The 127,240-nt window shown below is 35.2% G+C and overlaps 4 protein-coding genes and 2 long non-coding RNA genes across 15 annotated transcripts in view; 3 read left to right on the top strand and 3 right to left on the bottom strand.

The window, feature by feature from the left end:
• Positions 1-12,250: 12,250 nt before the first annotated feature.
• Positions 12,251-24,384, bottom strand: LOC127845182 (uncharacterized). Its single transcript, XR_008033100.1, has 3 exons — positions 24,258-24,384; positions 15,972-16,056; positions 12,251-13,688 (listed from the first exon to the last, which is right to left on the bottom strand). It is a non-coding gene; the product is annotated as an uncharacterized LOC127845182 (long non-coding RNA).
• A 293-nt stretch (positions 24,385-24,677) lies between these two features.
• LOC127845156 (ficolin-3-like) lies at positions 24,678-37,832 on the top strand. Of its 7 annotated transcripts, none has more exons than XM_052375894.1 (14): positions 24,678-24,746; positions 24,893-24,943; positions 25,302-25,384; positions 27,292-27,363; positions 28,600-28,693; positions 29,213-29,307; positions 29,644-29,712; positions 30,708-30,852; positions 31,134-31,304; positions 31,447-31,599; positions 32,473-32,558; positions 34,980-35,076; positions 37,006-37,170; positions 37,440-37,832. In XM_052375894.1, exons 2-14 carry the CDS (start codon positions 24,898-24,900, stop codon positions 37,697-37,699), a joined length of 1,536 nt encoding a protein of 511 aa, XP_052231854.1. In that variant the 5' UTR covers positions 24,678-24,746; positions 24,893-24,897; the 3' UTR covers positions 37,700-37,832. The 7 variants fall into 7 exon arrangements, with proteins under 7 accessions (XP_052231854.1, XP_052231855.1, XP_052231851.1 ...); XM_052375891.1 differs by having other exon boundaries at positions 24,682-24,746; positions 32,473-32,603; XM_052375893.1 differs by having other exon boundaries at positions 24,687-24,746; positions 31,134-31,286; positions 32,473-32,603.
• Positions 37,833-39,915: 2,083 nt separating this feature from the next.
• LOC127845180 (uncharacterized) lies at positions 39,916-62,970 on the top strand. Its single transcript, XR_008033098.1, has 3 exons — positions 39,916-40,209; positions 45,910-45,970; positions 62,884-62,970. It is a non-coding gene; the product is annotated as an uncharacterized LOC127845180 (long non-coding RNA).
• Positions 62,971-66,230: 3,260 nt separating this feature from the next.
• LOC127845164 (heterogeneous nuclear ribonucleoprotein C-like 3) lies at positions 66,231-97,103 on the bottom strand. 2 transcript variants are annotated; one of them, XR_008033080.1, is made up of 10 exons: positions 96,888-97,103; positions 89,762-89,939; positions 89,066-89,255; positions 88,451-88,575; positions 87,817-87,874; positions 79,644-79,837; positions 77,385-77,561; positions 75,460-75,584; positions 73,510-73,605; positions 66,231-66,249 (listed from the first exon to the last, which is right to left on the bottom strand). XR_008033080.1 is itself a non-coding variant. In XM_052375921.1 (9 exons), the coding sequence occupies exons 1-9, from the start codon at positions 96,891-96,893 to the stop codon at positions 73,561-73,563; spliced, it is 1,098 nt and encodes a 365-aa protein (XP_052231881.1). In that variant the 5' UTR covers positions 96,894-97,103; the 3' UTR covers positions 66,279-73,560. The 2 variants fall into 2 exon arrangements, 1 of the variants encoding a protein (XP_052231881.1); XM_052375921.1 differs by lacking the exon at positions 66,231-66,249 and having other exon boundaries at positions 66,279-73,605.
• A 4,504-nt stretch (positions 97,104-101,607) lies between these two features.
• Positions 101,608-113,642, top strand: LOC127845168 (PSME3-interacting protein-like). 3 transcript variants are annotated; one of them, XM_052375928.1, is made up of 7 exons: positions 101,608-101,660; positions 107,520-107,655; positions 109,247-109,345; positions 110,547-110,668; positions 111,911-112,044; positions 112,414-112,476; positions 112,986-113,642. In XM_052375928.1, exons 2-7 carry the CDS (start codon positions 107,520-107,522, stop codon positions 113,248-113,250), a joined length of 819 nt encoding a protein of 272 aa, XP_052231888.1. In that variant the 5' UTR covers positions 101,608-101,660; the 3' UTR covers positions 113,251-113,642. The 3 variants fall into 3 exon arrangements, with proteins under 3 accessions (XP_052231888.1, XP_052231887.1, XP_052231889.1); XM_052375927.1 differs by having other exon boundaries at positions 101,624-101,729; XM_052375929.1 differs by having other exon boundaries at positions 101,647-101,695.
• A 6,949-nt stretch (positions 113,643-120,591) lies between these two features.
• LOC127845169 (NADH dehydrogenase [ubiquinone] 1 beta subcomplex subunit 9-like) overlaps positions 120,592-127,240 on the bottom strand; it is a 14,777-nt gene continuing 8,128 nt past the window's right edge. The window contains exons 2-4 of the mRNA XM_052375930.1: positions 124,991-125,130; positions 123,240-123,295; positions 120,592-120,914 (exon numbers count right to left, since the gene is read on the bottom strand). Of these exons, the coding sequence (XP_052231890.1) occupies positions 120,771-120,914; positions 123,240-123,295; positions 124,991-125,130 (340 nt within the window). The 3' untranslated portion in view covers positions 120,592-120,770. The remainder of the gene's footprint in view (positions 120,915-123,239; positions 123,296-124,990; positions 125,131-127,240) is intronic.

The raw sequence follows: 127,240 nt of genomic DNA, 5'->3' as shown, positions 1-127,240 counted from the left end.
TGTCCCAATGATATCATGGATGAGTTTGAAAATAGTTTCGGTAGGTTTAAAAACATGGCCGCCAAGGGGGCGGTACATTTATTCTTATATAGCTATAGTAAAACCTTGTTAACACTCTAGATGCCACATTTATTGTCAGATCATTATGAAACTAGGTCAGAAGATTTGTCCCAATGATATCTTGGACGAGTTTGAACATGGTTTGGAATCGTTGAAAAACATGGCCACCAAGGGGCGGGGCATTTTTTCCTTATATGGCTATAGTAAAACCTTGTTTACACTGTAGATAAATATCCTCAAAGTTGAATGTAGTAATATTTATTTGGCAGAAAATTCTCTAAGGGAGAAAAAACTGTTCATAGCTTGAATTGTTTGAATTCCAATCATGAATGCACACTTAATTTCTCCAACTGACTCTAATCATCTGCCTGAGAATAAATCAATACACAATACAAATCTCTGAGTGAACCTTGTTGTTCTATTTTTATATCAGCAACTTGATACCTTGTTTTGCTATTTATTTGAAGTGTGGCACCATAGATAAGAAAAGATATAATTTTTGAGGCACACAGTTAATTGATGAGGTCTGAATTTTTTATGTGAATATCAAAGATTTGTGTTTTAAAACGGATTTATTGATTTTTTATCGGAAATATAATTGCAAGGTGAGTCTGAAAATAGTTCATGTTTGTTTAAAAACAAGGCTCTCATGGGTTGGTAGTTTTTTTGTATGTCTACAGTTCTTTATAGTGAAACAGTGTGAATACTTTTAGTCACATTTTTAGTTCAATCTAAATAAATCTAAATTGCTGAACAAATGTTGTTATTATATCTTGATTTAGTTTACTCAATTAGTTTTAATAATATTATCTTCAAACATGGTGACAATCTTTATGAGCATAATATTTTTTACTCATGGGGAACTTTTGAGATCACCTTTTGTCAATTGTCTGTCTTCTGTTGTGCGTCATGAATATTTGCCTTTTTAACACTGCAGAGGCCACATTTGTTGTCGGATCTTCATGAAACTTTGTCAGAAGATTTGTCCCAATGATATCGTGGACGAGTAAAAAATGGTTCAGGTCTGTTAAAAAACATGACCGCCAGGGGGCCATTTGTTGTTCATTCTTCATGAAACATGGTTAGAACATTTGTTCCATTGATACCTTGGGCTGCAAAGAACAGGTCATTTCTTTTTTATCTCAGGTGAGCGACTTTGGGCCTTTCAGGCACTCTTGTTTAAAGAATTGTTTTTGTTAACATTTCAAAAATACTTTTTCGTTTGCCAATTATTACATGTGAACATGTTACATGTAATTTGATATAAGACTATTTTACTGATTTCCTGTTTCTATTCTTCCATGTATTGATTCGAATATACATTCGAGACTTCGGATTTAAGTATCCCATTCAGTGATATTAAAATGCAAAAAGATCAGTTGTTATGTTTGAGAGTGACTATGTCTTCAACTGTTTTGTTCAGTAAGAAATGTGTTTTATATTTCAAATAACGCGGCAACTTTATCTCTACCGTCTGCCATGTAGAGTTGATAATTACGTTATTTAGTATAAACGATCTGTCGCTTTTTTAGTTTCTGTGAATTTCAAATACAAGTTTCTTTATGTACCAAATAACCTTCGATAAAAAAAATATATCGCCGTCCGAGCGGATGAGAGTGTTATATTGGTTGTGATTGTAATAGATAATACAATCAGAAGTAAGAAGAGGCGTGCAAATACCATCTGTACAGGTCTGTTATGTGTAAATGGATGCAAATATCAAATTCTCCATATTTTATCAGATAATGTAAAATGATGTAGACATCAAATGTTCCATCATTACATTGTATGTTAACGAGCATTTTATTAGTTAGTAATTGTAATACGGGACATGTACACCTTTTATCAGATAATGTAAAATGATGTAGACATCAAATGTTCCACCATTACTTTGTATGTTAACGAGCATTTTATTAGTTAGTTATTGTAATACGGGACATGTACATCTTTTATCAGATAATGTAAAATGATGTAGACATCAAATGTTCCATCATTACTTTGTATGTTAACGAGCATTTTATTAGTTAGTAATTGTAATACGGGACATGTACATTTAAAAGATATACATTGAACATGCATATGTGTAACATTATCACGTAGCTGTATAAATGTTCATAGTATAAATAATCAAAATAAAGTTCAAATCTTGTCAGCGTTGTTATAACGTCCATATTATTCGAAAAACATTCTTTATCGTACCTGAAATAACAAGAGATGTGTTTGTCAGAAACACAATGCCCCCTAATGCGCCGCTTTTTTTTACCTTTGACCTTGAAGGATAACCTTGACATTTCACCACTTAAAATGTGCAGCTCCATGAGATACACATGCATGCCAAATATCAAGTTGCTATGTTCAATATTTCAAAAGTTATTGCAAAACTTTACTGTAAGGTTAAAGTTTTGGGACAGAATGACAGAATGACGGAATGACAGACAGACAGACAGACAGACAGACAGACAGACAGACAGACAGACAGCTGACAGACAGACAGACAGACAGACAGACAGGCCAAAAACAATATACCCCGATCATTCGATCCGGGGGCATAAAAACTTAAACAGTTTGTAGTAGCTTATTTTTTAACTACCGGCTTTGCAATTCCACATAATTTAAGCCACTGATACAAACACGGGCTAGTTTCCATGGTAACAGTATGAACCCAATTGATAGAATACAAAATCATATTTAGTTTTCATTTACTTATATAGCGGGCGGGTTTATCACCCTTTCGTTCTCCTTGTCCATACCTTGTGCCTGTCAAATAAACACATCGAATGGCGACTCAATAATTTGCATATCATATAAACCCCAAACCGAGAAACCCGTTTGTTTTCCCGCTCAGTCACACACAAAAAAACTAATCTCTCTTCTAAAAAGCAAGTATAAAGCCAAACAACTAACGTTTGGACTTACATATACACTGAGATAACAAATGCATATGGATAAATATTTGAACAAGCTTACAATATGTATAAAATTGCGCTTCGCTTTATTTTGAATTAACAAATATATAGTTAGATTATTGACACTCTATATGCCATGGTGAAAAATAAACAATATATCGATCTTAAATGATTGTGTATGCTTCGCGTTGACTTGAATATAAAGAGATAAAAGTGAAACACTACAATTTTCCTTCTATTAACATGACTTCATTTACAACTTTTTGAACGTCACTCAATTATTTGTAATCTAAGAATTTTGTCATTATACCCCCACAAACCCCCACAAAAGAAGTTGTTTTTTTTTGGGGGGGGGATTAGGAGTGAGCTTGTCTGTCGGTCGGTCTGTCTGTCGGTCCGTATTAAGTGTCCGCTCTATAATTCAAGTTGTTTCATTGTTTCATCTTCACCAAACTTGGTCAGATGTTGTATGTAGATGATGTCTAGGTCAAGTTCGAATATGGGTCATGCCGGGTCAAAAACTAGGTCGAGGGGTAACTTAAAGCGTTTTAAACATTGAGCATGGTGTCCGCTCTCTTATTCAAGTAGTTTTCATCAGAGCTTCACCAAACTTGGTCGGTCAGAAGTTGTATCTAGATGATGTCTAGGCCGAGTTCGAACATGGGTCATGCCGGGTCAAAAATTAGGTCACGGCGTCACTAAGTGCGTTTTAAACATTGAACATGGTGTCCGCTCTCTAATTCAAGTAGTTTTATCCCATCTTTACCAAATTCGGTCAGAAGTTGTATGTGGGTGATGTCTAGGTAAAATTCGAATATCGGTTATACCGGGTCAAAAACTAGGTCATTTGGTCACTGAGTGAGTTTTAAACATTCAGCATGTTGTCCGCACTCATCAAGTCAGAAACCCTCTCTCTTATAGATAACAAGTATGATGAGCATCTAAAATTTATACAGACAGCTCCAAAGGCTCTAACTCTGGATTGGTAGCCAACTCTTTTGTAATTCCATAAAGAATATTTTAAAAACGCACAGGCTGAGCAACAATCTATCTATTTTCTCAGCAGAACTGTTAAATTCTATTAAATACTCTTTGTGCTGGATATTGGTCAATAAACCTACTAAAACTGCTATTCTATCAGACTCAATGTCATCTCTATCAAAAATAAGAAAAGCAGATCAAGGCCTGATATTTTAACAAACATTTTGGAACTTCATCAACCGACCGTGCCTAGAGAAAGCTTTAAAGGTCACATAAGTATGGTGTCCAGCACATTTCAACATCAGTGGGAAAGAGCAGGCTGACAAGAGGGGCTAAGGAGAGCCTCTTGAGGGGGCCGTAGATGCTATGGAACCCCTGGCGCCCACCGAGATCTACTCCATGGCAAAGAAATTTGTCGCGGGTGAGTGGAACCTCCGGACTGACAATTTGGCTTCCGTCGACATACTTTTGCTAGACCCGTGAAAACCCTCAGGCCGCCTGACAAATACTCAGCAAGCATTGTATTTGACAGAGCAACCATGCGCCTGAGGATAGGAACCACACTATTACCCGGGCGCGGGAAAGTGTGTGTTCTCGGGGTAGACCCTGCATGTCCTAGGTGCCTGGAACCCCCAATAAAGTTGTTTTGTTTCACTTTTAACTGTAGATAACACTGCTTTACTTTCTAATTTTTATGTGGCCATATAAAGGTGACCGTTTGGCGACAAATTAGTCATTACCTTTATTATATAAATATTATTATTAACGTTTTTTTTTTTAAATTGTCATAACGCCACTCTGGGGGGACGTCTCTTCTTCATAAACCAATTCTCTTCAAGTTCCATACAGACAGGGCGTTATGTTGAAACATTACGACTAGATTCCCTGTCTGCAAGTGTACAACATTGAACCACATATACAAATATACATTAAATACAATACAAAATACAATTTTAAACTAAATTACAATACAAAATACAATTGTGTGTCTTATTTCTTTATTAATGCATGTATACATGCCAATCCCCTATCACAGAGGAGAGCTATTTAACCAGGCTCTACCTTTGCTTCTGTACCTTAATACAACATATAACTCAAACATTAGATTTACACCTATCTCTGGATTTTATTATGTTTGTAAACATATAGTGGAAATGTTGAACCACTTTGTGATCTGGAAAATCCCTAAAATATTAATATTTTTGTTTATTTCAAACATAGAACACATCCGTGTAACTTTTCTCTTCAAGTAACATAAAATTAAAAGTAATTCTATGTGATAATTGGCGTCGCACTGAAGTGCGGCGACTAGTATGTAATACGTTTTTTTCATATATTTTTATTGTCAAAATATCTTGCATAGTGGTGATTTTTTATGTAAATTAGTGTAAATAAGTACTGCATTTGTGCCTATTACATTTACTACAACATTTATTGCCAATAATGCAAAGCTAATTCTTTTAATTAATAACTGATCACATGGACTGGGCAATAATAAATGATCACAAGGACTGTGCAAATACGCGAACCGGTGAAACTTTCTGGTTTTGTAAAAAAACAAAACTTCTTTGTTCCACTATCCTAGCAACCACCTAGTTACTAATAAAGGCGCTATAGAGCGCGAAGCGCGACACGTATTATAAATTGTAATAAGAGTCTTGATAAAGGAAGCAGCCGCGTATCACTGAGGAGCACCATCACAGCACCCCAGTCTCATTACTATCAAGTCCTCCTACAGGGTTTTTTAAGAACCATATATAGAAGGCCGCAGGCCTGACCCGTTTCTTGCCAGTGGTATGGGCCCTTTGGTATGGACCTTTAACCCCGCTCACTATCCAGCGTTTAAACTTCCGGGTTTACATTTAAATCTACTATTAATAGCTTATTAATATCTTAGTGAGAAGGTGATTTTTCAAGCGGTTCCGTAGTGTAGTGGTTACATGCTCGCTTCACATGTGAGAGGCCCAAGGTTCGAGCCCTAGTAAAATCAAATTATTTTATTTATATTCTATGTTAACTTTTTGTTTTGATGTAGACATTTTAGTTAAAAAAATATGCTGTTTTATTATTACCATATTTAGTTTCTATTATGCCCATGAAATATATGTGTGAGAGGGTGGGGGGGGGTCGTAAATACATTAAAACTTTTACAGTGTTTTCATATCAATGAGTACTCAGCCTCTATCGTAAATGAGCAACGTAAGAATAAATTCAGAATCATCTCCCCTTGAAGTTGAGAAAAATATGAAATTACTCTTACAAGATGAAGCAGATTTTTTAAAACCTACACAGTTCTGTTTCATTAATGAAAACTGCACACGGATGCCAGTAAAAAAAGGAAACCAATGTAAATGAAATATTTGGGGGTTACAACACAAAATCATAGATAATGGTTATTTAGGGGTTATAACACAACATCATATATAATGGTTTTTTGAGGGTTATAACACAAAATCATAGATAATGGTTATACCAGTATCTTTTTCTATTTTGTTTACATTAATCGGCCAATATATTAATATTCACAGTAGAAAAAAAATCGTTCCATGTTACTTCATTGAGTGCCTTTTACACTGAAATTCCCGACGCCCCTTGGTGATTTGCATCAATACTTTTCTTGTAACATCTTAAAACACAGATCACAAAGTTAAAAGAATCCAACAACTCCATTGCAGCATATGCTGAACAATGGATCTAGTAATGATGATGCCATACACAATAGTATGTGTTTCCACCATCCCTACTAATATAACTTGGGCTATTCTCTCTTTTTCTCTTTCTTTCTTAACATACACGACAACACACAATAATAAAACACCTTCATAGTAGTGTATTATTATAATACACTGTATGTCTGAGTCTAAATGCAAATGGAATTTTAGTTCTTTTTGATGTAATTATCCTTTTTTTCTTTCATATATATTTTTTCATTATATATTGAATTGTTTTCGTGATAAATAATAAACTTATATCAAGGTCGTCAGCTGTAAAATTACATGTATTAAAATCGGATTGACCTACTTGCTTTTGCAAGTTAGGCAATTTCGGCCAATCAGCGCCATCGTTTCAAAACACAGTAAACCAATAGAAAAACTGCTCTTTTAGCAAGGTTATAAATGCAAAGTTGTTTTGCCGAGTATCTCGTTTTCAACGCTTTTTAAATATTTTTACTTAGATATTTTTAACTGATTAGATTTGTATTAAAGCACCGCAACAACACTGCAAAGTCCCATATTGTTTACATGGTTCAGCCCAATCAAATCGGGCTGACCATAGGGTCGTTTACGACCTATCTAACGCAAAGCTTTTATGTAAAGCAGTGTGCTCGGGCAATTGTTTTAAACCGAAGTCCCGAGGGTAAACAACCCCATTAGTCATTAAGTCCGCTCTTTAATTCAAGTAGTTATCATCCAATGTCTTCACCAAACTTGGTCATAAGTTTCATCTAGATGATCTCTGCGCCAAGTTTGAACATGGGCCATGCTGGGCCAAAAACTAAGTCACGGTTTTCAACATTCAGCAACCGATCTTAACCAAACTTGGCCAGAAGTTTTATCTAGATGATCTTACGGCCAAGTTCGAACATAGGCAAACATGGGCCATTCCCGATCAAAAACTGGGTCATTGGGTCACTAAGTGCGTTTTAAACATGCGGCATGTTGTCCGCTCTCTAATTCAAGTATTTTTCATCCAATATATTCACCAAACTTGGTCACACGTTTATCTAGATGATCTCTTCGCCAAGTTTAAACATGGGCCATGCTGGGCCAAAAACTAGGTCACGGGGTCACTTAGTGCGTTTTTTAACGTTCAGCATGATGTCCGCTCTCTAATTCAAGTAGTTTGCATCCGATCTTCACCAAACTTGATTAGAAGTTTTATCTAGATGATCTAAAGGCCAAGTTCGCACATGGGCCATGCCCGATCAAAAACTAGGCCACAGGGCCACTTAGTACGTTTTACACGTTCAGCATGGTGTCCGCTCTCCAATTCAAGTAGTTTTCATCCAATCTTCACCACACTTGGTCAGAAGTTGTATCTAGATGATGTGTAGGTCATGTTCGAACATGGGCCATGCCGGGTCAAAAACTAGGTCAAGGGGTCATTAAGTGCGTTTTAAACATTAAGCATGGTCTGTGTCAATGCGGCATGTGGGGGTATTCGTCACGTCTGTGACATTTCAAGTCGCACACAAGTAAGCAATAACCGATTGTTAAATATACGTTTATTTGAGACAGAAATATTGGGTACAATATATCGCGTGTTAGTTGACACCACATGCCTACTGTTATCGTTATCTGCATTACGCAATTGCATCGGATAAGCGGTAAGGTTATTGACGCATGTTGATAACAACCAGAGCTTTGTGACATTTGCATGTTTTTACCGTTATTTTGAGACACAGAAACAAAACGAAAAGTTATATATCAATAAAACTACAGTGCCTTCGACTTACCTTTTCAATAATAGTATCTGCCTATTCACAACCATACGTATGTCTTAAATTGATTTATTAGTTCATTTTTGTTATCATAGAAAAGACGGAATCTTAATTTGGAAATTTTAATACATGGCAATATCAATGACCCGATGATTTACTCAGGAAACTCAAACAACTGGTAAAAAAGGTAAATGCTGCCACATTTCCAAAGTAGCACGGATGATAGCTTTCGAACATTTATGCCAATATTACAAATAAACGACGTAGTTTCGAAGTTGTGAATGGTTGATTACGGCGAACTAATTGTTGCATAGCATGGCAATTCTGTTTATGCATTCATAATAATTGTTCAGGAACATGTTATTTATCTCAATAACGTTAGGCTTAAAGGGTCCTTTTCACAGATTGTGGCATGTATTGAAGTTTGTCATTAAATGCTTTATATTGATATTTGAAAACATCTTATCTTAAAAGCATCAGTTAACAAAAAATAACAATTAAACAATTAAAAAAATAAAAGAAATAACCCTCAACTGGCTTGAACCACTGAACCCTGGAGTTTAAGTCAATCGCTTAGACCACTCGGCCATCCGTGATCATACAATGAGTTATGTTTTTTTTATACTTTATATATGCAAGTCTCGTAGTATCACCAAATATAACGACAACAACAGAACTCTCCAAATTTTTCAATCGTTCCGCGTTGCAACGCTTTATAATTTTCAGGTTTCTAAATGGTCAAAAGATTCATATAATGGATATTTTAGAGCATGGCCAATTGTCAAAATTACTGTTTCCTCATAAATATAAAAAATGCAACGAAAATTTGCGAATCTGATTTTTTTTATTTTGTCATTTTACCAAAACTTGAAAAGGTCATTTTAATATATCGAAGAAATCATTGTAAATACTGCAACTTTTCAATGTATTTTAATCATTTTCTGTACATGAATCATGATCATTGAATGTCGGTGAAACCTTTTACATCAATGAAAATCTTTAAATGCTTGAATATGTTTAGCTGTTAATAAGATCATTTAATAAATAACGTATGCCAAGCTTTTAAAATCGAAATTCTTAAAATCCGTGTTTCCAATATTTTTTACACTAAAGTGTTAGGGCAAACACATTAATTAAGAGTCAGAGGAACTAAGACAGACGTCAGACTTAAAAGACAACATTCGTTGGTCAGAATGTACAAGACAAAATGACTCAAATATCTTCAGTCATATTGAAAAATGTTGACTGCGAGAATTGGCAGATCTTGGAGTACTAAGATTACAAGCGTCTGTCATTTACCTTCCGTGTTTAACATAATAATTATATAATAATAATACAGAGTGTAATTGGTTAGGAATCTTTTGGATGCAAAGGATGGAAGCTTTTAAACATCATTAAAACAATACAATTTATCACAGCGAAAACGGTTTTATCATTTGAATAGTTTTGATAAGCCATGAGGAGTAAGCGCATAAATTAATAGGAATTAAAATCATCCATCCCGTCCATATATTTCATTCGCTAAAATTAATAATCAATATACAAGACTTGATCAGCATTAATGTTAATATGAATTCCTTGCACACTCAATAGCTTCTCAAATCAATTCAATGGAATGGAAAAAAAGAATAAAAAAGGTTAAAACACAAATATGAAAAACACACGTTTTTTTTCATTGTGTAAAGAATGATTGAATCATCATCAACATGATGTATATCGTAATTAACATCTTCATCAACGGCATCAACATCATGAACATTCCCTTGATCATCATCATCATCATCATCACCATCATCATCACCATCATCATCATCATCATCATCATCATCATCATCATCATCATCATCATCATCATCATCATCATCATCATCATCATGTTTAACAAACTAGCACTAAACCAATTTAGTCCCGTGTTGTACTTTAGCATGATATCAAATGAGCGCGATAATCAGAATGTTATCGATTTGTTCTTTTAACGCAGATACCTTGAACGCAAAGGTGATGTGATAGTGAGAAGGTCGCGCAGATAATGTCTTGTCCAGGGAGCTCGTTCTATTAACAAAGATACAGCGAAAGTAAAAGTGTAATGATACCGAGTCTGACTGTCGCATTAGTTCATGTGTTGTCCAAGGACCTTATCACAAATACGTCGAAAGTTATAGCTTGGTTATACCAGGAATGATGATCGCAGCAGTTTATCTATTGTCCAAAGAGCGTAGTGATACATAGAGTGCCATACGGGGCGATTATTAGAACATTATTATTTTAAAGCAAGTACTAGTTAATTTAAGTAGATTTTGTAATACTCAAATAATACATGTGCATGTCCTGAAATTATGTTTATGCAAGCATATTGCATATGTTAATAATGTTATGACCTGAATTGTACAGTTCGTGTGCAGAAAAGCTAACAACCTGTATGTTGCAACTGTTTTGTTCGGATTTTACCTTTTTAACTGAATTGTGTACTAAAGACTCTGGGCAAATATCTTCTACTTGTAAACCTCCCATGTGGGATAAAGATTGGTCAGTTTTATTATTGTGTTCGTATTAGTGAATATGAAATAGACTAAAACATGGCTAAATTCGCAATGATATTATGATAATACTTTCAAATTTATTTGCAAATGCTATTATACGAAAGTTTTCTTACGATCCCGACACAAACAAAAACTTTTACTTAATCCATATAAACCATACATGCAACATTAAAATGAGCATAACGAATGATAGGTTAACAAAATTGTTCTTATATAGATGATTTTTGTCTCTTTTGAATTGAAGTTATACACAAGTTATGGTAAAAACAAATTAGTGCATAAGAATATATCTTTTATATAGTTATTTACATACATCTTATATTTACTTATCATGAACGGGGTTTGCACCACATTTTGTTTACGTTTGATATTGAACATTTTGTAATCGTCCTTGAATTAGTTTGAAGTGCAGGAGTTAGTATCTAAATCGTTCTGTAGAAAAAATTAATATGATACAAACAGGAAAGAAAGCGCGAAGGCAAGTGGGATCGAGGGAAAAACGGGCTTAATCACTCAAAGTGATCGATTAAAATATACTTTAAAATCGCCATTCCTAACTGTGTCTTCTAAAGGAAAAACAAACTGAAAATGTTCAATATAGTATTAAAACATAAATAAATACGTTAGCTTTATTTTTAACAATACATGATGAGTGAATGAACACATGGATTATGTCTCAAATTGTAATACCAATATTTTATTATATAGTTTAAATAAATAATTATTTTTATAAATTTATAATATAGCGATGAACTCAATGTAATCAATTAATCATCAAGCAGCTACACCAACCATTCTGTTATGTTTTGCTAGTTTTAAAACTAGAACATTTCTACGTATACATCTATATACAAGATACATGTGAGTAATGGAAAATTGTATCGTGAAACGAATAAACAGAGTCTTTAGTCTTTTTGTCTTTATTCTTTAGTCCTAACATTCACTAAATAAACCTTTTGTGCATGTACGTACATAAACATATTTTATCACGGTGCAATTATGCAAGTCCAATGAATTTAGATCAACAGATATCCAGAAAACTTGGAATGAACTTAAGAACGACATGCAATCCAACATAAAATTGCACAATAGTGCATATTTACACCGTTTTGGACTTTTGGGCTATATGTTGGAGATTCGTTGTTCTTGATAGTTAGTTTTGTTGTTCACACAAAAACTGTATTGTTCATTTAATGTAATGCAAATACAATCATGTTTAATAATTGCCATATTTTTGCATAGAAATAAAACAACAACGTTTGTATGATTTCATGTTTTGATTGCCAAAATGGAAATTCTCGCTTTATCAGAAATTAATGACATACATGGTGATTGAATGAAAACATGGATTATGTCTCAAATTGTAATACCAATATTTTATAATATAGTTTAAATAAATAATTATTTTTATAAATTTATAATATAGCGATGAACTCAATGTAATCAATTAATCATCAAGCAGCTACACCAACCATTCTGTTATGTTTTGCTAGTTTTAAAACTAGAACATTTCTACGTATACATCTATATACAAGATACATGTGAGTAATGGAAAATTGTATCGTGAAACGAATAAACAGAGCCTCAAAACACGGGTATCGTCCTAGTTAAGAGGTAAATGATTATTGCTAAATAATTTCATGGAAAAAAATTGCATTCCGATGTAAAGCTCCCAAACCGTTTTAGTAAAATCAGTAAACATAGTCAATAGATAGGTCTTATTGGCAACAACCTCAATTCATCTCGAAAAAATAGGCAACCAGTGTTTAGGAATTTGTTTCAAATTACATTATGTGACTTTATGATTTATTTACTTGGGTCTACTTGCAGACAGTGTTGCACCAAATATTAGAATGGTAAAACTTTGGTTAGGCAGACAGGTTTTTACAAAGTGGCATTATAGCATTGTAAGCAAATTAACATTCATGGCTTAAATATAGTTTCAATAACAGTTCTTATGCGGCTAACCATACAATCAAAAACTTTTAAATTATAAAGCTTGTGTAATGCTTTTCGATCAAAACGTTCACGTAACGTATATTATAAAAACAGCGTTTTTAAAAGTTTTTTGGTCTGAGTAGATTTTACTTAAAGAAGTTTCGGGTTCGAATCCCGGTAAAGTCGGTCGATATAAAAACAGTCTTGATGTTATAAGTATTTAAATCTATTGCAAATATTACAGCTTTGATAGTAAATCTATTTAATTGAGACGTTTTAAACGTTCTTCATCAATGCCCTTTTACATCTACCTGCATGATTTTTAGTCCTATTATACGTAGATTGTTTAATTGAGATTTAATTGCAATACACATATAACGTACAATTTCGGCTTAATGTCCCAGTTTACAAATATAAATGGTTGAACTACGCCACTTCCTGTTTTCATATTAATGGAGCTCACTTGTCATTACACAATCATATGACTGTTCATATATGATACGTGTCTATAAATAGCATCAAGCGTATAATGGTATAAAAGGACACTTCGATCGCAAATTTAGCAGTGTTCGTCCTTATGCATTCCGCGAATGACTCATATAAATATTGTTGTGCAAGGAATAAGCGGCGAAGACCGATGTATTACAATACGTCCAGAGCGTAATATGTTCAATAATTATTATGGTCTATATTTTTTCATAACTCCGTTATTAACATTGTTGGCTTTGTTCATTTTAGAATAAAAATCATATAACAGTAAAACTTAACTTTAATAAATACAGTTTTCCCTTCCGTTTTCATTCTCCTCGTAAAGATTTTGTCCTAAAAATACAAAACGAATCAATATAACAACACGTGGTTTTTTGTCTTTTTGAATCAGAGCAAAAAGTGACAAGTTAATCAATTAAATATCAAGCTGTATCCGAATGTTAATATTCATTTATAGAATTGTGTTCCTCAATGGTGGTTATTAGATCTAGTTTCAATGTGAGATCATCCATTTACTGATGCAAGATTTGGTTTTAAGTATAAACTGCATCCAAATAGCCTAATTATTAAGGTTTAAAATAAACAAATACACATGACGGGAAGCATCATCTTCTCCAGAAGGAGAGAACACACTTATTATATATTCTTTAATTTATGGCAAGGTACCATTTGTAAAACAGTTAGACACAAAACAAATGCAATAGGCAAAATAAACATGTACATAACAAATAAAAATACAAGTAATGAAATATTTACATATTGACCTAATGCCGCTTAAATTTTAGTGTTTTATTAATAAAAAACGTCCTCTGGATATTGTAGTGATCTTTCAAATTATTGAAAATATAAGAAATTATTCTTTTATCTAGGTAAACTTTTCGAGAAAAAAAGAATTCAACATCATACGAGAATAAATATGTATGATAAAAAGGCCACCATTACGCCACTTGTGGAAGGAATTGTACAAAAAGATATAGACAAGGGCTGTTTGTAAAACATGCATGCCCCCCCTATATGGGCTATAAGTTGTAGTAGCAGCCATTGTGTGAATACGTTTTTTGTCACTGTGGTGGTGGTGGTGGTGGTGGTGGTGGTGGTGGTGGTGGTGGTGGTGGTGGTGGTGGTGGTTGTGGTGGTGGTGGTGGTGGTGGTGGTGGTGGTGGTGGTGGTGGAGGAGGAGGAGGAGTAGTAGTAGTAATAGTAGTAGTAGTAGTAGAAGTAGAAGTAGTAGTAGTAATAGTAGTAGTAGTAGTAGTAGTAGTAGTAGTAGTAGTAGTAGTAGTAGTAGTAGTAGTAGTAGTAGTAGTAGTAGTAGTAGTAGTAGTAGCAGTAGTAGAAGTAGCAGTAGCAGTAGCAGTAGCAGTAGCAGCAGCATTACAATACCAATACTTAAGAATGATCAAATGGAAAAGGTAACCTAGCACTGGCAGTAAATATGGGGCTCATTTACAGGTCAGATTTGGAATCTCTGCTGTAAAATGAGATTTTAAATGAATTAAAGGGAGGCAAATGCTGTAATAAAAAGGACATGCATAAACGGTAGTTGTTTCCCTTGTTTGAACCATGCTAAATCCTTAAAATGCCTATTTCCAGTAACTGTGACCTTCTCCTGTGACCTTGACCTTTGACCTAGTGACCTCAAAATCAATAGGGGTCATCTGCGAGTCATGATCAATGTACCTATGAAGTTTCATGATCCTAGCCCCAAGCGTTCTTGAGTTATCATCCGGAAACCACCTGGTGGACGGACCGACCGACCGACCGACCGACCGACCGACCTACCGACCGACCGACCGACCGAAGGGGGGCATAAAAATTGGTTTACAGTCGTTCTTGCGTATTCAATCATTATATCCCTATAGTAAAAGACAAACGTGTAAATTGCATGATACACGATGTCTTATTCATAACATATTTGACAGTTTAGACTTACAAGCTCATTTCATGTTTCTATGAAATGCAGTTGTTTAAGTAAAAAAGACATGCACATGTGTCGTCGATTTGTGTGAATGCTTTGGACGTGCTCGTCATGACTATTTGACAATATCAGTGCATAACTGGTCAACGTAGGGACATGGTGGATGGCGAACAATAAATACAAACAGTTTTCTGTAGTACACATGACGTCTTCAACACTATAAATAGTATAAATAGATTGTTATACCACGGTAGTTAATTAGTAGAAATCTGGTTTTATAAATATTAATAAAAAAATAAAATAATTTATCTATATTTTGTGCATAACAAAGCAATAATAATACGCATTGTACTTAATGAAATTAACCATTTTAATGAATCGTGTTCATGTAAGAATGAGAACTACTGTCACCTGTTCTCCAGAATTTGTGAAATGGGACTTAATAAGTATGTTTTTTCTAACTATTTTCTTTAAAAAATGATAATATTGGTATGTAAAAGCTATTGGCTGTTTAATGTATACCATGTGCTATAACATGCATATATACCATGGACATTAAGTACGGTATGGGTGGGATGCCCTCGACCCCCAAATACCTATTGACGAGGATAATAAAATATGTTTAACGGAAAAAAGCAAACGAATTGTTTCAATACAAAAATCATTACAGAAGATTGGCAGAAGAAAAAGCAACTTACTTGTGTAAATTAGTCTTATATCATCCTCTAATGGTAAATTGAATGATTCCTTCATACGTCTCTTAAATTCTCTTATACTGTCGTTCTGAAATAACATCAGCTTGCTTTAGCGTGTACCACCATAACATCGAATTATCATTTGTATTGTCATAGCTAACAACGAATCGAATTCTATAAAGCTATATTAAACTATAAAAGACTACGGCTTAAAGCATGGGGATAGGGTTTCTATATTTTTACGACTAAACGGTTGTCCAACTTGTGAGTTGTGACGCTCTCAAATATTAAGCTTCATTTTATATTGGTTATATTTGGTTCCAAACTATTCATCCCATATAAAAAGTATCTCTTAATTCTTTGCGCGTCTTATAAGACTAGACTGAACGGTGGATCTGCATCGAAGGTGTATGCAAGAGACATTGTGTTGTCAAGAGACCCGGACTTATTACCCTGGAAGAAACGCCAGGCGGACAGGGAGCAAAAGTGCCACGTGGCTATGTCCTTGGTAAGTTGCGTATGATAATAAATAATAACGTAATATAAACAATTAAATACGTATTTATTTATCCTATTCAAACGCAAGTTTAATTACATAGTTTTGACTGTATATCATCAACGTGTAAAGAGAGAGCACGAGAGAGCCGGATCAATGTTGTCAGTGTTTTTGAATCATAAATAACTATTACAGCTATATGTGTGTCTGTTTGCTTGTCTGATACATGTCATGTTTTTAACGATTCTCATATTCCACGATGCTGCTATTTTTACACGTTGGTAATGACGTAGATTGCAATTCACAGACGATCTTTGTTCTGTTCTTGAATACATTTACTAATGTTTGTATGTTATGAGTAAAGCCATTCTTATTAATTCTTACAATATTTTTACCAAACCTTCGATATATTTTTATACATGGCGTTAAATATTTCTATATACTGTTTTCGTGTTCCAGAGCCTCATGCATCGTACACTTTTTGTTTTTGCCCTTGATTCAGGGTATGTACCTTTTTCAGGCCCAGAGTCACTGAAAAGTGTCTCCAAAACCACTTTGGATGCTGGCGACTATGCATCTCGATGTACTTACAGAATAGGCGCACATTGTCATTTTTGCAATTTGCAGTGGGCCTTTCGACTTTCAAACATATGGCTTCGCTTATTGCTACATAAATTGGGGATTTTGAACAAAGATTTCTTATAATTATCGTACGGCTTGCGGAATAAAAGAATGTCCTTAATGTATGTATTTGTGTTCAAGGCAACATAGCACTGATCAGCGCGTTATATGCCAATATTGCAGCCGCCAGGGTGGCAAACACTTCGAGTTTTGCTGATTTTGCCTGAGGGTTTGAAATTCTGGTGGCGTAAACCAGTGTGAAAATTCGGGATGCGTTGGGAAAGATACAAGGCTTGATCTATTGAAGAATGGCGAAATAAAGGAAGTGGTATGAGTGAAGTGTCCTACGATCCGAGCGTGTCCAACTTGTGGTGCATTTTGTTTAACACATTGAAACATGCACACACATTTCATGCCTTTGTGAAACGATTTTTGCTTCATATGTTTAACAAAAAGCAGACTTTGACGTAACAAGTTAAATATGATATTAAATATTAAATATTAGTATACAACATATTATACGCATTGATACTTTATCAACAACAGAAATTCAATTGGCGAAAATTCCTACATATGTTTTGGAGCAGTGTCAATATTGAATAAAAACCGATCAAATTATGAAATTACTAAGCTAATAAGACATGTTGTTGAGTATGTTTATTATTATAAATGGCGGGCTTAGCATCCTTATTTGTCTATCGCATATCAGGTAACTTCGCTATCTTTAGGCATGTGTTTTTCATTGTACATGTCAGAATTGGGTGTTCCAATCTATATTAATACACTGTACGTCAGTAGAGGGTAGTTAGGTAGAGCAAGAGACCGCCGAACATTACAGTCACACAATTTGTTATTGTCATGAGGCCAATAGGCCATTACATTTAACTATTAAGATAATTTTTTGAACGTTGGAAACGTTGTGTTGAAATTAAATCAATAAAAATAAATCGTTATGAACATTGCAAAAGGACTTTGTGTATGCTTATTATTCAGTTTTAAAGACTATGTCACACAGTCATTTTAATGGTGCTCGTGACGATCATGATTGAATCTGAAATAAAAAACCACCATACGCGAGGCCACGGAAAAAGGACAACTTGATGAGGTCAGTTTATTCATTAATTATGGCAATCGGGAAAAGATTTTCAAAATTTATAAAGTTAGGAATGTAAAGTTAAAGGCGCCATGACAACGACATTTTTAAGATTTTTTTTGAAGAATTTTACGAAGTTAGAAAGTAAAAGAATAGTAATAATTATAATGGAGATTGTTTGAATGCATGGTAGACGAATGCTTTTGCATTAAATTTATATAAGCATGGCTGTCAATTCGGCGTGTGAGCGTATCTCATCCAGGGTTCTAAATCAAAACCTTGGCATCCTCATAATTTAGAGAATAAGACCCAAAATTGAGACATATCAATAGGTAGGCATACAAGTAATGATAATGATTGTATATAAAAAGAAAACTGTCTGTCTCACCACAAAGTAAATAGAGGAAATGGCAATTTATAAAGTCTATTAGGTCACGGTATAAATAATTAAAGTATGTCAGGCAAACATAGTTATAAAAACAGGTCTTAAAATTCGGAAAGGCATGTACGTTAAATATCAAGATATTAAGATGGTATAATTTTTTATGTCCCCCACTATAGTAGCGGGGGACATATTGTTTTTGCCCTGTCTGTTGGTCTGTTGGTTGGTTGGTTTGCGCCAACTTTAACATTTGCAATAACTTTTGCAATATTGAAGATAGGAACTTGATATTTGGCATGCATATGTATCTCATGGAGCTGCACATTTTGAGTGGTGAAAGGTCAAGGTCAAGGTCATCCTTTAAGGTCAAAGGTCAAATATATGGGTCAAAATCGCTCATTTAGTGTACACTTTTGCAGTATTTCAATATTCAAGATAGCAACTTGATATTTGGCATGCATGTGTATCTCATGGAGCTGCACAACTTGAGTGGTGAAAGGTCAAGGTCATCCTTCAAGGTCAGATGTCAAATATATGTGGCCAAAATCGCTCATTTTATGAGTACTTTTGCAATATTGAAGATAGCAACTTGATATTTGGCATGCATGTGTATCTCATAGAGCTGCACATTTTGAGTGGTGAAAGGTCAAGGTCAATGTCATCCTTCAAGGTCAGAGGTCAAATATATGTGACCCAAATCGCTAATTTTATGAATACTTTTGCAATATTGAAGACAGCAACTTGATATTTGGCATGCATGTGTATCTCATGGAGCTGCACATTTTGAGTGGTGAAAGGTCAAGGTCAAGGTCATCCTTCAAGGTCAAATATATGGGTCAAAATTGCTCATGTAATGTCACTTTTGCAATATTGAAGCTAGCAATTTAATATTTGAAATGCATGTGTATTTCATGGAGCTGCACATTTTGAGTGGTGAAGGGTCAAGGTCAAGGTCATCCTACAAGGTCAAACGTCATATAGGGGGACATTGTGTTTCACAAACACATTTTGTTTGAAGAAATGTTACGATATTAATTGATTTAACTAAGATTGTATTTACTTAGACGTTCTAGGAAGTTGTCATGACGATATTTCAGAGTAAAGTAGGGGGATAACGGTTAAATAGATGAATATCAACACAACGCAGATGAAAATTTACAACGCCTTTCACAACAAATTGAAGACCATACTACGAATAGCATGGGGACATCACTGTGTTTTGCTCTCAAAGCATATTACATGGTTCTTATTGCTGAGATGAAATCAACGAAAAATCTTCGAAAAGACATTGCGTGACGCAAATATGGACAAACTAATTGTGACGTCTAACACTATGGAATGATGCAGCGGTTCATCTTATTGACGTGCGGATTTCAACCTTATAAATCTGGCGCCGTAAATACATCATGGGAAACTACCATAGCTATAACCTTGTAAGAATTTTGACCACATGAAGACTAATGTCCCAGGAAAAACGATGGCACCAGGTTCAACAACAACAACAGAAACGACTACGCGACGACGACGAATTCAACAACAACAACAACAGAAACAACAACGCGATGACGGTAAATTCAACGACAAAAACAACAAGAACAACAATGACCTAGCCAGCCTCGATGTGAACCTTTATACACAGGTCAACGTAGCCGACAGCGTAGAAATGACGCACTTATCTCGACTTGAACATGTTGAACGCAACAGCGTATTTACTACGTGCTATTCACATACACAGCTTGGAAACGTGCCTATCTTCTTCGTGGGAGATCCGATTTACAGCAAACATCGTATTCGCCGTGAGCAACGTTTTGATCTTCCATCTGCAACTACCGACATTCAGCAAGCCGAACGATAAACGTCATTGGACATGTGATGTTGTTCCACTCTATTTTGATTGGCATTTAAATTGATTAACATTACATAAACTTATTTATTGCAGCTGTTGTCTTTGAATATTAACACATCACTTAACATGTTATGCATTTACTTCCTATATGTTGTACATATCTTTTTATATACAATCATTTTCATTACTTGTATGCTGGGGTTAGAATTTGTTATGATATTTCAGGCAATGCATTTTTCTATGTAACTTAATAGATTTTCATATCATAAAATATAAAAATCTAATTGTTGAGGGTGAAGTATGTATAGCGTAACAAAGTAAATTATCAAATTATCAAATTAAAAATCATAGTAAAACAAAGTTAATTACCAACAAAAATTATTTAAATATTATTAAATTAAATATCATAATAAATATTACTTAAAAATTATATTACATATATACTAAATATTATAAGCATTGGAAAAGTATTAACAACAGAAGTTCAATATTATTAGAAAATCATGAAATTGGCAAATTCCTACATATGCTTTTGAGCAGTGTTAATGTTTTATCAATACTGATCTAATTATGGAATGGCTAAGCTAATTGATGATACATGTTGGAGAGCGATTCCAGATGATAATACAGAAGAACACACCAAGTTAATTACTGATTGCTTACCTCGCTAATTAGACATGTCTTGGGTGTTGTATGATTTCATGTAAAAAGCGGACTACCATATTTATTCGTCTATTGCATATCATATTACTTAGCTACATTTGGGAACGTGGTTTTTGCATTGTACACGTCACCATTGGGTGTTTTAATCTATATTAATACACTATTCGTCAGTAGAGGGTAGAAGAAGATTCACTTACACGGCCGGACATTACGGTCACACAATTTGTTAATGTCATGGGACCAATAGGCCATTACATTTAACTTATAATTAAGAATATAAAGAGAACATTGGAAACGCTGTCTTAGATTTAAATCAATAGAAATAAATAGTTATGAGCATTTTAAATGACTTTTTTATGTTTATTAATGAGGATCAAATATTACGTCACAGTCTTTATTTCACTTTTGGCACCTTTTCAAGAATGTTGGTTACTTAAAAGTTTTCTCTATGGGCGTATATCAAATACATTCGGTTGATTTTAATCACGATTGATATGGTCGATTAATAGCATACAGTTGCTAAAATAGTTTGAATTTCAACAGCCAATCATATTTCAAGCTGTGTAATATTAAAACGGTTTCGTTTAGTCTTTCAAGGTTACGCATGCTAGCACACTGATTGATAAGAACTATCTTAAAAATATACGGCGTTGATTGTTGTTGTGGCTGACGAAAGTTCAACAGTTATTATCAATGAGATCCAAGATAGCGAATTCCTTTTTCTGCGCAGTTCTTAGTTGCATCCTAATCAATTACGGTGTATTGCGCCAGATTTCGTGGCTTATTTTGCTTTAGTAGATAGTATTGATCATATATCTCAATATACAGAGTAGAAAAACACAAGAAGAATGAAAATAAATGATAACATACCAGTCAACTGGCCACACACGTACATATTTGAAATATTTATACGCGCGTTCTTCGAACAGACCTGTTTGAATGGTTTGTCTGACATTTTTTGGATTCGAGTGTTAATAGTACCGCGAATGATCGCGCTCATGCTTAATAAATGATTTATATGGTTCAATGTTTCTAATTAAATTAAGCACATCTGGTACATATCATGGAATTGTTGAAATCTCATTAAGAATCTCTGATTAGCATACCATAGTAATACTGCCGAATATCTTCATTAAAGATATTTCTGGTCAAAATTAATTTCAACTTCACCTAGTTAACGCGATAGCATTTTTATAACGATTCTGTGACTGGCGCGAACTGGCCATGATACTTTTCAGGTTGGAATGAAATGCATTCAAGTGAGATAATGATTTCACTGCTAAAACGACGGCTTGTTTTAAGCTTGAAACATTTACATGTTTAACGGTCAACTTCGAAAACAAATAAAAATATTTTCGTCAAAGCGTATATCAGGATAGGGAACAACAATACTTTTATGATCTAACATATACGATTGCACAGAATACACTGTGGTAATTACTTAATATAAAAACACAGCCTTTTGTACAAACGCTCTAGACTTGACAATCATCAAAATATAAATGCACGCACACACTGTATTGACGTCGAGGGTTGAGTGTGAAACTGTTCTATCTCTCAAACCTTTTCTTTAGAGATAAATTTTTCATTCTTATCAGGCAGATGACATCGTTACAAAATAGTAGAATCCCTTTTCATACACGATACTTACGAAAAATAGAAAGTCTAGTGGATAACATCTTAATGTAAATGTGAAAAAAAAGTTTCAATAATGCACGTTTTCTATTTTGAAAAGTTTCATCCCTACCCGCGGAAAATGTTATATTCAAATTAATCGGACGCTTACAAAGGTCATCTAAGGTGAAACGCTTAGTTAAACAGCTACGCCGAAAAAAACAACAAGAAAGTGGCATATGGCCTTAACCTTATCCTCAACCAGTTGAAATTAAACAGTTAATGTCTGTAATCTTCTAGAAGACAAGTACCGCTTTGATTACAAATGTATTTTATATATTGATATTAGAGCTGAATACCTACCATCTTATGCCATCTAATAACGAACAAGTATTTATAAACAATAGTATGTTTGTGTATAAGGCTGTTTAAATGAAATCGGCGAAAAAGTTTAAGCATAGATAGTTATCATAGAAAGTATTTCACAACTTCAACTATCATGCGAAACTGCACATGTGTATATTTAACTATTACTGGGCACGATATTCGTATTTATATTTTGACAGCAAATAATTTAGAAGGAAATATAACTATGTTACTTAGAAGCTATTATGCTAAGCTCAATGAAAACTTGTTTTCACTTATTTACATATAAAATAGTGTGCCAGTATTAATTTTGATGTGGCACGATTGCATGTAACGGTTAATGCAAATGCATGTAATGGTTAAAACATGTTAATTACAAAAGGGTTAGTTGAGTTACAATGAAGGTCTTCCCAATTTTGGACTTCAAATCCATTTTATTCGTTACGGTCTTATAAAATATGTATGAATACCTAACGATAAGTCGCTGGCTTAAATTTTATTTGGTTAATAAAATAAAATAGAAAATTTGCTTAACGAGTTCAGCACAAACCAAACGCATTCTTTTATTGCTAGGATTTTGGGTGGAAGCACACATGACGCGTGGCGATGTTTAACGTTATATGCTTTTAAAGACGCTGAATTCTGCAAACCATTATATGATCTATCAGTTGCGCAAACAGCGGGTGAATTACGCGCGGTTGATTCACTCAAGTCTCTTACACATCGTCGGCGAATCAGACGCCAGCTACAGTGTAATATGTGCTGTTTCTGTGGTCCTTGTAATAGTTTCTCCTTCTTAACATACTCTGGAAAATATTGAAAAAACAACCGGTAAATCGATGGTCTGGATTTCTTTCTCCGGATATATATATACTTTACTGAAATTAATCCAAGTTCATTTGTACTTTCTGCAGTAATATTTATATATTATTTTTCGTGTGAATTGTATTTTTTATTCTTCATAGGTTGACAAATTAGTCATTAATTGCATTAAAACACATCTCGGTGTAGGGGCGTAGTTACTTAAATACAGTGTAGGCCGCAGCATACAAACAGAGAGTCAAACAATACAAATGCTTACTCATGCAGACATATCATAAGGGAGCGTGTTTGTGTATGATCCATGGCCATTTATTTTCATAAGACTATCTCTCTTTTGTTGAAACATACACACGGTAAATGCACTAAAGGTCTTTTAGAGTACATACCATGAATATATGATCCGGGCATGATCCAATATACTGTGTACCTCGATGTACCACACAGGATTGAACTGAGATATATAGATAATGTACACAAGAACTATAAGGTACTCATAAGGACTATTGTGTAAAAATCGTCTATAAATGAGCATATGTGAGGAAAAGAACAGAACGAAGATAAATCATGGCAAAGACTTGAGAGCGTTTCTCTTAAAGTCCGGTGCGCGTGTGTACCTGTGTGTATGTCTAGGGAGGGGTCTCTGTAAGGGGCATCCGAGCAGGTTGGCGGTGCGCTAAGGTTTGTGGGGATGTATATGTATTAAATAAACACAGACTATTTTAAATAAATAAATCTATGTGATATTTTCAGTCAGTATATTTAATGAACATCATTAAACTATATGGAAATGGCTCTTTAAACAGAGCTTATCAGTTCTAATTAATAACGTAATTGAGAACATTCTATTCAGATAGCAAATGTCGACGCTTCAAACGGTAAGTTTCTTAAATGATTATTCAATAAGAAAACAATATTTTTAGTAAGTAAAACGTGAAATCCATTTTACCGTTAAATGTTTAGTTAAGTTTCAAACATTAAATTTTATATTCAAATCTATAAATATTATTTTATACGAATGCAGGTATAATGCGTTGGCTCATTGCTGTTTCGTGGCTATTTTATGCCCAGAAAGGTAAGAATATAATTTTATTTTTGAATAGCGATTTGATGAGAGAGAGAATGACAATGTCATCATAGACACATAACGTGTGTGGGATTGGTTGTGAACTCTTTTATACGTCTACTATCCTCCTATAAAGATAAATGTAGCACTGTCAGTTTGTGGCATAGGTGTATACAATTATACAGATACAGTTAGAAGTATAAAAGCATTCAGGTAACACAGGAAAAGTGCGAGTTGGTTAACTGACCGCGACGATATGACCAAAATACTGCTTACGACGGTGGAAAACCAAGTTACACAGACGAAACATAGGAATGATTTGCAATATGCTATACTTCACATGTCATTTTGGCAAATGTGTTACCAGTTGAAGCTCTGACGTGTTTAACATGCGACAACGTTGAGCAACCACGCCATTGCACAACAGTCATGACCTGTCCGGATAATGACGTATGTATTTCAGATGTATTAATTTCAGAGCAGTAACATTTGTCAAGCGACTAAGTGTTGTAATTATTTTGTTTTGAAAAAAAAAAACACCGCAGGTTACTGAAATCTTATTCACATTAATTAATTTTCCCTTTGATTGCTGTATTAATTGTTTTATCCCTAAGCTATTTGTTTTGTTTTTATTATGTCATGATCCTGGTTTAATTCACGTGTTATACTTTATGTTGTAATGGGCTGTGATGTATGTATTATTATTAAAGGCAAGCAGATGGTGATAAGAGTGTTTTTCCGGACACTCTAATATTGAAGCATATTCCAAACATATATTGTACAGTTTATAAAAAATAACAGCATACATTCATGAAATAGAAAGTTCTTGTAAGAAACAAATTTCTTTAACACGTCTTTGTTAGTAAGGATCCGATTATTAAGACATAATAAACTATATTGTTTACTAAATTGGGTTGTTTGTCCTCAATAAATAAACATGTTGCCTCAGTTCCTATGCGACCATTGAGTGATTTAATTGACTTCATAATTTTACGACATAACAACGTATCACCATATGTTATGGTAACATGTCTTTAATTAGCAAACCTATAACTAAATTATCACGCTTTTCCCGTATTTTATGTCTGATTTTACAGATGACCCTAAGTCTTATCTTTATGGGTTAAGGATTGTCCTGTCGCAAGCATAGTTTTCAAAGCTATTGCTTCTCAAATGTTTATTTACCAGTACTTTGTTACGTATTGAAGGTATGAAATAGTGATATTATGTGATAGAATGGCGTGTGTTAAAGCCATGTCTACATAGCTAAATAATTTTTTTTATTGTTGTAATACAACATTTGATAAACACACACACAGAAACGACTAATCTGAACACACAATATATTTAGCAAAATATAATCGGCATTGAAATTAAGAATTAAATTATATGGCTTACGTACAGTAAAAAGGAACACTATGATCACGGATCCCATACAGTGTAAACGTGTCATTAATATTTCAAAATTCTATGCAAATGAAAAAAGAAACAATTATACACGCCGGACTTATTAAGAGACTTTATTTACGTAATCTTTTACATGCAGAAATATGTTGAACAATATTTTTAAAATTAAACAACATTTACTTGAGATATTTAGAGATATTGTGCCTATACATAAGACATTGAAAAAACAAGAGCAGTATACCACTTAGCGACAATCGTTAGCTCATTACGCATTGAACGCTATTATCGTTTTGAGTCGCTCTATCCGCATCGCATTATTATTGGTTCTGCGTATATATCGGTAATTTTAAAACACTTGTTTTAAGATATCAGCGCGAATTACAGTTTGATTATAACTTAAAATGAGGTAAATTATACTTAAAGAGTGCACATACTAGATGTCCTTTATTTATGTATTTATTTTAGCTGCTTAATTGAAAGTTGTGAACTTTATACACATAATTATGCAGATATATGATTGGTAAATGTCCAACAATTGAAGTATGTTTGCATTTCCTAAATTTGGAATTATCATGCCGTACGATTGGTGTTTGTTGTTGCCGCTAAATAAATTGTCACAATAAATGTAAGTGAATTTAGTAAGCTTCACCATTAATCCCTAAGCAAGGATCGAACTCTCGACTGGGGTGTCAAACATGTTTAACCTGACCTGCTAAGTAAGAAGCAGAATGTTAAATTTTATTAGGTGGACATGTGTATACAAAAGAACTCAACCAACAGCGTCCATAACATAAATTTATTTGAACTTGTGAATATTTACACTCATGCTTTTTCTATGTATGTCATGTGTTAACCATACTAATATATCCGCAATATTATTTGCTGCTTTTTTTGGTGAGGAAATGATTGGCACATATAATTTGTATGTACAAATTCCATTGTTTGTTTAGGTTTGCTTCGTTGAAAGAAAGATTAATTCGTTTGGAGAAGAAGGCTATGCCCTTGGATGTATGAGAGATAATGTAGGTATTGCAAAACAACAATTACACATTAAAGTCTATTTTAATATTTGTTTTCGCTTGAATTGTTTGTTTTAATTGACACTCCGTATTGTCTGTGCATGTGTTCCTCGTATTAAATACATGACATAAGTGTCCACCGTAACGTTTCATGAAATATATTATAAGGTCAGGGTCAGGTTACTGAGTACGGGTTCTAGTTCAAAATATCAGATTAGGCATGGCGTCTTCATGTGTTTGTTATGGCTTTAAAATTGCACAATCAAACTGTCTAATCAAATTTCAAACACATAACAACATCAGAAATACGGCTAAAGGATCGTATTTGGGTCACACATTACCATTTCTCTAATAAAACATTATATAGAACAATGCAACGGCGGCAAGACGAATTGTGTTAACCTAGGACACACAAGAATCACTTGAGTGTATTTGTATGGAGTACATTGTTTACCAGTCGCTGTTCAATATGTTCAATATGTCCAGTCTCTTGAGATTACTTCAGCTAAAGAATTACTTTTTAAGGTGTTGTGGAAACCTGTTACTCCCCATTTATAAATTACTGCGTGATATAAGTAGCATGCTCGTCAGCAGCTGCAGCAGTGGTTTCGACATGCCTGCGTTTTCGTAATCACATGCTGCAAGCCATTTACACTTATATCTAATAGCATTCTTATCCTACGGTTCAACATCCGATAGTGAAGGCCAATTGAATAAATGAGAGGGTACCGATTATTTCAGTAATATTTCGTAAAAAAACGTGCCTATTCTATTAAAGGGACTGTCCAACAGTCAAAAGCGTCGTTCGACGCGAACCGATATTTTGGGTAACTACGAGGATTGCTTATACATTTGTATAGCTAAAAAATACCTCCACCTTTGTCGTGAGCGTGGATCGTCCAGTGGTAAAGTCGGGAGACATTTTACTCCATAACTCCATGACTCTATGGGTCAGTGGTTCGAGCCCTGTGGAGGTTAACGTTTTTTCTTTTTTCTTTAATTTGTATTCTTATTTTTTACTGGAGATTTTAAGTTCAAATGTTTAAATTTATCAATATAAAGCATTTTTGAGCAGTTAATGACAAGCTTTAATACATGCTAAAATTTGTTGGACAGTCCCTTTAACTGACGATATCCCTTCTTTAAATGTTATCCATAATTATAAAAATAAATTTCGTGTCCGAATACAATGTTCTCATATTTACTCATGCGGAAAATTTTATAACTTCGTATATATAGGTGTGCAGAAACATTACCTCAACTTCTTCGACGAGTCAGTGCTCTCAATGTTGTAATAAAGACCTATGTAACCACGAGGGTTGTGGCAAACCAGGTAGGTCGTGCAATTTATATTACAAAACATATTTATCATTTTTGTGTGAAATTATTTATAACTTATCAGATGAAGAAAAAAAACAATTATGAAAATTAGCTTCATTGGTAAATATAAATTGAATCCGGGAACTCAATGTTTCAATGGAATCACTCTATCACGTCAATATGATTTACTCATTTGAAAAGGCAGCATTATTGTAATTTATACGTATTAAAATGAATTGGTCGTAGTAGATGTTTATTGAGTGCACCGGGTCGTTTCTAATACCGACATCGCCCTTTGAAGATCTTAAGTTCTGTTACGGGATATACTGCGATATACGTTAAGCGTCCCATTCTATAGACGACCATTGCGCCTTAAATACAAGTTGTGAAGCACATAGTAGATTGCATATCGGTCCTCATGCGAACGGGCGTGTCAGTTAGTTAATATTGAGCGCTGTCAGTGTGCTGCCAGTACACTGAGGACACGCTCTGCACATACCACACTAGTACACACTCTGTGCATTTTTCATAGGCTATCCTGATTCTCGTGGACCCGTATGTTACAACTGTATAGAAGCGGTATCCGACGGCAGGTGTCACCACATCGACTTATGTCGACGCGGCGAGGTAATATCAAATCGACAATGTTTTTTTACGGTTTTTAAGATTTTTAAGCAACGATCGTGTTAAGCAACTGCGTAAATACTTAAAATTATATCGAAAAAAATGTATATTTGAAAATTTTAAAACGCAAAAGACACATTTTATTTACTGATTGTTTTATTTCGGAATGGGTACATATTTTGTCAGTATATACACACATAATAATACGTACTATGTCAGCGTAAATGTCTGAATGTTATCAAGATTATTTCCGTATTTAGACGTTTTTCGATAAGACATGCCTTAATCAATTTACTAAAGATATCATTTTTTGGCCTTTGTATGCCAATTTGTTAACAGGTGTGTAGTGTCTCTGGTAAAGGCATGTTTGGAACAACAGTTTTTGCATCGAAATGCTTGCTTCAAGAGGTATAAACGATATTCTTTTTACACATCCTTTTATAAATCAGTTCCATTTGTATTATCTCATATTCATTCTTTGAAGTACTATTATCTTTAATAGGGGATATGATATAGTGCGACACAAATGATACATTAATCAAACGCATTTTTAAAAAATTAAATATATACATGAAATAAAAAGTTTTTATTGTTTAGACTTTTCAATCACAGACTGTTTATAATGTGCATCTTAAGCGTTTTCAGGCTTGATTGGTCATTGTCGGCTCGGGTACTACTTACATGTACCCCGGATACTCTAAAGTATACTTACATGTACCCCGTGTACGGTAAATATACTTAAACGTACCCGGTCGATATAAGACTGTACCCGAGTTGTATTCCCGCCCAAAATCAGATATCGTAAAACGCGCTACCGATTACCGTTACACAGTATTGTTTATCTTAATCAAACTTCAATTAAAAAAAAAACTGCATTAACATGCTTTTTGAGTATGAGTTACGATAAAATAGAGGCCATTCAACAGAAAATTGACATAAATGTGAATATAATTAATTTTAAAAGAAGCCGACAACGACCGATTTAGCATTAAAATTTCCGGGAACGTGTTACTATATTTACCGTACCCGGAGTACATGTAAGTAGTACCCGAGCCGACACTGACCAATCGAGCATAAATATGAACTTTTCTTTAAAGAGCCGAAAACGTGAACTTTTTTTAAAGAGCCGAAAACGACCGATTTAGCGTTAAAATTTCCGGGTACGTTTTTGTATATTTACCGTACCCGGGGTACATGTAAGTATACTTAAGGGTAACCGGGATACATGTAAGTAGTACCCGAGCCGACAATGACCAATCGAGCGTTGTCAGGGCCTTGCAATGTTTGTAAGGTCATTATTATACGTAACGTCCAAAGTAAACTTGCTTTAACAAGGAATTGTGTATCTCTTATCAATAATTAGAAAACATTTGCATTTACATAGCAATACGTTAACTTTGCAGATTTGTGGAACGCGTCAGATTCCTAACCTAGACATTATAGGAAAGCGGGGTTACAAAACGAGCTCAAATTCCCGATCATTTGACGTTCACGACTGCTTTCAGTGCTGTTCTGGGGACCTTTGTAACAAGAACTGCCATAACAGCGGTAACATACCCCATGCACGTTGAGAAACATAACAAAAACATATAAGCTGTTTCATAAAGCAAGTATACACTCTAATATAATGTGATCTTAAATTTGCATTGGCACCAGGATCACACATATGCTTTTAGGCATGAGTTATTAGGTAATTTGGTTCGTATTTCTACAAATTAATTTACTTGTGTTTATGAATTAATTTGGTAAAAGGCACATATTTTATTGAAGTCAAATAAACACTGAAGCTCTTGATTTTTTTTCAGTCGTTTTACATTTGTTCATTGTAGTTGACGGTCAATGGGGAGATTGGAATCCATGGTCAGCATGTACAAATTGTAACCAGACAAGAAATCGCCAGTGCAACAACCCTCCGCCGGAATATGGCGGAAAAACCTGTGTTGGAAATTCACAACAAACTCAGGAATGCGGAATGTGTCCTGGTAACATTACTATAAAGTGTATTTTATATATTAACATTCAATAATATATTGATTTTAAAAGATTTCCGTCGGTACGAACCTCATTTTATGAAGTTAACACATTTCAAGTCAGTTGAAACACTGAAGCACATTTTTCAGTCGATTTCATTTTACATTGTAGTGGACGGTCAATGGGGAGAATGGATTCCATCGTCAGCATGTACAAAATGTAACCAAACAATGAGTCGACAGTGCAACAGCCCTGCACCAGAACGTGGCGGAAAGGGCTGTATTGGAAATCCATCACAAACTCAGGAATGCGGAGTTTGTCTTGGTAATTTTACTTATAGCTATGATATAGTTTGTATACATGAAGATTCAGTAATATATACTTTACATTGAAGATTCATTTAGCTTGATTTAAAATATTAAAATAATCGGTGATTTTATCGAAACCCAGTTAGTATCGGATGGATTGACAAGCGGTGTGTTCAGTTGTCCTTTACCATATATGGGAAAAGTGTAACCAATCAATACACATGCTTGCCATCTCATCTTTAAAATTAGATTTTACGCCTTTTTTTTCTTGGGGTTTATATAAGTATGCTTGGATTGTTCCCCGTTAATTTCACAACAATGTTGGTTAAATTGTTCTCTCCCAAATTTATTCAAATAGTTCCGCTCCATTGCACAAAGTTGTCGCTCAAGACAATCATAATTGCCTTCAACTTTGGAACTTCTGTAATACTTTCTGAAGTTCTTGCTTAATGTTGATGTAAATAGTTCTTAGTAAAGGACTGGTTAAATGCCAAATCATTAAAAAAGGCCTTTTTATTGTGTACACTTGTGCTGAGCTCTTAAATCACAGGAAATAAATTAACATAATATCAATCTCTAAAACAAGTGTCGTATAAACCTTAGTCATTATTATTTCCAACACAAATTCCAAGCATAAATTTTAATTATGATTTAGATATGCAACGACTTGTGCTTAAATTGCATTTTATGTCGATATTGTCTGTCATAGATACCGACTTTGTAGCAAAACATATGCATATACGTTTATGAATACTCCTCATATTCAGAGCGAATTAAGTTTGACTTTAAAAACAAAACAATATAAGTCTTAACAGACAACTTGTAAAATGTGATATTCTTAAATGTGTTAAAGGTGCAAAACATAAGCAATTGTTGAATTTTATTGAAGCAAAAGATTGTTCTGATCTGCAAAGAATTGACTCCACCCTGCATAGTGGTGTGTACACCATCACGACTCCACTAAGTCACACCAAGGTACAAGTGTTCTGTGACATGGAGACCGATGGAGGAGGATGGACGGTAGTATTTGTTTAATTACAAATACAAGATAAGCATTGATGCAAAGCATCAAAGGGCGTCGGGAATTTCAGTGTAAAAGGCACTCAATGACGTTACATGGAACGATTTTTTTTCTACTGTAAATATCAATATATTGGACGATTATTTTAAACAAAATAGAAAAAGATACTGATATAACCATTATCTATAATTTTTTGTTATAACCCCCAAATAACCATTATTTATGATGTTGTGTTATAACCCCCAAATAACCATTATCTATGCTTTTGTGTTGTAACCCCCAAATATTTCATAATTCATTTTATTTTCATCGGTTTCCTTTTCTTACTGGCATCCGTGTGCAGTTTTCATTAATGAAACAGAACTGTGTATGTTTTAAAAAATCTGCTTCATCTTGTAAGCGTAATTTCATATTTTTCTCAACTTCAAGGGGAGATGATTCTGAACTTATTCTTACGTTGCTCATTTACGATAGGGGTTGAGTACTCATTGATATGAAAACACTGTAAAAGTTTGAAAAAAAAATGAATGAAAACTGTAAATTGCATAAAGAAGCTGCATTTCACAATACTTTGAAATTCAGTAAAAGATCATAATAGATTTATTGCTCCGATATTCATCATTTTCAATAGGGTTCGAGTAATACTGATATAAAAACACTAAACAAGTTTGGAAAGATTCAGACGAAAGTTGTGAAATCTTTTAAACAAGTGGAAATTGTTTATTTTGTCAAATTTAATAAAAAAATCTGGACTTATTGTCCCGATGTTTCTCATTTTTAATGAGGTAAAAATGCTCATTGATATGAAGACACTGATATTTTGGAAAGAATCTGATAAAAAATGTTGACATAATCACCTAACCAAGCAGTTTTTCACTTTTATTTATAAATTCAAAGAGACATAATTCTGGACTTATGGTCCGGTATTGCTCATATAGAGTTCGGGTTGGGTTCTCATTGATAAAAAAACCTGTGCAAGTTTGGGAACAATCGGATGAAAATTTTGGACTTCGAACAACGATTTCAAAATTTCTCAAATTCTATGGACGTAATGGTCAGATAATGCTAAAGGGCCCATACCACCTGGATAGTAATACGTGTCGCGCTTCGCGCTCTATATGTGGTTCTTAAAAAAAAACTCCGAGGAGTGCTTGACTCTAGGGAAACGGGTTGCTGGGCACAGCACCTCCTTGATAAGCGGCTGCTTTCTTTATCGCAACTCATCGTTACAATCAATAATACGTGTCGCGCTTCGCGCTCTATATGTGGTAGGGATAGTACTTAGGGCCTATGATAAACAACCATAAAAATACATGGATAATAGATGTGTTGTCTGTATTTATTTGTTAATATAAAAACACGTGTATTTTTTTATAAGATATTTAAGTGATGTAAGAATTTTTAATTAACGTTGTCACCACGCGGCATCCATTAATTTTAATAAAATGTCCAATTGTAGTAAAATGGATTTTAAAATGTCTACATAAAATAAAGCTTTATTATATTTATTAACCTGACTGAAAAAAATTGTCAGCCGCCGAACTGATCCGTTCGTGCCGGAAGCCGGGTTTGAACCGGGGGCCTCTAGATGAATGTTGCTCAAACAACTTCAGTCTAACGCTCTCCCAACTGAACTATTCCGGCTGACATCATTTATGTACTGCTATTTGGTGAAGTTGTGTATAGCGATCGTTATTATATGTCTATTAATAAACTAATACATTGTACGTGTTCGTACCACAACGCCTTCCAATAAACTTGCTTGCGCGATGGGTCGTCAAAGATTACATTAGACTACATTGATTCTCCACTAAATAAGCAAATTAGAAAAAACTACAAAATAAATAAAATTTGATAATGTTTTGTTTTTATACAAAACCAGAAAGTTTCGTGTATTTGCCCAGTCCCTGTGATCTTTCCCCTGAGATCAGTTGTGGATCAGTTATTAATTAAAACAATTAGCTTTGCATTATTCGCAATAAATGTTGTAATAAATGTAATAGGCACAAATGCAGTACTTGTTTACACGTATTTACACAAAAAATCGCCACTATGCAAGATATTCTTAAAACAAAAATCCTCCCATAAGCGAAAAAAAAATGCATTACATACTAGTCGCCGCTCTCCAGAGCGACGCCAACAATATCACCACCCCTCTCATTTACACCAAGATACAAATACATGTATGTACTGTAAACTGGAGAGGGATGGAGGAAAGTGGACGATATGCAATCTATTGAACCTTAAATTCCATTTGATGTTGTGATTAATTACTTGTTAAAACTGAATAAGGTGTTTGTTTTTCATGTTCCAAGATTCCAGTTTAAAGTTGGAAATACATGTATACAAATATGTTTTTATATGATTTGTTTTAGATATTTCAAAGACGTTTCAACGGAAGTGTTGATTTTTACAGAAACTTTAGTGACTATGAAAATGAATTCGGCCATGCGGCTGGTGAATATTGGCTAGGTAAAGTTTATAAGTATATACACTACTGTAACTAAAAGAACCAACATAAACACTATGTAATAGTTAGTAAGATTGAGAATGTCTTAAGTATATTATATTATTTAACTTATTGCGTTATAGCAAAAGACATTCTTATTCTTTGTTTTTCATATAATTTTCAAACATATATATTATAAATAATACCTTTCCAAAATACAATAAATTGACTGGTGCTTTCATTGAATGCTATACTGGTCGTCAATGGGTCAATAAAGAGTTGATCTTGCGCGTGTTTACAGGGCCTTTTCACGTTTTGGCAAATTGACAAATAAAAAAAAATGTTTCAGATTCGCAACTTTTCATTGTAGTTATAATATTTATGAGGAAACAGTAATACTGAACATTTACCATGCTCTAAAATATCCATTATATGCATCTTTTGACGATTTAAAAACCTGAAAAATATCAAGCGTAGCAACGCGAAACGATTTAATAATTTGGAGAGTTCTGTTGTTGTCGTTTTATTTGGTGATACTACGAGGATTGCTTATATAAAGTATATAACACATCAGCTATGGTAAGAGCACGGATAGCCGAGTGGTGTAAGCGATAGACTTTTACTCCAGGGGTCAATGGTTCAAGCCCAGTTGAGGGTTACTCTTTTTCTTTTTTTGATTTTATTATTGTTTTTTACTGGAGCTTTTAACATCCAATGTTTAAATTTAACAATATAAAACATTTAATAACAAACTTCAATACATGCCAAAATCTGTGAAAAGGCCCCTTTAATGAGTTGAAAAATCGCGCACGTAAAGACATGTACATTTTTAGTACATTCGGACACAAAGAACTCTACCTGCGCATATAAAGACTTGTACGTGCTCACTTATCAGGAGGCATGAAACCAAATAATTCTGACAAATTTTGCATATACATACCTTACCCAAACAAATAAATGGGGAGGAATTGAAATGTACAATAGCCCTTTCCGGTTCCCAAACAAATACAGAAAATTGATTGATTCCGTTGTACAGTTTGTGGAGACTCGTGATCATATGAATAAAATATTTTATTTCATGTGCCACTTTTAAATTAATTTATTCCTCTTGTCACTCTTAAAAAAACGATCATCGACCAAAAACCGTTTAAAACGTCTATACGTTGCATGTTTTTCTGAAACAACACATCTCTTCTATAACTTGATTAACGGAAGCGCCACTGTATACTCATTCACTACATATGTCGTAAATTGCGGTATCTCATAAATGATGAAGAATTAAAATGCTTTATCATTTGGCTGTCAATCCGGAGTTCAAAAGTTGCATCCAGTCATGAAAATTGCTTTTACTCTTATGTCCCTCCCTTTCATGTGATTTAAGAAGGGCGTATTACTTATTATTTGCATGAACAAGTAAGTACCTTTATCGATGCTGAAGAATGTCCAAGAAATGTATTCAAACTTTACCTGCCGGTCATGACGGGACTGATATACAAATACTGATATTCAAATTTTTCGTAGCATGTGCAAATATTCTGTACGCATATATATATAGCTGGCACATTTTTTTCCTGTGATGATTACTTCCCTTTGTATAAAGATCACCATGTAGGACCATAACACATAATTTGATTGGCTGACTAATTCGTTGCCACGAGTTAGCTAAGTCGTTCCCTCGAGATAGCTAACATTCTCTCCTCTTTTGTTTAAGGCACCTTTCCTTTATTTACTGCACCGCTCTTTTTATTTGCGCTCCTATTCTATTTAGTTTTGCACTCCTCTTTTTTTCTATCTCGTGGCCTCGACTTATTATCTCGAGGCCACGACATAGCTAACATAGGTGAATGTCACCTCTATGCCACCGTAAATATGCGCATTGTCCCCCTGCTGGACTTTCATTACGTTAATATTTATCAAATCAGTGTTCTAATAAATAATATTCGATTTCACAGGACTTAAATACATCTACGAGATAACATCTCATAGATCCCTTCAACTTCGCGTGAATATATCACGCTACGACGGAAGAACAGGTTATGATGTCTACGGCAATTTCAGTTTGCGACAAGGAACCAACTATACATTAAATCTTGGGGAACGTTTAATGTCGCAAGGCGGTAATTTATGACTTATGGCTCATTCGTTTGTTAAACTATTTGTATTTTTGTTTGGTTTATCATTCATTTGTTAGTTCGTCTATTCGTCCGATTGCTTGTTTAAACCAGTTCATAAATATATATGCTACTTCACTTAAATAATTCAACAGATAAGTTGAGGCTATGCAAAAAAAATAGATTGCAGGCTCACCGCGGTATAAATCTAAGTCTCGATTGATATACATGTTGTATTAAACGTTAAATTTATTGAACATTGGTCTATTTTCCAGTGGATACCCGTTACACATTCCTCATAAACGGCGCGGTTGGAAGGGATTTCAGTACGTATGATCATGATGTCGACCTATACCCGGAAGCAAATTGTGCGGCAATCGTCAAAGGTGGCTGGTGGTATAGTGCGTGTTTCTACTACATGAACCTTAATGGTTTGTATTCACCTGAAACAGATGACCAGACTACTATGAGTTATGACAGTAACGTGGGACTCGAATCAAGCACGATTATGTTTAAAGATATGGTCAAGAAATAATAATCTGGGTGAAAGAATCAGTGGATTTAAATGTTAGAAAAGATAGGCTGTAAACATTAAAATACTTGATTTATTGCCAACCTTGTTACTTGTAGTTTTAATTAAAAGAAAATCTAATAAAACACGCATTGAATGTATGTGTTATGTCATTTTCTATCTCAAAAAGCCCAAAGTCCGCTTCTAAAGATCACGTTGTTAATGGAAAGTATACTAGTGTCAAAATAGATGTGCATTTACTAAGATTAATACGTATTAATCGTTGCACTGAACAAAACTGACGTCCTTTTTCATGCTTTGTAACGTTGTTCTATACAGTTCTATGTTAAAATTCGCATTTAAGCGCGTTACTGATTTACATTTCAACATATGTAGCACCATGTTCGGAACTTAAATGGTTGAATATACTTAAAACACATTACATAAACGAGGCGAAGTATCATATGTTTTAAATCTGATATATGTTACAATTAATGACAACTTGCCACCATGACAGTTAATATTGTATCAATGCAGTTACATTTATTCTGACTCTTGTGTTGGAAATATGTTTGAAAAAAAAGAAACAAAGCGACAAGTATAATGTATAAGAAACGTACACACATGATTAGTATTGCTTTATTTAGGCATAAATATCCTAGACAATTCATATATAAGAAAAAGTCACAAAATGACTGTTAGTTGTTACTGTTTAAACTAACCAAAGAGTGAAAACGCACAGTATTCAGTTTTTGTTTTCACGAGAAAGGCTTTTAATTATACGACATGAATTCCGGTAAATATAAGTGTAAGAATCGCGGGTATAGTATAAGTGCACGTCCCATATATCGCAGTTCGTTGAAAAGATGTCTTATATTATACAATCAAACTTTAGCAAGTATCTTCATGGTGCATGTATGGAAATTATTGATGACTTATATAATGAAAAAGGGCATATTATGAAATGTTTAATTTTAATGTCATATTCCAAGAAAGCATCGCAAATTCATATGATACCGATCTTTATGGTTATAATGATTCATAACCTGCTGGTTTGCATGCTTGGTATTTCCAAATTGAATTATATCGACATGTTCAGCGCCATTGTTTAAGACAATGAGCAGCATACACACATATAAAGTAATTTCAAAATAAAACACGCTCCCTGCTTCATGGTTTAAATTAAAACCATTCACCAACACATAACCCCAATTATTAAATGTCACTATGAGATTTGGTATAGCATCTTAATCTACATATTTTGCATGAAAACTTAGAAACGTTTCACATACACTAAAGCCCCCGCGATATATGTTTTGAGTCAGACAAATACCCTATAATATTCTAATGTTGGCATACGTGTCGAAGCCTTGTCGTTTTTAAAGATTATTTTCACATTAATTTGAACAATCGAACCAACTCTAACAAGCAGTCAAATACGCGTGGAGCGAAGTACACAACATGTTGGGGGTTATTTATTGTTAAGTGTCAACACAGACACATAACCATAATACTGTCATCGCTATTCGCACCCAAAATTCCTTTCTTTACGGTCATTTATACATTAAGGTCATTCAGGCCCTTCATTGTGAAACATTGACCGAGATCTATCGAGCTATTAATTAGTGGTTGAAACAAAGCACACGATTTGATGTTATATATTTAAAGTATGAAAACAAATCAAATGACCATGATTAAGCCTAACCTGCGCAGCCACAAGGAACTCGTGAACGATCATATACACATTAAAGTCCGTCTGCTGTGAAAGTTTGAGCGAGACCACTCATTCGTTTAAATGGAGTTGAAAAAAAAGCAGACAGTGACGTAACAAGTTAAATATCTTATTAAATATTAGTATACAACATATTATACGCATTGATAAATTATTAACAACAGAAATTCAATTGGTAAAAAATCCTACATATGCTTTGGAGCAGTGTCAATATTGAATAAATACCGATCTAATTATGAAATGGCTAAGCTTATTAATGATGCTTGTTGGAGAGCGATGCCAGATGATCATACAGAAGAACACACAAAGTTAATTACTCACTGCTTATCTCACTTATAAGACATGTTGAGTATGTTTATTATTATTAATGGCGGGCTTAGCATCCTTATTTGTCTGTCGCATATCAAGTTACTTCGCTATCTTTGGGCAGGTGTTTTTCATTGTACACGAAAGCATTGGGTGTTCCAATCTATATAAATACACTGTTCTTCAGTAGATGGTAGTTAGTTAGAGCAAGAGACCGCCGAACATTACAGTCACTCTATTTGTTATTTTCATTAGGCCAATAGGCCTTAACATTTAACTTTTGGGATAATTTATCGAATGTTGGAACCGTTGTGTTGAACTTAAATCAATAGAAATAAATCGTTATGAACATTGAAGAGAACTTTATGTATGCTTATTATTTGAGTTTTAAAGACTATGTCACACTGTCATTTTAATGGTGCTCGTAACAATCGTGATCGAATCGAAAATAAAAACACCATACGCGAGGCCTCGGAAAAATGACAACTTTGATGAGGTCAGTTTATTCGTTAATCATGGCAAACGGGAAGAGATTTTCAAAATTTAGAAAGATATAAATTTAAATATAATGCAAGTTGTTTTCGCTTCCTAAAATAATCAGAGATATACTTTTATTACATGACATACATGAAAAATATCATGCTTTTGACCTATATGAGGTATGTAAAACCAAACACAACTTTTTTTTGCAATTTGTGTTATGTATTCATCACGATTAGTTCAAGATTAAGACGAGGATGACAATCGTGTTTGTGAGAACCAGACATAAGAACGGCCGTTAATCACGGGCGCCACCTCTTTTTACGCTGCATAAATAAATGAGTCAATACTAATTCCCAGATGGCGCTTAGGATCGGATGTTTTTAAAATTAACGGATGCTTGGACAGGGTGAGTATGTCTAATATGTTTTTAACATATTTCGCATTATTTCAAAATCGGATAATGCAGTGCGATTCAGCGAAGAACAATTCACCCACTAATGTACTGAAACACACAATCACAACGCATTTGGAATCAAAACCCAAATGTAAATTTGTGGATGAATAAATCTTCGCTGAAACGCTCTACATTGGCCAATTTTTAAAATAATGCGAAATATGTTGTTTTTTTTTATAATAATAAAACCTACTCAACCTCTAGAATTATCTATGAAAACATTCTGTTCTTTGCGCCACGGAAGTAGTATTGGCTGATTTATTAATGCATCTTAAAACAAGAGCACCGCCTTGCGGGTGCAGACCGCTCATCTATTTTCTTTTTAAAGGTGAAGGGACTCTCATTTTCAATCACAAAGGAGGGAGGGGTGGAGTGAAGAGGGGTGTATAGTGTGGGGGTGTGGACATTTATTACATTATCTTCCAAAAATGCGAAAAAAAATGCGAAAAAAAAATTCGGGGGGGGGGATTCATGGGTGCGATGGTTGGACGGTATTTCGAACATAAAATAATAAAAATAAATATTTGTGTTTTTTAACCGTTTCCAAAAAAAATTGGGGGGTGGGGTGGGGTGGGGGTATAGTGTGAGGGTGTGGTGGTAATTTGTGAGATGATCTTTAAGAAAAAAAAATTAGGGGGGGGATTCGGGTGGGGGGAGGGGGGGGGGGTGGGGGGATTCTTGGGTGCGATGGTTGGACGGTATTTCAAACATAAAATAATAAAAATAAATATTTGTGTTTTTTAACCGTTTCAAAAAAAACAATTTGGGGGGCTGGGGTGGGGGAGGGGGGTATAGTATAGTGTGAGGGTGTGGTGGTCATTCGTGAGATGATCTTAAAAAAAAAAAAAAAATTTAGGGGGGGATTCGGGGGGGGGGAGGGCACGGGGGATGGTTTGGGTGGAGTCTATTGTGGTATGTCAGGTAAGAGTAGTTTTGTCAAAGTATCAATCAAATCTAATCATAAATAAAGAAGTTATGGCATTTTTAGCAAAATTTAATAATTTGACCTTAAGAGTCAAAGTCATTCAAAGGTCAAGGTAAAATTCAACTTGCCAGGTACAGTAACCTCATGATAGCATGAAAGTATTTGAAGTTTGAAAGCAATAGCCTTGATACTTAAGAAGTAAAGTGATTCGAAACACAAAATTTAACCATATATTCAAAGTTACTAAGTCAAAAAAGGGCCATAATTCCGTAAAAATGACAACCAGAGTTATGCAACTTGTCCTTTTACTGTACCCTTATGATAGTTTGCGAGTGTTCCAAGTATGTAAGCAATATCTATGATACTTTAGGGGTAAAGTGGACCAAAACACAAAACTTAACCAAATTTTCAATTTTCTAAGTATAAAAAGGGCCCATAATTCCCTCCAAATGCCAGTCAGAGTTACATAACTTTGCCTGCACAGTCCCCTTATGATAGTTAATAAGTGTTGCAAGTATGAAAGCAATAGCTTTGATACTGTAGGAATAAAGTGGACCTAAACACAAAACTTAACAAAATTTTCAATTTTCTAAGTATAAAAAGGGCACATAATTCTGTCAAAATGCCAGTCAAAGTTACATTACTTTGCCTGCACAGTCCCCTTATGATAGTTAGTAAGTGTTGCAAGTATGAAAGCAATAGCTTTGATACTTAAGGAATAAAATGGACCTAAACACAAAACTTAACCAAAATTTTCAATTTTCTAAGTATAAAAAGGGCACATAATTCTGTCAAAATGCACGCCAGTGTTATCTTACTTTGCCTGCACAGTCCCCTTATAATAGTTAGTAAGTGTACCAAGTTTGAATGCAATAGCATTTATACTTTCTGAGAAAAGTGGACCTAAACGCAAAACTTAACCAACATTTTCAATTTTCTAAGTATAAAAAGGGCACATAATTCTGTCAAAATGCACGCCAGAGTTATCTTACTTTGCCTGCCCAGTCCCCTCATGATAGTAAGTAAGTGTACCAAGTTTGAATGCAATAGCATTGATACTTTCTGAGAAAAGAGGACCTAAACGCAAACTTAACCGGACGCCGACGCCAAGGTGATGACAATAGCTCATAATTTTTTTTCAAAAAATAGATGAGCTAAAAATTATTTGTTTGGGGTTGGGGTGGGTATAGTGTGAGGGTGTGGTGGTCATTAATTAGATGATCTTTAATTTAAAATAAATAATGGGGGGATTCGGGGGGGGGATTCGGGGGGGGGATTGGGGGGAGGCGTGGGGGATGGTTTGGACGGAGTCAATTGTGGTATGTCAGGTAAGAGTTATTTTGTCAATGTATCAATCGAATCTAATCATAAATAAAAAAGTTATGGCAATTTTAGCAAAATTTAATAATTTCACCTTGAGAGTCAAGGTCATTCAAAGGTCAAGGTAAAATTCAACTTGCCAGGTACAGTACCCTCATGATAGCATTAAAGTATTTAAAGTTTAAAAGCAATAGCCTTGATACTTTACAAGTAAAGTGGATCTAAACACAAAATGTAACCATATATTCAAAGTTACTAAGTCAAAAAAGGGCCATTATTCCGTAAAAATGACAACCAGAGTTATGCAACTTGTACTTTACTGTCCCCCTATGATAGTTTGCGAGTGTTCCAAGTATGAAAGCAATATCTATGATACTTTAGGGGTAAAGTGGACCAAAACACAAAACTTAACCAAATTTTCAAGTATAAAAGGCCCATAATTCCGTCAAAATGCCAGTCAGAGTTACATAACTTTGCCTGCACAGTCCCCTTATGATAGTTAGTAAAGTGTTGCAAGTATGAAAGCAATGGCTTTGATACTTTAGGAAAAAAGTGGACCCAAACACAAAACTTAACCAAATTTTCAATTTTCTAAGTATAAAAAGGGCAAATAATTCTGTCAAAATGCCAGTCAGATTTACATAACTTTGCCTGCACAGTCCCCTTACGATAGTTAGTAAGTGTTGCAAGTATGAAAGCAATGGCTTTGATACTTTAGGAAAAAAGTGGACCTAAACACAAAACTTAACCAAATTGTCAATTTTCTAAGTATAAAAAGGGCAAATAATTCTGTCAAAATGCCAGAGTTACATAACTGTGGCTGCACAATCCCCTTACAATAGTTAGTAAGTGTTGCAAGTATGAAAGCAATGGCTTTGATACTTTAGGAAAAAGTGGACCTAAACACAAAACTTAACCAAATTTTAAATTTTCTAAGTATAAAAAAGGCACATAATTCCCTCCAAATGCCAGTCAGAGTTACATAACTTTGCCTGCACAGTCCCCTTATGATAGTTATAAGTGTTGCAAGTATGAAAGCAATAGCTTTGATACTGTAGGAATAAAGTGGACCTAAACACAAAACTTAACCAAATTTTCAATTTTCTATGTATAAAAAGGGCACATAATTCTGTCAAAATGCCAGTCAGATTTACATAACTTTGCCTGCACAGTCCCCTTATGATATTTAGTAAGTGTTGCAAGTATGAAAGCAATAGCTTTGATACTTAAGGAATAAAATGGACCTAAACACAAAACTTAACCAAAATTTTCAAAGTATAAAAAGGGCACATAATTCTGTTAAAATGCACGCCAGAGTTATCTAGCATTGCCTGCCCAGTCCCCTCATGATAGTAAGTAAGTGTACCAAGTTTGAATGCAATAGCATTGATACTTTCTGAGAAAAGTGGACCTAAACGCAAAACTTAACCGGACGCCAACGCCGACGCAGACGCCGACGCCAAGGTGATGACAATAGCTCTTTTTTTTTCAAAAAATAGATGAGCTAAAAAATGAGCTGTCGCCCATGATTAACGGCCGTGATAAGGGTGTTATTTGGCGTTGGCGACGTCATGCATTTACCACATATTAGTCAAGGATGAAACAGTAAATGGCACCGCTTAACATAATCTAAGAATATTCGACTACGGGAAATGTACAACATGGAGAAGTTATACAATACAGATTATGGGTTGTAATGAATCCGGCATGTACCAATTCCAAGGTAAAAGTCATAATTCAAGGTGCAAGGGAAATAAAGAATAAAATCATAGCCTTCGTCAGAAGTATTGTTTTTCGGAAGCTGGAAATAGGAAAATGCGATAACAGAAAATAAATAACATGCACATTCCATGTCAATGTGAATAAATAAATAAAAAATGTAGAGAACATTTGCAAATAGACTGCAGTTCACTTAAGGTATGCGACAACACCGCAGTACGCATAAATTATAACGCTGAAATATTGTTATCTCGCACACTCTATAAAATAGGTTTATCTATTTGAATGCATTAAAACAACTTTTCAATAGAAAATAATGTTTAAAATGAACGATAGTATCCCTCGTTTTTTAACATTAAAACATATTACCGGTACGTTATATTTAAAAAGCGTTTTTAAATCTAATTTATTGCAACGTTATTTTGTGGTAACACGCCCTTGGCCTGCATACTTTGTTTCAAAATGAGTTTACGGAAACTTCGAGTGGTGCAATTGTGCAAATGTCATTTAAGATAAAAGGTTTTAATTCTGCATTACTAACTCGCAATCAAAACTGTATGTTGATTGGAATGTTCAAAACTACGGAATCCTGTTAATGCCAATTAAAGTCAATTTTCGTGATTTGATGTCGACCCCATGACCCGACATTGCGACGAGACACACAACAATCAATACCATTTTCAATTTAAGAACATTTAATTGTTGCAATAGATTTAAGCACATTTCAGAAATGCTGCATGAACGATTGAGTCATTGATAATTATTGCTGATAATGGTCGAGTGTCGCTAATCATTGCCGAATGTTACTGAACATGTCCGTCAGTCATTATCGAGTATCGGTAGTCACTGATAAGTGTCGTTTGTAATAGTCGCGTGTTGCTTGCAACTTGAGTATCGCCGGTTAATCCGCAGTCGCTAGTTTTTGTCGATACAATGTAGTTATTGTCCAGTGTAGATGGACATCGTCGCGCGTTGCTATTCATTGTAGAGTGTCTATGGTCGTTTAGAGAGTTGCTTGTTATTGGCGAGTGTCACTAATCATCCTCAAGATTTTCTTGTCAATTACGGATGTCACCGGTAATTGTCGAGTGTAGATGGGCGTCGTTATTGTAGTTTTGCAAGTCATTTCTGAGTGTATCTAGTAATAGTCTTTTGTCGGTGGACCAGATTAATAGGCTATTAAACAAAATACCTCAAATCTTTGCTAAAGTAAAGTTAAAAGTAACTCTTACCACAAATTTGCATACATGTGTATTTGCTCAACAACCCCATTATTTTACATACGTGTATTGCAGAGTGCAGGATCACGTGACTCTGTGGGGTTCCAATTAAACGTTGACGGATGTAAACACACCGGTAAGTGGTACTTTTGTTTTCAAATAACTTTTTAAAACATTTTTTTCTTAAGAATTTCAACTTGTACGTAAAAGACAGATGTTTATTCTGCTTGTGGCTATGTGAAATACATCAGAACTACTTTATTTGATAAGCATGTGTTCTTGTTAAAAAATATGTATGTGATGCATGCATTCATACGGTTATGCTTCACACAACGTGAAATGTTGTCATCGATTTCAGACGTATTGAATGATTTATTCTATTACCTTGAGTCATCGGCACATACTGCAAGAGAAACTGTCCTTTATGCACTAAAGATTTTTTTGCAAATGAATTTCAATAACATAAGATATTTGCAAAAATAAAGTTTTTAGCGGTGTGTTTACATTCTGTCCACCGAAAAACCCGTTGATTCCGACTCCCTGATTTAGCAACTTCAAGTCGACAATTCATCGATTATTGCGCGATTGACGACTTGTGCCGGTGTACGTTGTCAGTACTGTTTCCAATATAAAGTACAGTATTTTACAGTGACATATGCCATCAATAAGAGCGACCAACATTAACCCATTTATGCATAGCGTTTAGAAAAAAGGCCTTGGCAAACAGCGTAAACCCTGATGAGACGCCACATCATGCGACATTTTCTTCGTCGTTCAATGAATGTTTTCCATGGAGAAGAATATCGGAATTTAAAGGGTGAAATAAACGCAATACATTAAATAGGAACAATCGCTGTCTGTGGTACTTAGTGCATTCAAAGAAATAATGTGAAGCATTTTCTATCTCCCTGCCACAGCAGCAAAAAGGCGAAGTAGTCAAATTGCTTTGGAACAAGTCGGAAATAAGGTCACTGCAATCATTTCTTAATATTGCTTGTAATATGGAGGATTTCCAATTCCCGGTAAAAAAATATATTGGAAAAATACGCGCTTCAAGTTTGATTTAAATGTGAAATAGTATTGCTGTTACGAATATTCATGTCTAAGGAATTCCATACATCTATGGAAGAGGGTAAGAAGGAACGGGAATATATAGAGGATATGTGTTGGATTCGGTGGAATATCGATTTTATTTCACGAGTGAACATATAAAATATTATTTTCAAGATGTGGCGCAGCCACGAGTGAAAATATGTATTTTTTGATCACGGGTGAATTAAAATCGATATTCCATCGAATCCAACAAATTTTCTTTTTATTTGATGCTTTTTTCACCGTTTATTTACATTGTACAACAGTTTAACTGGATAATTTGGGTGGATTTATGACGTCATTTCGTTGAAAAAATGACGTTATTTCAGAATAAAACTGTGAAAAATATCGATATTTTTCACTGTTATTTTTCACTGTTTAAAACAGTGAAATACCAGTTTTATTTCACTGATATTTCTCTATAAACCACAGGAAAGCATAAAATAAAATTGTGTCCGCCGTGATACAATAACGTAGTCGTCACCGTTGCGAAGAGAGCGTCATGATTGTTTTAGAACTGTGGGTGGGAGAAGATTTGCCAAATAAGTGGACTATAACCGTTACGTATTTTGTACATATTAATTAGTTTTTTATACTGCCGTCTTGTATCAAGAGACGGCCATTTTACTTCGTTGTACAAATTACTGAATGAAACAGATCGGGTTAGGCCGGGGACAATGCGCGCAGCTTCGTGTTGAATTGTATCTAGTAATTCCTTTTCGTATAAAGAGCATCCGCCCCAGACGACACATGCGTATTCAAGTATTGGGCGCAAATGAGTGACGTATATAGTGTTTAAGCTTTTTCTGGAAGCTTTGAATTTAAGAGACCTCATTATTTCCAGTACGTTCGATGCCGATTTTAGAATGTTATTAATATGATCATGCCATTTGCCGTCATGTCCTTAAGTTAGACCAAGATGTTTATGACTTTAAAAAACAAGAGCACCGCCTTGCGGGTGCAGACCGTTCATCTATTTTTCTTTTTAAAGGTGAAGACCTATCTCAATTTCAATCACAAAGGGGGGAGGGGGGGAGTGGAGAGGGGTGTATAGTGTGGAGGTGTGGTCATTTATTATTACAGTATCTTCCAAAAATGCCCAAAAATTGCAAAAAAAAAAATTTTGGGGGGGGAGGGGGGAATTAGGTGGGATGGTTGGACGGTATTTCAAAAATAAAACAAGGGCTGTTTGTAAAACATGCATGCCCCCAATATGGGCTGTCCGTTGTAGTGGCAGCCATTGTGTGAATACGATTTTTGTCACTGTGACCTTGACCTTTGACCTAGTGATCTGAAAATCAATAGGGGTCATCTGCGGGTCACGATCAATAAACCCATGAAGTGTCATGATCCTAGTCAAAAGCGTTCTTGAGTTATCATCCGAAAATCATTTTACTATTTCGGGTCACCTTGACTTTTGACCGTGTGACCTCAAAATCAATAGGGGTCATCTGCAAGTCATGATCAATCTACCTATGAAGTTTCATGATCCTAGGCGTATGCGTTCTTGAGTTATCATCCGAAAACCATTTTACTATTTCGGGTCACCGTGACCTTGACCTTTGACCTAGTGACCTCAAAATCAAAAGGGGTCAACTGCGAGTCATGATCAATCTACCCATGAAGTTTCATGATCCTAGGCGAATGCGTTCTTGAGTTATCATCCGGAAACCATTTTACTATTTCGGGTCACCGTGACCTTGACCTTTGACCTAGTGACCTCAAAATCAATAGGGGCCATCTGCAAGTCATGATCAATCTACCCATGAAGTTTCATGATTCTAGGCGTATGCGTTCTTGAGTTATCATTCAAAAACCATTTTACTATTTCTGGTCACCGTGACCTTGACCTTTGACCTAGTGACCTCAAAATAAATAGGGGTCATCTGCAAGTCATGATCAATGTACCTATGAAGTTTCATGATCCTAGGCCCAAGCGTTCTTGAGTTATCGTCTAACAACCACCTGGTGGACGGACCGACAGCCCGACAGACCGACCGACATGAGCAAGGAAATATACCCCCTCTTCTTCGAAGGGGGGGCATAATAATAACAATTTGTGTTTTTTAACCATGTTTCAAAAAAATGTGGGGGGTGAGGGGTATAGTGTGAGGGTGTGGTGGTCATTTATTAGATGATCTTTTAAACAAGAGGGTCATCAGGCCCTAAGGCGCTCACCTGAAAGCCAAAGGAACTAGACTGTTCTGAAAAAAAATGCAAGCTGATTTATGAAGATTATTTTGGACCAAAAAAGTGACTTTTAACATGTTTTTTTTTATATTTGACCTTGTGACCTAGTTTTTGAGCTCATATGACCCAGCTTCAATCTCTGGCAAAATTTCATTGGGACAAATGGTCTGACCAAGTTTCATGAAGATTGGCCAATAAATGTGGCTAATATAGTGTCAACAAGTTTTCACTAAAGCCATAGGACAACTGACCCCCCCCCCCGCTGGCGGCCATGTTTTTCAACAAACCATAACCATTTTCAAAATCACTCAAGATATTGTTAGAACAAATGTTCAGATCAAGTTTCATAAAGATTGGATAATAAATGTGACTTCTAGAGTGTTAACAAGGTTTTGTAGTAAATAGCAATTGAAGGAAAAATACCACGCCCCCTTGCAACCATGTTTTTTAACTGATCTTAACCATTTTTGAACTTAGCCCAAATATTATTAGTCCGAATATTCTGACCAAGTTTCATGAGCATTGGACCACAAATGTGACTTCTAGCGTGTTAACAAGGTTTTACAATACAGTAAAGCCATATAAGGAAAACTGCCCCGCCCCATGGTGGCCATGTTTTTCATTCAACTGGAACCATTTTCGAACTCGTCCAAGATATTATTGGGACACATGTTTGACCAAGTTTCATGAAGATTGGACTAAAAATGTAACTTCTAGAGTGTTAACAAGGTTCTACTATAGCCATATAAGGAAAACTGCCACGCCCCCTGGCGGCCATGTTTTTCAACCAACCGGAACCATTTTCAAACTCGTCCAAGATATTATTGGAACACTTCTTCTGACAGAGTTTCATGAAGATTGGACTAAAAATGTGACTTCTAGAGTGTTAACAAGGTTTTACTATAGCCATATAAGGAAAACTGCCCCGCCCCCTGGCGGCCATGTTTTCCAACCAACCGGAACCATTTTCGAACTCGTCCAAGATATTAATGGGACACATGTTCTGACAAAGTTTCATGAAGATCGAACAATAAATGTGACTTCTAGAGTGTTAACAAGGTTTTACAATACAGTAAAGCCATATAAGGAAAACTGCCCCGCCCCATGGTGGCCATGTTTTTCATTCAACTGGAACCATTTTCAAACTCGTCTAAGATATTATTGGGACACATGTTTTGACCAAGTTTCATAAAGATTGGACTAAAAATGTGACTTCTATAGTGTTAACAAGGTTTTACTATAGCCATATAAGGAAAACTGCCACGCCCCCTGGCGGCCATGTTTTTCAACCAACCGGAACCATTTTCACTCTTCCAAGATATTATTGGAACACATCTTCTGACAAAGTTTCATGAAGTTTGGACTAAAAATGTGACTTCTAGAGTGTTAACAAGGTTTTACTATAGCCATATAAGGAAAACTGCCACGCCCCCTGGCGGCCATGTTTTTCAACCAACCGGAACCATTTTCGAACTCGTCCAAGATATTATTGGGACACATGTTCTGACAAAGTTTCATGAAGATCGAACAATAAATGTGACTTCTAGAGTGTTAACAAGGTTTTACCATACAGTAAAGCCATATAAGGAAAACTGCCCCGCCCCATGGTGGCCATATATTTCATTCAACTGGAACCATTTTCAAACTCGTCAAAGATATTATTGGGACACATGTTTTGACCAAGTTTCATAAAGATTGGACTAAAAATGTGACTTCTAGAGTGTTAACAAGGTTTTACTATAGCCATATAAGGAAAACTGCCACGCCCCCTGGCGGCCATGTTTATTCAACCAACCGGAACCATTTTCGAACTCGTCCAAGATATTATTGGCACACATGTTCTGACAAAGTTTCATGAAGATTGGACTAAAAATATGACTTTTAGAGTGTTAACAAGGTTTTACTATAGCCATATAAGGAAAACTGCCACGCCCCCTGGTGGCCATGTTTTTCAACCAACCGGAACCATTTTCGAACTCGTCCAAGATATTATTGGGACACATGTTCTGACAAAGTTTAATGAAGATCGGACAATAAATAGGGTGTGTATAAAATGCGGCATTTAGCGCAGACTGCAAATTGCAGGCTGCGTTATCGGGCCATAAAACGCAGCAGATATAGACATCGTTGCAGTCAATATAGATATCGTTGGAAAACGCAGGCAATATAGACAAAGAAGGAATACGCAGACGATATGCAATATAGTTTATGTGCTATATTTAACTAATTAATTTATTGCATTTCGGTGAATTTATGAACCATGGACATTCTAAAAATGAATGTGCTATATTTAACTAATTAAATACTTGTAAGTTGTATTGCATTTCGTTGAATTTATGAACCAAGAACATTCTAAAATGAATATCAGTCAATTTGAAGTTGAATATTATACCGGGAGGTTTATTTCACAAGATGTATACGATATATAAATAAAAAAGAATATAAAGTTGTAATAAAAAAAATATGACTGTATATACACATTTTATTGCGTGAAACTTATTCGAATAATAGGAAATTCTAATTTAAATTAAGAGCGATGGTTATCCCTATTTGTTTAAAATAATGAAAAATTAAAGCTTTATACGTTTTAAACTCATTAACGAATACGCAGCTTTTAGCGCAGACAATATATAAAAAGGAAGAAAACAGATTAGGTCAATGTTTCGCGATGATGGGCAAAATTGATTTTAAATAAAAACTATCTAGCATTTAAGCCGTTGAACTAATGAAATTGTTTTGAGAATTTATTTATATGAATTTAGGAACCTAGATGTTCTGTATCAAGATGAAGACATAATGTGTTTTTATGAGCACAATTGAATAATTAAAATTGAGATAATATAATTGTATAACTGTATGTATATTTAATGTATGTATAGATTAAACGCAATGTTGTTTTCATCGAAGCCAATATGGACATCGCTGCAAATTGCAGGCTGCCTTATCGGCATAAAACGCAGCCAATATAGACATCGTTGCAGTCAATATAGATATCGTTGGAAAACGCAGCCAATATAGAAATAGAAGGAAAACACAGCCAATATAGACATAGAAGGAATACGCAGCCAATATGGAAATAGAAATCAAAAACTTGTGAAATTTTAAAATGAATGACTCTGTATCAATAATTCGAAGGTTTTAATTAACATTATATGTATAAAAGTATATAAGGTCCATATTATTGTAAAACTTTTAACCTAATATATTTTCAATCGGAATATCGAACAAGTTGAATTTAATCTTCAAAGCACACAAATGTAAACGAGTTTAAATAAAAGAATACTAATTTGTATTAAAATTATTTTATTAATGATATACACATTTTACACATTTTATTGCTTTCAAATTATTTAAATAATTAGATTTCTACTTGAAATTAAATGCGTAAGCAGGAAGGCAGCTGACAGCGCAGCATATATATATATGGAAAACGCAGCTTTTAGCGCAGCCTATGTAGATATGGAGGCAAACTAATTAGGCAGGTATCGCGCGGGTGGTCATTATTTATATTAAATGATGAAATATAAAAGCATTATACGTTTCGAACTCAGTAGAGCAATAAAGAATTGGATTGTACCTTGTTTTGTGTTATCATCCATAAATTAATCCTCATCCAAGGGAGAAAATGGAGCAAGCATATTTCTGACACGTGAATAAGTTTTATTTTGCCATGTTTACTTGTTAGAATTGAAGAACGATATGAGAAGCTTAAGAATAAACAAAAGACCGTTTGAAAGGAGTGTTATACATGTTAAACCAGGGGTCTGTTACAGTGTCTGTCCGATTATCCTTTATTGTGGGATAGTGCGTTCGAAAAAGGTGCGAAATCTGTCAACTTAATATACAAATATAATGAATGTGACACCTGTTGACTAACTTCTCAATATTAGACATTTGTAGACGTTCGAAGGACGCCGGTCACCGGGGTTTTAACTGCACTTAATTGGTCTGAAGGCTTATGTATCTTATGTTCGTAGATATGTCTGTGTAGTTATGAAAATGGAGGTCTCACAAATTTAATAAATTAGTAATTCATTTGCACGTTTTGTAAACGCCTGTGTTACTCAACAAATATAAGCCAAATATGAGCAATGCAAATTTGTTTAAAATAATTTCTTTTCCATAATTCTATCAGCAAGAACAAAAATAGTAAAACAATAACAAGAGACTTCCTTTAAACAGAATAAACAATACAAGCGGAAAGTGTCGTCCAAATAGCCTGTGCGGACTGCACGGCAACAACAATAAAAGTGAAAAAACAAAATAGCAATCAACACAAAAAGCAATAACCAAAACACCAGCCAATAGAATCACAATATAAACAATGCAATTTCTTAGTACATGTACCGTGCAGTCCGCACATGCTAATCAGAGTCGACAGTCTCCGCCCAAACTGGATTTCCGCTAAGAAGAGACTTCGTTTAAACAGAATATACAACACAAGCGGAAAGTGTCGTCCAAATTAGCCTGTGCGGACTGCACAGCAACAACAATAAAAGTGAAAAAACAAAATAGCAAACAACAAAAGCACAAGCCAATATAATCACAATATAAACAATGCAATTTCTTAGAACTGTGCAGTCCGCACATGCTAATCGGAGTCGACACTCTCCGCCCAAACTGGATTTCCGCTAAGAAGAGACTTTGTTTAAACAGAATATACCATACAAGCGGAAAGTGTCGTCCCAAATAAGCCTGTGCGGACTGCACAGCAACAACAATAAAAGTGAAAAAACAAAATAGCAAACAACAAAAGCACAAGCCAATATAATCACAATATAAACAATGCAATTTCTTAGAACTGTGCAGTCCGCGCATGCTAATTAGAGTCGACACTCTCCGCCCAAACTGGATTTCCGCTAAGAAGAGACTTCGTTTAAACAGAATATACCATACAAGCGGAAAGTGTCGTCCCAAATTAGCCTGTGCGGACTGCACAGCAACAATAAAAGTGAAAAAACAAAATAGCAAACAACAAAAGCACAAGCCAATATAATCACAATATAAACGATGCAATTTCTTAGAACTGTGCAGTCTGCGCAGGCTAATTAGAGTCGACACTCTCCGCCCAAACTGAATTTCCGCTAAGAAGAGACTTCGTTTAAACAGAATATACCATACAAGCGGAAAGTGTCGTCCCAAATTAGCCTGTGCGGACTGCACAGCAACAACAATAAAAGTGAAGAAAAAAAATAGCAAACAACAAAAAGCAATAACAAAAGCACAAGCCAATATAATCACAATATAAACAATGCAATTTCTTAGAACTGTGCAGTCCGCGCATGCTTATAAGAGTCGACACTCTCCGCCCAAACTGGATTTCCGCTAAGAAGAGACTTCGTTTAAACAGAATATACCATACAAGCGGAAAGTGTCGTCCCAAATTAGCCTGTGCGGACTGCACAGCAACAACAATAAAAGTGATAAAACAAAATAGCAAACAACAAAAGGACAAGCCAATATAATCACAATATAAACAATGGATTGTCTCTTACAGTATTCAATAAGAAAAGATGCACACTAGCTACGTAAATAATAACAATCACAGTAGTAAATCAACTCGGAATCTGTAGATATTAAACCAATCAATACAAACTCAATCCTGGTCATGTATTTAAATTGTCATGAAAAATCACTGTTCAAATGTGAACGCAACGTACTCTGAACAGCAGTATTATACGGTATTATGAACCATTATATTAAAATCTGTATTGCGTTATTTGGTCGTTAAGCACTGTATTAAACCTGTTATTTGCAAAAGCCGTGAAATAATTGGGGCATTGAAAGAAAGCAAACTGTTGTTTTTGAAACGGAGAACACGAGAATCAGACCTGCGTTTCGTACGACGATCATTTCAACTACCGGCACGTAAGAATGAAAAACCTATATGGCAAAAGAAATGCTTTTATCAAGTACTTTTAATGCACACATTACACGAAAAATCATAATCATCTAGCGATTTATCTTGTGGCACAGAAACGCAACTTTTATGAAACCATTCTTTGCAGGTATCACATTGAACCATATCCTCGACGCAATCAGGCAAATTACAAATACAATAGTTTTTAATAATAATAGTTTTACAATGTTTTTGTCGTCGTACGCTGATTGTTTTCTTTGTCAATGGGAATTCGGTCATTTGTTCGGTGTCTATACAATTAATTAGGTGTTGGCGCATTTGTGTCGTATCGAATATGAGGTCTAAACAAATCTCTTTTCGAAAACAAAAAGCAGTAATAAAAGCAATGGCAAATAACCCACAGTCTACATTATTATTTTGACGCATAACCTCGGGGAGTTCAATACAAATTTGTTTCTTATCGCGACCATATATATGTGATAACTGAATTTTTAAACCGTCTGGAATTATTGCATCGTCCGAGCGTTCGATACCCAAACTGTCCAAAAAATATATTTTGTTGTTGAATAAGATAGTAGAAACCCAATGATCTCTATGGGTGTGATGAATTTGACAAGCAGGTTCAATTACTGACTCCATAGGGACTTTGCTTACCCACCTCTTCTTATTTTTCGCAGCGACAGCCGGCACCTGTTCCGTTAACTGTAAACCGTTAATACTAAATTGTTTTCTAAGTAAAATATTTACTGCCTCCATATGATACGAAGTAAGCTTTTTATTTTGTAATATTTCGTTTTTGTCCTGTATTTTTAAAGCGAGGTGCTGTTTCCAGAAAATGGTTTCTTCGACTACGATGTCGTCTCCACTTGTGTCTAATTCAATTAACTCGTCAACGTTGCTTGTGTCAGAACCTATAGTTGATTTTCGTTCAATATTGGCTTCTACATTACTATTAACTTCTATACCATTAGCGGGATTGTTGTCTTGCGACTTAATATTTACCGGGTGAGTCTGTGCTAATAAATCGTCGACGCTATTAGTTTCGATATCAGTGTGTGGAATTTTTGCTAGTTGTGCCTCCAAATTGTCATGAAAAGTTAATTTTCGTTTCTTGTCCGACCTTACAGAATGACATTTCGCTTCGTCGCGTTTCTTAAGAATGGATTTTGGTGTCGATTCCCAAAATATTTTTTTTGTTGCTGTATTTGGAATTTCACCGACAGTGTCAAAAGTATTATTTTTAGATGTTGGAGTTTCGGCCGATGCCAATGAACGATTCTTAACCGCGGAATCAGGTGCTGGCATTATTTCGTCTTCAATATCGCGATCCCCCTTGCGACCCTTTTAGTACCACATATTTTGCTATGTTTTGGACGTGCATTTCGCCTAAGTTGACTAAGATTGTATTTCTTTTTTTCATTAGGTATTGGCATTCCGATGGCAAGCATAGCAGCGATAATGTGATAACAGCGCGTTGTTGATGGACAATTACATTTTTCGTTCGGAAAGAGTGTCACAGAATACTTATCATTTTTGGAACCTTTTACCATGAAAGCGCCCATTTCTGGTACTAAAACAATACCGTTATTACTCAGTGTATTTAATGCCAATGAATGTTGAGTACGACTTTGTGTTTGTAATTTATCCGGGACATCGTTTGCGACAATGTCTTCCGACGTACAAGGAACTGAAGTAGGCTGGTTTAAAGAACTTACGTTAGCTCTTACTAAATCTATGATCTTATCCGGTTGACAACATGCTTTAGGAATTTCTACTGTGTCGGGATCTTGTTTAGTGTAATGGAATCGCGGTAGTAAGTACCATTCAGTTTCGCCACAAAAACCGCGTATAAGTTCGGTTACTTTGTTCCATTGCAAGTAGTTAAAAAATAAAACAATGCTATCAATTTCTCTCTCTTTAAAATCAACATGTCGCTTAAGTTCCGCGTTAATAGATTCTGCAGCGTTGTTTGTAATGCCCGAATACGGATTTTAATTGTCATATTGTTCAAGAATCCATCTACCCGCGTGCTCTCTTATTGTTTCGCTTAGATTTTTATCAAAGTATTCTACCATCGGTTCACTCCATGTTATTTTTAGCTCTTCATACTTTAGATTGAAGTGATCAAGGGATTCGCAAGTTAACAGAGATCTAAGATCTTTATCATAAATAATTTTGTCATCCGCTTTAGCGCCATGATTCGTGAGCCAAAACTTTAAATCTTTCAAGATATGATTCCAACAAATCAAAACTTTACTGTTCGGAAGGCAATTCTTAAGAGCGTTTACGATTCCTATTTCTCTGTCCAAAATCACGCAAAATTTCGAAATAGCCATCTTCGGAATTTTAGATTTTATTAATTCGAGAAACTGTTCGTGGCACTTTTGAAATTTCCTTTCGTGAATCATGAATGCTAGTGGTATAATTGGTTTTTCTCGGAACATCAAATGCTGAAAAGATATTACGGATACGTAGAAATCGTCCGTTTAATAGTCACCAAGCATTAATTATATCGAAATATAAATGGTATACATTTATTTGAAACAGTCAATAATATATACTACATTTAACAAGGAAATTTCAAAATCAATAGCTTCAACATTTTTCACACTTTGACAAACGGACGACTTGTTGAAGCATTTTGCGCTGCAATGATGCGAGTTGAATCGTTCGCGTATCGCTTTTATAGAACCGACATGTCCGTTTATTAATTATTAAGAAGTTAATAATTTGTCATAAAACAATTAATGAAGATCCCATTACGTATGGAAAACTTATTGCGCACACAATTATAGGAAAAAAACGTAAACCGCGCATATATGATTATCATACCTACATGTATTTAAACATGGTTGTACGAAACAATGATTAATTTTACACCAATTCTTTATCATGCAATTTTTACAAGAATCAAATGTTTATTTATTTTCTAATTTAATAAAAATTTACCAACATTTTTAAAATTTGTACATGAGTTACGGTTCTACATTAATTAGTTAAATATTAAATTGTTTAGCATGAACAAATTAAAAAAATATGTATTTAAGTATTCCATACTACAGCCTTATCTCTAGACAACCCCTATCAGTACTAGCCTTATCTACTCCTCGATAATCAGTGCCCTCATCAGCTCTGAATGACTGACAGATTATCGGTTTATTGTAATTTTAGTGGTGAGAATTAGGGTATTGTTACTGATTAGGAGACAGCTGTTTTCAATATCTTTCATAGCTCATTATAAGTAAAAAATATAAGCTTATACAAAATTTATAACAATTAAATAGAAATTAGAATACAAATAATTAAAAAACATGAACGCACAAATAGAGCTCTACATAGACTTTCCACTATTATAAATCAACACGCGAACCATTACACGTATTTGAATTAATAATTGCAAATTACATATTTTCCAATATTGGTTCAAAATACTTGAATCGAATGATAGAAGTATCACAAAAACAAACATGCATCTATCATTCAATTTAGTTTATTTGATTATTGCTTTGCTATTTTAATAATTGTTAGTAGTATATAAGATTTTTCACACCTATTGCAAACATTCATATAACCCGTGAAAAACACCGACCACAAGTGTAACAGAGCAATTAAATGTGACAACCGTTTATTCAGATAATTAAAAAAGGACATTATTATTATTTTTACTTATAAACTTCTTATAAACTTCTGATCATATTACATCCTTCATCTATTTCTATATATTTTTTCGAGGCATGCGTGTTGACTTCGAAAAGTGCGAGTTGACCAGAAATGCCGTTCGAGTTGACCAAAAAACGTGCGAGTTGACTACCGTGCGAGTTGACCGGCACCCATATATTATACATTTAACAAGGAAATTGCAAAAACAATAGCTTCAACATTTTTCACCCAAGTAACAGTTCAGATATGTCATCAAAACTATATGGGCCTTCGTCTCAATTATGATCCAATTAACGGGTATTGCCAAAGTGTTACACAAGAGAGTTGTCATGAGATGTCACGAGGACCCAAGCTACCACCCCTGCAAAGGTGACGATTGCATCAAATGCAACTATTAATTTTGCTTTAAGTTGCAATATTAATAAAATTCCTATTAAGATGACAGTACAAACAATAAACAAGTGGTGCCACTTAACAATAAAACATCAGTGCATTTTGGAACGGATTTATATTTTTAATTATTCAGCCTGTTAATAAATTTTTGTTCGTATATATGGAGGAATGTGTAATGTTGATATTAGCCTGCTATACAAAGTAAGTTATTGTTTGTATGATTTCCATCATACTTATAAATTGTGGTAATTTAAAGACGAACTTCTAAAGTATATCTCCAAATTAATTTAAAAATGTTTCATAACAATATGGTTTTATTCACGCACAAAAGCAACAACAGGCAACGTTAACACACCTTGCAGGAGGGCACGATTTCAAAAATCGACTCCTCTTCACACAGATCTACCGTTGTGAAACCGGAGTAGGACAATGTTATAATGTCCTCACTTTTGAGATACTGGTGCATATACTTCACCTGGCTGTGTCCGAAAATCAAAGCCATTCTTTTACACTCACTAGACGGCACACGAAAACACTATAGGAACTATACACACAAAAAGAACACAAAATTACAAAACACTTCTTCCAAATATCGCAATAAACACACACACAAAAACTGTTGAAAAACACGAAAAAGCACTTTACACACAACACTCACAAAACACGTATTCCAAATATCACACTAATCACTGACAGCACTGATATTACAAGTAATAACAACGATATGAAATGGATACAAAACATCGGATATAAATATACGACTAAGAATTACTCGCTAAAATATAACAATTTCTTTAACAATATGTGTGAAATTTCATTCCTTAAGATGCAATTTAAATAACTTTGAAGTCATCTGAGCAAATAAACACCCGGCATAATTAAGGGTCTTTTGGGTTGAAATTCAAAGGGAAGTATTAATTGGCAGGTAAATGTACATCCTTATATTCACACTTAGACAATCTCGATAAAATAAAATTAGCCACAAACAACATCAATAAGTTTTTGCCTTCTTTCTCTATATTGGCTGCGTTTTTCTTCTGTTTCTATATTGACTGCGTTTTCCTTCTTTGTCTATATTGCCTGCGTTTTCCAACGATATCAATATTGACTGCAACGATGTCTATATTGGCTGCGTTTTATGGCCCGATAACGCAGTCTGCAATTTGCATCGATGTCCATATTGTCTGCGTTAAAAATCACAATTCGTTCAATCTATACATACATATACATACATACATTTTATATAATTATGTTAATACAATTTTTATTACTCATGTGTGCTCATAAAATCAAATTATGATGTCTTCAATTTGATACACAAAATAATAAAATGTGTATAAATTTACTGCCATTATAGCGATAAAAAACGATAAGTTTTAAAATTGTATGGACCTTTACCACTTTCATAAATAAAAACCGTATTGATACAGTGATTCTCCAACTTTTTTGCCTTCTTTCTCTATATTGGCTGCGTTTTTCTTCTGTTTCTATATTGACTGCGTTTTCCTTCTTTGTCTATATTGCCTGCGTTTTCCAACGATATCGTTATTGACTGCAACGATGTCTATATTGGCTGCGTTTTATGGCCCGATAACGCAGTCTGCAATTTGCAGCGATGTCCATATTGTCTGCGTTAAAAACCACAATTCGTTCAATCTATACATACATATACATACATACATTTTATATAATTATGTTAATACAATTTTTATTACGCATGTGTGCTCATAAAATCAAATATGATGTCTTCAACTTGATAAACAAAATAATAAAATGTGTTTAAATTTACGGCCATTATAGCGATAAAAAACGATAAGTTTTAAAATTGTTTGGACCCATAAATAAAAACCTTATTGATACAGTCATTCTCGAACTTTTTTGCCGTCTATCTCTATATTGGCTGCGTATTCCTTCTATTTCTATATTGGCTGCGTTTGCCAACGATTTCTATATTGCCTGCAACGATGTCTATACATTGGCTGCATTGACTGCGTTGAAAATAACAACCCGTTTAATCTGTACATATACTTTACATACATTTATTTCATAAACAATTATGTTAAACAATCAAAACATATTATTATGTCTTCTTCTTGATACAGAAAAACTCAATGCGTTTATAATTAAACTGCCATTTTAGCGATTAAAACGATAATTTACGTCTTATAATTGTTTGGACCTTTACCAGTTTCATACATATACTGTTAATTAAAACCTTCGAATTATTGATACGGTAATTCTCTCGAATTTCACCCGTTTTGCCTTATAGTTTTATATCGTCTGCGTATTCCTTCTTTGTCTATATTGCCTGCGTTTTCCAACGATATCTATATTGACTGCAACGATGTCTATATTGGCTGCGTTTTATGGCCCGATAACGCAGCCTGCAATTTGCAGGCTGCGCTAAATGCCGCGTTTTATACTGACCCGATGTAACCCCAATAAATGTGACTTCTAGAGTGTAAACAAGGTTTTACTATAGCAAACTGCCACGCCCCCTGGCGGCCATGTTTTTCAATCAACCGGAACCATTTTCGAACTTGTCCAAGATATTATTGGGACACATGTTCTGAGTAAGTTTCATGAAGATTGGACAATAAATGTGGCCTCTAATGTGTTAACAAGGTAAATGTTGACGACGAACGACGGACAAAAGGCGATCACAATAGCTCACCATGAGCACGTTGTGCTCAGATGAGCTAAAAAAAAAAAAACAATTGGGGGGGGGGGGGGGGGGGGGGCGTGGGGGATGATTTTGGTGGAGCCTATTGTGGTATGTCAGGTAAGAGTTGTTTTGCCAAAGTATCAATCAAATCTAATCATAAAATAAAGAAGTTATGGCAATTTTAGCAAAATTTAATAATTTGACCTTGAGAGCCAAGGTCAATTAAAGGTCAAGGTAAAATTCAACTTGCCAGGTACAGTACCCTCACGATAGCATGAAAGTATTCGAAGTTTGAAAGCAATAGCCTTGATACTTTAGAGGTAAAGTGGATCTATATTAGAAGTAATGAGGATCTAAACACAAAATTGTATCATATATTCAGAGTTACTAAGTAAAAAAAGGGTCATAATTCCATAAAAATGACATCCAGACTTGTCCTTTACTGTCCCCTTATGATAGTTTGCGAGTGTTCCAAGTATGAAAGCAATATCTATGATACTTTAGGGGTAAAATAGGACCAAAACACAAAACTTAACCAAATTTTCAATTTTCTAAGTATAAAGGGCCCATAATTCCGTCAAAATGCCAGTCAGAGTTACATAACTTTGCCTGCATAGTCCCCTTATGATAGTAAGTGTTGCAAGTATGAAAGCAATAGCTTTGATACTTTAGGAATAAAGTGGACCTAAACACAAAACTTAACCAAATTTTCAATTTTCTAAGTATAAAACGGGCACATATTTCTGTCAAAATGCCAGTCAGAGTTACAAAACTTTGCCTGCACAGTCCCCTTATGATAGTTAGTAAGTGTTGCAAGTATGAAAGCAATACACTACGTCTAGCGCGATTTCTGCCATCAGGCTCACTTCCACCGTGGACAATTTTTCGTGAGCGTGGAAAATCACCGCGATCGGAAGGTGTTTCCATAATGATAGATCGCGTCGACAGTGACTGAACACTGCGTGCGTTATCGGGAAATCGATAACACGGTGGACCACCATGATCGCGGTGGACCACCGCGGCCTCGGTGGTTCGCGGTGAAATACAGGTAAATGTGAATGAACGTGTATATTTCGAAATTGCAGACCGTATAATTTTTGCAAAGTTCTATTGTTTTGTTACATTTGTATACATTGTAACTTGATTGTTATCAATCGTCATTATTTGATATTGTTTACCCTCGTTCCAGAATCATTTGACATGTCGTACATCGAGCGTGACGTACTTTGTTTGGCCAACAATTTTATCTGATGTAGATCATGATTCACTATACCCTCAAGATCACTTGGATGTCGTACAAGATAAAGACATATCATCTGCGAACAGACGGGTGATGCTAAGAAGATTAAGAAAAAAATAACGGACCAAGGACTTAGCCTTGAGGAACGCCAGCTTTTACTTGCAACACATTGGACATATAGGATCTGACAAATACTTTTTGAGTTCGGTTAGATAAATAACTCTATCCATTTTAACAAATTACCACTTATCCCATTTTTTTTAAAGTTTGAATAAGAGGCCGTGATGCCATACGCGGTCAAATGCCTTGGAAATATCACAAACAAGAGGGCCATCAGGCCCTAAGGCGCTCACCTGAAAGCCAAAGGAACTAGACTATTCTGAAAAAAATGCAAGCTGATTCATGAAGATTATTTTGGACCAAAAAAGTGACTTTTAACATGTTTTTTTATATTTGACCTTGTGACCTAGTTTTTGAGCTCATATGACCCAGCTTCAATCTCTGGCAAAATTTCATTGGGACAAATGTTCTGACCAAGTTTCATGAAGATTGGCCACTAAATGTGGCTAATATAGTGTCAACAAGTTTTCACTAAAGCCATATAAGGACAACTGTCCCCCCCCCTGGCGGCCATGTTTTTCTACGAACCATAACCATTTTCAAACTCACTCGAGCTATTGTTAGAACAAATGTTCTGATCACGGATTCTAGATTACAACAATATACACTCTGTGTTCTGATCAAGTTTTATAAAGATTGGATAATAAATGTGACTTCTAGAGTGTTAACAAGGTTTTACCATACAGTAAAGCCATATAAGGAAAACTGCCCCGCCCCATGGTGGCCATGTATTTCATTCAACTGGAACCATTTTCAAACTCGTCCAAGATATTATTGGGACACATGTTTTGACCAAGTTTCATAAAGATTGGACTAAAATGTGACTTCTAGAGTGTTAACAGGGTTTTACTATAGCCATATAAGGAAAACTGCCACGCCCCCTGGCGGCCATGTTTTTTCAACCAACCGGAACCATTTTCGAACTCGTCCAAGATATTATTGGCACACATGTTCTGACAAAGTTTCATGAAGATTGGACTAAAAATGTGACTTCTAGAGTGTTAACAAGGTTTTACAATAGCCATATAAGGAAAACTGCCACGCCCCCTGGCGGCCATGTTTTTCAACCAACCGGAACCATTTTCGAACTCGTCCAAGATATTATTGGGACACATGTTCTGACAAAGTTTCATGAAGATTGGACTAAAAATGTGACTTCTAGAGTGTTAACAAGGTTTTACTATAGCCATATAAGGAAAACTGCCACGCCCCCCCCCTGGCGGCAATGTTTTTCAACCAACCGGAACCATTTTCGAACTCGTCCAAGATATTATTGGGACACATGTTCTGACAAAGTTTCATGAAGATTGGACTAAAAATGTGACTTCTAGAGTGTTAACAAGGTTTTACTATAGCCAAAAAGGAAAACTGCCACGCCCCCTGGCAGCCATGTTTTTCAACCAACCGGAACCATTTTCGAATTCGTCCAAGATATTATTGAGACACATGTTCTAACCAAGTTTCATGAAGATTGGACAATAAATGTGACCTTTAGAGTGTAAACAAGGTAAATGTTGACGACGCACGACGCACAAAAGGCGATCACAATAGCTCACCATGAGCACGCTGTGCTCAGGTGAGCTAAAAAACATTCAAGTAACTGTTTTATTGTCAAGAGAGTGAGCTATTTGATCGAAAATATCAATAAGCTGGAAGACAGTGGAGTGACCTTAATCGTACTGTATATATAAGGTTATGCGAAACAAAGTCGTTATACAGATGCTCATGAAAAATTCTGTCTATTAATTTACCAAGGCAGCTTAAAAGTGAGATGGGACGATAATTTGAAGGTGTATTTGCATCTCCTTTCTTAAAATAAGGGCATGACCAGTGCTTTCTTCCACAGTGCAGGAAATGTGCATTCTTGTAATGATTTGTTAAAGAGCAAGCAAAGTGGTTTTGCTATTGAGGAACACGTCCGCTTAAGAACTAAGTGGCCGATTAAATCTTTACCAACCGCTTTATTAGTAAATAAAATCTTAACTATATCTTTTATTTCAGATTCATTCATTGAAACTTCGTCTAAGCAATTTAACGCAAAAACACTAGTCAGGCAGAACTCCGGAAGACGTGTCTAGCGTTGATATTGAAACGAAATAATTATTAAGACAATTTGCCTTTTCTTCGTCAGACATATACATTTCCATTTCCACCAGGATCAATGGGCTATAAGGGCGGCATCATATCAGAATGAGAATGTGAGCGAATGAGTTGTTTTAAGAGTTTCCAGTATTGTTTAGAGTTAGACGACTGTAAGTCGTTTAACGTAGTATTAATACTTGAGAAAAAATGTTCTTTAGCATGTTTTATATCGCCTGGGATTTGAGGCGATCGCGTTTCCGCGTAAGAAAAACGTATCATGGAATCATACCTGGGATTATCGTTAGGACGCACCGGTTTCATTCGAGTAATATATTCTAACACTTTTGTTCACATTTTTATAATAATCCATCGTAAACACACACGATCGTACCAATTGCAGACATAAGCGTCCTTGACCTGAATTACGAAATAAAGTGATTTCGCCGGCTGTGTGGTAAAATAGGTCTTGCTGTGTAGTAAGTCTCTTTTCTAAAATAAGTCTCGTTTCTAATATATGAGAATTGAGTATGCTTCTTAGCATCGCGGTTAGAATGTCTGGTCACCAAGCGAGAGATACTAGTTCACTCCGCGGTTAGAATGTCTGGTCACCACGCGAGAGATACTAGTTCACTCCGCGGTTAGAATGTCTGGTCACCAAGCGAGAGATACTAGTTCACTCCGCGGTTAGACTGTCTGGTCACCACGCGAGAGATACTAGTTCACTCCCCGTTTAGTTCAGGATTTTTCATGTCAGCTAAACGAATTTAAAAGGAACGCTGCATTTTGATTGGCTTTTATTTATTTACGGTATATTGATTTGAAAATTAAAAATTCACGTTTAAATCCAAATTGAAGAACAAATGAACGAGAGGTGACGGCCAAAAAGTATTCACTATGTACATGCACTAACCGTTGGATAAGGGCAAGGTGTGGCATAAACCTTATCTTTATCCGATGGGTCGTAGTTTTTTTTATCCAACGGAAATACTTATATCAATAAAGAAACAAGATATTATCCATGCTTATCAAATGCACTGGTCATCCAAACGCTAGTTGAAATAAACTTACCTTGACAAGATGAAATCGTCAGTCGGCTCGAGGTCAGAAATCGAACTGAAGATACATACAAACTAAACTGATAATTAAATTTTCAACGTTTTTATTTTCTTCTATGGCTTACTCGATAGAGTAACCAATAATTCTCGAGATCACAGCTTATGAACACATTCGGTGGCGAAAATGTCACAATTAATAAAATACACCATAGTGTCAATGAATATGTAATGATTATATATTTAAATACATGATTTAGATGGGCGATATTGTCAATCCCCTATGCGATAATAAATAATTGCGTAAAAGATACAAAAATCAATTGACCGTTCTTAAAAAACATGTTTTATCTCAATTAAAAAATGAAGAAAACCTTTATTTATCCAATACAATATATATATATATCAAATTTTGATTGCGCTTCAGTTATTTCTTACGTGAAAATTCTACGAAATGTAAAGAGTTGTATGAATAGTTCCTAAATATAGCATGCATAAACAAAAGTCTAAAATTAAACAAATGAATAAAAGTATAACCTTATTTTATCCACAGAATTCACTAGATCTAAATACAACTAGACCGAATAAAGTTGTAGCAGCATTACCTGCCCCAGCGCTGGTAGCTAGTCGCCATTCTTAACAGTAATACCTAAATTAAAGTAGTCTTGCTGACGAAATATGGGGAAAAATTATAAAACCTCAAATTTATCAAAAATCCTTGTTTTTTTTACACCAAAATCATCTCAAAGGGACATTTAGCAACAGTTGTAATACTTGACTTATTGTAAAAATCGGCATTTCAATATGCAAAACGAATCATTCGAACAAAACAACATGGCAAAAAAATCGTACAATACGCTATAGAATAGTGAATTAAACGAAACCTAAGGAAACCGCATTTGAATCCAAAAATCAACCCCTTCAAAAACTAAAAAAGGAATTCAACAAACATAAAGAATGTTTTAAAATACACAACCATTAACCACACCGGTGCATATCTTGGAAAATGTCGTTCAATAGGCGTACATTTTAAATAGCACTGTAATTATAAACCGTTTCATGACCATATCATGTTTAAAAAATAATTTTTAAAATGTTTCAAAACCATTAATAGCATTTGCATATTTATTTTTACAAAAAAAAACTAGACAGCAATCAAGTGCACAAAAAACGCGCAAATATGTAAGCCTGTATGCCTGTTATGACCATGTATAGCGAATGCCTTTCCTGTTACTATTCGTTAACTAGCAACAAAGAGTATGTGGAAAAATACAAATCTTTTATGGAACGAAATACTATCATTAACGATAAAAAATACATGAAAATATGTACATGCAATAACAACCTGAGGAAAATTCCCATCTATCTAAAACAAGTAGGGAAATATCCTGTGATTAAAGTGATCATGAGCGATTTAATGTCAATAGGAAAATAGTCACGCCTTGTAAATTGTTCACTCCATTTATATTTGCTACCAGTCTGCAACGGATACACAAACCACATGCGGGACATCTCTGCTTCCGTTTGCCTTATACAGGCAGTGACAGCCGCTCGCTTACTGCTTAAATATTTTTTAGTCATAAAATTGATTTTGCAGATTCATTTCAAGCAGCACTTGCATACCAACTTAATGCAAGGTATAAAGACATCCTATGAGATCAATATTTGATAACCTCGATCTGAGCTGACGATGTACTGAATATGTTCAGCCCCACTGTAATACTAATAGTAGCTGATAAATGTTATGCTGATCTAGAGCGTCGTAAATACAGACATTAAGAGTAACGCTGATTAACCCTTTACCACTTAATTACGTATTTTCATGCATTTGTAGTCCCTTAGAAAGTTAAATGTAATTTAAGACCTTTCTTACAAGATTCAAGTTTTAAAGGCTTCATTTCCAACCCTAGGATACTGATGAGCAGCAAGCAGCACAAAACCTGAAAGACTGCGAGTTACTCGCAGGCTGTTCTGGTTTTATGCTGTTTGCACATAGCCATTTTCACTTTGCTACTGAGAGGGAAAGGGTTAAATGCTGTGTTGCCTTAGCTTGAAACAGACTTAGATAAGAATTAAGACAATATACAAATACAAGATGACTGTAATGGATAAGTGCTGAACTGAATGAGTTTTACGTATACACATATATAAAGTAATAATTTTTGGTACATGGCTATGCTGATAAAGGGCTGAGTTGACCTTGTGCCAAGTATATACAGAGAAGGTAATTATTTCTGACCTATTACTGAACTTATTGCAGAGCATGTACAACTTTGTACAACTTGCCAAATTTATTTTTAAAGGTAAAGAAATAAATGGTTGACTGAGAGCAGAGCATGCACCCACTCAGCAAACGTACAATTTGCTGACGTTCTACCCTGTTTGAACATAACCAGCAAATGAGTCAAATTAGGCTAATATAATTTGTCTGCATTCAAAAATATTTGAATGCAGTTTCAATAACAATGAAAAGCATTTAGAAAGTTGGGTCTGAACTCACGAACCAAAAGATGCAATAGGTCCTCCAATTACTGACTAAAAAACATAACACACAAAAAGCACAAAACAAGTGTTAACTATATTGCTTAGAAAAATGAAGAATGACTTCAAACTGATCGTTTAAGAGTGAAATATGTTGCACCATAACACTTGTATGTGGCACACCAAATAATACTAAATAATAACGGAATCAGCATGAACAAAACTTACTTGCAGAATGGACATAACTCCAACATTCTTAGATGAACTCCATACTTCCAAAAAGGTAGGTTACTTCTCCAATATGACATGAATGACGTCGTAAACAAAAACTGACATAACTGGAACACATTAACCAGATTTAAAAAAGCAGAAAAACCAAAAACAAACTGAAGAATTTACTTTAACAAGAGGGCCAAGATGGCCCTAGTTCGCTCACCTGAGAGGAGTCGGTTCATTCAATCTTTACCAAATGTCAAACTTGACCTAGATAATGTCCAGACAAACATCCTGGTCAAGTTTCATCATTATTTCATCTGCGAGTCATGATCAATGTACCTATGAAGTTTCATGATCCTAGGCGTAAGCATTCTTAAGTTATCATCCGGAAACCATTTTTCTAAGTTGAGTCACCGTGACCTTGACAGCCATTGTGTGAATACGATTTTTGGCACTGTGACCTTGACCTTTGAGCTAGTGACCTGAAAATCAATAGGGGTCATCTGCGAGTCATGATCAATGTACCTATGAAGTTTCATGATCCTTGGCATAAGCGCTCTTGAGTTATCATCCGGAAACCATCTGGTGGACGGACGGACCGACATGAGCAAAACAATATACCCCCTCTTCTTCGAAAGGGGGGGGGGGGGCATAATGAGAAAAATGCCCCCCTCCCCACAGCCATGTTATTCAACTGACCGGAACCATTTTTTAACTCAACTCTCGTATCAAGGAAACAAATGTTCTGAGCAAATTTCGTGAAAATTGGGCCAAAAATGTGACTTCTACTGTGTTCACGTTTTCACTATATACATATAGAGAAAAATGCCCCGCCCACTGGCGGCCATGTTTTTTCACCGATCCCGACCATTTTCAAACTTGTCTGAGATATCAATAAAACCAATATTTTGACCAACTTTCATGATGATTGGGCAAAAATTGTGACTTCTAGAGTGTTTACAAGGTTTCTCTATAGCCAAATAGGGAAAACTGCCACAAAATACATATAGAGAAAAATGCCCCGCCCACTGGCTGCCATGTTATTTTTACCGATCTCGACCATTTTTGAACACGTCCGAGACATCAATTGAACCAATGTTTTGACCAACTTTCATGATGATTTGGCAAAAATTGAGACTTCTAGAGTGTTAACAAGGTTTCTCTGTAGCCAAATAAGGAAAACTGCTCCACCCACTGGCGGCCATGTTTTTCAACGGATTGGAACCACTTTTGAACTCAACCAAGATATCATTAAGACAAATATTTTGACAAAGTTACATGAAGATTGGCCATGAAATGTTACTTCTACAGTGTTTACAAGGTTTTTCTTTTTTTGACCTAGTTTTTGACCCCGCACAACCCAGTTTCGAACTTGGCCGAGATTTCATTGGGACAAAGCTTCTGACCAAGTTTCATTAAGTTGGGACAAGAAATGTGGCCTCTAGAGTGTTAACAAGCAAATTTTAACGGACGGACGGACATACGACAGACAAAGACCGGTCACAAAAGCTCACCTGAGCAATCAGGTGAGCTAAAAAGTGAATATCTTTTTTTTAATCCTTTGTCGTTTTCCACGCAATAATAATATAATACTGTATAAAATTATTAAAGAAATATATATGTAATATACGCATAAAAAATATATGAATGATACACATCTGTATATTAAATATACCATACACCTGATATGAACCACAATTTCACAAAACATACTGCTTAGTTATTATTGATACAGGAGATTATTATTCTAAGAGTTTAACAGTATTCCAACAAAAACCAGGTTTTAAGTTTCTAAAACTACTTAAAATTGTAAACTTGTATGAACAATGATATGAAAAAAAATCTGTTAAATGAGGTTTTGCAGTATTAACTAGGCTACTCTTCTATATATAGAGTACGATGCTACAGCCAATACTAAACAAATAACTTTATTTCAAGTCTGAAACTTGATGAAGAACATTATGCCGTTAAACAGTATCAGAAACCTGCGTATCATGCAGTGAATATAAAATAAGAAGAAAATATTATTCTGTTGGAGCTAAAATGAAATCTTTCACAAGTAGCCAAGTACCAATCGCTTCAGCCTCATTGGCTTGAATGAATATTTATAGATAAGCATTTAGTACCGATTCTTTCCTTGGAACGGTTTGAAACTGACTTCAATTTGAAGGATTTCAGTGCAGTCAATCTAAACTTGAACTGTGTTATTGTTCAGTGGAAAATGAAATACAAGAACATATTTCAAAACGTGAGGATTAGAAAAATATAATAAACACACAGCAATATAATCTTACTCTTTGTTGATGCACCTGTTGTTATTTGGCACTACTTTTAAGATATGCAATTGACTGAGAAAGAATGCTTAAAAAATTAAGTTCTACAAACAATATTTCTTATATCACAAAAAAACACATTTACAATCAGATAATACTAAACGACCTTGTTTGTCATTATACAAATTTAGAAAATCACAGGAATTTTTAATGATTATTATACATCTAAATGTAAAGTGAAGTGTTCTAGATTAAGTTTTGTCTGTATCTCACTTACCTCTTTAAGATTAATTTAGATGCCATAGTGAATACTTTGCAACTCAGAATTATAATAGAAATGACATTAAAAAATAAATTTAATGTTATTATTATTAACAATGAGCTGAACAAGGCCTTCCTTTTCTTTCTTTGTCTACAAACATATTAAGCTCTATTGTTTGATAAAAGGTATTTTGTTACAATATTTAAATGCTTATGGAACAAGATCCATGGTCATCTCTAACAAAACTATTGACAATCTTTTTGTAAACACTGGAACAGAAATTGTAATTAAATTAATAGTTGATAATACTTATTCTGGACGTAAATTGTGATCGTTAACAAAATACTTAACTAGTTCTTGTTTTTAATGAATGCAACCTTTAAAAAAAAAAAATGCACGAAAAAGCAACACACACATACAACATAATGATTAATTCTTCAGATACTGTATTCATGTAAAAATAATAAGTATTTTTGTGTATAAAATCCCCCCTACTTGACACATTGTGGTTATGCAAAGATAACGATGATAAGTAATGTTGGTAAGATTTTTTTTTAAATATTATGTGAGATAAATCAATGAAATCTGTATGTATATACATTTGTGATTTATAAGCCATTTATCAAAATGTTGCTCAATTGCACAACAATAACTCGCATCCAATGCTTAATTGACTTAAAATATGATATTTGCAATTATTTTTTTAACTGTCATTTAAACAAAATTAAAACAATGTTGTAAAAGAAAACAAAAACCCATCTTTAACGAGGAGAAAAAATGTATAAAATGAAGAAAAAGTCTTCATCCACATCAGATAGTGTTTATTCCAGTGAAAATTTACAAGTCAATACAATTACATGTCAGATGCAAAAACTTACATAAACAGAAATCTGCAAACAAGTTCACAAATGTACTGCTTAGCAAAATAGCAAAACAAAAATGTCCAGTTCTAAAATAAATGTTTTTTGTTTGTTGCTGTACTTCATATTTTATCTATGCTCAAAAACAAGATATTAATGATGAAACATACTGCACATATAATCATAAAATATGTTCAAGCAAAATGATCCAGCTACAACAGTGCTACTAAAATCGGTATTAACGTCAACCAAACATAGACCATCACTTAAATGGGAACTTTCATCTGTTTGGGGCTGCAAGTTATGTTTTATAAACAAAGAATTTTCTACTATTATATATGTCTTTTGGGGCTATAATAATAATAAATTTTATAATACTGATTTTTTTTTGTGCCAACAAAACTAGTATTTTGTTCCTGACTAGCAAAATGTTTTTGGTTGTTCTTGAAAATTATGTCTATGATTAAATCTTTACACAAAATTGCCAATATGAATACCAAGATTGGACTGTAGGTTTGGCATTCAAGGCACCTAACACCATAACATACAAACACAAAATTCCACTTGAAATGTTTAATATTTCATTACCGGTGGGTAAAACATTGTAATCCCAAACTGTGAATCGTTCCCTTACAAACATACATGATGTTCATAAGTACGTGTGCACTGAGGCTTAACAAGAGCAGGTATCAAATAAAAGACAACTACATTTCTTATAAGTTGATTATTACTCATATGGCCAACATATTTCTTACAAACACACACTCACATGTACAATGGTTATTCACTAACATACAAATGGCAACAATCACAAGGGCAGGACAATTTTTAACAGCACTTGACCAAACTTGCTAACCAACTTTAATACATAGGAACAGGGTTATCAAAACTTCACAAAACTATACATAAAAGTGGCAATTAAAATGTACAATTACAGTCTGACCAATACATAGCACAGTAAATATTACATAATTATGCCCCTCGTTTGTATCCGGCCAAACTGAAACTGACAACATCGTAAACATGAACAATGTAAAATACAGAATGACAAAAATGAATTGAGATTACATGATCAAAACATGTATATGCTGGTCAAATATGTTCCTGAAATTTAAATGCAATACAACTATTGCAATAAACTTTCACAGACATGTGTATGCAACTTATAATCATAACAAACAATTTCAACGAACACAAATGTTCTGATACTTCTAGAAATCAATACATACACTGCATTCTACATTCCCCCTCAGAAAAATCGGTTTCTATGGCAATCATGGTCACTTCACGTCTTCTCCATTCACTTCATTCTTGACATCTGGATGCTGTAACACACATAATACAGAGACCCCATTATAGGTCGCCGTGGGGTAAAGGATATGGTGTCTGCCTAGAGATCGAGAGGTCACGGGCTCAATCCCCACTGTGAGAGCGTTCTTTAGATCTCCCCCATAGACTACAAGCAGTGGTTCTAGTTCCAAGAAATAGACTCTAGAGCGTTTCAAATAAGCTTAAGGCTTTCTATGCAATCGAGCTCAAATAAATAGGATTTAACTAAAAGAGACCCAATTTGTTTATACTAAAAAAATTATTCAACATTTCTGTTTTTAAATGTGGCACATTCTTTTCATGAATAACAAGAGCTGTGTTTGTGAAACATAATGCCCCGTACTGTGCTTTGAAGCCGCACAGTGACCTTGACCTTTGACCTCAAACCATATTTGATTGTAGATCTCAACGAGATGCATGAACATGTGAAGTTTAAAGAACATAGACCCAAGAGTTTTCATTTGATGAGCAAGGTTAAAGTTTTGGGACAGACACACACATACAATGACAGACAGGCCAAAAACAATATACCGTAATTACTCTATGTTTTCGGACACTCTAAGTTTTCGGACACCCTTTCTTTTAACAAAAATATTATTTTTTTTTTACTCTTAATTTTGGGACACGAGTTTTCGTCCATAATTAATGTCTCTAAGTTTTCGGACAATATATTTTATAGCGCTATTTTACCAAATTTCGGTACTGTTTTCGATATCTAATGACACTTCAATCATGGGGTTTAACAACCAGATTAACATCATAAAACATGGCAGGTGCATGCCTGAGGGCAACGGACGATTACATTTGCGTTATTGGGTAAATAACCTTGTAAACCGGTATTAAACAATGGTTGCACCCCATAGCATAAGCGTTATGACCAGGGATAGTGTCAATTAACAGTTCAATTGTCTACCGCTATGGTACTACCCCTTCTCAGTAAAATAACTGTGACAAATAATGAACGCTTCAAAGTGTGATACACCCTATTTTAAGTGTTACGAACACTGGAAGGTGTTAGACAACAACTATGGGAAATGAACAAACAAAGAATTCATTGCTTTTTTGTTGCGTTAATTACAGGTTCATACTAGCGAGTATCGGTACATCACATGCTCATCTTTAAACTCGTTGGTTAAAGTACAACCTTGTAGTAACTTTCTGTCAAATAAATTAAGCATTTAAAATTATTTAAAATGCAGTGCAAACATATATAACTGTAATTTATACTATACGGCATGGTATTTTACAAGAGCGTGCTATTACCTGTAGTCATTGATACAATTGACGCTATTTTCGGACACTTAAATTTTTTACTCTAAGTTATCACACCTGTATTTTGTGAATATTTTTCGTATCTAAGTTATTATTTTTAAGTGTCTGAAAACATAGAGTAATAACGGTACCCCCGATCATTCAATCCGGGGGCATAAAAACATGCCAAATCTTCAGGTTCATGAATCACATTTATAAATAATAATAAGAAGACGAGCTACACAATAACACTTTTTGCTAAATAAATAAGGTAAACATTCATCAAATAATTTTTTATTTTATTAAATAAAATTGTAGCTCTTGGAAGATCCAAGAAACACATGAGAGACCAAATTACAGAAATTCTGTACATAGATACGTGAAAACAAGCCTTTATTCATGTGCCTTCATGTCGTCCCAGATTAGCCTGTGCAGTCTTCACAGGCCTATCAAGGACAACATTTCCCTTTTTTTTTAAGGAAGCCACTTGTAAGCAAACTCCAGATTAAATGGAAATTTTCGTCCCTGATTAGCCCATGCTGACTTCACAGTCTAATCTTGGGCGATACTTTGAGCACGTGACTCATAAGGGTGCACACCTCTGTGTTCTCCTTGAAGATGGCAATGTTGTGTTCCTCTTGGCAGTGATGACACAGGTCCCAGGCTGTGGGGAACTCCGCATCACACACGGCACACAGCAACTGGCGCGCAGGCTCGACCCCGCCTGGGAATGGCAGAAGTTGTACCAACGGATGTTCACAGATGTACATGTTCAGTGAGAAAGCTCAAAACATGTGCAATTATATCACTAACAGATTCATAGAGGGGAAAAAAGAGCCTAAGTATTACCAACAGATACATTTCTGTCATGCATTAGCCAAACTGTAACAAATGTGTATATTAATGTTTTAGCTTGATAATGTTCACACAAAAATCAAGAAGACTTATAACCTAGCTTTTGTTAGTGCAGAAGTAATTTTACACAAAAACTAAATTTTAGTGGGTTAAACTTCAAAAACTTAAACTCGATTCTTTTTTAACAATTTATATTTCTTTCATCAACTTATGTTTTAATTATATAATAGTAATTTAATATACTTTAAATTAATACATGTCACTATCAGATTAATAGAACTTTTCCACCAAATTTCAAAGTAAACCCTTAAAATATTTAAAAAAATGCAGATCTTCAAACAAAGTTAACTTTTCAATCTGTTCTATCAAAGCTCAAGATAAGACAGCCATATTGGTGTAAATTAGGGCTGTCATGATACGCCGTGAGCGTACCGCGGTATATCGTGGTACGGCAACACTGTATCGCGGTACGTACCGCGATATTTTACAGAATATGTATCTGTGAAGAAAACAGCAGAATAACAAGTTTCTCAAACTTTATTAAGCTCAATAATCAGAAAACACTGGTATCATAGTATGACTAGAAACTGTCAAAGAAACTGTAAAAAACTTGATAGAAGTAGTCATTGTTATTGTTATTCGCGTCTTTTTCTAAAATGTCCACCATGTTGTTTACAATAGCTGTGACTACGATCTGTGTAAATCGAACGCTTCAAGGGCATGTTTAAAATGCGGAGTCAGCAGGCCCAGTATTGAAAATCCGTAGCGTTCTGACTCTTCCTCGACTTATTCAGAATCTTAAGATAACATGATTCGGAAGTGCCATGCTTTGAACGATCGATATACTAAGAAAGAAAATAAGAAATAGAATAAACATCTTTTGGATAATTATGAACTTATTTGCAAAGGAAATCTGTCTCTAATTCCAAAAAAGGTACGGACCCATACATCGCCGTATTTTAAACGTGAAAGTTAAACATCTACCAGTGGAAGCGCTTGCTTGACCTGGATATTAACGGATTATTTGTTTAGCCCTTTTGAATCGCTTCTACAGTTTTCAAAACGATATCTATATCAAAATAATTATGTAATGTATTTATATCTGTGCTAATATAATAATATTAAAAAAAACGTTGCGGCAACGCCGTACAGCGGTGCGATTTTTTTCACGACATGCACCGCGATATACCGGTGAATCGTGACAGCCCTAGTGTAAATACCTCTAAAATACAGGTAAATGTAAAACAACACGGATAGTTTTGTATATAAAAGGTCGGAAATCAATTTTCTTAATGCAATTAAGTTAAAACTGTGTATACATTTTACACGATGAGCATGTACATTTATATACTTCTAATACTTCTCCTCATTTGTAAACAAGTTATTTTATACTCCTCTTCTATACGATTTTTTTAAATACACTAAGCCTTGTTGAGGGACATGGGTCTAAATGCATCCGCTTATCACATCGTGCCAGATAAGCCTTTGCAGTCCGCACTAGGCCACGCAGAGACCAAACTATCCGCATTCATGGATTTTTTCGTCTATATAAAACAAAAATCCAGTTCAGGCGGGAAGTGTCGTCACTGATTGACCTGTGAAAACTGTACAGGCTAATCTGGGACGCCACTGAACACACATGCATTAAGCCCCATTTTTCTAAGTGTACCTTTCTGTGCCCCATTCTCCTTGTCCTTCTCAGTGGGTGTGCTGGGGCTGGGGGTGGTGGGCTGGTGACACTTGCACTGTATCTTCAGCTCACACTTGTTCTTCTTGTGCTGCACAAAGGTGGCAAGGCTGCTGTGGAGGGACTTGCAGTTGCCACATATCAAAATGTCATTGCCCGCTGCAAGGTCAAGAATGATCACATTGGGATTTGCGGTTGCCACATATCAATATGCAGTGAATTTTTTTGCCCAAAATTACCGCCGATTTTCGGCTGCTTCCCAATTGCAAAAAAAAAGACGTTTTTCCCCAAAAATTTGACCAAAATTTCCCCAAAAAACGACCAAATTTTCCCAATAAAGCCAATAAGATTACAATGTCAATTTGCGTTAATTTCGTATGAGTGCGGATCGAGCTTGTCTTGTCGTCGCCGAACGACAACTAACTTACGTATTGTTAGCGAATGTAGCCGAATACGATTTTACGTTGCTATCCACACATCTCTCTCTATAGTCGATGTATCCCGATTGTTAACGCCTGTTTCTACACACCTTCAAGATGGCGGCAAGCAGACGAGAAATTTGCAATGAGCAGCGAAATGATAAATAACATTCAAATTAACGACGGATATCATATGGTTATTAGGGAATAATTTCATGCGTGTGTCATTTAACGCAAAATACAAAGTTTGAGATAAAAAACAACAAATATTTATTAGAAATCTTCACAGTGAAAGTGCGGAAATCAGTGTTGGAAAATCGGAATTAGTCTACTCACAAAGTTAAAGCATTTAAGATTAGCAGCGTTCGGAAAGTAAAAGAGACAAACATGATTTGATTGATATGTTAGTGGGTCTGTGTATAATCAGATTCATATGCATATTCTGCTTTATTATGTTTGTCAAGCTGTACAATGGAACTGAGGATGTCAAGTGCAAGATATTGAAAGGTAAACAAATGAAAAATATTATTTTAACTCTTTTTAATACATCATTTACACAGCAAGAACACTAAAGTGTGTTTGTTAATATTTGCAAATGTTTTCACCATTATATGATTTTTTTTTTTTAAATGCTGAATTTAATTCATACTCTTAAAGAGGTTATGATTAAATGGTATATCTAAAAACTTATAGATTATTGCAAGTTTAATATGCATGTGGAAGCATATTAACTAACTTGTATTCATTGTAAGAAGACATTAAAGCAACACTTTATAATATAAAAATGCTGTCAAACATGAACTAAGCAACTTTAATTCTGTTCTTATAATCATAATTTCATGGTTTATCGCGCTATTTTTCCCAATTTCATGGTTTATCACGCTAACTTTCCCAATCAAAATGACACAGGCTGTAACAAAAAAGGGCAAAAAAAATCACTGATATGTCATAAAGACTCATTGCCGGCTGCAAGGTCAAGAATGATCACCTTCTAGATAGAACTCAAGGCACATTTAATAAGTTCTGCATTATAACTTCACATTTAAACAACATACTGTTCGAAAATGCAGCCCACACATCAATTTTATTTCATTTCATTAATAGCATCGTGGACAAAATATTCTGTTGAACATGAATCAACGCAAATGAATGAACAAACAAGGGACAAAATTGTCACAAAACCAGGTTTTCATTGTGAAAAAAAAATCTGATAAAGGGAGAAAACTCAAACTGAACTTTTGAAATGAACAAACAAAATTAACCCCCTTTGTAAGTTTGTTTTTAAAAAAAATCTATTTTTAGTCGTGGCGACCTTGACATTGAAGATATTGACGTGATTATTTCGTGCGACACACCGTCCCATGATGGTGAACAAATGTGCCAAATGATTTTAAAATCTCACAATGAATGACATAGTTATGGCCAGGACAAGCTCATTTATGGCCATTTTTGACCTTTGAACTCAAAGTGTGACCTTGACCTTGGAGATATCGACGTAATTATTTCGCGCGACACACCGTCCAATGATGGTGAACAAATGTGCCAAATGATTTTAAAATCTGACAATGAACGACATAGTTATGGCCCGGACAAGCTTGTTCCGCCCGCCCGCCAGCCCGCCAGCCAGCCCGCCCGCATTCGCCAATCTAATAACCAGTTTTTTCCTTCTGAAAACCTGGTTAAAAATACAACAACACGTAGCCTTATAAAATATTGTCCATGTTTTACTTAAGGTAAAGGATAAGACCTGACCACTAAATTTTCAACAACGTTAGTCTCAATTTCTTGACTTATTATTACAATATATCTTAGACATGACTACTTGATATGGTGGTCTTCTTCAGTGCCTTCCCAGTGGGTCGTGAAAGAGTGATGGAAGTGCTTGAAGCGTCAATGGTGGCTCCTTTCAAGCCCGAGCCCAATGACACCAGTTGACGCCCACTAGCTGTAGCAGCTGCCTCGTCTGCCGCCCGCAACTTCTTCTGGGCGGGACTCCCTGAGGTTGAGGTATTGGAACTGCAAAAACAGAGAAATGTAACATTCTTTCATGACTCAGGGCTTTCCTTAGACCTCAAATCTCATGAGTCAATGACTCTTGGGACCAAATTTTCAAGAGTCAAAATCAAATTTGTATGAGTCATAATAATAACGCAGGAGAGTCAATGATATTTTGTACTTTAAGCAAATTGCTGAGATATAATATATAAAAAGCAACAAATTTACAAATATCTAAACATTTATTTCTTATATTCCAGTCAATAAAAAGAGATAATGCAAACATACATTGTGACCAACATTGTGAGCATAGTGAAATCAATACGAAAAAAACACTCGCACTTGTAGTGGCATAATATATATCAGGGGTGTCAATTGTCCCAAATTCGAAAACGGGAGATTCAGAGACTGTAGGATAAAGAGAATAGAGGACAGAGCCCCTTGAGCCCTTGCTTGTTGTTATTCTTTATTTTCTTTCTATGTGCAATTTCTTCAATGCGAAATTTTATCAATCAGACCATTCGTAACACCGCATGTGTATACGTCATTCTATAATATGTGTACACGTCATTTTATAATAAATGTTATAAAGATCGTTGGAAATAAATTAAAATCGACGAAATACCGTATGCAAAAACGACTGTCCCAAAACAGGTAGAGATATGTCGTTTGCGAATGAAATAAAATGTGTTTTGTTTGTCTGCAGAAAATGAAAGCCAGTAATAAGTTACCTAGCAAATACGCAATTAATATATAATTCCGTTGACATATTGTTTTAAGCATGATATTGCAGTGCTTTACTTTGCTTATAGATAATTTATAGTTGGCGGACATTAGCAACGTTCGTAGGATGGTACGGTATTCGGAAAGTAGCGAAGATGTTTCGCCAGTTACTGCTCGTGTCAGTGTTAACCATCAAAATACCTCCTTAAACTAACTAATCGGATTAACATTTATCTCAAAATCTACCCTGGACGGCTCAAATCCGGATTTAATTATTTCATGTGCCATCTTTACCGAAGACGTGCGACAAACACGCCGATTTTCTCTGCCGTCTCAAATGGTCAATTATTACACCTATGTTGTAATCAATTAGCACATGCAGCATCCAAATTTGTCACTTTGCCACACGGTCAGTTACACCAGTTCTATTGTTATTTTAAGCGCCTTTGAACGTGCACTCTTGCATGAAAAGGGCGCTATATAAATCCGGTATAATAATAATAATATTTTTAGCAACTCGGATGCAAAGCGTGTAAATTGACGTTGTAGACAGTACATATGCCAGCATAACTTTCGCGCGTCTTTGAACGGAGCAAACAAGGAATAAAACAGGGTTGGGTACACTGTATTCAGCATTGGAAATACATTCTGAAATATTGTGGAAGTATTTCTCAAAATATTGTGGATATGGATATTATAATTACATTTTGGATATTATTAAAACTGACGCGGGTGAGTCCATTCTGTTTTAGTGGGTTTAATACATGTCGTTTCTGCAAACAGCTGATAACAAACGCTCAGAGACAGATAAATAATGGAACGTTGATGCACGCGTCATCGAACCAGCAGTGTTTTAATTGGTCGTTACTAGATTTCTTAATGGGCAAAACTCCACCTACTGGGCGGACTTGAGCTTCAATGATTGGAAACGGGCGATAACGGTTAGCGTCTACCAAAAGATACTCCGCCCAAGCCAATTATCGATTACTCATAACAACTTTTGATCTCTTTGACGCAAGTCGGTATATTCCCCCGGGTCAAATGTGACGCATGACGTAATTTTCTCACGAGTCAAACTAGGGTATTCTGTAATTTTCAAGCGTCAAAACCCGGGAGCTCGGGTCAAAGGAAAGCCCTGATGACTTTTACGGTTTTAAAAGGTTTTGGTTTTAGCTTCTGACAATATATCATATATGAAATGGTTCAGCAATCGATTACTAATAGAAGTCATAAAAGAAGCTGTTTGACTAAGAAAGCAAGACAAATTCTTCTGTTCATATAGAATTCAGAGCATCACAGTAAAGCCACAGACGGTGTTAACATGTTGCTTTTGGAGCTTGAAAATAATACTGTCTCAGTTGAAAGCCACAGATGGAATATTAATTTTTAATGCACATTCAGGGTCCTCAGGATTATTAATTTTAAATGCACATTCTGGGTCCTCTGGATTATTGATTTTTAATGCATATTCAGGGTCCTCTGGATTATTGATTTTTGATGCACATTCTTGGTCCTTACTGCAATAATTTATTGCGCCATTTGCTGTAACACAAACTAGAGATTTGTCACAGACGTGACGAATACCCCCACAGGCCACATTGACACAGAGTATTTTGCATGTTGTCTTCACAAAAAAACAGCGGACACCATGCTCAATGTTTAAAACGCACTAAGTGACCCCGTTAGCTAGTTTTTGACCTGGCATGGCCCATGTTCGAACTTGACCTACACATCATCTAGATACAATTACTGACCAAGTGTGGTAAAGATCGGATGAAAACTACTTAAATAAGAGCAGACACCATGCTCATTGTTTAAAATGCACTTAGTGACCCCGTCACCTAGTTTTTGACCTGCCATGACCCATGTTTGAACTTGGCCTTAACATCATCTAGATACAACTTCTGACCAAGTTTGGTGAAGCTCGGATAAAAACTACTTGAATTAAAGAGCGGACACCATGCTCACTGTTTAAAACGCACTAAGTGACCCCATGACCTAGTTTTTAACCCCGCATGACCCATGTTCCTACTTGGCCTAAGCATCATCTTGATAAACCTTCTTACCAAGTTTTATTAAGCTCGGATGAAAACTACTTGAATTAGACAGTGGACACCATGCTTAATGTTTATAAATCACTAATTGACCCCGTGACCTGGTTTTTGACCCGGCATGACCCATATTCGAACTTGACCTAGACATCATTTAGATACAACATCTGACCAAGTTTGGTGAATATCAGATGAAAACAACTTGAATTAGAGAGCGGACACTAAACTACGGACCGACTGACTGTCAAGCTCACTCCTATATACCCCCATAAACTTCGTTTGTGGGGGTATAATAAACAGGGGGAGGACGACTCTTGCTTAATTCTACATATAAACAAGAGCAGCGCCTTGCAGGTGCAGACCGCTCATCTATTTTTCTTTTTAAAAGTGTAGGGACTTATCTCAATTTCAATCACAAAAGAGGTAGGGGTGGAGTGGAGAGGGGTGTATAGTGTCGGGGTGTGGTCATTTATTACATTATCTTCCAAAATACAAAAAAAATCACAAAAAAAAATTATTTTTTTTGGGGGGGGGGGGGAAGGATTCTTGGTCCAGATGGTTGGACGGTATTTCAAAAATAAAATAATAAAAATAAATATTTGTGTTTTTTAACCATGTTTGAAAAAACAAGAGGTTTGTTCGTCAGAAACACAATGCCCAATATTGTGCCGCTTTGAAAAAAAAAATTAGTTGTTTTTTTACCTTTGATCTTGAAGGATGACCTTGACCTTGAACTTCAACCACTCAAAATGTGCAGCTTTATGAGAACGCCGCTTTGAATTATATATTGTTTGACCTTTGACCTTGAAGGATGAGCTTGACCTTGAAGGATGAGCTTGACCTTGAACTTCCACCACTCAAAATGTGCAGCTTAATGATAACGCCTCTTTGAAATTATTATTTTTTAGTCCTTTGACCTTGAAGGATCACCTTGACCTTGAAGAATTACCTTGACCTTGAACTTCCACCACTCAAAATGTGCAGCTTCATGAGAACGCCGCTTTGAATTATTTTTTTTGAACTTTGACTTTGAAGGATGACCTTGACGGATGATCTTGACCTTGAAATTCCACCACTCAAAATGTGCAGCTTCATGAGAACGCCACTTTGAAATTTTAGAATTTTTTTTTTTACTTTGAAGGATGACCTTGACCTTTAACTTCTACCACTCAAAATGTGCAGCTTCCTGATAACGCCGCTTTAATTATTTTTTTTACCTTTGACCTTGAAGGATGACCTTGACCTTTAACTTCTACCACTCCAAATGTGCAGCTTCATGATAACGCCGCTTTAAATTATTATTTATTACCTTTGACCTTGAAGGATGACCTTGACCTTAAAGGATGACCTTGACCTTGATATACCACTACTAAAAATGTGTAGCTTCATGATAACGTCGCTTTGAAATTATTTTTTTTACCTTTGACCTTGACGGATGACCTTGACAAATGATGATGACCTTGAACTTCCACCACTCAAGATGTGCAGCTTCATAAGAACGCTGCTTTGAAATTATTTTTTTTTTACCTTGAAAGATGACCTTGACCTTTAACTTCCACCACTCAAAATGTGCAGCTTCATGATAACGTCGCTTTGATTTATTTTTTTTACCTTTGACCTTGAAGGATGACCTTGACCTTGAACTTCCACCACTCAAAATGTGTAGCTTAATGATAACGCTGCTTTGAAATATTATTTTTTTGACCTTTGACCTTGAAAGATGACCTTGACCTTGAAGAATGACCTTGACCTTGAACTTCCACCACTCAAAATGTGCAGCTTTATGTGAACGCCACTTTGAAATGAAAAAAAAATAACTTGACCTTTGACCTTGAAGGATGACCTTGACCTTGAACTTCCACCACTCAAAATGTGCAGCTTCATGAGATCCCCACTTTGAATTTTTTTTTTTTTTTTGACCTTGAAGGATGACCTTGACCTTGAACTTCCACCACTGAAAATGAACAGCTTCATGATAACGCCGCTTTAAAATATTTGTTTTGACCTTTGACCTTGAAGGATGACCTTGACCTTGAAGGATGACCTTGACCTTGAATTTCCACCACTCAAAATGTGTAGCTTCATCATAACGCCGCTTTAAAATAAAAAAATTGACCTTTGACCTTGAAGGATGACCTTGACCTTGAAAAAAGACCTTGACCTTGAAAAATGACCTTGACCTTGAAAAATGACATTGACCTTGAAAATGACATTGACCTTGAACTTCCACCACTCAAAATGTGCAGCTTCATGAGAACGCCACTTTGAAGTTAGAAAAAAAAATTGAGGATGACCTTGACCTTGAAGGATGACCTTTAACTAGAACTTCCACCACTCAAAATGTGCAGCTTCATGAGAACGCCGCTTTGAAAAATTATTTTACTTTTTTTTTACCTTGAAGGATGACCTTGACTTTGAGCTTCCACCACTCAAAATGTACAGCTTCATGAGATACACATGCATGCCAAATATCAAGTTGCTATCTTCAATATTAAAAGTTATGGCCAATGTTAAATTTTTCGGACGGATAGACGCCATATATTTGACATCTGACCTTGACCTTCACCTTTCACCACTCAAAATGTTCAGCTCCATGAGATACACATGCATGCCAAATATCAAGTTGCTATCTTCAATATTGAACAAGAGCTGTCTCCATCGGAAGACATATGCCCCCAAAAAACGCTTTTTTGAAACCAAAATGCAGATTTTGAAACCTAAACGCGGACCCTAAGCTCAAGGTCAAGGTAAAAAGGGGTCAAAATTTGTGTGCGTAATGAAAGGCCTTGTCCATATACACATGCATACCAAATATGAAAGTTTCATCTGAAGCGACATAGAAGTTATGAGCATTTTTTTTAGCAGAAACGCAACTTTTTTATGATTCAAGAGCCATAACTCACAAGTGCCTGGGTAAATTTGGCTGATTATCGAACTTAACCTAGATTGTATTGCCTTACACATTTTTATGAAGTTTGGTGAAGATCCGATGACAATTGCTCGAGTTATTGAGCCGAAACGAGAACAAACTCAATTTTTCGATGATTCAAGGGCCGTAACTCAGGAGTGTTTTGGTCAATTTGGCCGATTATCTAAGTTAACCTAGATTTTATTGCCTTACTAATTTTTATGAAGTTTGGTGAAGATCCGATGACAATTGCTTGAGTTATTGAGCGGAAACGAGAAAAAACTCAATTTTCCGATGATTCAAGGGTCGTAACTCAGGAGTGTCATGGTCAATTTGGCTGATTATCGAACTTGACCTAGATCTTATGACCTTACACATTTTCATGAAGTTTGGTGAAGATCCTATGACATTTGCTCGAGTTATTGAGCGGAAACGAGAAAAAAAAAAATTACGATAATTCAAGGGCCGTAACTCAGGAGTATCTGGGTCAATTTGGCCGATTATCGAACTTGACCTAGATGTTATAGCCTAACACATTTTCATAAAGTTTGGTGAAGATCCTATGACATTTGCTCGAGTTATTGAGCGGAAACGAGAAAAATCCCAATTTTACCATAATTCAATGGCCGTAACTCAGGAGTGTCTTGGTCAATTTGGCCGATTATAGAACTTGACCTAGATGTTATAGCCTAACACATATTCATGAAGTTTGGTGAAGATCTGATGACAACTGCTTGACTTATTGAGCGGAAACTAATCCGGATGGACTGACTGACGGACGGTGCGATTTTAATATGCCCCCAGAACCTATGTTCTGGGGGCATAAAAAGTAATGGCCAATGTTAAAGTTTTCGGACGGACAGACACCATAAATTTGACATTTGACCTTGAAGGATGACCTTGACCTTTCACCACTCAAAATGTGCAGCTCCATGAGATACACATGCATGCCAAATATCAAGTTGCTATCTTCAAATGTGAAAAAGTTATCGCCAATGTCAAAGTTTTTTTCGGACGGACTGACATACTGACAGACAGTTCAACTGCTATATGCCACCCTACCGGGGGCATAAAAATTATTTTTTTGGAGAGGGGGGTGGGGTATAGTATGATTTATTAGATATTCTTTAATTTAAAAAAAATATAATGGGGGGGGGGGATTTTTTTGGGGGGGGGGCATGGGGGATGGTTTGGGTGGAGTCTATTGTGGTATGTCAGGTAAGAGTTGTTTTGTCAAAGTATCAATTGAATCTAATCATAAATAAGTTATGGCAATTTTATCAAAATTTAATAATTTGACCTTGACAGTCAAGGCCATTCAAAGGTCAAGGTAAAATTCAACTTGCCAGGTACAGTACCCTCATGATAGCATCATTATTTCAAATTTAAAAGCAATAGCCTTGATACTTTAGAAGTAAAGTGGATCTAAACACAAAATGTAACCATATATTCAAAATTACTAAATAAAAAAAGGGCAATAATCCGCAAAAACGACAACCAGAGATATGAACTTGTCCTTTACTGTCCCCTTATGATAGTTTGCGAGTGTTCCAAGTATGAAAGCAATATCTATGATACTTTAGGGGTAAAATAGGACCAAAACACAAAACCAAATTTTCAAGTATAAAGTGCCCATATTTCCGTCAAAATGCCAGTCAGTTACTTAACTTTGCCTGCACACTCCCCTTACGATAGTTAGTAAGTGTTGCAAGTATGAAAGCAATAGCTTTGATACTTTCGGAAAAAAGTGGACCTAAACACAAAACTTAACCAACTTTTCAATTTTCTAAGTATAAAAAGAGCACATAATTCTGTCAAAATGCCAGTCAGAGTTACATAACTTTGCCTGCACAGTCAACTTATGAAAGTCAGTAAGTGTTGCAAGTATGAAAGCAATAGCTTTGATACTTAAGGAATAAAATGGACCTAAACACAAAACTTAACCAAAATTTTCAATTTTCTAAGCATAAAAAGGGCACATAATTCTGTCAAAATGCAAGCCAGAGTTATCTAACTTTGCCTGCCCAGTCCCCTAATGATAGTAAGTAAGTGTACCAAGTTTGAATGCAATAGCATTGATACTTTATGAGAAAAGTGGACCTAAATGCAAAACTTAAACGGACGCCGACGCCAAGGTGATGACAATAGCTCATAATTTTTTTTCAAAAAATAGATGAGCTAAAAATCAATGAGTAAATAGTTTATATTTGCTTTGTGTCTAGATAACTATGACAGTTAAGTGCTACAGTAAAGTCTAAAGAGTGGATATGAATATTCAGTTTATAATCATACTTAAAGTGGAATATTCAACAGCTTACTTTGACGTCTGTGCTGACCGTTTGTTACCCTTCTTTGGTTCTGAGGCTATGTTTATATCTGAGAATAAGAAGAAATACAACATATGAGTCGTGTTCTGAGAAAACTGGGCTTAATGCATGTGCATAGTGTCGTTCCAGATTAGCCTGTGCAGTCTGCGCAGGCTTATAAGGGACAACACTTTTCGCCTAAACTTGATTTTTGGTAAGGAGGGACTTCCTTGAAACTAAAAATAACATAAAAGCGGAAAGTGTCGTCCTTGATTAGCCTGTGCGGACTGCACAGGCTAATCTGGGACGACACTTTACGCAAATGAATTAAGCCCAGTTTTCTCAGAACGATACTCGTATGTAGTTGTAATGCAGGAACAGTATAATAATCCACTAAGTGCAAGTCAAAGAATCCTGTCATTATAACATGATAACAAAATTACAATGTAGTTTGTTTAACCTTTTTAAAGGAAGTACTGAAAATCCACTTTGTTGCTTATACAAAAGTATTACTCAAATATATCAATTGCTGGTCTATTATTTGTCTGTGATGAAAACACTCAATGGTGGCACTATAAAACTTGAAAACGTTAACAACAAACCAACCTTTTTACAGTTAAATTATTCCAGACCAACATGAAAATACCTAAAGTCTGGCCAGCATATGTTTTGGTATCTTCAGACATGGCTGCTCTTTTAGCCTCTTCCGGGTTTCCATATTGCACGAACGCATATCCTTTATGCATCGATATACCTAGAACCATTCCGTACCTGAAATGTGGAATGAAATATGCAAACACGAAAACATATATGTCATCATTCTTGAGACTTTAAAAATGTATTAAAGCAAGTACAAATCCAGTGACCTTAAGTTTTACCTTGACCTTTGACCTTAAAAGATGACCTTGACATTTCAGCTTATAGCAGGGACTTCAATGGTACACACTACAGATCAGTTAATGCTAATGGATCCACAGATCATGATACATCTGCCTCATGATAAAAAGTTGTAAGACTTTAGATTAATACTGCAGATATATGTATGCATTACCACTATAATACCAGTATGGCGATCTCAAAACATGAAATGTTTGTTGAATATTGTAAGTATTTGTATAAACTCACAATATAATGAGCATCTTGAAAAACAGGACAGCAATAAAGTGGATCTTCTATGTAATAAATTTAACTAAACCTATGTTGATAGTTTTCTAGATTTGAAAGAACAATTAAATAAAACTTCTCACAGCAGCAGCACTACCTGCAGAATATAGCCTCCACATCCTCCTTCTTCATGGCGATGGTGTTCAGGTTGCCCACAAACAGGCGACAGTGAGCACCCCTGGGATCATTGGTGATGTTCGAGGCCCCAGGCCCCCCTGGTCCCATATTTGGTCCCATGTTGTGCCCCACTGGAGGCCCTTGAGGGCGCATGGGGCCAGGTCCCGGACCTTCAACATACAGCCAAGCAGTGAAAAACTATGGTGACGGCATAACATCTGTTAGTAATTAGTTAATATGTTCTCCATCCAAGATTACAAATTGTCAATAGCTACAATATTATGAAAATATCATATGGCTCATATGTTTTTGGGTGTTTTTTTTCAAAATCGCTCACATTTATTATAAATCCTTTATACCTGTAGGTACTACCAATTGTATGGACAAGTTTTGTGTTATTAATGGGTATGTTTACTTAAGCCAAAACATAAGCTCTCTTTTTTAACCATGTTCATTACATTCTGACTAAATACTTGTTTATTAGGACTTGTGTTTTACCATGCATTTTTCAAAATTTCAAAAAGAGCTGAGCTATTGACAACAAAGAGTTCTTTGATTTTTTTTTCTGTCAACTGACCTTTTTCCAATGGATGATCATCATGCTTGACAAAATCATGAGGGCAGTTTTATCATTTTCATGTAATCTCACACAAAAATGTTAATCAAGGACATTTACCCATTGGTCCTGGTCCCATTCCATGTGGCCCAGGAGGTCCCATTGGGGGTCGCATGCCAGGGGGACCAGGTGGCCCCGGGGGTCTCATTCCAGGCCCAGGGGGTCGCACTGGGCCTGGTCCCCCTGGGTGCCCATGGGGACCACCGGGTCGAGGCATAGGTCGTGGTCCTCGCATGTTCTGAAACAATGAGTAATAATAGGTTCGTTTCTGCATGGCAGCAAGAGATAATGTTTAAATAATGAAGTACAGACTAAGATGGACACAGGAAACAAGTATAGGCACATTGGTTTCTGAACCATGCAAACTCAATGCCATCAAAATTTGAACGCTGACAGACTGAAAATCAGGAGACTATAAACTGCCCCTCCACTTTAAGGGACACATAAAAATGGAACATTAAAGAGCCACTTGAGAAAGAGAACAAGCACTGCAGTATGATTTATTTGCCCATGCTGTACAATTTTGAAACATATAAATTGAAGTAAATAAATATAATATTTTTGGCAGATAAATGTATTATTTATTTATTATGGATTCAATTTATTACTTCTTAAAATCCAACCAGTAATGGCCCAAATGGCGTTTTATATATTATTTCACTTAATGAAATAATATATAAAACGCCATTTAGGCCATTACTGGTTGGATTTTAATGCGGACCCTCTTGACATTTTTCGGCCAGAATTTTCAAGAATCTTTAAATAATTTTAATTAATTGATAATTTAAGGTAAATAACCTTTCATATAAGTATACATAATAACCTCTTTGAAAATGAACATCAAACGATTAATGTTTTGACACCCATTTCATTTGAAGTATGCAAAGCCGAAAAATATCAAGAGGGTCTGCTATATACGCTGTCTCGTCATAAAATTAACACCCTGTCTGTGTTATAAACAAGAACTGTAATCGTTAATTTATTAAGCTTCATTAATAATTAGCTTTATTGATATGTTTCGAGAACAAAATATTTCAATTTATTCCATAACAACATATAATAATTATGTCAAAGGAAATTAAATGACCCGTATCTAAACAAAAGCACAAGCGCCAAGACCGTAGCATCAGTTTGGTGCGTTCAGACCGCGCAATACTTTCGTACAAATTCATTCCTTACTTACTTTAATTTTTAAACCATTTTTTACTATAGCATACAGAATTCTATTCTCCTTAGCAAGATGTAATTTTTAAAACTGAACTCCAAATATAAACGCTACAAATCGGTATAAAGTACGAACATGTCAACCTAGATTCTAAAACTCCAAACGTTCGAAGCGTTATGACCGCGCGCTACTTTCGTACAAATTCATTCCTTATTTACTTTCATTTTTAAACCCTTTTTTTTCTATCATATACAAAATTTTATTCTCCTAAGCAAGATGTAGTTTTAAAAACTGAACTCCAAATTTAACGCTACAAATCTGTATAAAGTACGACCATGTTTACTGTAAATATAGATTCTAAAACGGTATGATATTTGCAAAAGTTAAAGTTATAACTCGCCGGGCTGCCCAAATTAGAAGTAAAACTTCATATATATTTATATATCTGAAAACTACGAAACGTAGGCTTTCTATTGATATACATTTTTGTATAATTTGTCAAAATCGGCCGAGAAATACAAGTAAAATTAGAAAAAAGTTTGTGGGTACATCAAAATGTATAACCTCTGCGCTTCGATGTACACTAATCGAAAGCTACTGGTCACGTGACAAAGTTACGACAAGTAAAACATAAAATGTTTATTTCTCGTGTTAAACTCGCTATAAATCCAATAATAAAAACGGAAATATACTTCAAGTTATATTTTTATGAAAGAGGAATTAATAAGCAACAAGATAATGTATAAACCAATAAAATAGGATAATTAATTTTTGCATAGAATTGAATATACTACCGTAAGGGTCAAATACTCGATTCAACTCTTGTCAATATACGCTCCGTTCTGGTCCGGAGCCGATTTCTACTAGTAATTACAAGCGGGCGAGTGGATTTGTCGAGCCCTGCTTGGCATATGTAGAAAAAGCTTTATCCAGCAAAAAATAAGATTTCATTGTTTGGATGCATTATTTTTGTATAGAAACATTTATAATCATAATAATTTTTAATTGAGGTGGTGTAGTGGATGAGGTGTCTGCCTAGCTAAATAAACTTCAGTGTACAGTTTAGTATTGACATACCTGTACGCTGAAGCCAACCCCGTATCGAAAGTCAACCAGAGTCGTAACATATTTATGCCACGCTATAAATCAAAGAAAGCTCGTGTCCGACTTTAAAAGTACTGTCCGAATTTACGTATTGCATCTGTATGTTACGACACTTGTGTTCAGTCAGTAAACAAAACAATAATTGATTCAATAATGAAGGAATTTATACAGTGTAATGGTAACGATACAGCGTGTTTAAATTATTTTTTATTAAGAGGAAATATCAATGCCAAATAATTTGCGAGATACCCCGGTACTTTAGTTGAAATTCACAATGAAACTTTTAATGGGAATTAAATGATCTCAATGTTGTACTCGTTTCGAAATTTTTATTTACAAATAAATACACCCACGCAAATTTTCGCGCGCTTTTTATCTGGACAAAGAAATTCATTTATTTCATGTAGAATTATTTGCTATTATGCATTATGATTGCTTGTTTAACCTCAACATTAGGGTTAAAAACATTATCGAAACCTTCTGTTTTGTTAGTGTCATAGTTACTAAATTACATCGTAAGGGTGTAACAACCCTATATTTCTCATTGCTATATATATATTCTTTATAATACATGTATTTCCAAGAACGTGGAAATTGGGAAACGCAATATAATTCTAATTTTATTGTAATTTCATCATTGGGTTTTTACATCATGAAAACATGTTTAGAAACTATTTTGCATGCAAAGCACAATTTCCACGAGGATTACACCCTGCTGCCATCATCAATCTCTTAAGTAACTTGCCACGATTTAATTGTGGAGGAGTCAACGATTTAATCCTGGAGGAGTACACCGTAGGAACCAATTAGTGTGGTTGGTATAACAATTCCTACAAACTGCAATAAACCACTGAAATCATCGATTGATACTGACACGGGTCATTCACGCTCAAATGATTCACAGCCAGTCTGATCTTCAGTACATTAGAGTCAAAAATGTACAATGTGTAAAAAAATTCGGGCATTGTGATGATTTTTATAGTAATGAGAAACTATTTGGCAAAGCTAATTTACTACAGCAAAAATATAAGTGAAAAAAAAAACGGGCAGAAAACGTTTCAAAGTTTTCATGTTCCCCTATTACTACACAGTGACAGGGAACCAAAATAAAAAAATCGGATTCTTTTGTTTTTGTCAATGTGTTAAAGCATAATGATTTGTGGCACATTTTTCGGATCCACAAAAGTTCAACGGACTCCCCTGACGCAAAAACAAGGAGTCCGAGTCTCATTTTAAGGAGTCTCGGACTCCAGGACTCCCGTTAGTGTCGAACGCTGTGTACACGACGCGTGCAAACCGTGTCAGGTGATTTACGCATGGTGCAATACACAGGTCCTAATTGGGAGCTTATTTCATCATATCTTTAAATAGAATCATATGCCGAAATTCATTTGACACTTTCGAAAATTTCGAAAACGTTTGTGTTTATGACTCTTATCGTCTATACTACCCACACATAATTTGGTTTAAAAAATATAAATCAGGCATATATGGGATTATCGAGTATTGGATACAGATGGGAAAAGTTGCATGTATGCGATTGAGACAGTTGACACGAATGTATCGGGGAATCCAGAGACTCGGGATAATACGATTACTACAATTAGTTATGAGTTCTCCATGGCTTCAAGCTGTTAATTGAATAATCAAACACTCAATTAACACTCCTCCAGGTTTGGTTTCCTACAGCTAGGTGCGAACGCGGTTTTCTTTTATACGCGGCGTTTAAAAAGACAGAAAACACTGTCATGGGCATGGGTGTGAAATACATTATTCATTATCACTTTTAAATGAAAGAGATCAATACAATTCGGTTATGTTTAATTATTTTATTTTAAGCAAACACGATGAACACGGCGGTATATATTATGGCTCCGCGGTGATTCGCTGGGTCCGCCAAATGGCAAACGGCCCCTGCGACATTTGATCTGAACACCAGGGTCTTCCCCTTGCTGGGGCGCTTGAATTTCGAAATCAGAGTCCCCGGGGCGCTTGAAATTTTCCGATCAGTGTATTCTTCAGTAAAAAAAAGTGGAGATTGTCCAAAAAAAAATCAAGGTTTCCCTATCAGTGTATCAATATTCCCTGGTACCTACTTTCACAAGTAATCGCCATAAACACCACATGGGGTAATGGATAATTCACTGATAAGAGAATAGCATGACGCGCGTATCGATTATTCTAGCCACATTACACGGTCATTTAAATGCTGACAAGGATGTATCTGGTAACTTTCCAGTCGTCAAACTGTGAAGTTCATCGTCCAATCGGTTACGCGAATGCTTATGAGGGCGGTGTTAACTATCGACCATTATTTTTGATTGACGTCGGGCATGAAGTTTATCGCAGCTTGATTAGCAAGTAGTTGTACCATTTGAGTAATATAAAACCGGTAATTAGTACAGTACAGAACATTAAAGACGGTTTCGGGCATCATCATCACACCTTTTTACTGTAAACAAGTGTTACCTATGACTCATAATTAATACCAGAAATTAATTGCAAGTGGTAAACAATTAATTATTATAGTGGTTACAATTATGTGATAACAATTTATTTAATTCCAGTACATGTATATTTCAACATGTCCATTTATAGAACTGATTCACCTCGTTTTTCTGACATTTATTCGACACGTAATGCGCTTTAACAAATTTTCGTTGAAATAATTACGCACACTTGTAAATGTTTCGTCCGATAATCGATAGTAAGAAGACTGATGATGGCAACCGGCCGTGATCCTCGTGGACAACGTGAACTCATGCATAATTCCGTGAAAACATTTATTCGACTCGTAAAGTGTGTAAACAAATTATCGTTGAATTTATAACGCAACGGTTAATATTTGTTGAAATCTCAAATGGGAATAATTAAATTTGTAATCCAAAACCCATTACCGTAAGTCGATGTTAACGCGTTTTTAATCCGAAACACACTTCCGAATGTAAATGTTACCGCAACGTTAAATATTTTTGCTTCAAATTAGCAGTGCAAATTTATTTTGTGTCGAATCTTTTTCTCAATTAAAAAGAGCGCGAAAATTATGCACTTGTACAACGTCGCGTCTATTGCATACAAACGGCGTGTATTGAGCGTTTTAACAAGCACACAACAGGTCAGGGGATTGACGCATATTCAGAGGCAATATTTCATCAAATCTATAAATAGTCACTTAAAAAATGGCAAGGTTTGTGTTAAAGAAATAACTGAAAGCTTTTATCGTAAATATTTACCAGAAAGAGATTGATAAAAACGGAATAAACGGGATTATCGGGTAATAAATAGAAACTTGAAAAATAGTAAGTATAGTAAGTAATAGTCGGGTTGAAACGGATGTATTAGGGAATCGTTCGAGTCGGGATTTTACTATCTGTGCGGAAAAGTTTTCAAACAATTAAACAATATAAAAAAATATATTTTTAAATGACTGGGGGATTTTTTTTAAGAGTCATAGCGCACCAAATGACGTCTTTTGACGCTGTTTTTCTTTGAGTTATAACGCACCACAGAACGTGAATTGACACGTTAAATTAAAAAAAAAATCAACGTCGGGAGTGGGCACCCCTCCCGAACCCACCCCCGGGGCGCCTGAACACATTCCTGGGGAAGGCACTGGAACACCCATCGCGGGGTTCAGATTGGTAAGCCAACACAGTGAGATGAACACCGCGGCGAGTGGCATTTGTTTAAGCACACAGTGCCTGTACTGTATCTATCTATTTATACTGCCAAGCGCCCTTTCAAGCATTATAGGCAGATATGGACATTATTGCGTCCATTTCCTGGGAAGAACCAGTACTTGGTGTCTATGGAGGAGATAATAAGAACGCTCCCCGAGTAGGGAGCGAACCCACGAACTCCCGATTGCTAGGCGGACATCTCATCCACTACACCACCGTGATTATGACCGTGAAATCTCTGCAGATTCGCATTTCAAGAAAGTCTGTCACAGCGCTGTTTTTCTCGATATGTAACAGCAGAATAAATAAATTTTAAATGTTTAAGATAATATTTTGTGAAAGAATCAGGGCCCTCAATCCATTTTAGGGGAAGCGGGTCCCTACCCACAGCAGGGGGAATTTTCGCGGCGTTTCCCTTTTTGTGGGATTTTTAACTTACTCTCTAATTATTACATTTGTACATGTTTGCACTATATTCATTGCTTATTTCATAATTTAGTATGATTGACAAGATTAAATTAAAATAGAATTGAGATATAATTATCATGAGACATCTATCTATAAAAAAAAAATATATAAAAAAGGGGAAAAAAGTATACTTTTCAGGGGGGGGGGGGAATGCGGCCGTGGATTTGACAGATTGAGGGCCCTGAGAATATATAAGTTAAATGTGAAAAATGTCAATCTTTCTGATCAAGTGGTTAATTTGGACCAATAACTGCATTTAAAAGCTTTTTGGACCTGTCTTTGTAACTGTCAACTTTTTGGGAATTTCTGGTTGACTTTCCTAATGGGCTTGGTCCATAACTATAAAGTTGCGCCAGTCAAAAATCATAAAAAGCGACATTTAAAGTTATGGTAGCCAGAACTTGCGTCTGCCTTGCGATCGGGAGTTTGTATGTTCGATTCCTACTCTGGGAGCCTACTTATTATTTCCTCCAAAGACACCAAGTTCTGGTTCTTCCCACAAAACGGACTTGACAGTGTCAATATCTGCCAGTAATACCCGCAAGGAGAGTTCGGCAAAATTGAAAGATAGACGTTTTGAAATTGTATACAATAATGTCCAAATTTATATTACATTACCTGGTTATCAATTAAGCTTTTGTCTGTAAATTAGGTAGCACCTAGTATCATATTATTGATAGAAAAGCATGAATAGCGACATGACAGTTAAACCAAAAGAATTGATCATAAGAAATTGAAACAACAATCCATAAACTGTAACACAGTTTACCATCATTGGCACGAGTGGCTACTTATATCTCCAAAACTGTAGTTGGAATTTAATAGCCGTACAAATTGTGCCACAATAATTGATTATGGGCTATGTTTGTTAAAGAAAAGCTGTCATCTAATGAAACATGTGGTAGATTTAAAACAATTTTCTTTTTCCCAAAGATAGATGGCGTGCCGGTGGTTTCCGGCGAGCTTGATTTCAAAATATAAGGCTACATAACACTAAGCTTGGTTCGCAATCCACCGCACATTGACTCCACAGAGGGAGTTTTAGTTTCATCAAAAGAAACACGGGTATCATTCAACTAACAATATCTCTACCATGGTATATAGAACGTGATCCACTGTATCTTCGTCCCTTGCCAACTTTGGGAATTATAATGAAATATTATAAGCTGTAAAAAGTACTTATTATGAAGTACAAATAAGTGCGGATTCGTGTACAGTAATGTTGTCCGTATTATCTTCCGAAATATTTAAGAACAAAATATAAATATAAATCAACAGACACAAACTGCAAGGTCAATACAAATATTAATTTATTAAGAATTTAAGACTATCTATCTATCTATCTATCTATCTATCTATCTATCTATCTATCTATCTATCTATCTATCTATCTATCTATCTATCTATCTATCTATCTATCTATCTATCTATCTATCTATCTATCTATCTATCTATCTATCTATCTATCTATCTATCTATCTATCTATCTATCTATCTATCTATCTATCTATCTATCTACTTATCTATCTATCTGTCTGTCTGTCTGTCTGTCTGTCTGTCTGTCTGTCTGTCTGTCTGTCTGTCTGTCTGTCTGTCTGTCTGTCTGTCTGTCTGTCTGTCTGTCTGTCTGTCCGTCCGTCCGTCCGTCCGTCCGTCCGTCCGTCCGTCCGTCCGTCCGTCCGTCCGTCCATCCATCCATCCATCCATCCATCCATCCATCCATCCATCTATCCATCTATCTATCTATCTATCTATCTATACTGTCTAACTCCCCTTGCGGGTATCATTGACAGGTGACTATATATAACATAGAAACAAATGAACGCATATTCTTTCAATTTTATTCATCAATCTATCCATTCACACAAATTACTGGGTACTTTTCCATTTTCTGCTTTCAAAAACTGTAGGGATAATTACGCCGAAATTACGACGTTAATGAATAAATAATGTGCAATATTAAAAACAGTTCCTTACTGAACTATATAATACACAAAAAAAATGTCATTCGTATTATTACAATGTAACGTGTATAAAAGCTGCAAATGTTAAAACTATAATAGTATATAAAAACACACATTGTTAACACATTTGGTTTTGATTATGCGTACTTTTAGGTATTAATGTAAGCTGATGCAGCCTCGCTTTTAATGTTAGCTGCCGTCCCCCAGAACGCGCGATCGATCTTCGTACTGCGCGGCCCATTAAGTGGTTGGTGTGTACGGTGATATTATATAAACTTGATACATATAAACAGTACAGTTTGTGGGTGCCGATGTTTTATGGTCAGTTCGTACTTATCGAACTAAACTCGAACCGAAACATAAATATACAGAATTAGTATACATGATAGAAATTATGTCTTCAAAATGCTTTTTACAATTAAATTATTTAAGCATACAGTTGTCACAATTTACGTCTGTTTCACACTTGTTGTCGGTGTCTTTTTCAAGTGATATGTTTAAAGGCTGTGACAGGTTTGACATGGGTTTTTGTACGGCTTTCGATTATTAATTGCCCGGCATGTTTCAATTAAAATTAATTGATATTTTAATTAATCGGTTTAACTTTAATTATTACAACGAACATGGTTTGAAAGGTGTTGTATACTGTGCACGTTAATTCATCACCTTGCGTTATTCAATAAAAGTAAATTTGTCGATGCAAGGCTAAATATCCCGGCTGTGGTCATTGTTCAGTCGGGTGAAGAAGCAACATGACTACCTGTTCTGTTAAAAAAGAAACCACAGGACTACCGAAACAGCTCAGCACAAAATACAAACCATGTGCGTGAAAACATGTGTTAAGCGATATAGATGTATGCCTATTGCCATTGGCTCCATGGTGTTAATGTGATTTTGTGAAAGAATTGATATAACAAATACGAACCATGTGCGTTAAATATCTGTGTTAAGCGATAACCTTTTACTATCGCTTCTTTAGTAAACGTCATCTTAAAGCGCAGAGTGAGTGAGTTCCAAGAATAGGCCCGTCAAGAAAACTTGATTGTGATTACCTGCAAACACATGCACATAAGCCATCTGGTCTACGTGCTGCTTTTTAAAGATTGTTTTCTAAAGTAAAAGATACCATGTTTCTTTTACGGAAGAAAAACATTAAACGATCAAGAAACTTTTAGGCCTGTTTTAGGGCCTTTAACTCTTCCAGAAAATATATGTTTTTATTTTCGCTACTGGTGCTAAGTAGTAAGAACTTACAACTATTTTTCACTATCAAATTCTAATGCATAGTACGTCTTTGAGATCAATGAGATATAAGGCATGCGCGAGTTGATGGTATATTCAACGATCTATAAATTATTCATTTATTGGCGTCGCTCTGGAGAGCGGCGACTAGTATGTAATGCATTTTTTTCGCTTATGGTAGGAGAAGTTATTTTACGGATCAATGTATATATTTTTGTTTTAAGAATACCTTGCATAGTGGTGATTTTTTTGTGTAAATTAGTGTGAATAAGTACTGCATTTGTGCCTATTACATTTATTACAACATTTATTGCTAATAATGCAAAGCTAATTGTTTTAATTAATAACTGATCCACAACTGATTACAGGGGAAAGATCACAGGGACTGGGCAAATACGCGAAACTTTCTGGTTTGGTATAAAAACAAAACATACTAGTAATCAAAATATATTTATTTTGTGGTTTTTCTAATTTGCTTATTTAGTGGAGAATCAATGTAGTACGATATTTGACGACCTAGCAAGTTTATTGGAAGGCGTTGTGGTACGAAAACGTACAATGTATTAGTTCATTAATAGACATATAATAACGATCGCTATACACAACTTGACCAAATAGCAGTACATAAATGATGTCAGCCGGAATAGCTCAGTTTGGAGAGCGTTAGACTGAAGTTGTTTGAGCAACATTCATCTAGAGGCCCCAGGTTCAATCCCGGCTTCCGGCACGAACGGAACAGTTCGGCGGCTGACAATTTTTTTCAGTCAGGTTAATAAATATAATAAAGCTTTATTTTATGTAGACATTTTAAAATCCTTTTTACCAAAATTTGACATTTTTATTAAAATTAATGGATGCCGCTTGGTGACAACGTTAATTAAAATTTCTTACATCACTTAAATTTCTTATAAAAAATACACGTGTTTTTATATTAACAAATAAATGCAAACAACACATCTATTATCCATGAATTTTTATGGTTGTCTATCATAGGCCCTAAGTACTATCCCTACCACATATAGAGCGCGAAGCGCGACACGTATTATTGATTGTAACAATGAGTTGCGATAAAGGAAGCAGCCGCTTATCTAGGAGGAGCTGTGTCCCAGCAAGCCGTTTCCCTAGAGTCAAGCACTCCTCGGAGTTTATTTAAAGAACCAAATATAGAGCGCGAAGCGCGACACGTATTACTATCCAAGTGGTATGGGCCCTTTAGCATTATCCGACCATTACGTCCATAGTTATCTTCCTTAGAATTTGAGAAATTTTGAAATCGTTGTTCTAAGTCCAAAATTTTCATCCGATTGTTCCCAAACTTGCACAGGTTTTTTATCAATGAGGACCCAACCCAAACTCTCTATATGAGCAATATCGGACCATAAGTCCAGAATTATGTCTCTTTGAATTTAAAAATAAAAGTGAAAAACTGCTTGGTTAGGTGATTATGTCAACATTTTTCATCAGATTCTTTCCAAACTTACAGTGTCTTCATATCAATAAGCATTTTACCTCATTAAAAATGAGAAACATCGGGACAATAAGTCCAGAATTTATTTCTATTAAATTTGACAATATAAACAATTTCCACTTGTTTAAAAGATTTCACAACTTTCGTCTGAATCTTTCCAAACTTGTTAAGTGTTTTTATATCAGTATTACTCGAACCCTATTGAAAATGATGAATATCGGAGAAATAAATCTATTATGATCTTTTCAAAGTATTGTGAAATGCAGCTTCTTTATGCAATTTACAGTTTTCATTCATTTTTTTTTAAACTTTTACAGTGTTTTCATATCAATGAGTACTCAACCCCTGTCGTAAATGAGCAACGTAAGAATACGTTCAGAATCATCTCCCCTTGAAGTTGAGAAAAATATGAAATTACGCTTACAAGATGAAGCAGATTTTGTAAAACCTACACAGTTCTGTTCCATTAATGAAAACTGCACACGAATGCCAGTAAAAGGAAACCAATGTAAATAAAATGAACTATGAAATATTTGGGGGTTACAACACAAAATCATAGATAATGGTTATTTGGGAGTTATAACACAACATCATAAATAATGGTTATTTGGGGGTTATAACACAAAATTATAGATAAGGGTTATACCAGTATCTTTTTCTATTTTGTTTAAAATAATCGGCAAATATATTAATATTTACAGTAGAAAAAATCGTTCCATGTAACTTCATTGAGTGCCCTTACACTGAAATTCCCGACGCCCTTTGATGCTTTGCATCAATACTTATCTTAGATCTTTGGTATAATGGTTAAATTAGTGTAGTGTAATCTAGGCCTACTCGATTATTCCAAAAGATTCATGGCTCAAAAGTAAGCAAAAGTCACAGAAGTTTTACAAGAACCTGGTACATTTTCGGTGCAAGCGTGTATTTTCCGAAGGTTAAATACATATGCACACATGTTTAATGCTTAGCATGTTTTTTTTTTCCTATACACATTTTAAGAGTATTTGAAATAAATAAATGAATATTGCTTAAGCTAGTGTGCGTCACATTTCGGATATCCATTTCGGACATGTAATTTGTAAATGTTTAACTGGTTACCGCGAGCGAATATTTTTGCCCAATTTTTGGAAAAATTTCGTCACCAAAACAATTTGGCCAAAAGAGCACATAAAACCCTGAAGTTGGGAAATTTTGCATCCTGAACTAGGGAACTATTGGTCTATTGAATTGCTTAGTATAATCTGCTCCAACCAATTCAAGTGTTCATGCATTTGCATGCATTTTGGCTTGAAATGTTCTGTCCAGATTCAGTTTGTTTGCAGATAATGCTTTTTTTTTTAATGCAATTGACAACAATCCTTCCTTTTGGAATTTTTTCAGATGGCGATTGGGAATTTTGTAGTTTTTCCTCATTGGGAAAGAACCTTTTACGGGTACTTTATTTACACTACGCGACCCGTTATTTTTGCATACATCTCGCATCACGGCGATCAATGCAACATGACAAATCGCAGTGATTCTCAGCTACAAGAAAATTTGGGTGATGTCTCGGCGAGTCCACGGCAGCGGTTTTTTTCCTTCTTTAACTAGTACCAGGGAACGGTATCTTTCCCAAAGCCTGCCGGAGGCTTCCCAATTTTAGCACCGGACCTTTCCCAATCTCGATTCTTTATCTTGATGAAATCTGGGTTGGGATTGTATTTGGGTCATCTGGGGTCAAAAACTAGGTCACTTGGTCAAATAATAGAAAAACCTTGTGTAGACAATAGAGATCGCAGTTTTCATCCAATCTTTATGAATTTGGTCAGATTTTTTATCTTGATGAAATCTGGGTTGGGATTGTATTTGGGTCATCTGAGGTCTAAAACAAGGCCACTAGGTCAAATAATAGACAAACCGTCAACAATTTGTTTGTGTAGACAGTAGAGGTCACAGTTTTCATCCAATCTTTATGAAATTTGGTCAGAATGTTTATCTTGATAAAAACTGGGTTGGGATTTATTTGGGTCATCTGGGGTCAAAAACTAGGTCACTAGGTCAAAAACTAGGTCACTAGGTCAAATAATAGAAAAACCTTGTAAAGACAATAGAGGTCGCAGTTTTCATCCAATCTTTATGAAATTTGGTCAAAATGTTTATCTTGGTGAAATCTGGGTTGGGATTGTATTTGGGTCATCTTGGGTCAAAAACAAGGTCACTAGGTCAAATAATAGAAAACCTTGTGTAGACAATAGAGGTCACAGTTTTCATCCAATCTTCATGAAATTTGGTCAGAATGTTTGTCTTGAAGAAATCTAAGTTGGGATTGTATTTGGGTCATCTGGGGTCAAAAACTAGGTCAAAAACTAGGTCAAATAATTGAAAAACCTTGTGAAGACTATAGAGGTCGCAGTTTTCATCCAATCTCTATGAAATTTGGTCAGAATGTTTATCTTGATGGAATCTGGGTTGAGATTGTATTTGGGTCATCTGGGGTCAAAAAATAGGTCACTAGGTCAAAAACTAGGTCAAATAATAGAAAAACCTTGTTTAGACAATAGAGGTCGCAGTTTTCATCCAATCTTTATAAAATCTGGTCAGAATCATTATCTTGATGAAATCTGGGTTGGGATTGTATCTGGGCCATCTGGGGTCAAAAACTAGGTCACTTGGTCAAATAATAGAAAATTCTTGTGTAGACAATAGAGGTCGCAGTTTTCATCCAATCTTTATGAAATTTGGTCAGATTGTTTATCATGATGAATTCTGGGTTGGGATTGTATTTGGGTCATCTGAGGTCTAAAACTAGGTCACTAGGTCAAATAATAAAAAACATCAACAATTTGTTTGTGTAGGCAGTAGAGGTCACAGTTTTCATCCAATCTTTATGAAATTTGGTCAGAATGTTTATCTTGATAAAAACTGGGTTGGGATTGTATTTGGGTCATCTGGGTCAAAAACTAGGTCACTAGGTCAAAAACTAGGTCACCAGGTCAAATAATAGAAAAACCTTGTATAGACAATAGAGGTCGCAGTTTTCATCCAATCTTTATGGAATTTGGTCAGACTTTTTATCTTGATGAAATCTGGGTTGGGATTGTATTTGGGTCATCTGGGGTCAAAAACTAGGTCACTAGGTCAAATAATAGAAAAACCTTGTGTAGACAATAGAGGTCACAGTTTTCATCCAATCTTCATGAAATTTGGTCAGAATGTTTGTCTTGAAGAAATCTGGGTTGGGATTGTATTTGGGTCATCTGGGGTCAAAAACTAGGCCACTAGGTCAAATAATAGAAAAACCTTGTGTAGGTAATAGAGGTCACAGTTTTCATCCAATCTTTATAAAATTTGATCAGAATGTTTATCTTGGTGAAATCTGGGTTGGGATTGTATTTGGGTCACCTGGGGTCAAAAACTAGGTCTATAGGTCAAATATTAGAAAAACCTTGTGTAGACAATAGAGGTCACAGTTTTCATCCAATCTTTATGAAATTTGGTCAGAATGTTTATCTTGATGAAATCTGGGTTGGGATTGTAATTGGTTAGTCAGGTGAGCGATTCAGGGCCATCATGGCCCTCTTGTTTTACCAATTTGAAGATTTCACGACTCGAAAAATTCCCAATTGTAGGGGTACAGGTACGTTTCCCCTTTGGGGAAAAAAAACGCTGCATGTTGACAGTCGCTCGATGTACATGTATCTCACTGTATGGCAATCAGCGAACCACCGTGATTCATCTTTTTTTGGCAATTTGCGTTGACAGTTACACTTACATGTAACATATACACTAACATTATACATTGCAATAATAAAGCTTTTGAAAATATGCATTCCGCAAAATATGATACATTGTAAACTAGAAATGGCGCGGCCGACGCGTATCCCCACGCCGTAGCTTTTGACCCAGCGGTCAGATCAAAATTCCAAATGGTGCACTGCAGTGATAATTTTAGAAATCAAAAGTATGAGTCCCTGGGACTCATAGGTTTTAAATCTCTGGGTCCCAGAGAAAAATTATGGGTCCCATCTATGAGCAGAAGAAAAACATAGTGGATCAGGGTATTTTAACATTTTAATGACATCACATTGCTATTAGTAGTCGTAATTAAACAGGAAACTTTAAAAGGCAACTCAACAGTTTTATGACTATTTTATTTTCAAGACTTAAACAGGCTATTGTACATCACATTCACACGTGTGTAGTGCGACAAACAATAACCCCACTTGACCATTATAATAGAAGAGCAGTTTTACTGACATATATCTCAATGACTGTAGCCATTAAGATGCAGCGTAATTAACATAACAAGTTTCTACTCTAAAACAAAGCACTACGAGTTTTTATTCATCATTCAAATTAAAAGCCCAGTTTTTCCCCCGAGGAAGAATGTTTTACATGAAATGCACGAGGACTGTTAATTTGTTGCTAGAAATTTACAAAATTGTCAGAAAAATATAGTGCTATGCAAGCCATGCTTGTATCATAATGACGCTTCCTATTGTTGAATACAAAATTAAGCTTTTCAATGATCCGGATTATTGATTGCGGCCATTTTTGGCTGATTTGCAAGTTGTTTGGTCTTAAATTCTTTTTTCTCCGTTTACGATATTTTTCAGTATCATAATTTATACATTTTTAGGATTGTGCTTCCGCGGGACGCATATATAGCAAATGTTTGCGTCCCCTGCGATTTCTATGCGTACAGGAGGCAGGACGCAGACCTAAAATTATCCCTGGCACTGTGCTCATAGCTACCATGTGTTTAAGTTTCAAGGTTCTAGTGCTAATAGTGTAGGAGGAGATAGTGGCCAGAACGGACAAAGGGAGGATATAACCACATAATCCCCCTGCTCCAATTCAGAGCGTGGGGATAATAACCGAATTAATAAATATTCAGCCCATTTCGAATTCGCAAACTGGAAATCTGAAATTCGGCAATCCGGTATAAATATGGCAACGATCACAGCTTCATTGCTTTATCCGTCTGTTTAACGAATTGTAATCACTTAGAGGTTAAACGACTTTCGACAGTTAATTGGTGTTAATCTGTTGTGTAATGTCAATAAAGGTGTGAAAAACTTGCGAGTCAGTGTTTATCACATGTATTCCCTAATTCCCTATCAGAGCAGTATGTGTAAGAAAAATAAATGAAATAATCCAAACGATGTATTAATTATTTACATCCTAACGCAGAGTAATTGTTTACAGATATTCACTTTCATTTTTACCTGTTATCAGAAAGTCCCCGGGAAGCAAGTTTTTTACTTGAATGCATATGACACAAACTTTTTTTTTGTACATGATCGTATTGCATTTAATCTAAATTTAAATTTGTCCCACAATGCACTGTAATCTTTATGCTTCTGAAAAATGGCCTAGGCATATGGTTGTGTTTATGAAATTCTTAAACATATTTATCGTCATAAATGTATAAGATTATTTTTTCGTAAGTGATGTTGTAATTATATTGGATTATCGGATAAATGTGAACATTAGAAAAGCGGTATGTATACAGTTATCGATATGATTCGGTTTATATGCATGAATTGGCGAACACTAATGTCACTGATATCTACTGTGATCATGGGGAATTGCTGTGAATCACCACAAAATTGCGGGGAATCACCGCAAAGATTATCTTGCACTCGTGCGGCTGCATAGTGACGAATAATGTGAAATCTCGGTGATTTTCCACTCAAAAATCAAACTTTCCATCTTGACTCTGCAAATTAGGCAAAAATCACGGGTTGCGCAGTGTACAAGGAAAAGAAAATAGCTGACCTCATCAAAAGAGTTAAGGAAATAATTTGTGACAAATGACAGTAGCAGTGCTAGTATGACAATATTTCAAGCATAGCTGCCTGGACATCGATACTTTTTAGCACTAGTAAACTTTTGAAGGGACTTGTTCACAATTAATAAAAATGGTGATTTTCAGAAAAAAATTATTAGTAGTATATATACAGTTTCTTAAGTGATAAGTCATATCATGCCTTTGAAGGGAAGATTTCCTGGGCAAAGGAAACTTTTGCAGAAGCCTGTACCTGCTTGACAGAGATTCAAACATGGACTTGATGTTGTTAAGAAAAATATTTTGGCAAATTTAATCAAGATTAAGTCATAAATGTAGCCTCTAGAGTGTTAAGCATGTGTTTCTAAGACATGGTATGATAGTTTTACCTTTTTTTCACCAAGATTTCATTAAGATTGGGTCATAAATGTTGCCTCTAGTGTGTTTTTATATCATTTGATCTGGTAAACTCTTTTTTACACATTAGCCAGAATCAATTTCAGAATAAATATTGTCAAGATAAACATTCTGACCAAGTTACATCAAGATTGAGTCTTAAATGTGGCCAGTAGTGCGATTAGAAGGTTTTTCTAAGATTTTACCTGGCGACCTAGTTTTCATTTTGTATGTCATGTGCGAAAGAAACAAACTTAGGCTAGAAATGATCAAAGTAAACATTCCATTAATTAGTTTTAATATAATAAAATCACTCATAATGCACCATCCAACATTATTTAATGAAAGAGCTTCATGACCCCCCTGCTATTTTTTAGTTCAGCTACATATGTAAATCCTTTAATAAATATGTTTCAAGTTGCCATGAAATTGATGTTTATTCATCTTAACAAATTGTTTTTTTATAATGTATATGTGTCTTTATAAAGCATATACATGAATCAGCAATGGTATTATTTGTAAGTTTAACAATTTTCTGTGGATATTTTATGCTTTCAGATGAGTTTTTCAGCTAGTTCTGTGACTGGTGCTGGTATATCTCTGAAAAACTTTGAATCTCAGAGTGAGGTTGATGAAAAGAAACGAAAACGCCAAGAAGAATGGGAGAAAGTGCGCAAACCTGAAGATCCAGAAGGTACACAAGTAATTGTTGCACACATTTTGAGTTATTGCCCTTTGTTTTTTATATGATGTAACTTGTCAGGGCTTTATCTGAGAAGATACCACGCAAGACTTCCAACAAGAATCTATGTCTCAGATTTGCACCCATTCATAAACAACAATTATTTGGTTGGGGATATCAATTCAAGGACTTTGATTGTTTTGACAAAAATGTATACTTTGTTTTGCCTTTAAATCTCCTATTTTCATGGAGTCATTGCCCTTTGATTAACTTTCTTGAGTGGCGCTCAAGTTAAACTCAATTTAAACTCCACTAGTGTAGAAGGGATTTAAAATATAAAAAAAAAACACATGTATTTATATAGGATGTTGAAATTATATGCAGAATTAACGTGACATATTTTGCTCTTTGAGTCTGTCCGTCTGTCCGTCACACTTTTGTGTTTAGGTTTCGAAAAATACTCATAACCTCTTTGTCGCTTCAGATGTAACCTTCATATTTGGTATGCATGTGTATATGGACAAGGCCTTTCCATGCGCACACAAATTTTGACCTTGAACTTAGGGTCCGCGTTTAGGTTTCGAAATCTGCGTTTAGGTTTCGACAAAGCGTTTTTCCGGGACATATGTCGTCCGATGGAGACAGCTCTTGTTCATTGTATGACATAATTAAACTAGACTGTCTGGATATGAAAGCTACTTACCTAATAAGAAACAATACACAGGCTACACGTGACCGGGCTTTTCCAATCAGAAACCTGTATTCTGTTCAGGATCAGAAGAAATGTTCAACTTTATATGTAGATACTTTACAGTGAGCACTGCGACGATTCGCAATCCTTTATCTGTACATGTAAGTAAATGCTATGTTGAAATCTTTGTTTGAAGGGATCTTTGCATAGATTTTGGCATGTATTGAAGTTTGTGATTAAAGGCTTTATATTGATTGATGGAAACATTGGATCTGAAAAGCTCCAGTAAAAAACAAGAATAAAATTAAGTAAAGAAAAAAAAAGACTCGAACCACTGACCCCTGGAGTAAAAGTCTAACCCTTAGACCACGTGGCCATCCGTGCTCATACAATGAATGATGTATTTTATACTTTATATAAGCAATCCTGGTTGTGTCACAAAATATAACAACAACAACAACAGAACACTCCAAATTATTCAATCGTTCTGCGTTGCAACGCTTTATAATTTTCAGGTGTTTATATAGTCAAAAGATGCATGTAATGGATATTTTAGAGCATGGTAAATGTTCAGTATTACTGTTTCCTCACAAATATCATAACTATTTTATTTTGTAAATTTACCAAAACATGAAAAGACCCCTTAAACTGTTTAACTCTTTCCTCCATAAGAAGCAAAGTGAAAATGGCTTTTGCAACCAGCATAGAACCAGAATAGCCTGCGAGTAACTGGCAGTCTGTTCAAGTTTTGTGCTGTTTGCTGCTCATCAGTATCTAAGGTTTGGAAATGAAGCCTTCAGAACTTGAATCTAGTAAGAAAGGTATTTAATTAAAGGTAGCTTTCTAAAGGACTACAAATGCTTCAAATTAAGTATCTAAGTGGTAAAGGGTTAAATTGTAAATGTGTTGCAGAGGCCCCAGAGCAGCCTGTAGACAACAGATGCTTGTACGATAAACTGGAGGAACAGCGGCTGAAAAAACAGGAGGAATTTGAGGAAAAAGTTGCCTTCCGTATGTATGGACGTGGAAATGGCAACAGTAGAATAAGCATGACAATGGTCCTGATTAAGACCTGAATATTGATAATGTTATAGGATTAATTCATACTGTTGCCATTGAAAATTGTATCCTGAATAAGCTTAGTAACAGTTGTGCTAGAAAATAATAAAAAGTCAGTGCACCTGTATCCTTTATGTAGCCTATTTCTACCTTAAATTAATAAACATTGACAATAAAATCTATATGTAAAGGAATAAATTAAATTAATATAATATGTTTTCGGACATTTCAAAAAATAATTTTTGTTTCTGTCCAAAAATTTAGATACCAAAAATATTTATATAAAAACAGGTGTCCAAAAATTTAGAGACACTAAAAATATTGAATTGACAATCAGATATGGGTTTAAAATATGAAAAACGTCCATTGTATTAATGACTAATATCTCGTGCCTGTAAAAATACCATGCCTGACAGTAAAAATTACTTCTACATAGACACCTAGACATTATTTTGCATGCTTTATTTGTGTACAGAAAGTTGCTTCAAGGCTCTGTTTTGACCAACGAGTTTAAAGAGGATTTAGTATGAACCTGCAATTAATGCAAGCTAATAAAAATCTGCAAACTATTAATTATGTGTTTGTTAGCCAGTCGTTCTCTAAGACCTTCAGTGTTTATAAAAAAAGTTGGGATGTATACGTTTTTGAGCAATACGTATTTGTCATAATTATCTTTCTGGGGTGAAACAATTGTTTATTATCAGTATACATGGTTGTTTACCCAATATCGCAATTGTAATGGTCAATCGCCTTAATTGGCATTCACCTTGAATTGCGCCTTAATCCAGTCATAAAAACGCATGGTGACACCACATACGCAAAAACAGGGGGAACAATCTGATAAAATATCGTTGTAAAATGTACTGTCCGAAAATATAGTCATAAAGTATTGTAGAAAACATGTATGTCCGAAAACTAGAGTTACACAAATTGATTATTTGGGCCTAAAGGGGGGATGTCCGAAAATTTAGAGTGCTTCGAGTTATTACAGTATGCCAGTAAAGGACACTGTTTACATAAGAAGCCTTTAGAATGATAAATAAAGTTTAAATCATGTACTGATATACAAAAATAAATGTGTAGATTAATAAATATTAAAATCAATATTACTTTTAATAAAAGATGGAGACAAATTGACTTTCACGTATTGTAGGAAACCAGGTGAGGCGGCTAGATGAAGACGAGGTTGACTTTCTAGACTTTTGTTCCGAGAGACAACATGAGATCAATGATGAACGGAAACAGGAAGAGAGACAAATCATCACGGAAATGAAAATATCCTTCATTAAACTGCAGTCTCATTTACTATTTTGTTGTGTTTAACCCATTTATGCTTAGTGGACTCTACCATCCTTCTATATTGGATCAATTTATTTCAAAAATTAGGGATGTCTAGTATATTTATTTCTATATTTAGAATATTTCTTACAGAAATTCCTTGAAGCAGACAGCCTAGACCCTGATGAGACACCGCATCATGCAGCGTCTCATCTGGGTCTACACTGTTTGCCATTGCCTTTTTTTCTAGACGCTAGGCATAAATGGGTTAAAAACTTATAAGTACAGGGTTCGACATTAACTTTTTTTAAAGCAAGACCGTCAGACCAGCTCCTCTTAAAATGTACTAGCCCAAACCTGATGTCTACTAGACCATAAATGACATAGCAAATGAACACAATTGTGTCATGTAACTGTTTAATCAGGATTTATCAGTAAATTATCAGTGAACACCATATTTTTTTATGCATAGAGTAAAACAATAAAATAACCCTTTTTTGGCTTTTCTTTGTCAAATTCAAGCCATGGTAACTGACTGGATTTTCCATCTAGGATAAAATTGACGTTTTCGTGTTTCTTCATATTTACGTTTCGTGTCGGTTAAGCGTCGGATTCTTTTTTATTAACTGATTTGTCGGACAAAAATCCGAACTTGAACAAAGCCATTCTTTAAATTACATTATCTTGTCTGCTACGCAAAAATGTTTACATTGACGATACCGATTTTCGATAGAAGTCGTTAAATCATGCTCTACAGTTTTACAACACTGCAGAAAATCATTAATATTCATTACAACTTGACCAATTGAAACAAGCAATTTCTGCAGGAAGCTCTCCTTTGCGTCTAAAAATAGCGATGAATCATGTGAATGCTCCGCGTTTATTTAAATATACTAGTTTTGTTTTAATGTAAATAACGGATACAAGAGTAATTTTACACATTAAAAGTAAAGGTTTTCACAGCAGTTATTTATAGTTATATGAATCAGTATAGATTTTTTTTTAATTTATGTACGACCAGTCGGACAAGCTAGCCCGCAGTTTTACTAGCCCGACCACCGATCTTACTAGACAATGTCTGTCGGACGTGCCTTAGTGTCGAACCCTGAAGTATTGAATTGTGTGTGTGTGTCAGTTTACTTGTATTATTGTTTAAACAAATTGTGATGACATTGATAATGCTATAACCATCATACTATTTACCAATTTTAATGAAAAAAATCCTTAACGTTCTTTCACGATTCCCGTGTTTTGAAGATTGAAGAGAAAGCTTCGCTCAGTAAAACTGACGACAAAAAGCAGAAAGTAGCATCAAACCAGGGCTCGAAAAAGTCACAGATGGCACTTTTAGCCGGAGCTGTCAAACGAAAAAGGCAAGATTAACTGATTGATATTTGTAGAAATTTTCTTTGCACATGTACAGTCATCAGGGGAGTCCCATATGCATTACTGGCACATGGTTTTGATCATTTAAACTATTTCTGGCCTAAATTGTATTAAAACGGTCAAAATTAAAGATGATGACCAGCTTCAAGAGGCTCATATCAAATATTAATTTGTCTTGAAAATCAAACAGTTTCGGTTTTGTACCAGGTCTTGAGGAATTCTGTGAAGACTGACGCTCATTCAATAACATTTTCAAAATGTGAACACTTGTGTCCGAATTTTAGCAGTTTTTTGCTCTCTAAAGACCTGGAAAATTTTCAATCTACCTCATCAACATTGTGTTCACTTTTTTTTAGTGTTGATGATAAAGACTCTACCAAGAAATTAAAGACAGAAGCTGACGACAAGGAAGATAAACAGTATGTTTTTTTCAAAGAATATTTGATATCATCTTTTAATTGTCTACAGATCCTACTTCTTTATATATAATCATGATAATACCTTCACTATTTTTTAGACCGGAAACAAGCAATACTAAATCAATGCATCTGAAAAGGTTGTCAGTGCTGTTGAGTTTTTTGTACAGAAAACTATTTTGTTTGTAATAAATGTATTGAATTTGGTAGCTGTTAGCTTAAAGATTATCGTGTAAAAACACTATAGAAACCAGGGGGCCGTTTCATTAACGATCGTACAACAATTTTAACTTACGAGATAATTTTGTAATCTTAATAAGTAGACGAACTAGCTCGCCATGCTCGTCAAATATATACGGCGTTTGAGATGCCAATGTAATTAATTAAGTACTGAAAATTTATAATCATATGATATGGACTTTAGCAATTATGTATCTTCGAAAAATTTACCGTATCGTAAATGTGTACTACGATGTTTATTGAAACAGTCCCCTGCCACTGCTTATGTTCAGGTCAGAAACTGCTGCAGTGCAAAGTACGCAACCACTATCCCAACATGCTGCAGTACAGAATGGTGAACATGCATCTAATAGGCGTTCTCCCAGTGACTGCGTGGCTAGGGTGGTGGCGGTGCTGCCCGCTGCCCTGCCAGGTATCACAGACTACGACGACTCCAGTGACTCGCTGTCCAGCAGTAGTGACTCTGATGTAGACTTTACTCTGTTTCCAAGGACCGCTGCATTGGCTGGTGTGCGTCAACAAGTTCAATATGAGTGATAACTGTGACTTAACATGTTTGCCTTATAAAAGAATTTACATTGTTTTAATAATTATTTAAACAAAAACGTTCAATTTTGAATTTATTTATTCCAAACCAATCTTTTGAAATAGTCAGTTCAATCACAGGGCATTGTGCTTGGTTTTAGAACCATCTCTTCAGCATTTCTTCAAAATGCTTGCTCTTATAATCCACGGTGAAATTTATTATGAATGTATTGTGAAAAAAAAACACACACACTTCATACTCTTGAATCTTGGTTATCATATTGGCATGTAAGCAAGTTGGTTTTTCAGAGCAACAGAACACATTTGTTTGCACAATGCCTAAAGATTTAGACATGTTGGCAAATGCAAAATGTTATTTTATTAAATGTTATGTATAAAACTTATTTATTAGTTAAACTTTTAATATCCAAGGCCAAAAGCCACACAGAAATGGTAGGCGTCGTCTGACAGGGCTCAGCCATAAGGGAGACGTGGGAGATAACTTTTCCCTGTAATTACATGAAGGAGAAGTGACTTCTCCTCTTTTTGAGATTTACTTTGTGATAGAAATTGACCGATAATGTATAAACTAAGTTCAGTTAAATACAATAATAACACTCTGTTAACACTTAAGTGTGTTTGTTTATATTTCGTCAATGTTTTCCCCAAAACTGCCAAGTGAGAATTGTTTCTGATTTATCATGATGATGGACATGGTGTGATGAGGGGAGTTTTTTAAACGCTGAACAGAAGCAACTTTTCTTTTAAGTTACCCCACTTCTCTCTAATTTCAGCTGTGGGAAAAGTCACTTCTCCCTCAAATTTGAACGTAGGCTGAGCCCTGGTCATTATGTTTGTTCGTTTGTGCTAGTGGCCTTTCATTGCTCAAAAATTATCATTGTGCAACTCTTCGTACATTTTTCTTGTGATTTTTGTTTAAATTGTACAAAATATGCTACAGGCCACAGGTTCAATGATTTTTTATTGGGTTATTTTCGAAGGAGTTGCTCTTTGTATAACATAACATGTAAAAGTGAAAACGTAAATCGAATCCTATTTACATACAACAGTCATAAACTGCTTACAAGTATGCTTTACATGTAATTCATCATGTGTAAATTAAAGCAATCAAGTCGGAAATAGTTAACATTACTCACCAAAGCATTGATAATCAGAAATAAAGACTTTCCATATAGAATAGGTAATTTTTGAAAATTTATGTTTAAATATGTGAAAAATGATGGCTAGTTCATAATCGACTCATATCATAACAAACAATAAGTTTACATGGTACCTACACAGACTTAGAAGGAATTATTATCATGTACAATGGAAGTCAAAATATATTTTCTATTATGTACATGATGCTTAAGAAAGTGTAAATTTTCAAATGGGAAATAATAGGTCTTGTTCACACTTATTAGAATTTTTTTTTTAATGTCATTTTATATATTTATTAAACATATATTTAAGCACTATAATATTTCAAAAGTCAAAAGAATTATCACAGCAAAAAAAAAAAGATTATTATTTTCCCGCCACGTGAATTTTATTCTGGGACCTCTATTTAAAAGGTTATGCCTAAATAGCCTTACAAACAAATTACAGTAAGCAGCACATTTCACCAACATGCTTGGTAAATAACCCCTACCAACCTACGAATATATATATACAAAAGCAAAGCATAACGGGTGCCACGCTCGGCTGTGGGTGCAGTTTTGAATAAAAGAAAGCTTGACAGAATTATTTTTTATGTCCCCCATTATAGTAGTGGGGGACATATTGTTTTTGCCCTGTCTGTTGGTTGGTTGGTTGGTCTGTTGGTTGGTCTGTTGGTTGGTTGGTTTGCGCCAACTTTAACATTTTGCAATAACTTTTGCTATATTGAAGATAGAAACTTCATATTTGGCATGCATGTGTATCTCATGAAGCTGCACATTTTGAGTGGTGAAAGGTCAAGGTCATCCTTCAAGGTCATAGGTCAAATATATGTGGCCAAAATCGCTCATTTTATGAATACTTTTGCAATATTGAAGATAGCAACTTGATATTTGACATGCATGTGTATCTCGTGGAGCTGCACATTTTGAGTGGTGAAAGGTCAAGGTCATCCTTCAAGGTCAGAGGTCAAATATATGTGGCCCAAATCGCTTATTTTATAAATACTTTTACAATATTGAATATAGCAACTTGATATTTGACATGCATGTGTATCTCATGGAGCTGCACATTTTGAGTGGTGAAAGGTCAAGGTCATCCTTCAAGGTCAGAGGTCAAATATATGTGGCCCAAATCGCTTATTTTATGAATACTTTTGCAATATTGCAGATAGCAACTTGATATTTGGCATGCATGTGTATCTCATGGAGCTGCACATGTTGAGTGGTGAAAGGTCAAGGTCATCCTTCAAGGTCAAATATATGGGTCAAAATTGCTCATGTAATGTCACTTCTGCAATATTGAAGCTAGCAATTTTATATTTGAAATGCGTGTGTATCTCAAGGAGCTGCACATTTTGAGTGGTGAAGGGTCAAGATAAAGGTCACCCTTCAAGGTCAAACGTCATATAGGGGGACATTGTGTTTCACAAACACATCTTGATTTTTTTAGAGGTCACAGTGACCTTTGACCTAGTGACCCCAAAATGGGTGTGGCGTGTAGAACTCATGAAGGTGCATCTACATATGAAGTTTCAAAGTTGTAGGTTGAAGCACTTTCATTTTAGAGCTGTTCAAAACCTTAACAAAACTTGACACGGACGGCGGACACAGCCCATACATCGGGTTTTCTCCGAAAACAGCCAAGCTAATAATACTCACAATTATCACTTCAAAATGTAAACATAAAAAAGGCAGAACACACTTGTCCCATAGTATACTAGAGCTTTGTCACAGACATGACGTATACCCCCACGTGCCGCATTGACACAGACTATTTTGCATGCTGTCTTCACAAAACAAGAGAATCAAATTTAAGGTGATTTTAAGAATTATAATGCCATTATCATTTATGGCCATTTCGACCTTTGAATTCTTTCGCATGACGTGCCGTCCAAATTTATGGCCATTTTTTACTTTTGAACTCCAAGTGTGACCTAGACCTTGGAGTTATCGACATAATTCTTTCGCATGACACATAGTCCAATGATTGTGAACAAATGGACCAAGTATTTTTAAAATCTCAAAATAAATGACATAGTTATGGCCCGGACAAGATCATTTGTGGCCATTTTTGACCTTTGAACCCACATTGTGACCTTGATGTTGCAGATATCGACGTAATTCTTTCGGGCGACACACCGTCCAATAATGGTGAACAAATGTGCCAAATGATTTTAAAATCTCACAATGAACAACGTAGTTATGGCCCGGACAAGCTCATTTATGGCCATTTTTGACCTTTGAACTCAAAGTGTGACCTTGACCTTGGAGTTATCGACGTAATTCTTTTGCGCAAAACACTGTCCAATGATGGTGAACAAATATGCAAAATGATTTTAAAATCTCACAATGAATGACATATTCATGGCCCAGACAAGCTCATTTATGGCCATTTTTGACCTTTGAACTCAAAGTGTGACCTTGACCTTGGAGATATCAACGTAATTCTTTCCCGCGACACACCGGCCAATGATGGTGAACAAATGTGCCAAATGATTTTAAAATCTCACAATGAACTACATAGCTATTGCCCAGACAAGCTCATTTATGGCCATTTTTAGCTCATCTATTTAAAAAAAAAAAAATATGAGCTATTGTCATCACCTTGGCGTCGGCGTCCGGTTAAGTTTTGCGCTTAGGTCCATGTTTCTCAGAAAGTATCAATGCTATTGCATTCAAACTTGGAACACTTACTATCATGAGGGGACTGGGCAGGCAAAGTTAGATAACTCTGGCGTGCATTTTGACAGAATAATGTGCCCTTTTTATACTTAGAAAATTGAAAATTTTGGTTAAGTTTTGTGTTTAGGTCCATTTAATTCCTTAAGTATCAAAGCTATTGCTTTCATACTTGCAACACTAACTATCATAAGGGGACTGTGCAGGCAAAGTTATGTAACTCTTGACTGGCATTTTGACAGAATTATGTGCCCTTTTTATACTTAGATAATTTAAAATTTGGTTAAGTTTTGTGTTTAGGTCCACTTTATTCCTACAGTATCAAAGCTATTGCTTTCATACTTGCAACACTTATTAACTATCATAAGGGGACTGTGCAGGCAAAGTTATGTAACTGACTGGCATTTGGACGGAATAATGGGCCCTTTATACTTAGAAAACTGAAAATTTAATTAAGTTTTGTGTTTTGGTCCACTTTACCCCTAAAGTATCATAGATATTGCTTTCATACTTGGACACTTGCAAACTATCATAAGGGTACAGTAAAAGGACAAGTTGTATAACTCTTGTTGTCATTTTACGGACTTATGGCCCTTTTTTGTGTTTCGATCCACTTTACTTCTAAAGTACATGTATCAAGGCTATTGCTTTCAAACTTCAAATACTTTCATGCTATCATGAGGTTACTGTACCTGGCAAGTTGAATTTTACCTTGACCTTTGAATGACCTTGACTCTCAAGGTAAAATTATTAAATTGTGCTAAAATTGCCATAACTTCTTTATTTATGATAAGATTTGATTGATACTTTGTCAAAACTACTCTTACCTGACATACCACATTAGACTCCACCCAGACCATCCCCTGTGCCCTCCCCCCCAGCCCCCCCCCCCCCACCCGAATCCTCCCCCCCCCCAATTTTTTTTCACAAATGACCACCACACCCTCACATTTTACCCCCCACCCCCCACCCCACCATTTTTATTTTTTTTTTGGAAACGGTTAAAAAACACAAATATTTATTTTTATTATTTTATTTATGAAATACTGTCCAACCCTCGCACCCAAGAATCCCCCCCCCACCCCCGAACAATTTTTTTCTTTTTGCATTTTTTTTCCCCATTTTTGGAAGATAATGTAATAAATGTCCACAACCCCACACTATACACCCCTCTTCACTCCACCCCTCCCTCCTATGTGATTGAAATTGAGAGTCCCTTCACCTTTAAAAAGAAAATAGATGAGTGGTCTGCACCCGCAAGGCGATGCTCTTGTTAATCTTTGAACTCAAAGTGTGACCTTGACCTTTGAGATATTGACTAAATTCTTTCGCGCGACACACTGTCCCATGATGGTGAGCAAATTTGCTAAATGATTTTAAAATCTCACAATAAATGATAAAAGTTATGGCCCTGACAAGCATTTGACCCTTGAACTCCAAGTGTGACCTTAACCTTGGAGATATTGACGTACTTTTTTCACGCGACACACCGTCCCATGATGGTCCCATGATGGTGAACAAATGTACCAAGTTATTTTAAAATCTAACGATAAATGACATACAGTACACTCCACGCGTTTTCCCGAAATTCCCTCCATACTCCGCGGGTTTCGACCTGGAGGGAGATTAAGAAAATCCCGCTATACGCGGCGTTTGCATGATTTTGAACGCGGCGGTTAACGATCGGCAAACTGATAAGCCGACGCGGCGGCCCTCGGCGTTGGCAACGCGGGGGAAACTCCGCGTTTTACGAGATAACGATCAATTTAATTTTGTTTGACTTCCTGATTTTCAAATAAAATTACATTTATTACAAGTACATACATGTACATGTAGTATAATATTTACATTTAAAAAAAAACAACCAAGATAGATCGATAGATAGATCGATCCCGACGTGGTTGTAGAAGTAGTTGTTGTTTTATAGAAAACTCGTTGATTTACGACACACAAAACGTCGTCTTTTAACTAATACTTACCAATTAATATAAACACAGTTTGCAACATTGTTTTTATTTTGATAATTTAATCCAAAGTTTTCATGTAAGCAGGTGATTTTCTATACTGAACATGTATACAAATGACCAAGGACCCTAATCTGGCAAATCTGTGTGAATTGACAGTTTGACGTAATCAAAGAAAAGCCTCTTCCTGTCTAAAGGCATAACTTACTCAAGTAAACACGTTCAACGAATGCATAAGGAATGGTTTTAATTGTCGGAACAAAGTCAATTCTCTGCTCGCTAATGCATTGATTTTCTCTTTGTTTGTTGGTTATTCCATTGATTGCTAAAAGGTGGTAACTATTGAGTTGATAATTGCATTTAATATTCACAGTTGTATTCTTGTTGCGTCGACATTCTAAACAATGTTTACCAGTAATTATGGACCAAATCGGCAGAGTGACATTCACACATGTTAATCCCTTTTGTCAAAACACCGCAGACAGCAGTCTACACAATAGGTCAGTAAACAAGCTTTGCGTGTTTTCATAACGTCAAACACTTCAAATCCAGTTCCGCCCAGATGTCTTCTTTAGTCAGTTTACTATACAATTAGTGTTAAAATAATTACTCTACTAAAATACCGTAACGATAAAGATTCGGCGTGTTCGATTTAAAATTATTATAGAGAAAATATCAACTTATTCGCGATATAATTTCGTTAATAAATACCAAAGAAACTTTTAACCGAAATCAACAAAATTCAATGTTCTCTGCGCTACAAAGTTTGTATAAAAAAAATCAATACACGCACGCTTTGCAGGAGTATACATTGTACCTTGACCTTGTACATTGCAGCATAATTTTCGCGCGCTTTTTGTCGGGAAATATACATGACTGTATATTGGAAGCATTTGTAAACGTCGTGTTAACAATTAAAAATCGTAGTGTGTTTCGGATTACGAATTATTATTCTCATTTGGAAATTTTACGGAACATTTATCCTTGTGTCACATGTGTTATGATTTAAATATTAATTTGTCAAATGTATTATATTAGACTAATTCATATTGTAGACGTACCTGTAAATTAAAAAACATAATTTTTATACGTATTAATTTTCTATACAATTATCTTTTTTATACATGTACTACAGTATTTAAACAATTTATTATAACAATGTTTTTATTTTTTGGCATGCCCAGTAGCACACTGCTAACGCGGCGTTGCGCGGCGATCACTGATAAGAACGGAAAGTGTCTGCATTTACCGACTAGCCTTAAGTAATACACGCCGCGTTCTCATGAAACTTGAAACATGGACAGATGGCAATATGGAGATTGTGCATGTCATTTCATTTAGTTCCTACGTCAAGAATTCTGGTTGCTATGGCAACAAATAGACTAGAAATATTGCTGAAAGTGGTGGAGTTTCACCGCTGGGGACTTCAATTGCTTGGCAATAGTCTTGTTAGTCTTTATAACTGTATAAATTGTAAAGCCTCATGTTTTTATTATAACATCTAAGAATGAGCAGACTCTGTAAAAAGTGTTAAAACATAAACAGAATGATGTCACTCAACACGTTTATTTATAACAGAAAAATTCATCTTGTTAGTTACATATTCCATTTTCACATTTTCTTTGGAATTTCCAAAAACTGGTACAATATGTTTAAATATTATTCCTACAAATACCACAATCAATTATATCGCACTTTGAATCACATCATAATTGTCCAATGCCTAACTTCAGTGATGGTGGTCGTCTACGTGTACACCACTCTCTTTGACCATTTTCTCATATCTCTCAATGTATTCACGTTTGCGGATATCCCTCACAGCGAAGTAGTGGGGGTACTGAGCCTTTTCATACGGATGCCACATGTCTAGCAACTGCAGCAAAATACAACTCTGTATATATAGGAGCCTCCCGATTGAAAACAGGGCCTAACGTTGGTGTGTAAATTTTTGTCCCAGATTAGGGAATAAATAATGACAACACTTAAAGGGGCCTTTTCACGTTTTGGTAAATTGACAAATTTTTAAAAAGTTGTTTCAGATTCACACATTTTCGTTTTAGTTAACTCATGATATTTGTGAGGAAACAGTCATTCTGAACATTTACCAGTCTCTTAAATAGCAATTATATGCATCTTTTGACGATTTAAAACCTAAAAATTATAAAGCGTTGCAATGCGAAACGATTGAATAATTTGGACAGTTCTGTTGTTGTCATTATATTTTGTAAAACTACGAGGATTGCTTGTATAATGTATAAAATACACCATTCATCATATGAATACAGATGGCTGAGTGGTCTAAGTAGTACACTTTTACTCCAGGATTCCAGGGGTTAGTGGTTCCGAGCCCTGTTGAGGGTTACTTTTTTCCTTTTTTGAATTTTATTCTTTATTTTTATGCCTCCCTTCAAAGAAGAGGGAGTATATTGCTTTGCACATGTCGGTCCGTCCACCAGGTGGTTTCCAGATGATAACTCAAGAACGCTTGTGCCTAGGATCATGAAACTTCATAGGTACATTGATCATGACTCGCAGATGACCCCTATTGATTTTGAGGTCACTAATTCAAAGGTCAAGGTCACGGTGACCCGAAATAGTAAAATGGTTTCCGGATGATAACTCAAGAACGCTTTTGCCTAGGATCATAAAACTTCATAGGTACATTGATCATGACTCGCAGATGACCCCTATTGATTTTCAGGTCACTAGGTCAAAGGTCAAGGTCACGGTGACCAGAAATAATAAAATGGTTTCCGGATGATAACTCAATAACGCTTATGCCTAGGATCATGAAACTTCATAGTTTCATTGATCATGACTCGCAGATGACCCCTATTGATTTTCAGGTCACTAGGTCAAAGGTCAAGGTCACGGTGACCCGAAATAATTAAATGGTTTCCGGATGATAACTCAAGAACGCTTATGCCTAGGATCATGAAACTTCATAGTTACATTGATCATGACTCGCAGATGACCCCTATTGATTTTCAGGTCACTAGGTCAAAGGTCAAGGTCATGGTGACCCAAAATAGTATAATGGTTTGCGGATGATAACTCAAGAACGCTTATGCCTAGGATCATGAAACTGTATAGGTGCATTGATCATGACTCGCAGATGACCCCTATTGATTTTCAGGTCACTAGGTCAAAGGTCAAGGTCACGGTGACTCAACTTAGAAAAAATGGTTTCCGGATGATAACTCAAGAAAGCTTACGCCTAGGATCATGAAACTTCATAGGTACGTTGATCATGACTCACAGATGACCCCTATTGATTTTCAGGTCACTAGGTCAAAGGTCACGTTGACTTGACACAGAAAAATGGTTTCCGGATGATAACTCAAGAAAGCTTACGCCTAGGATCATGAAACTTCATAGGTACATTGATCATGACTCACAGATGACCCCTATTGATTTTCAGGTCACTAGGTCAAAGGTCAAGGTCACAGTGCCAAAAAACGTATTCACACAATGGCTGCCACTACAACTGACAGCACATATAGGGGGCATGCATGTTTTACAAACAGCCCTTGTTTACCAGAGCTTTTTAGATCCAATGTTTACATTTATCAATATAAAGGATTTTATGACAAACTTGAATACATGCCAAAAACCGTGAAAAGGCCCCTTTAAGATCATGCATTAAGCCCTGTTTTCCCAAATTACTGCTCAGATAACGAGTTACATTACTAATACAGCACAATATTCAACATTCACACTGATCTGTTTAAAAAGTAAGGTTGAAATAAAATATTGCTTGTTTCTCTACTTGTTACCAATTCTTATGAATAATTGGTAAGAAGAAGGCAACATGAAAGAGATTTACTTGAATTTCAAAATTCTTACATTGAGCAATTGTCTACTATTTAATAGGAAATAAGATTGGTAAATACTGTTGGTGTAATGTCAGCAAGTATAAATATATATGCTGGTTAATTAAGCTTTACAGATAGAACAGTAATAAATTTTCAATTAAAATTAAATGCAATTTTTTTTAAAGAAGTTACGTAAATAAATGAAGTTAAAAACAAATATTGATTTGCACAGTCAGCATTTCAATCTTGGCATACCAACATAAACAAGTTTTTGGCAAGTAAAACTTTCCAATAGAACAACTGAATGTTATTTTAACTTAAATTATAGATGTCAAAATAAGTGAAATTAATGTTGTTGTTTATACAAAGCTGTTAACACCTACAAAATCTGGAAAAGGTAGAACTCTGCCATAAGCCACTCCACCAGGAGATAGGGGGACTGAAAGACAACATATCAGCACAAATTTAAACACAAGTTTCAGGTATTTTTATTGTGACCTCAACCATTAGAGATATGAGCATGAAAATTCGCACACAAAATTCAGTTAAAAACTAATTTCGTTTGCTTTTAAGTTAATTTTGTTGAGCAGCTTTCAGTTTAATTTGTGATAAAATACCAGGTATTGCAATTAAGTCTTCAAAAGTAAGAAAAGTGTAAAATGCTTGCATCAAAATTAAACAAGAGCACCGCATAACGGGTGCCAGCCACGCTCGGCTGCGAAAGCTTGTCAGATTTTTTTTTTTTTAGAGGTCACAGTGACTTTGACCTAGTGACCCAACAAGAGATGTGTTCGTCAGAAACACAATGCCCTCTACTGCGCCACTTTGAAATAAAATTTCTATTTATCATTTGGCAGGTATAGAAATCATCTCCCTTTAAAGCTTATTACTTCCCTTGGATTTTGTCCAATCCAACCAGGGGGGGGGGGGGGGTCTGTAGACAGTCGAAAATGACCAAGTCAGACATCACTGACAACCAAGGCCTGTGGTTTATCAAAGAGATCATAGCCAGAGTTCATCATGTATCTATGGACATAAGTCCACAGGTACATGTATGTAATGAACACTACTATTAACAACTAAGTACATGAAAGAAATGATAATCAAAATAATAAATCTGTACAGTAACTGAGAAAAGAACTTCAATTCTTGGTTAGGAAATATATAATATGAGATTTATAATTATATAAATTACTTCGCTTGAAAATAATTGTCTTTAACAAATCTCTTTTTTTAGTAGCAAATTATTAAAAGCCACTACCGTGACTGTAGATTCACCACTCAAAATGTGCAGCTCCATGAGATACACATGCATGCCAAATATATAAAGTGGCTATGTTCAATATTGAATATTTATTTCCCTTTAAAGCTTATTACTTCCTTAAATGTGTATTTTACCGTAGACCTTGACGTTGACCTTATACCACAATGCGCCGCTTTGATTTATTTAACAAAAATATATATGTGGGCAGGTCAGATAACTATGTCCATTTAAAGCTTATTACTTCCCTTGACTTTGTTTTTTTCGACCCTAGACCTTGAAGGATGATGTTCACCTTGAAATTTTACCACTCAAAATGTGCAGCTCCATGAGATACACATGCATGCCAAATATCAAGTTGCTATCTTCAATATTTAAAAAGTTATGGCCAATGTTAAGGTTTTAGCACGACGCATACGGCAGACGACGAGCTGGCTATGACAATAGCTCGGGTTTTCTACAAAAACAGCCGAGCTAAAAACGAGATTCTGCTTCGATTAAAACCATAAATACATTGCAAAAGTTTGAAGCATGTCTTTTCTTGTGCTATATTATAGAACAGTGTGTCCTGACACGATAAATCAACAAGAGCTGTGTTTGTGAAACACAATGCCCTCTACTGCGCCGCTTTGAATCCATATCTTTGACCTTGAAGGATGACCTCGAACTTTTACCACTCAAAATGTGCAGCTCCATGAGATACACATGCATGCCAAATATCAAATTGCTATCTTCGATATTGAAAAAGTTATTACCAAGGTTAAAGTTTTGGGACAGACACATAGATACAATGACAGACAGACAGGCCAAAAACAATATACCTCCGATCATTCGATCCCGGGTCATAAAGAAAGACACAAACACTGAACTCACACTGGAAGAAGTTTGGATCCTTCTTTTTGAAGAATTCAGTTTCTCCATCCTCCAAAGCAGCTATTGCCTCTGGCATTGCCAAATTTTTATTTTTCTCAAACCTATCTCGAAGCAGCACTGCATTCCATCTTTGTCTGATTCTGAAATACAACTATTTTAATGAAGCTTGTGCTTATTCTCAAATACACTACCAATCGTTTAAAATAGAAAAATTAACTCAAAATATTATAAGGAGAGAAAATTCAGAAACTCTTGTTAAACTCTTAAGCAGTTGTTTGTATTCTTTTATAATTAGTTATTTCCTTAACCCATTACCACTTACATACATATTTTGACACATTTGTGGTCCTTAGAAAGTTCAATTTAATTAAAGACCTTATATTCAAGTTTTAAAGCCTTCATTTCCAACCCTTCGTTACTGATTAGCAGCAAACAGCATAAAACCTGAACAGACTGCGAGATACTCGCAGCCTCTGCGAGTTACTCGTAGGCTGTTCTGGTTTTATGCTGGTTGCAAAAGCCATTTTCACTTCGCTTCTGATGGGGAAAGGGTTAACAATACAGGACAACACATGGCGTTTCAATCATTTCTTCTTAACTCTTTTCTTAGAAAAATGTGTTCCGGACAACAGTATCAATAACTATTTTTAAAGTATACAGTGAGAATAACAAGTCAGAAACAGAATTCAAGCTTTAAAACAATTTTGAAAGAACAAATACCAAGTCTATCTAAGAAAACCAGAGTATACTACTTTATATTGTACAAATCTAAGAAAACCAGAGTACATACAACTTTATATTGTACCAAGCAAATTAGAGATTTTAGTAGCCATTTAGGCTACTGGTAAGGCTGACAGCGCAGTGGATGATTGTGATGATTCCTCGAACATTACATGTGATTTTCACATATGTTTTACACTTTTAAAACAACAAAATTACTAATTTATTGCCAAAACCCAGACAATTTCGTTATACTATTTTTACTGGCAAACCAAAGTTTCTCTGACCCTATATACTTTGGCCAAAATTGAAGGTATTTAAATGAAGACTTAATCCTCATGACCTGCTGGTGACAATAATGCCACTCATCTGCATGTATTGGCAAGTGAAATCTTAATAGGACTAACGGGACAAGTGAAAAAAATCTAATGCAAAACATGTATTCTCTGACTAAGATTCCTTTTCATTGAAAAAAATAACTTTTCTTAAAGCATATCTATTCAAAAATAGAGCTCAAATGAACCGGAAGTTTTCATTGTAAATTTCATACAGCAGGTGCGCGTTGTTATGCAAGACTATGTCCCTGGAATATGCCAGTGAACCATCAAACTGTATCAACCCTATTGATTTTTCAGAGCATTATCTAATGACGAGGTAGGTATTTCAAAAAGTCCAAATTTTGTTTGTAAAAATTTCAGACATAGACATGTTCTTAATTTTAAACATTTGAAGAACGAGTGCATATGTTTGCAGGACAATTGAATATGAAAGGCAATCGTCCTGATTGACTAAAGCAGGCTTGCAATTAAACACAGTATTATGTGAAGTTGGAATAAGACATCAATTTGGGAATAAATTGTGTTTTTTCAAGTGATTAATATGCAGTTTTATATGTTGTATTTATTTAGTTTGACAAATTATACTTAAAACAGATACTTGCATATATATAATAGCATCATTTCAATTAATATTACTGCAAAACTGGATTGTTTATTGATTTTTTTTTAATTATCATGAAATGAAAGTGTGTCCATATGACGCATGGACACAGTTTAAAAATACAGTAAAAATGATGAAAATACAATCACTGTTAATGAAAAAGTAAATGAAAATTGCTTATTAAGCTTATAGTATAGATAAAATATTACAAAAATAAATTCAGATAATCATGAAATAAAAAGTTTGTATGAGAAAATCCCCAAAATGATGTCCATTCCCAGTTTGATGTCTCATTCCAAATTCATATAATACAGTGTTAAATATATTTTTCTCTGACCTGGTTGTGTTTTCTAACAAATTCTGCAAAAACATCTTAAGATCTTTAATCCTATTAAATTTCTAAGTGCTAGCTTACAAAGACTAATGCATGAAAACACTTATAAAGTCAACAGCAATAACTCCAAAAGTATGTGATGCATGGAAATGTGCATTTCTCCTTAATGAGATCTACCCCACTTTAGGGGTTTTAAGTTAATAGATTAATTTTCAGACCTATGTTGATAATCAATACTTTTGATTTTGGCATAAATG

The sequence above is a fragment of the Dreissena polymorpha genome, chromosome 9 (assembly GCF_020536995.1).
Source record: "Dreissena polymorpha isolate Duluth1 chromosome 9, UMN_Dpol_1.0, whole genome shotgun sequence".
NCBI lineage: Eukaryota > Metazoa > Mollusca > Bivalvia > Myida > Dreissenidae > Dreissena > Dreissena polymorpha.
This window is presented reverse-complemented; position numbering and strand designations above follow the sequence as displayed.

What these genes read in the sequence shown, in the direction of transcription:
- LOC127845168 (XM_052375928.1), top strand. Translation starts at nt 107,520, where the DNA reads ATGAGTTTTTCAGCTAGTTCTGTGACTGGTGCTGGTATATCTCTGAAA. An exon ending in TGAGGAAAAAGTTGCCTTCC is followed by an intron (nt 109,346 to 110,546) that starts GTATGTATGGAC and finishes CACGTATTGTAG; the next exon opens with GAAACCAGGTGAGGCGGCTA. An exon ending in AAATCATCACGGAAATGAAA is followed by an intron (nt 110,669 to 111,910) that starts ATATCCTTCATT and finishes ACGTTCTTTCAC; the next exon opens with GATTCCCGTGTTTTGAAGAT.
- LOC127845164 (XM_052375921.1), bottom strand. An exon ending in GAAGAAGACCACCATATCAA is followed by an intron (nt 77,562 to 79,643) that starts GTAGTCATGTCT and finishes TTGACCTTGCAG; the next exon opens with CGGGCAATGACATTTTGATA. An exon ending in GGAGAATGGGGCACAGAAAG is followed by an intron (nt 75,585 to 77,384) that starts GTACACTTAGAA and finishes TGCCATTCCCAG; the next exon opens with GCGGGGTCGAGCCTGCGCGC.
- LOC127845156 (XM_052375891.1), top strand. Translation starts at nt 24,898, where the DNA reads ATGCGTTGGCTCATTGCTGTTTCGTGGCTATTTTATGCCCAGAAAG. An exon ending in CGAGGGTTGTGGCAAACCAG is followed by an intron (nt 28,694 to 29,212) that starts GTAGGTCGTGCA and finishes CATTTTTCATAG; the next exon opens with GCTATCCTGATTCTCGTGGA. An exon ending in ACGTTTAATGTCGCAAGGCG is followed by an intron (nt 37,171 to 37,439) that starts GTAATTTATGAC and finishes TCTATTTTCCAG; the next exon opens with TGGATACCCGTTACACATTC.